General features: G+C 47.9%; 2 protein-coding genes across 2 annotated transcripts; both read left to right on the top strand.

Moving 5' to 3' along the window:
- Nucleotides 1–48,834: 48,834 nt before the first annotated feature.
- Nucleotides 48,835–58,470, top strand: VSX1 (visual system homeobox 1). Its single transcript, XM_029071650.2, has 5 exons — nucleotides 48,835–49,186; nucleotides 52,671–52,755; nucleotides 53,367–53,490; nucleotides 54,149–54,329; nucleotides 57,385–58,470. The coding sequence occupies exons 1-5, from the start codon at nucleotides 48,835–48,837 to the stop codon at nucleotides 57,630–57,632; spliced, it is 990 nt and encodes a 329-aa protein (XP_028927483.1). The 3' UTR covers nucleotides 57,633–58,470.
- A 16,481-nt stretch (nucleotides 58,471–74,951) lies between these two features.
- On the top strand, nucleotides 74,952–134,604 carry ACSS1 (acyl-CoA synthetase short chain family member 1). Its single transcript, XM_029071649.1, has 14 exons — nucleotides 74,952–75,261; nucleotides 99,252–99,348; nucleotides 106,922–107,121; nucleotides 109,977–110,152; nucleotides 110,859–111,011; nucleotides 112,088–112,235; nucleotides 112,665–112,802; nucleotides 114,039–114,131; nucleotides 116,162–116,274; nucleotides 116,595–116,721; nucleotides 118,554–118,681; nucleotides 119,448–119,511; nucleotides 125,138–125,256; nucleotides 130,575–134,604. The coding sequence occupies exons 1-14, from the start codon at nucleotides 74,952–74,954 to the stop codon at nucleotides 130,749–130,751; spliced, it is 2,043 nt and encodes a 680-aa protein (XP_028927482.1). The 3' UTR covers nucleotides 130,752–134,604.
- The last annotated feature ends 9,280 nt before the right edge of the window (nucleotides 134,605–143,884 follow it).

Below are 143,884 nucleotides of genomic sequence, written 5' to 3'. Positions count from 1 at the left end.
CGGCACATAGTAAGTGCTTAACAAATATCTATATTATTATTATAAGCGCTTAACAAATGCCACGATTTATTTATTCTATTATTTTTAGGTTAGTGTCAGATTCACCAGAAAAGCCTTCGTGTAGCAGTGGACTCTTCTTGCTAAAGACAGTTGCTGAACTAGTCCAACTTCCCACCGTTCCAGAAAGCCCCGATATGCATAACTAACCACCTTTCATAGTCACTGATGGTGAAATGTGTGCAGTTAAAACACGAATGTTAACCTGTTCGTGGGTTCATAAAGATGACTCTTAGCTGTGCTGATGTGATTCCTACCTTGTAGTATCCATCTCTGTTTTCAAATACGCCTCTAGGTCTCCCAATCTTCCTGAAACCTCCATCTTCCTGCTGTGTGTCCAGCTGTTTTGCTGGCCTCTCTCTTCCAACAGTCTGCTGTTCAACCAGGGTGTCTGATTTTGCCTTTCTCTAGATCTTTCAAACTTTTTTCTCCTCTTGCTACTCATTAGTACCTCCTTTCAATTCACCATACAATAGCTACTTGAATGTCCTGCGGTCACTCATTCTTCTCCCATATCCTGCTCAGTGGAGTTTATTTCAGTGAGCACTGCATCAGTATTGATGAGTTGGTTGCTTTATTCTGATGGTGATTGTGATGGAAATGATCAGATGTGGCTCCTTCAAATATGAGTTGCTTGACCAAATCACTGGGGAGTAGCCTTAGGAACTCGGTGAACTTCTCTAAGTAGCCAAATTTGCTACTCATTTGAAGTCATCAAATGTTTGGTGAAGTCTCCAAAAACAATATAGAATCTTGGGGTTGTGACCTGCACATTTCCTGTTTCTATGTGCCACAAAGATAGTATTTATTGTGTTCCATTAGGTCTGAAGTCACATTGTATTCAATTGCTACAGGTTCAGTTGCCTGTTCAGAGAAAGTCTGGCTAGAATCCTGTCAGCAATGAGCTAGTCCGGTAGTTTCCACAGTCAATTCTTTCTCCTTTCTTCTTTAAGATAGTGATTATCATCATATCTTTGAAAGCATGTGACATTTCCTCGCTATTCCATATGTCAAAGAGTTGCCTGAATAGACATCCAAGCAATAAGGCCCTTCCTTGTTTATAGATTTAATAGTAATAATAATAATTATGATGGTATTTGCTAAGTACTTCCTATGTGTCAAGCATCATTCTATGAGACAGGGTAGATACAAGCTAATCGGTTGGGCACAGACCCCTTTCAACATGGGGCTCACAGTCTTAATCCCCATTTTACAGATGAGGTAACTGGGGCACAGAGAGGTTAAGTGACTTGCCCAAAGCCACACAGCAGACAAGTGGTGAAGCAGGTATTAAAACCCAGGTTCTTCAGACTTCCAGGCCCACGCTTTATCCACTAGGCCATGCTGCTGTCATCACAGCCTGGTGCAATATCATTTTAATAGTAATAATAATGTTGGTATTTGTTAAGCACTTACTATGTTCATTCAATAGTATTCCATTCAATAGTATTTATTGAGCACTTACTATGTGCAGAGCACTGTACTAAGCGCTTGGAATGAACAAGTCGGCAACAGATAGAGACAGTCCCTGCCATTTGACGGGCTTACAGTCTAATCAGGGGAGACGGACAGACAAGAACAATGGCAATAAATAGAGTCAAGGGGAAGAACATCTCGTTAAAACAATGGCAACTAAATAGAATCGAGGCGATGTACATTTCATTAACAAAATAAATAGGGTGATGAAAATATATACAGTTGAGTGGACAAGTACAGTGCTGAGGGGATGGGAAGGGAGAGGGGGAGGAGCAGAGGGAAATGGGGGGAAAAGAGGGTTAAGCTGCGGAGAGGTAAAGGGGGGATGGCAGAGGGAGTAGAGGGGGAAGAGGAGCTCAGTCTGGGAACGCCTCTTGGAGGAGGTGAGTTTTAAGTAGGTTTTTGAAGAGGGGAAGAGAATCAGTTTGCCAGAGGTGAGGAGGGAGGGCATTCCAGGACCGCGGGAGGACGTGGCCCAGGGGTCGACAGCGGGATAGGCGAGACCGAGGGACGGTGAGGAGGTGGGCGGTAGAGGAGCCAGAGCGTGCGGGGTGGGCGGTAGAAAGAGAGAAGGGAGGAGAGGTAGGAAGGGGCAAGGTGATGTAGCCTAGACACAGTAGTCTAGCTGGGATATAACGAGTGCCCGTAGCAGTAAGGTAGCAATTTGGGTGGAGAGGAAAGGGCAGATCTTGGCGATATTGTAAAGGTGAAACTGGCAGGTCTTGGTAACGGATAGGATGTGTAGGGTGAACGAGAGAGACTATGTGCAGAGCACTGTTCTAAGCACTGGGGTAGACATAGGGGAATCAGGTTGTCCCACGTGGGGCTCACAGTCTTAATCCCCATTTTACAGATGAGGTAACTGAGGCACAGAGAAGTTAAGAGACTTGCCCACAGTCACACAGCTGACAAGTGGCAGAGCTGGGATTCGAACTCATGACCTCTGACTCCAAAGCCCGTGCTCTTTCCACTGAGCCACGCTGCTTCTCTAATGACTTTTAATGACTCTGACTCTGATAGTAACTCCCTCTAAAGCTGGAATTAAGACCAGACTCGATCAAGTTCTGTGAGCTTGCTTGCTATTATGTGGCTGTACTCATCTGTCAGATCCCATTTCTGGTTATCTTCAACATCAATGGCGTCACCCATATACAGCTATTGAATGCAAAGTGGCGTACTAAGAACTGAGAAGAAGTTCACAGATGAGTATTAGATACCGTCCATGGTCTTTAAGGGGCTTACAATTTAAAAATAAGGAGGGGGTTGGTACTTGTCACCCATCACACGGGGATGGGTTTGAGGATCTGTGCAGTGAGGATGGGAGACCAGAGTCAGGAAACCTGAGCCATGAAAAATTTATTCCACATAGTCAGTCGAACTTCCCTTTCAGGAGAAATATATTTATTTTTAGTTATTTACATGTGGCGTATGGAACTTCTCTTTTGGGGAAGTACATATATTTTATTCCAGCACCATGCACTCTCCAAGTGCTTCCCTCTCCAGAGGAATACACTTATGGGTTACTCACCCACGGCGAAGCACCTAGCTATTCATTCATTCATTCAATAGTATTTATTGAGCACTTACTATGTGCAGAGCACTGTACTAAGCGCTTGGGATGAACAAGTCGGCAACAGATAGAGACAGTCCCTGCCATTTGATAGGCTTACAGTCTAATCGGAGGAGACGGACAGACAAGAACAATGGCAATAAATAGAGTCGAGGGGAAGAACATCTCGTAAAAACAATGGCAACTAAATAGAATCGAGGCGATGTACAATTCATTAACAAAATAAATAGGGTAACGAAAATATATACAGTTGAGCGGACGAGTACAGTGCTGTGGGGATGGGAAGGGAGAAGTGGAGGAGCAGAGGGAAAAGGGGAAAAAGAGGGTTTAGCTGCAGAGAGGTAAAGGGGGGATGGCAGAGGGAGTAGAGGGAGAAGAGGAGCTCAGTCTGGGAACGCCTCTTGGAGGAGGTGAGTTTTAAGTAGGGTTTTGAAGAGGGAAAGAGAATCAGTTTGGCGGAGGTGAGGAAGGAGGGCGTTGCAGGACCGCGGGAGGACGTGACCCAGGGGTCGACGGCAGGATAGGTGAGACCGAGGGACGGTGAGGAGGTGGGCGGCGGAGGAGCGGAGTGTGCGGGGTGGGTGGTAGAAAGAGAGAAGGGAGGAGAGGTAGGAAGGGGCAAGGTGATGGAGAGCCTTGAAGCCTAGAGTGAGGAGTTTTTGTTTGGAGCGGAGGTTGATAGGCAACCACTGGAGTTGTTTAAGAAGGGGAGTGACATGCCCAGATCGTTTCTGCAGGAAGATGAGCCGGGCAGCGGAGTGAAGAATAGACTGGAGCGGGGCGAGAGAGGAGGAAGGGAGGTCAGAGAGAAGGCTGACACAGTAGTCTAGCCGGGATATAACGAGAGCCCGTAACAGTAAGGTAGGCGTTTGGGTGGAGAGGAAAGGGTGGATCTTGGCGATATCGTAGAGGTGAAACCGGCAGGTCTTGGTAACGGATAGGATGTGTGGGGTGAACGAGAGAGACGAGTCAAGGATGACACTGAGATTGCGGGCCTGAGAGACGGGAAGGATGGTCGTGCCATCGACGGTGATAGAGAAGTCTGGGAGAGGACCGGGTTTGGGAGGGAAGATGAGGAGCTCAGTCTTGCTCATGTTGAGTTTTAGGTGGCGGGCCGACATCCAGGTGGAGATGTCCTGGAGGCAGGAGAAGATGAGAGCCTGAAGGGAGGGGGAGAGGACGGGGCGGAGATGTAGATCTGCGTGTCATCTGCGTAGGATCCAAAATCTTAGAACGAGTCGTCTACAATCGATGCCTAGAATTCCTTAACTCCCACTCTCTCCTAGACCCCCTCCAATCTGGCTTCCGTCCCCTCCACTCTACCGAGACTGCTCTCTCTAAGGTCACCCATGACCTCCTTCTTGCCAAATCCAATGGCTCCTACTCCATTCTGATCCTCCTTGACCTCTCTGCTGCCTTTGACACTGTCGACCATCCCCTCCTCCTCCGTACCTTATCTCACCTTGGCTTCACGGACTCTGTCCTCTCCTGGTTCTCCTCTTACCTCTCTGGCCGATCATTCTCGGTCTCCTACGCTGGAGCCTCCTCCCCCTCCCATCCTTTAACTGTTGGAGTTCCTCAAGGGTCAGTTCTTGGCCCTCTTCTGTTCTCCATTTACACTCACTCTCTCGGTGAACTCATCCGCTCTCACGGCTTTGACTACCATCTCTACGCAGATGACATGCAGATCTACATCTCCGCCCCTGTCCTCTCCCCCTCCCTTCAGGCTCGCATCTCCTCCTGCCTCCGGGACGTCTCCACCTGGATGTCGGCCCGCCACCTAAAACTCAACATGAGCAAGACTGAGCTCCTCATCTTCCCTCCCAAGCCCGGTCCGCTCCCAGACTTCTCCATCACCGTGAATGGCACGACCATCCTTCCCATCCCGCAGGCCCGCAATCTCGGTGTCATCCTTGACTCGTCCCTCTCGTTCACCCCACACATCCTATCCGTTACCAAGACCTGCCGGTTTCACCTCTACAATATCGCCAAGATCCGCCCTTTCCTCTCCACCCAAACGCCTACCTTACTATTACGGGCTCTCGTTATATCCCGGCTAGACTACTGTGTCAGCCTTCTCTCTGACCTCCCTTCCTCCTCTCTCGCCCTGCTCCGGTCTATTCTTCACTCCGCTGCCCGGCTCATCTTCCTGCAGAAACGATCTGGGCATGTCACTCCCCTTCTTAAACAACTCCAGTGGTTGCCTATCGACCTCCGCTCCAAACAAAAACTCCTCACTCTAGGCTTCGAGGCTCTCCATCACCTTGCCCCTTCCTACCTCTCCTCCCTTCTCTCTTTCTACCGCCCACCCCGCACGCTCCGCTCCTCCGCCGCCCACCTCCTCGCCGTCCCTCGGTCTCGCCTATCCCGCCGTCGACCCCTGGGTCACGTCCTCCCGCGGTCCTGGAACACCCTCCCTCCTCACCTCCGCCAAACTGATTCTCTTTCCCTCTTCAAAACCTTACTTAAAAATCACCTCCTCCAAGAGGCGTTCCCAGACTGAGCTCCTCTTCCCCCTCTACTCCCTCTGCCATCCCCCCTTTACCTCTCCGCAGCTAAAGCCTCATTTTCCCCTTTTCCCTCTGCTCCTCCACCTCTCCCTTCCCATCCCCACAGCACTGTACTCGTCCGCTCAACTGTATATATTTTCGTTACCCTATTTATTTTGTTAATGAATTGTACATCGCCTTGATTCTATTTAGTTGCCATTGTTTTTACGAGATGTTCTTCCCCTTGACGCTGTTTAGTGCCATTGTTCTTGTCTGTCCGTCTCCCCCGATTAGACTGTAAGCCCGTCAAACGGCAGGGACTGTCTCTATCTGTTGCCGACTTGTTCATCCCAAGCGCTTAGTACAGTGCTCTGCACATAGTAAGTGCTCAATAAATACTATTGAATGAATGAATGAATGAAAGTAGAGATGGTAGTCAAAGCCGTGAGAGCGAATGAATTCACCGAGGGAGTGAGTGTAAATGGAGAACAGAAGAGGGCCAAGAACTGACCCTTGAGGAACTCCAACAGTTAAAGGATGCGAGGGGGAGGAGGCTCCAGCGTAGGAGACCGAGAATGATCGGCCAGAGAGGTAAGAGGAGAACCAGGAGAGGACAGAGTCCGTGAAGCCAAGGTGAGATAAGGTACGGAGGAGGAGGGGATGGTCGACAGTGTCAAAGGCAGCAGAGAGGTCAAGGAGGATCAGAATGGAGTAGGAGCCATTGGATTTGGCAAGAAGGAGGTCATGGGTGACCTTAGAGAGAGCAGTCTCGGTAGAGTGGAGGGGATGGAAGCCAGATTGGAGGGGGTCTAGGAGAGAATGGGAGTTAAGGAATTCTAAGCATCGATTGTAGATGACTCATTCTAGGATTTTGGAAAGGAAGGGTAGTAGGGAGATAGGGCAATAACTGGAGGGGGAAGTGGGGTCAAGAGTGGGTTTTTTTAGGATGGGGGAGACGTGGGCATGTTTGAAGGCAGAGGGGAAGGAGCCCTTGGAGATTGAGTGGTTAAAAATAGAAGTTAAGGAAGGGAGGAGGGCAGGGGCGATGGTTTTAAGAAGGTGAGAGGGAATGGGGTCCGAGGCGCAGGTGGAGGGGGTGGCACTTGCGAGGAGGGAGGAGATCTCCTCTGAGGATATCGCAGGGAAGGATGGGAAAGTAGGGGAGGGGGTTGGTGGGGGGGAGGGGAGAGGCGGAGGGGTGACTTTGGGGAGCTCAGACCTGATCGTGTTGATTTTCGTGAGGAAATAGGTGGCCAGATCATTGGGGGTGAGAGATGGGGGAGGGGGAGGAACAGGGGGCCTAAGGAGAGAGTTAAAGGTCCGGAACAATCGGCAGGGGTGACGGGCATGGGTGTCGATGAGGGAGGAGAAGAAGCTTTGCCTGGCGGAGGAGAGGGCAGAGTTAAGGCAGGAAAGGATAAATTTGAAATGTATGAGGTTGGCTTGGTGCTTGGACTTTCGCCAGCAGCGCTCAGCAGCTCGAGCATAGGAGCGTAGGAGGCGGACGGAGGAGGTGATCCAGGGCTGTGGGTTAGTGGAGTGAGAGCGGCGGAGGGAAAGGGGGGCGAGAGAGTTGAGATGAGTAGAGAGGGTGGAGTTGAGAGCGGAGACCTGATCGTCGAGAGTGGGAAGAGAGGACAGGGCGGCAAGGTGAGGAGAGATGCTATTGGAAAGACGGATGGGATCGAGAGAGCGGAGGTCTCTGTGAGGCAGTAGCGAAGATTTGCAGGGGGAGGGAGTGTGAGAAATGAGGCAGGTGAGAAGGTTATGGTCAGAGAGAGGGATTTCAGAGTCGGTGAGGGAGGAGATAGTGCAGCGGTAGGAGATGACGAGATCGAGGATGTGACCGAGTCGGTGAGTGGGCGCGGTATGGTGGAGGAGGAGGTCGGCAGAGTCGAGGAGGGATAGCAGGCGGGCGGCAGAGGAGTCGTCGGGTACATCCATATGGATGTTGAAGTCTCCAAGGATCAGAGTGGGCAGAGAGAAGGAGAGAAGGAAGGTGAGAAAGGGGTCAAGGTGGTTGAAGAAGTCGGAGGTGGGACCGGGAGGGCGGTAGATGACAGTGACAAGTAACTGGAGGGGGTGGTAGAGGCGAATGATATGGGCTTTGAAGGAGGGGAAGGGGGGGCGGGAGGAGGGATAGTGCGGAAGCGGCAACGGGGCGAGAGGAGGAAGCCGACGCCTCCTCCCTTACCGGTGAGTCTGGGGGAGTGGGAGAAGGAGAGGCATCCGCCGGAGAGAGCGGCGGCGAAGACCGTGTCTTCGGGAGAGAGCCACGTTTCCGAAAGGGCGAGGAGAAGGAGAGAGCGAGAGAGGAAAAGGTCATGGATGAAAGGTAGCTTACCTGTAATAGAGCGGAGGTTCCAGAGGCCACACTTAAAAGTAGCTGTGGGTGCAAGGGGGGGAGGGGGGGAAGGGCGGGGGGAGGAGCTACTGCCCGCCAACACTTGTGAGGAATACACTTATGCATTACTTGTGAGTGGTGCAGCTCCCAGGTCCCACCCATGAATGCTCCCCACTTGGGAAGAATTCGCTTACCTGCTAGATGCACATGGCGAGGTGCCTAGCTTCCAACTCCGTGAGCTCTCAGCAGGACACTCACCTGTCCCGCAGTTCCTCACTTGGTGCAGACAGAGAGGACATCGCATGCTTCGGGCAGAGGCAACATGTAGCTGGCTCCTGCAAGTCTCGATCCACTGCATGCTTCCAAGTCGTTTGGGCTTCCACATTCCCTTTGTCTAATCTCTGCTACCCCCCTGCTCCTCCTTACCTCATTCTATCCCATCTAGATCACTGTATCAGCCACCTTGCTGATCTCCCAACCTCCTGCCTCTCCCTGCTCCAGCCCATACTTCACTCTGCTGCCCAGATCATCTTTCTACCCCCCTCCTCAAAAATCTCCAGGGGTTGCCTATCAATCTTCATATCAAACAAAAACTCCTCACCATTGGCTTTGAAGCACTCTGTCACCTTGCCCTCTCCTACCTCACCTCGCTTCTCTTCTTCTACATCTCAGCCCACACACTTCACTCCTCTGGTGCTAACCTTCTCACTGTGCCTCGATCTCGCCTATCTCACCACCGACCCCTAGCCTACGTCCTGCCTCTGGCCTGGAACACCCTCCTTCCTCAAATCCACCAGAAAACTCCTCTCCCCTCCTCCAAAACCTTATGAAGGCACATCTCCTCCAAGAGGTTTTCCCAGGCTAAGCCCTAGTTTTCTTCATCTCTTACTCCCTTCTGAATCTTCCTGACTTGCTCCCTTTGCTCTTCTCCCCTCTCCCAGACCCACAACACTTATATATATATCTGTAATTTTATTCATTTGTATTGATGTCTGTTTATTTGTATTGTTGTGTCTCCCCCGCCCTCGCCACAAGACTGTGAGCTCACTGTAGGCAGGATTGTCACTTTTTATTGTTGTATTGTACTTTCCTAAGCACTCTACTCTGCACACATTTAGCACTTAATAAATACAGTTAGTGAAAACCTTATTTGGTTGGCATGGGGGTGAGAGACCCCTTCTTCCACATTTGTGGATTCAGTCATAGAGCGGTGCCCCATCCACGTTTCCAAGTTTCGTTTTGCTAGCTCAGGCAGTCACAAGATAGCATTTTAATCTTGAGGTGGTGGGTGCCCCGTTCACCTTGGAACAGAGAGAGAAACATAAGGAAAGATGAAATAAAAGCCCCCAAACAAACTGACAATCAATCAATGAATTAATGAATCAATCATATTTATTGAGTGCTTATTGTGTGCAATACACTAAACGCTTGGGAGAGTACTGTATAACAATATGACAGACACAATCTCTGCCCACAATGAGCTTACAGTCTAGAGGGGGAGATAGATACCAACATAAAAAAAAATTATGAATATGTACGAAAGTGCTGAGGGGTTTGGGTGGGGAATGATAAAGGGAGCAAGTCATGGTGACACAGAAGGAAATGGGAGAAAATGAAAATAGGGCTTATTCATTCATTCATTCAATAGTATTTATTGAGTGCTTACTATGTGCAGAGCACTGTATTAAGTGCTTGGAATGTACAATTCCATAACAGATAGAGACCATCCCTGCCCAATGATGAGCTCACAGTCTAATCGGGGGAGACAGACGGACAACAACAAGACAACATAATTATGATAAATAGAATTAAGGGGATGTACACCTCATTAACAAAATTAATAGGGTAATAAAAATATATACAAATGAGCACAGTGCTGAGGAGAGGGGAAGGGAGGGGGGGAGGAGCAGAGGGAAAGGTGACTTAGCTGAGGGGAGGTGAAATGGGGAAGGGGGAGGGAGCAGAGGGAGAGGAGGAGCAGAGAGGGAGCAGAGGGAGCAGAGGGAAAAGGGGTAGCTCAGTCTGGGCCGGCCTCTTGGAGGAGGTGAGCTCTCAGTAGGGCTTTGAAGAGGGGAAGAGAGTTAGTTTGGTGGAGGTGAGGAGGGAAGGCATTCCAGAACAGCGGGAGGACGTGGGCCAGAGGTCGACGGCAGGATAGGCGTGAACGGGGGACGGTGAAGAGGTGAGCGGTAGAGGAGTGGAGTGTGTGGGGTGGACAGTAGAAAGAGAGATGGGAGGTGAGGTAGGAGGGGTGCAAGGTGATGGAGAGCCTTGAAGCCCAGAGTGAGGAGTTTTTGTTTCGTGCGGAAGTTGATAGGCAAACCCTGGAGGTTTTTAAGGAGGGGAGTGACATGCCCAGAGCGTTTCTGCAGGGCAGCAGAATGAAGAATAGACTGGAGTGGGGAGAGACAGGAGGAAGGGAGATCAGAGAGAAGGCTGACACAATAATCCAGCCGGGATATTATGAGAGCTTGTACCAGTACGATAGCCATTTGGATGGAGAGGAAAGGGCGGATCTTGGTGATATTGTAAAGGTGAGACCGGTGGACGTTGGTGATGGATTGGCTTAGTTAGGGAAGGCCTCTTGGAAATTGAATAGGCTCTGAAGCAGGGGACAATCACTGTCTGCTGAATATCAGGAGGGAGGGCTTTCCAGGACGGAGGCAGGATGTGAGCAAAAGGTCAACGGTGAGGTGAACAAGATTGAGGTACAGTGAGAAGGTTAGCATTAGAGGAGTCAAGTGTGCAGGCTGGTTTGTAGTAGGAGAGAAGTGAGGTGAGGTAGGAAGGTGCAAGGTGATTGAGTAGGGAGTCTCTGCAGCTGCAGCCTGGTGAGGGTGTCCCGGCACTACCCAGAAGGGCTCCAAGGGACTAGCAGAAGGGAGGCAGGGAGAGATGGGCTTGCCTATGGTGTGTCTGTGTCCATCTCAGAGGCCAGAACTCGCCTCTGGAGTTACTGAGTCAGCGGTCAACTGGGGACCAAATTAAATCTCCCCACATCCTTAGGTGTCCCCTTCCCCATTGTGGCTGGGGTCACAGGAGGTAAAGATAGAAGTTGAGTAGGGGAAGGAGACTGGGGGAGAGGCTGTCAGCGTACTTGCCCAGGGTTGGCAGGCCCAGGAAAATGGCCCTTCTGTGCCCCTCAGTTCCAGTGGTGCAGGCCCCCTGTCTGGGAAGCTTCAGAACATGTCCACTATGGGTCACGGCTGTTCCCTCACAAAAGGAGGCAACAGGGTCTAGTGACAGGCCACCAGACCTCTCACCCTAGCTCTATCACTGGCCTGGTGAGCGACCAACAGCAACGTTTAGCTCCCAGGGCCTTGGTGTCCACATCTGTGCCTGCCCCAGCACTAGCCACTTCCACCTGGAACAGCTGAAATGGAGGGTCTTTTCTCAGCTGTGGAACTAATAGAGGCAAATGCAAGAAATAAAGTATATAAATAAGTATAAAGTAAATATATCCCTGCATAGAACTCTTGGCTGTCAAAAATGGCCTCGGACAAATTACTACCGCAATGGTTTATGCCCTGACTGTGACAGTATATGATCAAACAGTGGAGAATGCCAGCATGGCTAAACATGCATAATTAAATTACTGTCAGATGGGTAAAAGCATTAAATGGTGTTCAGTTTTGAAATACCGAACCATCCCTCGAGACTGTTAGTTCATTATGGGCAGGGAACATTTCTGCTAACTCTGTTGTAGTGTACTCTTCCAACTGCTCAGTGCAGCACCTGTACATAGTAAGCACTTAATAAATACTAATGATGCTGATATAATATGTAAAATTAGATCAATAAAGGTTTTCGAAAGTCAGTAACTTTGATTCATCCTGCTTGTAATGACTGTCCTGGATATAATCCAGATTTTTGGCTGTGAGCTCCTGTGCTCCCATTTACACATACAAAAAGCCCCATAGCCCAGTCCTAGGAATCAGAGTCTTCCAGTCCCAATCAGTGTCCCTGGTTCCTGGGGGGAGGATTGATCAGGACGCTGAGAGCCTAGGGGAAAGGCTCCAACCTTCAGAGAGGGAACAGCACAAGGGTTACTTTCATAAATCTCATCTTTATGAAAACAATGCCTTTTCCAGTGGGAGGAATAACATTTCTTCATAATATTCATGAATTTCTCGAGAAGACAGGGTAATAAGATTTTGTGATATATATGGATATTGGAATGAACACTAACCCTCACTGTGAGTCCTCTGAGGGACAGAAACCATGTCTAATCCCCAACAGTGTATTCTTTCCCAATCAATTAATTGTATTTATTGAGTGCTGACTGTGTGCAGAGCACTATTCTAAATGCTTGGGAAAGTATACTAGAATAGAGTTGCTAGAAATGATCCCTGCTTACGGTTAATACTTAATAGAGTGTTCTTCACCCAGATAGGGCTTAAAAAGTACTGTTACTCTTCTGCCTACCCAACTCCAGCTTTCTCTGTGAGGTTCATAGGCACTAGCTCCATGTGGAAGGGAAGCCATGATCAATCAATCAATCTATCTTATTTATTGAGCACTTACTATGCTCAATAGACACAGTAGACACACTTCTCTTTACGGGATTGGACCATGATGGGGGAAATCCCAAGCTTTGCCCCCCAGCTTTTGGAGCAGGGTGGGTAGCCGAAGTTAGCCGCCCCAACTCACCCTGCCCCTTGGAGCTGGAGAAGGGATGAAGATAGGGACTCCATTTGGTGCCTTCTGCTTTTAGGCCACAATCCCAGGCACCAAAGTTTCTCTCATGCTCATTGGACTTTGGGGACAAGCTAGAGGCTTCTCTCACCACTGGTCCTGGAGCCAGCCTCCCAGCCTCTACCAGCTGCCCCAGAAGCCTGGGGATCCTCTGAACAGGGAGAAGCTGGGGCTCTGGAAGTGCCGGGACAACTGATTAAACCCTGCAGAGCCCACTCCCCAACACCACTTCCTGGCCCACTCGGTAGATTTCACCATTAGTGGTGTCTTTTATTTGAAGATGGAGGACAGCTCCCTCACTCTCTTTTTGTAATACATATTATATATATATTACATATATAGTATGGAAACCAACTCATGCATTCATTAATTCACTAAATTATATTTATTGAGCACTTACTATGTGCAGAGCACTGTTCTAAGAGCTTGGGAGAGTACAATACAACAATAAACAGTCACATTCACTGCCCACAATGAACTTATAGTCTGGGAGCAGGGAGACAGACATCAATATAAGTAAATAAAATTAAAAATATGTGCCTAACTGCTGTGGGGCTGGGAGGGGCGGAAGAGCAAAGGGAGACAGTCATAGTGATGTAGAAGGCAGTGGGGGCTTAGTCTGGGAAGATTTCTTGTAGATGTGCCTTCAATAACACTTTGAAGGGGGGAGAGTAATTGTTTGTCAGATTTGAAGAGGGAGGGCATTCCAGGCCAGAGGCAAGACATGAGCTAGGGGTCACTGGCAAGATAGGCAAGATAGGCACAGTGAGAAGGTTAGCATTAGAGGAGCGAAGTGTGTGGATGGGTTTGTTAGGAGAGAAGCGAGATGAGGTAGGAGGGGGCTAGGTGGTGGACTACTTTAAAGCCAATGGTGAGGAGTTTTTGTTTGACATGGAGGTGGATAGGCCACCACTGGAGTTTTTTGAGGCATGGGGTGACATGTCTTGAACCCTTTTGTAGATAAATGATTCAGGCAGCAGAGTGAAGTTTGGACTGGAGTGGGAAAAGACAGGAGGCTGATGCAGTAATCCAGGCAGGACAGGATAAGTGACTGTATTAACGTAGTAGCAGGTAGGATAGAGAGGAAAGGGGAGATGTTAGGTTTGTTGTGAAGGTGGGACGGACAGGATTTGGTGATGGTTTGAATATGTGGGTTGAATGACAGCTAACCAGCCGTACTCCACTTTGCTTTTAGTCTCCATTTTTCATTAATCCATCTTGTTTTCCTAAATCATACTTCAGCCATACCCTGTCTTCAATTAAGAAAACTGCGGTCACACTTGATTGGATCCTGCTGATGGTGTGAAAGAACACCACACCCACCACGCTCTCCCTTCTCTTTATGATGAGGTTAAGAAAGTTTTTAGGGTATCCACACCCCTACAGATCCTGTGCTTTACTGTGTTACTGTGACTTGGTTCTTTTGTTGGACCTGCCAATAGACACATAGATCATTTTCCTTGATTTCCTTTGAAGCATCTGCTCTAAAAGAGCCATTCCTTTCTTGAATGTAGCACAGCAGTTTCTCCCAGTTTTTAGTTGAAATTCAGCATTGTCTAAGATTTTTGCTTTTCTCACATCCTTAACATGTTTCTCAGCTTGTCCTTGCTTTTGATTGCCCAAACCCAGTTCACCATAGAGCAACTATTTGGGGTATCTATGCTCTTCCTCTTGATCTGTGGTACTTTTTCCTCCCATGTTCCACCTAGTGCAGTTGTGTTGAGGTCCACAGCTTCAAGAGTAGGAGATTGACTTTGTTCCAGAACTACATTGATGTAGATTATAGCCTCTAAGGTAGCCAATAAAAGTCAAGAATCGATTGTGACCCCTCTGGGATGTGAATGTGTGTGTGTGTGGGGGGGTGGTTCCTGGTTCCACTCAATCAACCAATGAATGACACCTGGCACCATTTTCACCTTCCCACATCTCTTACAAAGTACTAAGCCACATCCCACTCTCCCCTTTACTGCCCCCAACTGGTTTCTTCCTGGTGCCGATCACTACTGTTGCCCCAGGCACAAGGCAAGAGCATCACCCTGAATCCCAGAGGTGCATCTTCTTCTAGCAAGGGTGAGGGGCTGTTCATGGTGGGTGTTTGCACTTCTGTGAAGCTCCCCAAATGCACTGCTTGACTGTGCCATGGACATGAGTTAAATCACCATCTCTTCCTCCACCCTCCACCCCCAATCCCCATCACTGATTCACTGGGACCCAGGAAAATGGTGGGAGATGGCACCAGAGGGAGATGACAGGGCTGGGCATTGAGCCCTATAGAGAAAGGATCTGGAGAAGTGTGAGCAGGAGAGGGGCTACTCAGAGGTCTCAGCGGGGCAGAATGGGCTTGTGGGGGCCCAGAGGGAGCAGGTGCAATTTTGGGAAGAAGTTAATAAAGGGAATTAGTGTCTAAATTGTTCTAGCCAATGAAATATGCTTTTAAGTATCTGTGGTTCTTAGGTCTCCATTTTACTGGCCCTATTCCTTTACATTATGAAAAGCTGGATGGTGGCCACAGCTGGCTTGGCCAAGAGTCCCCTCTTAGGTGTTTTCTACAGTTTTTAATATCCTCTTCATCTCTTGAGGGAAGGAGAAGACAGGCCTTATTTTCCATTCTCGAGGATGGGACAACAGAGGCACAGAGTACAAGTCACCTTCCTCAGTATACACACTGAGTCATGATCTGAGCAGAGTTAAGGCCTCAGCTCTCCTATTGAGCAAACCCAATCATCTTAGAGTGGAGAAACAGTGCTTGGCCTTGGGAGAACAGTTCTCCCTTAAATCCTTCAACCCTTGGCATGACAACAACTGCAATTGCAAACCCTAGCATCTTTCAAGGAACGGATTTTCCAAGGGAAGAAATGCAACAGCTTGTTGTTTGATGGCGTCCCTGTGCCTATAGAAGCAAGACTGAGAGGGACAGTTGGGATTTTCTCTGTGCATAGTGAGAGAGCCCATTTTCCTCCTCTGAATCTAAATTGCACACTAGCATTTTGGACTTGGGATACATTGTTTGTGACTTGGGGGAGGAATCAGCATATTGAGCAGCAATTCTAACGCATGTCGGGTTGAGGGGGTGAGAGAGAGGTAGCAGGAAACATCTGTCCATTTCCCCACTGGCAGAGAAATGCAGGGAATCCCTCAGGCACTTGCCAAAAGGATCCCTAGCAGGGAGTACAGAGGGGAAAAATCGCTGCAGCTGCAGTTGGTTTGGATGAACAGCCCTGTCTGACCTGCCCCTGCCCCAACTCTGAGGAAAACTGACACCCCTCTCCGCCCCCGCTGACTAATGGGTTTTACATTTACCAAGCCAAAGAGCCCTGACCCCTAGATCTTCAATATTAATCTCTTTGATGAACAATTAGCCGTCTGCAGAACCACCAATCTGTTTTGGAGAGGGGACCTCTCTCTCAGAATACGCCCATGGGCACGCCAGTCAGGTCTGGTCTGGCTGCCTGGGGAATTAACTCAGTTCCTGGGATGGCTTTGGCTTGGGAGGAGAATGTAATGTTTATGAAATGAGAGGGACCCTTGAGGGCTGTGGCTGTTGTTCTTCCTGCATCATTCTGGGCTGAGAGTGGAGGGAGGGAGGACACACTGCTTTGTGAGCCCCACCTGGTCCATCATTTTCTCATGTCAGGAGCTAGCAGATGGAGCCAGGAGGATGGATCTGGCCACCCGTCGGGGGCGGAACAGCTTCCCCACCAATGCTGCACACTTGACTGAGCCCATTGTCTGCCCAGAAGGCAATGCAACTGTCCAGGACCAGGCGGCCCAAACACAAAGGGACGAAGCGTCAGGGCCTGGGTGACCTGCCTGCTCAGCATATTGTTCAGGGGCAATTCGTCTGCACATTGGCAGTTTGCAAATTGTTTCTGTCTTGAATTAGTTTCACTGCCCCAAAAACACAATAAGAAAGGGGAAAGGAAGACTCATGAATAAATAACGGGATGACACAGATATCCTAGAAGCTCAGTCCTCCAGAGCTGGCAGAGCTCTGTAGAGGTCATCTGGTCTAGCTAGTTCTTGGCCTCCAGCCCCTGAGTGAGTGATCCATTCACAGCCGACCGTGTCCATCTTTCCTTAAAGTTCTCCAGGAGGATAAAGGTACCAGGAGATTAACACCAGAAAAGGTTCCCTAGATTTCATACCCTTTCACACACAGGTGCTCTTTCCAGGACTTGGTACCCTGACACTCAGAAATTAATCAATCAATCAGTGATTCTTGAGCACTGAAACAGGTGTGACCAGTGGTGAGATGCCAAAGCTGAGAAGATACAGGGATATTTTGACTGACATCATTCTAAGGAGGACTTTTACTCATTATCAAATATACTCTGTGATCCCACACAAATCCCCCTCACCATGGGTGAGGAAGGAATACTATATAACTGGGGGGAACCCTACAATAAACACCTCAACGTGCCTTCCACCATCAAGGAGGAGGCCCTTCTAGACATCTCTTCCAAGAGGCCTTTCAACAAGTCAATCATTGTACTATGCCAAGCACTTGGGGAAGTAAAACAGCATTAATAGATCTGATCCCTACCCTGAAGTTTACATATAGGATTCCTGGACACTAACAGAATAATAGGAAAGTAATAAAACATATAAACATATAACATATGTAACATATAAAGATACGTGCATACATAAATTCAATGGGGTAGAGGGGTTGTGAGTCTTTAAGCACTGAGGAGATGCAGCAGTGCTTAAACGGCAGTTGGAGGGTTTAGAATCAATCAAGAAATTCCCCATGTTGGCCCCTCCTCTACCTGGATCTAAGAGGAGGATTCCAAGGTGCTGCTTCAACCTTTAGATCTTTGAGAGGAAAGCAGCAGCTGCACCCCAGCGCTGATTGGTTCCCCCAGCATATCCTTTCCTCCTTCTCCTTCCCCCATAATTCCCAATCCTATTATCCTCTCTCATCCACCCCACCTCGAACACTCCCCTCTCAAAGTCCTCTGATGCCTCAGGCCTGTCTGTTACCTCCCCACCTCGGTGTACGACTAGTACAGTTCAATACCACTATGGTCTGTGGAATCTCCACTACATCATGCGCAGACTTGTTCATCCTCGGCTTGTTTCTGACTCTCTCACTTCTCCTCCTTGCCAACCTGGAGACTTGGCTTTCCCGTGATGACACTGGCTGCTCTCTCTCAAGGGGACCTCATCTTCTCCCACTCTCCCTGGCTCACAGGAAAAGGGGGTGAAGTAAGTTCTTTCCTTCCTTTATCCCCTTTATCTTTTATCCCCTTTATCACACAATGTCTACCCCCTTTATCTTGCTCCTCTTCTTTTGAATCCCATCATCCATCTCTATCACCCTCTAACAACTACTACTTGCCCTTATCTCCTGGTCCCACCTCTACATTTCTTTCTGACTTTGATGTTTTTCTTGTGGTCTCTTCTCCTTCTTCCCCTCTATTACTTGGCGACTTCGACCTTCAGGTAAATGATCTCAGATGCCTGCTTTCTTTGCTGACTGTTTTCTTACCCCACCTCAGTCACTCACAAACATGGACACCTGCTTGATCACATCATCTCCAAACGATGTCTGGTCTCACCTCACCAACTCTCTTACCAGTTTCCAAACCCAACTTGCCGATCTGCCCCTCAAATTTTGTCCTCACTCGCCATCCCAACCTCTTTACTCTTGATTCACTCCATCCTATCTTAAGTCACCTCACTTCACCCGGACTCCCTTCAATTTTTCCAATTCCTCAACTCCACTTTTTCTGTCAACTTCCACTCCCTTGCCTCTCATCTCTTTGCCACTCTTGCATCTCCAATCTACCCTCCTGGATTGGATTGCTGTCACAGCTGCCTTCCTCCAACTCCTCCACCTGGGTGGTTGAACACAGCTGATGGGCTGGACCCAGGTCAACCTCACCCACTATAAATTCATGCATTAGTACTTTAACTCAGCTGCTTTCTGCTTGTCAACTCTACTGTTAGAGATACTGTTACCATTTGAGTTACTGTTATGCTAGACTGTAAACTTGTGTCTCTCTTTCCCACATCTACTGTTCCCCATATCTCATCTCCCCAACATCTCGTCAACACTCCACTCATGCTTCCCAGCTGTCTCCATAGAGGAGACCACCCATCTACTCTAAACATTTGCCCCCTCTACCTCTACCTGTACCTCTGATCTGATCCCCTCACCTCATAAAATCACTTCCTCTGACTCACTTCTCCCTCATTTCCATCTTCAATAGCTCCTTTCCCTTGGCCTTCAACACTCACGTGTCTTTCCCAATTTAAAAAAAATCCATCTCTCGACTCCTTGGTACCTCGAGGTATGGTTTCATCTCCCTGCCTACATTCCTATCCAACTCCTAGAATGAATTATATTCCCCCACCTTCATTTCCTTCCTGCCAACTCTCTTGTTAACCTTCTGCAGTCTGGCTTTTGCTTCCTACTATTCACTAAATCTGCTCTCTCTGAGGTCACAAATGATCTCCTTATAGCCAAGTCTAAAAGTCTCTACACACACACACAAACCTCTTATATACCATCTCCCCAGCCCAGCTTGAAAATATTCTCAGATGAGAGTTTAATTAATTGTCCAACTCTAAATTCCTTTATATTCCTCATAAATGAAAATGGCCTAAAGAGAAATAAACATTTTATTGAGATGGCTATTGTTCCATTTATACATTGTACTGAGAATTGATAGGATATAAGCCAAAAATTCATTTATAAGAGTATTAAAGGATAATTATGATGGAGTAAGTGCAGAGGTCAAAAGGTTTTATGATAAGCAGAGCATAATATAAAGCTTGGACAAATAGAGTCAAAATGAATCAGTAATACCCAGTATCACCTATTGGATTCTATTCAATGGGCAGGCCTTTCTTTCATTCCTTTTCTATTTTAATAAAAAACTAACAATTCAGACCCAGTTTGTTCATCAGTAGAAACAGAGCAGTGATTCAGTCACAGCCAGTTAGCTAGTAGTAGTAGTAATAATAATAATAGTGTTGGTATTTGTTAAACACTTACTATATGCCAAGCACTGTTCTAAGCACTGGGGTAGATACAGGATAATCAGGTTGTCCCACGTGAGGCTTACAGTCTTAATCCCCATTTTACAGATGAGGTGACTGAGGCACCGAGAAGTTAAATGACTTACCCAAAGTCACACAGCTGACAAGTGACAGAGCTGGGATTAGAACCCATGACCCCTGACTCCTAAGCCCGTGCTCTTTCCACTGAGCCACGCTGCTTCTTCAGAAGAAATACCTCATTCAGGAGTAGTAATGTTTCTTATCAAGAACTTACTCAGCATTTGCAAAGGTTCAAAAGAAGCATGAATCACATTCCCTGACTACAAGTTAGATAGGAGATGAAGGCAGACACATATATTGGATATTATGCCATCAACCAACCAATCACTCAATCAGTAGTGTTTATAGAGCTTCTAGCGTGTGCAAAACACTGTACTAAGAGCTTGGGAGAGTTCAATATATTTAAGATGCAATGTCTGCCCTAAAGGAGCTTACAAATAAGAAGACGGGTGCATCAATCAAACAATCAATTCATCAGTGATATTTCTTGAGCATGTGCTGTGTGCAGAGTCATATACTAAGCTCTTGGGAGACTTGTATGGGCAGGCATGGTCCCTAACCCTAAGGAGCTTACAGCCCTGAGGAGACACAGACATTAAAATAAATTATGGATATGCGCTTAAATGTCGTGGGGCTGAGGATGGGGTGAATATCAAGTGCACACAGGATATAGATTCAGGGTATAGGTGGTGCAGAAGGAAGAGGGAGTAGGTGAAAGTTGGGGAAGGCCTCTTGGAAGAGATGTGATTTTAATAATGCTTTGAAGGTGAAGAGAGTTGTATACTGTTGTATATAAAAAGGGAGGGAATTTCAGGCCCAAGGGAGGATGTGAGCAAGGAGTCAGCAGTGAAACAGTTGGGATTGAAGTACAGTGAGTAGGCTGGTGCTAGAGGAGAGTGTGTGGTTGGGTTATAAGAGGAAATCAGTGAATTAAAAAAGGAGAGGGTGAGTTGATTGAGTACTCTAAAGAGCCTATGGCAAGGAGCTTCTGTTTGCTGCAGAGGTGGATGGGCAACCACTGGAGGTTCTTGAAGAGTGGGGAGACATGGACTGATCATTGTTTTAGAAAAATGATCTGGGCAACAAAGTAAAGTAAGGACTGGAGTGGGAAGAGAGCTGGGAGGAAGAAGTTTACGTAAGATGAAATATACAAAAGTGCAATGTGGGCAGGGAATATTGTTTGATATTCTCACAACTGCTTTGTACAGTGCTCTGTACAAAGAGGAGAGAGGCTGGAGGCAGGGAGATCAGTGAGAAGATTATGTCAGTAATCTCCCTGGTATGTGTCAAATATGGGGACCTGGGTAGAGTCCATTTGAATGGAGAAGAAAGTGCAGATTTGGAGAGTGTGCGGAGAAAAAATAACAAACGGATTTAGCAACAGTCTGAATGTGAGCGTTGAAAGAGACTAAGAAGTCAAAGATGGGGCTTCAGAAACAGGGAAGAGGGTGGTGGTGTCATTCATTCAATTCATTCCTTCATTCAATTGTATTTATTGAGCGTTTATTGTGTGCAGAGCACTGTACTAAGAACTTGGAAAGCAGAATTCAGCAATAAGGAGAGACAATCCCTGCCCACACTGGGCTTGCAATCTAGAAGGGGGAAGAGAGACTCAAAACAAGTTAACAGGCATCAATATAAATAAATAGAATTATAGCTATATACATATATGCATAGGTGCTGTGGGGCGGGGGGATGGGGAAGAGCAAAAGGGAGCAAATCGAGGTGACACGGAAGGGAGGGGGAGCTGAGGAAAATGGGGGCTTTGTCTGGGAAGGCCTCCTGGAGGAGGTGAGCCTTCAGAAGGGCTTTGAAGGGGGGAAGTATGATTGGCAGGTGTGAGGAAGGAGGGCTTTCCAGGCCAGAGGTAGGATGTGGTCCAGGAATCAGTGGTGGGACAGGAGAGATTGAGGCACAGTGAGAAGGTTAGCACCAGAAGAGTGGAGTGTGCAGGCTGGGCTGTAGACGGAGAGAAGGGAGGTGAGGTAAAAAGGGGCAAAGGGATGGAGAGCTTTGAAGCCAACTGTGAGGAGCTTTTGCTTGCTATGGAAGTTGGTAGGCAACCACTGGAAATTTTTGAGGAGTGGGCTGACATGCCCTGAACATTTATGTAGAAAGATAATCTGGGCAGCATAGCGAAATATGGAATGAAGTGGGGAGAGGCAGGAGGTTGGGAGGTCAGAAAGGAGGCTGATGCAGTAATCCAGTCTTGACAGGATAAGTGACTATACTAACGTGATAGTAGTTTGGTTGGAGAGGAAAGGGCAGATCTTGGCGATGTTATGGAGGTGAGACTGGCAGGCTTTGGTGATAGATTGGATATGTGGGGTGAATGAGAGTGGAGTCATGGATGACAACAAGGTTGTGGGCTTGTGAGATAGGAAGGATGGTTGTTCTGGCCGCAGCGATGGGAAAGTTCGGGAGAGGGCAGGGTTTAGGAGGGAAGATAAGGAGCTCTGTCTTGGACATGTTGAGTTTTAGGTGGCGGGAGACATCAAAGCAGAGATGTCCTGAAAGCAGGAGGAGATGTGAGCCTGGAGAGGGAGAGAGAATGGGGTGGAGATATAGATTTGGGTGGCAACCTCATAGAGACGATAGTTGAAGCCATGCGAGTTAATGAGTTCTCCAAGGGAGTGCGAATAAATGGAGAATAGAAGGGGACCAAGAATTGAACCTTGAGGGACCCTAACAGTTAGGGGTTGGGAGAGGGAGGAGGAGTCCGTGAAGGAGACTGAGAATGAACTGCCAAAGAGATAAGAGGAGAACCAAGAGAGGACGGAGACCGTGAAGCCAAGGTTGGATAATGTACTGAGGAGAAGGGGATGGTCCACAGTGTCAAAGGTAGCTGAGATCGAGGAGGATTAGGATGGAGTAGGAGCCATTGGATTTGGCAAGAAGAAGATCATTGGTGACCTTTGAAAGTGTCAACTGTGATGGACTGTGAGCCCGTTGTTAGGTAGGGATTGTCATTATCTGTTGTCGAATTACACTTTCCAAGCACTTAGTACAGTACTATGTACACAGTAAGCACTCAGTAAATACGATTGAATGAATGAATGAATGAATGAATGAATGAATGAATGAAAGAGGATTTGGGAGAGAAGTGGATTGCTCAGTTTTCATCATATTGAGCTTAAAGTGCCAACAAGACATTGATGTGGAGACATTCTAAATACAAAAGGAGAGGAGAGATTGCTGATTGGGAGAGAGGTCTGTGCTAGGTAGGTAGATTTGAGAATCATTCACATATAGGTGGTGCCATAAGCCATAGGAGTCAGTGAGTTCTTCATGGGAGTGAGTATAAAATGAAGAGAGGAGTGGACCTTGAGGGACACCCACATTTACGGTTGAGAGACAGGTGAGGAGCCTGTGTAAGAGATTGAGAAAAGACAGCTTGGAGGGGTAGGGAGAGAACTGGGTTGGCAAATCAAGCAATCAGTTAGATAATATTTATTGATAGTTTACAGTGGGTAACATTTAGGAAAGTGCAGTAGAGTAGGTAGATAATAATAATAATAATGATAATGGTGGTATTTGTTGAGCGCTTACTATGTGCAGAGCACTGTTCTAAGCACTGGGGTAGATACAGGGTAATCAGGTTGTCCCATGTGAGGCTCACAGTTAATCCCCATTTTACAGATGAGATAACTGAGGCACAGAGAAATGAAGTGACTTGCCCACAGTCACACAGCTGACAAGTGGCAGAGCCAGGAGTGGAACTCATGACCTCTGACTCCGAAGCCCAGGCTCTTTTCCATTGAGCCATGCTGCTTCCCCTAGATAAGATCCCTACCCTCAAAGAGCTAATTATAATAATAATAATGATAATGTTGGTATTTGTTAAGCGCTTGCTACATGCCGAGCACTGTTCTAACTGCTGGGGTAGATACAGGGTAATCAGGTTGTCCCACATGAGGCTCACAGTTAATTCCTATTTCACAGATGAGGTAACTGAGGCACAGAGAAGTTAAGTGACTTGCCCATAGTCACACAGCTGACAAGTGGCAGAGCTGGGAGTCGAACCCATGACCTCTGACTCCAAAGCCCAGGCTCTTTCCACTAAGTCATGCTGCTTTGCAATTATCTAACTGGGGAGGCAGATATTTAAATAAATTACTAAAGGAAGCAACAGAGTATTAAGATATGTCCATAAATGCTGAGGGGGATGAGGGAAGAGTGAGTATCAGAGTGCTTAGGGATAGATTTTAGAGATATTGTGGGGATAGAACTGACAGGATTTGGTGACTGACTAAATATGAAGGTGTAGGAGGGAGGTGATTGAGGATAATGCCAAGAAAGAGGACTTGTGAGGTGGGAGGAGGGTGGTGTTGACAATAGTGATGGAAAAGTCAGAAGGTGGGAAGATGAGTTCAGTTCAGACCTGGTTGTGGTCCCAGTGTGACATGTGGCTAGCTAACTTGCATGAAGACCACAAGCGCAGTTTACAATATGCTGTACCCCTGCCCAGCTCCTTGCATGTGTCACTCTGTGCTCCAGAGGGAATATGATTGGGAAGGACAAATAGGGCAAGTGGTGCTGCTCAAGCCACTAACACCAACACCAGTCCCTTCTTCAGCTGGGAAGGTGAGGAAACAACCTCATTCAACTGTATTTATTGAGCACTTACTGTGCACAGAGCACTGTACTAAATGCTTGGGAGAGTACATTATAGCAATTATTCATTCATTCAATAGTATTTATTGAGCGCTTACTATGTGCAGAGCACTGTACTAAGTGCTTGGAATGAACAAGTCGGCAACACATAGAGACAGTCCCTGCCGTTTGACGGGCTTACAGTCTAATCAGGGGAGACGGACAGACAAGAACAATGGCAATAAATAGAGTCAAGGGGAAGAACATCTCGTTAAAACAATGGCAACTAAATAGAATCAAGGCGATGTACATTTCATTAACAAAATAAATAGGGTAATGAAAATATATACAGTTGAGCAGACGAGTACAGTGCTGAGGGGATGGGAAGGGAGAGGGGGAGGAGCAGAGGGAAATGGGGGGAAAGAGGGTTAAGCTGCGGAGAGGTGAAGGGGGGGCGGTATAGGGAGTAGAGGGAGAAGGGGAGCTCAGTCTGGGAAGGCCTCTTGGAGGAGGTGAGTTTTAAGTAGGGTTTTGAAGAGGGGAAAAGAATCAGTTTGGTGGAGGTGAGGAGGGAGGGCATTCCAGGACTGCGGGAGAACGTGGCCCAGGGGTCAACGGCGGGATGGGTGAGACCGAGGGACGGTGAGGAGGTGGGCAGCAGAGGAGCGGAGCGTGCGGGGTGGGCAGTAGGAAGAGAGAAGGGAGGAGAGGTAGGAAGGGGCAAGGTGATGGAGAGCCTTGAAGGCTAGAGTGAGGAGTTTTTGTTTGGAGCGGAGGTCGATAGGCAACCACTGGAGGTGTTTAAGAAGGGGACTGACATGCCCAGAGCATTTCTGCAGGAAGATGAGCCGGGCAGTGGAGTGAAGAATAGACCAGAGCGGGCGAGAGAGGAGGAAGGGAGATCAGAGAGAAGGCTGACACAGCAGTCTAGCCGGGATATAACAAGAGCCTGTAGCAGTAAGGTAGCTGTTTGGGTGGAGAGGAAAGGGCGGATCTTGGCGATATTGTAACGGATCTTGGTAACGGATAGGATGTGTGGTAACGGATAGGATGTGTGGGGTGAATGAGAGAGACGAGTCAAAGATGACACGGAAATTGCGGGCCTGAGAGACGGGGAGGATGGTCGTGCCATCTACGGTGATAGGGAAGTCTGGGAGAGGACTGGGCTCAGGAGGGAAGATCAGGAGCTCAGTCTTGCTCATGTTGAGTTTTAGGTGGCGGGCCGACATCCAGGTGGAGACATACTGGAGGCAGGAGGAGATGCGAGCCTGAAGGGAGGGGGAGAGGACGGGGCAGAGTTGTAGATCTGCGTGTCAACTGCGTAGAGATATTGTGGGGATAGAACTGACAGGATTTGGTGACTGACTAAATATGAAGGTGTAGGAGGGAGGTGATTGAGGATAATGCCAAGAAAGAGGACTTGTGAGGTGGGAGGAGGAGGAGATAAGAGGAGAACCAGGAGAGGACGGAGTCCGTGAAGCCAAGGTGAGATAAGGTGTGGAGGAGGAGGGGATGGTTGATAGTGTCAAAGGCAGCAGAGAGGTCAAGGAGGATTAGAATGGAGTAGGAGCCATTGGATTTGGCAAGAAGGAGGTCATGGGTGACCTTAGAGAGGGCAGTCTCGGTAGAGCGGAGGGGACGGAAGCCAGATCGGAGGGGGTCCAGGAGAGAATGGGAGTTAAGGAATTCTAAGCAGCGATTGTAGACGACTCGTTCTAGGATTTTGGAAAGGAAGGGTAGTAGCGAGATAGGGCGATAACTGGAAGGGGAAGTGGGGTCGAGAGAGGGGTTTTTTAGGATGGGGGAGACTTGGGCATGTTTGAAGGCAGAGGAGAAGGAGCCATTGGAGATTGAGTGGTTAAAGATAGAAGTTAAGGAAGGGAGGAGGGCAGGGGCGATGTTTTTTAAAAGGTGAGCGGGAATGGGGTCCGAGGCGCAGGTGGAGGGGGTGGCACTTGCGAGGAGGGAGGAGATCTCCTCCGAGACTACTGCAGGGAAGGATGGAAAAGTAGGGGAGAGGGTTGGTGGGGAGGAGGGGAGAGGGGGAGGGGTGACTTTGGGGAGCTCAGACCTGATTGTGTTGATTTTTGTGATGAAGTAGGTGGCCAGATCATTGAGGGTGAGAGATGGGGGAGGGGGAGGAACAGGGGGCCTAAGGAGAGAATTAAAGGTCCGGAACAATTGGCGGGGGTGACGGGCATGGGTGTCAATGAGGGAGGAGAAGAAGTTTTGCCTGGCGAAGGAAAGGGCAGAGTTAAGGCAGGAAAGGATAAATTTGAAATGTATGAGGTCGGCTTGGTGCTTGGACTTTCACCAGCAGCGCTCAACAGCTCGAGCATAGGAGTGTAGGAGGTGGAAAGAGGAGGTGATCCAGGGCTGTGGGTTAGTGGAGCGAAAGTGGCGGAGGAAAAGTGGGGCGAGAGGGTTGAGATGAGTAGAGAGGGTGGAGTTGAGAGCGGAGACCTGATCATCGAGAGTGGGAAGGGAGGACAGGGCGGCAAGGTGAGGAGAGATACTTTTGGAAAGACGGATGGGATCGAGAGAGCGGAGGTCTCTGTGGGGCAGTAGCAAAGATTTGCAGGGGGAGGGAGTGTGAGAGACGAGGCAGGTGAGAAGGTTATGGTCAGAGAGAGGGATTTCAGAGTCGGTGAGGGAGGAGATAGTGCAGCGGTAGGAGATGATGAGATCGAGGGTGTGACCGAGTTGGTGAGTGGGCGCGGTATGGTGGAGCAGGAGGTCGGCAGAGTCGAGGAGGGATAGCAGGTGGGCGGCAGAGGAGTCATCGGGTACATCCATATGGATGTTGAAGTCTCCGAGGATCAGAGTGGGCAGAGAGAAGGAGAGAAGGAAGGTGAGAAAGGGGTCTAGGTGGTTGAAGAAGTCGGAGGTGGGGCCGGGAGGGCGGTAGATGACAGTGACAAGTAACTGGAGGGGGTGGTAGAGGCGAATGATATGGGCTTCGAAGGAGGGGAAGGGGGGGCGGGAGGAGGGATAGTGCGGAAGCGGCAACGGGGTGAGAGGAGGAAGCCGACGCCTCCTCCCTTTCCGGTGAGTCTGGGGGAGTGGGAGAAGGTCAGGCCTCCGCTGGAGAGAGCAGCGGCAGAGACCATGTCTTCGGCAGTGAGCCACGTTTCTGAAAGGGCGAGGAGGAGAGAGTGGGAAAGGAAAAGGTCATGGACGAAAGGTAGTTTACCTGTAATGGAGTGGGGGTTCCAGAGGCCGCACTTGAAAGTAGCTGTGGGTGCAAGGGGGGTGGGGGAGAGCGGGGATTCCAGAGGCCGCACTTGAAAGTAGCTGTGGGTGCAAGGTGGGGGAGAGCAGGGGGAGGGGAGGGTTTGGATGGGAAGGAGGTGGCAGGGCCCTGGATGGGGAGAGGGGGATGAGGGGTAGCGGTGGGACAGGAGGACTGGGATGGGGCGTGGGTGGGGAAGAGGGAAGGGGGGAGGGGGTGAAGAGGGGGCTTGGTGGGGGGGAGAGTAGGGGGAGGGGGAAGAGGGGTAGCGCTGGTAAAGTAGGGTTCTAGGGCAGGGGAGAGGAAGGGGGGAGGTGGCAGAGGAGAGAGCAGGAAAGAGCTGAGCGAGAGAGGGGAAGGGGAAGGGGAGGACAGGAAGGGGAGGGCGGGAGGAGGGGGGTAGGAGGGACATGGTGAAGCCAGAGAGGTGGGTGGCAGCACTGACAACAATAAACAGTAACAAACCAAATCGGTAATATAGCAACATGATACAGTATGATACAATACAATAGTGTTGATAAGCGGGCGATGACCAGGGTCAGGGGTAGGCTTGATTAAGGGCCGACCTGATCAAACTCAAAGTCAAGCGGCTGGTGAGGCCAGAGTGGTGGGTGGCAGCACTGATGACAATAAACAATAACAAGCGAAATTGGTAATATAGCAACATGGTACAGTATGATACAATATAATAGTGTTAATAAGCAGGTGATGACCAGGATCCGGGGTCAACCCGACCCGACTCGACCCGATCAAACTCTAAGTGAAGCGGCTAGAGGCCGAGAGAGTCCCGGAGCTCATGACCAAATGTCTCAGAGGCGGCGGTGGGGGCCCTGAGGTTGTCTGGGAGGCGTTAAACAGACACATTCCCTGCCCACAATGAGCTTACAGTCTAGAGGCGGGGGAGACAGACATCCATATAAATTAATTATATTATGAAATATTGGCAAAGCTCTGGCTGTGGCTGAAGCTACAGCTGTGAGAAGACTGTAAGCTCCTTGCTGTACTACACTCTCCCAAGTGTTTAGTACAGTGCTCTGAACTCAATAAATGCTCAATAAATATCATTGAATGGTTGATTGATTGACTGATTCTTGGAACTCTTGGATTCTGAGCTGCAAGGAGTCCCAAACTCTACTCCTTTATCCCCAGTAGCCTATTGCTTTTGTTGCATTAATTGTTGTTCTTGTCTTCTATATTGTTTTTGTATTGTTACTGTTGTCCATTGCCAACCTTCTCTCCCCTCCCTTCTTAAATTGTGAGCCCAATGGGGGCCAGAGTTCATGTCTAGTAGCCACAATGCTAAGCACTTGCTGTGTATAAAGCATTCTACTAACTGCTGAGAAAGAATACATGGCTGAGACTTAGAGAGTGTCCCTGACCCTCAAGACACTCACCATCAAAAAAGGAAGGGAAGAGAAGATTGGCGACACATCAGTAAGAAGAGAGGAAATAATATGTTGAATGCATTTTTACCCAATTCTTAATACAGTCCTTTGTACACAATACAGTACAAAGTACTTTGTACAAAATACATTGTATTTTGTCTGCTGTGTGACCTTGGGTAAAGCAGCGTGGCTCAGTGGAAAGAGCATGGGCTTTGGAGTCAGGGCTCATGAGTTCGAATCCCAGCTCTGCCACTTGTCGGCTGTGTGACTGTGGGCAAGTCACTTAACTTCTCTGTGCCTCAGTTCCCTCATCTGTAAAATGGGGATTAAGACTGTGAGCCCCACGAGGGACAACCTGATTCCCCTATGTCTACCCCAGCGCTTAGAACAGTGCTCGGCACATAGTAAGCGCTTAACAAATACCAACATTACAGTTAACTGTTCTGAGGCTCAGTTACTTCATCTGTAAAATGGGGATTAAGACAGTGAGCCCTATGTGGGACAAGGACTGTGTCCAACCCAATTATCTTGTATATACCCCAATACTTAGTACAGTGCCTGGCATGTAGTAAGTGCTTAACAAATATCATACTAAGCACTTGAGGAGACACAAGATAATCAGGTCAGACACTGTCCCTGTCCCTCATGAGGTTCACAGTCTAAACAGGAGGGAGAACAGGATTCTGCTTTTGTTCCTTTTTCTGTTTCTTTTTGTTTTTTTCTATCTTCTGTTTTCGACTCTCACTTTCCCTGCTTTTTTTTTTCTGTGTTTCAGTCACGGTGCCAGTTTCAGTTTGAATACCTTTTGCTCTCCTCTCTCCCTTGTTGTAGTTCTTCCTTCCCCCTGCTTTCCCCCTTACTTTCTTTATGCCCACAAACCCCCACCATGGAGCCACTCCACCTTAAGCTCCAGAGAAAGTGGTCCTTTTACTTGGAGGGACTGGAAGAAAGGGCTGCCTGGAGGAGGAGAAGGAAAAGTCCCCTTCTTTTCTTCAGTTCCTGAAAGTGCTGTTAAAGAAATGGGATCTCAGCCCCTGCCAGCAGGATATGATCCAGAATAGACATGGTGACATCTCAGCCCTTCTCTGGCTGTCTGCATCTATCTAAGAGCCTTTTCCATTCCTGTCCTCTGACTTGCTCAGGCAACCATGTGCTGGGGCCACTCAGCCTCTGAACTGGGGCTAGAGAGCTGATGACCGGAAACTTAAGCAAGCAACAAGTTTGAAGACATGTTGTGGGGCTGATGGGGAGAGTGGTGCACATGGAAAGACGGGACTTCAGGGATGACATTAAATCATCCACTGCCAACTCTACACAGCTGTTACTCTGCTCCTTGCAGGAGCTTGAGAGGCAGCTTGGAAAACAGCGATATGTTCTGGGCCATGTAATCTCTGGAAAGAACACTTCTTCCAGGGTTTGCTACAAATCCTTGTATTTGTAGCAATCCCAAACAAATCCGCTGCTAGAAGGATGGTTATCAATGTACAGCTGTTCAGTGAAAAATAAATTCCAAGACCTGGAATCCCTGCATAATCACCCTGACCGTGTTCTCTCTCCTACTTAGACTGTGAGCCCTGTGTGGAATCTGATTATCCTGTATCTGCCCTAGCACTAAGTACAGTGCTTAACAGATACTACATATTCATTCATTCATTCATTTATTCATTCAATCATATTTATTTAGTGCTTACTGTCTGCAGAACACTATGCTAAGTGCTTGGGAGAGTACATCGATATAACAATGAAGACAAATTCCCTACTCACAATGAGCTTGCAGTCTACAGGGCGAAAGACAGACATTAATATAAATAAATAAATTACAGACATGCACATAAGTGCTGTGGGGTTGGGAGGGAGAAGAAGAGAGGGAGCAAGTCAGGGAAATGCGGAAAGGAGTGGAAGAATAGGAAAGGGGGCTTAGTTGGGGAAGGCTTCTGGGATGAGATGTGCCTTCAACAGGCTTTGAAGGAGGGGAAAGTAATCGTCTGTCAGATTTGAGAGTGTTCCAGGCCAGATGCAGGACGTGGGCGAGGGGTTGGCAGCGAGACAGGAGAGATCAAGGCACCTTGAGAAGTTTAGCATTAGAGGAGCAAAGTGTGCAGGTTGGGTTGTAGTAGGAGAGTACCGAGGTAAGGGAGGATGGGGCAATGTGACTGAGCGCTTTAAAGACAATGGTGAGGAATTTTTGTTTGATACTGAGGAGGATGGGCAACCACTGGAGTTGTTTGAGGGGTCATGGATTCGAATCCTGGCTCTGCCACTTGTCAGCTGTGTGACTGTGGGCAAGTCACTTAACTTTTCTGTGCCTCAGTTACCTCATCTATAAAATGGGGATTAACTGTGACCCTCACATGGGACAACCTGATTACCCTGTATCTACCCCAGCGCTTAGAACTGTGCTCTGCACATAGTAAGCACTTAACAAATACCAACATTATTATTATTATTATTGTTATTATTTGAGAAGTGGGGTGACATGTCCTAAATGTTTTTGTAGAAAAATGATCTGGGAAAATTATTATTATTGTTATTATTACCCAGGATCACTGCGAGACCATATCGATGAAAAAAACGGTGTTCTATCTCTGTTTAATGCACATGCACTACTGTCCTTGTGGATGAGAGTTACAACTGCCCAGTGATGAGAGAGTTGGCTGCATGCGTGCACACACACATACACACACACGTGCACTTACACATTACCCTCCTCCCCACCCAAACTTGTATATACATATAGATTGGTGTCAATGGTGAGGGGGGACTGGTTTCCCAGAAACACATAGCTGGTGGCTTGGTGGTCCAGTTGTGAGCTTCTTCTAGCAGCTGGCCCCATGCAAGAGGCCTCCCAGGGGCCTCCACTGTATGAGCCCTCATTTCCCCTTCTCCCACTCCCTTCTGCCTCACTTTACAACTTGGATTTGCATCACACCCTCAGCCCCACAGCACTTGTGTACATAGCCAAAATGTATTTATTTACATTAATGTCTATCTTCCCCTCTAGACTGTAAGCTCCCTGTGGACAGAGAATGTGTCTACCAACTCCGCTATATTGTATACTCCCAAGTGCTTAGTAAAGAGCTTTGCAAACAGTAAGTGCTCAGTCAATATGATTGATTGATTGATTCTTCATTGCCACGTACCTGCCTTGCTCTGGCTTGTTGTGATTCCTCTGCTCCTGACTCTCCTGCTATGTTTGGTCTCAGAGTTATTCTGGCTGCTGCACTGGACCATGCCTAAGGATAAGAACTGCTGCACAGAGCTTTACATCATGCTCCAAGGTCAGCTTCAGCCGTAAGGAAACATCAGGGAGATGGAGAAAGGGTCCAGGGGGGATGACCGGAACCAAATCTTCGGTCAGGGCCAACGGTCCCTGTTCTAGTCAAACACAGTTGAAGGGACCCAGCTCAGTGCCTCCACTCTCAAGGAAGGGGAAGTCCCGCTCTCTCCCATTCTCTTTTCTAATTCTTTCCTTTGCACCATCTGAATCTGGAGGAGCAGCTGGAGCCATACCCCATCTTTATGGACCATCTGCCTCATCTTCCAAAAAAGGCAGCCTTCCAACATCATCACCAACCATCACCAACATGGTCATAATCAATGGCATTTATTGAGGGCCTAGTGGATTCAGAGCACCGTATTCAATCCATCACTAAATCTTATTGGTCCCACCTTCACAACATAATTAAAATCTGCCCTCTCCTCTCCTTCCAAACTGCTACCAAGTTAATACAATCACTCATCCTATCCTGCCTGGATCACTGCATCAGCCTCCTCGCTAACCTCCCTGCCTCCTGTCTCTCCCCACCAGTCCATACTTCCAGCATAAGTAAACAATGAAGTCGCTGACCTCAAAGAGCTAACAATCTGATGAGGAGGCGGGAAGATTCAAATCATTTACAAATGGTGGGAAAAGAGGAAAGAAGTGGAGACACAGCTGGTAATAACTATAATTAAGACCAAAAACAGAATATATGTGTGAATAAGTTAGTAAAGTATGTGAATTGCTATATCCCCACAACATGAATAGATGGGTGCAACATGAATAAATGGGTGTTGGGATGGCCTATACGGGGATGTTGAAACGTTGCCTAGAAGAGGAGAGATTTGAGGAGAGCTTTGAAGACCAGGAGTGCTGGGGTCTCCTCTGGGCTTTGAAGGTGTAGGCTGGGAAAGTGGTGTGAACAAGGAATCCGATGTGGGAGAGTTGAGAAAGAGGAGTCCTAAGAGGGCTCATTTGGGAGAAATGAAGAGTGAGGGCTGGGAAGCAGATAGGTAGGAGGAAGTAACTGGTGGAGAGTTCTGAAGCCAAAGGTTGGAAATTTTTGCTTGAACTCACTTTCCTCACTGACTCACTCTCCCACTCACTCACCAACTTCTTTCCCGCTTCACAGCAATAAGAGGACTACAGCATCAACCAATCTTTGAAGTTTACTGTTTGCCCAGGCCCTGACCAGCCGCTGAGCAGGAAAGCCTCTCAGTACTCTGAAGCCCGGATCCACAGACCTGGTTTTTTTGCACCTCCAACACTTTGTAATTACCTTACAATATCCCCAGCACTTAACCTGGTGCTTTGCATAAAGTAAGCACTTAATAAATACTACTGCTATTCTACTTCTACTACTATCAATTAATCGACAGGACTTCTTGAGTGCTTACTGAGTGCAGAGCCCTGTTCAAAGCGCTTGAGGGAGAACAATGTACATAGTTTAGACACGTTGCCTGCCCACAGTGAGCTTACTGTCTAGAGGGGGAGACAGACATTAATATTAATAAATAAATAAGTTTTGGCTGTGTACCTAAGTGCTGTGGGGTTGAAATTCTGTAGTACTGTGTAGTACTGCTGTTCTACTACTATTAATACTAATATTATTATTCATTCAATAGTATTTATTGAGCACTTACTATGTGCAGAGCACTGTATTAAGCACTTGGAAGGGACAATTCGGCAACAGATAGAGACAATCCCTGCCCAGTGACAGGCTCACAGTCTAAACAGTGCTCTGCACATAGTAAGCGCTTGATAAATACCAACATAATTAAACGGGGGAGACAGACAGCAAAGCAAAACAGGACAAAACAAAACGACGACATCATCAAGATAAATAGGATCAAGGAGATATCCACCTCATTAACAAAATAAAGAGGGTGATAAATAATACATACAAATGAGCACAGTGGTGAGGGGAGGGGAAGGGGGAAGAGCAGAGGTTGGGAGGGGAGGGGGAGCAGGCTCAGTCTGGGAAGGCCTCCTGGAGGAGGTGAGCTCAGTAGCTCTCTCTATTACTTCTACTACTATTATCCCTGAATAAAACCTGTTTGGACAAATCGACTTTAAACTAAATTCTCCCCTTCAACTCTTCCATCTTTTCCCACAGTATCTCAAGAGGAAATGCTGCCTCCTTTCACTTGCACGTGTGACTGCATACCACCGCACCTTATCAAAACACTTTACCCCTTTCCTTCTTCCCTCTCTGCCCACAGTCTCCAAACACTCTCCGAAGCTTCTTCCCCACTGCTTTCAAACATGGTCATGCGTCCCATCACCCCCAAACCCTCCCTTGACCCCTCCCCAGCACCCTCCAGTTATCACCCCATCTTCCTCCTTCCGTTCCTCTCCAACCACCAGCTGCCTCCACTTCCACTCCTCCAATTGTCTCCTTGACTCCTTCCAATCTGGCTTCTGCCCCCTTCACTTCATGAAAACTGCCTTTTCTAAAGTAATCAATGAACTTCTCGCCAAATCCAACAGCTTCTATTCCATCCTTGATCTACTCAACCTGTCAGCTGCCGTCGACATTTTGGACCACCCCATTTTCCCGGAAACATTATCCGACCTTGGCTTCCAGCACTATTCTCTCCTGGTTCTCCTACTATATCTCTGGCTACTCATTCTCAGTCTCTTTCTCCTCTGTGGGAGTCCCTTGGGGCTCAGTTCTGGATCCCCTTCTATTCTCCACCTATACCCATTCCCTTGGAGACAGTAGACCATTAGAGGTAGCGATAAGGTGGGGAGGAGGGGAGGAATAAGTGTTTTTAAGAGGTGAGGGGGGAAGGAGGACTGCTACAGTCCAGCTCATACTCTAGTAAACCTCACTGTACCTCACTTTCAACTCTTTCATCTCCAACCCACCCTTTCTCTATGCCTAGAACTCCCTCAACCTTCAAATCTGCCAGCTAAAGCTCTCCCCATAATCAAAGCCTCCCTGAAAACCCACATCCTCCAATCGTTGTAATATTCTCCTTAGTTGTAATATCCCAACAACTATTGCTGTTGATCACTCACCTCACCTACAACGCTTCAATTTAAATGTCACTTCAACCCCATTCCCCCAGTCAGCCCATCCAGGTCCTCCTCTGCCAACACACCTATCTCTCCTCTTCCTCCATCCAACCCCTCTCCACCCCTTGTGCCATCACCACCTTTCTCCCCTGTCCCAACCCTGTCATCCTGGGCCAGTGCCACCCCTCATTCCTCTCCCCTTGCATCAGCTCCTGTCAATTCCCTCCCACCCAAACCCTCCACACCCCTCTCACCGTCCTCTCCCCCAGGGCCCCCTTCTTCCCCCGACAGCCTCTCAGGCAAGTGAGGCCTGTGGAACCCCCGTTCCATCATGGGGAAGCATCTCTTCATTCTTGATCTGTTTCTGAACTAATCACTCCTCCCTGCCTGCACTAAAACCTGGCTCTACCAAGATGACACGATCGACCTAGCTGCTTTCTCCAGAGGGTGCCTCATCTTCACCAGCTCCCCCAGACTCACTGGGAAGGGGAGGTGTTGATTTTTTTTCTCACCCCGATGCTGCTTTCACACCATTCCACCTCCCCCATCCCTTTCTTTCCCTTCCTCCAAAGCCCATATCATCCACCTCTACCACCCACTTCAGATTGTAGTAATGGTCATCTACTGCCCCCCCCAGGCCCCACCTCCAACTTTTTGAACCATTTTGATCCCTTTCTCAGATTCCTTCTCTCTTCCTCCATCCCTACATTGATCTTTGGGGACTTCAATATCCACAAAGATGTTCCCGACAACCCTTCCACTGCTCTCCTTCTATCACTCCTCAACTCCACTGACCTTCTGTTCCACTCCAGCTCACCCACTCACCAATTTGGACACACATTCGATCTCGTCATCTTTAGAGAAGCAGCGTGGCTCAGAGGAAAGAGCACGGGTTTGGAGTAAGAGGTAATGGGTTCTAATCCCGGCTCCACCTCCTGTCAGCTGTGTGACTTTGGGCAAGTCACTCAACTTCTCGGTGCCTCAGTTACCTCAACTGTAAAATGGGGATTAAGACTGTGAGCCTCACGTGGGACAACCTGATCACCCTGTATCTATCCCAGCGCTTAGAACAGTGCTCGGCACATATTAAGCACTTAACAAATACCAATATTATTATTATAATCTCTAGCCACTGCACAATCTCTACCCTAAACAAGTCTGAAATCTTTACATGACCAAAACTTCCTCACCTGCCTTCTAGCTCATATAGTTGTTCCCCACAAATCTATGCTGTTTCCCAGCAGAGACCTCTGATTTTTTAACTCCATTCAATTTTCTCAGTCATGCCCCATTTAGCCTCCATACCCAAACTACCTTCTCTTCATGACCAAGGGATGCTCTCAACATCACCCTCTCTATTGAACTCAACTGACTCGCTTCCCTGTCTCTTCATCGATTCATACCATTAACCCATAGCCCTGGATCACCTCCACAGTTCACCACCTCTGCTCTCTGCATGATCCTAAGAGTGCTGCTGGTGGAAATCTAGAGATCAGGCTGATTTCATAGACTTCAAGTTTATCCTCATGTGTTTTAACTCTGCTCTCTCCTCTGCCTGGCAAAATTGTTTCTCCATCCTTTGTGACACTCATGCCCATTATCCTCGCCAGTTTTTCCAGATGTTTAACTCCCTCCTCAAACACCCAGTTTCCTGCCTCCCCCATTATTTGCTTCCAATGATCTAAATCACCTAGTTTATTGAGAAAATTGAAACCAATAATTGTGATGTCCCTAAATTCACCTCTGCCCCTTCCCAGTCCCTCCTTCTCACCTGCCCCTTCTTCAACCCTCCCAATTTCCCAGCAGCATTTTAAGATGAGATACTTTCTCTCAAAATCTACCCCCTCCAACTGCACATCTGCCACATCCCATCACACCTATTGATGTCACACCCAGTGACAACTTCACTGGCCTCCTCCCTAACTGCCATTTTCAACTGTTCACTCTCCAGTGGCTTCATCCCCACTGCTTTAAAAAATGTCCATGTCTCCCCATCCTAAAAAACCCTCCCTTGATCCCATGGCTCTCTCCAGTTATCACCCCCATTTCCCTCCTACCATTCCTCTCCAAACTACTTGAGTGAGTTGTCTACACCTATGGTCTCAAGTTCCTCTCCTCCAATCTGGGTTCCGTTCCCTTCATTTCCATAGAAACCGCCCTCTCAAAATTACCAATTATTCCCTGCTTGCCAGGTCCAAAGGCGTCTACTCCCACCTAATCCTTCTCGATTTATCAGCTGCCTTTGACACTGTTGATTATCCCTTTCTCCTGGAAATATTATCCAACTTCAGCTTCACTGATACTGTCCTCTCCTGTTTCTCCTCCTTTCTCTCTCTGGCCATTTGTACTCAATCTCTTTCATAGCCTCCTCCTCTGCCTCCCACTCCCTACCTGTGGATGTCTCTCTAGATTCAGTTCTGGTTCCCCTTCTATATTCCCCATCTACCCCCACTCCCTTGGAGAACTCATTCCCTCACATGGCTTCAACTATCACCTCTAGGCAGATGAACTGTACTTTCCAAGTGCTTAGTACAGTGCTCTGCACACAGTAAGTGCTCAATTCATTCACTCATTCATTCATTCAATAGTATTTATTGAGCACTGACTATGTGCAGAGCACTGGACTAAGCTCTTGGAATGTACAATTCGACAACAGATAAAGACAATCCCTGCCCAAAGACGGGCTCACAGTCTAAACGGGGGGACAGACAGCAAAGCAAAACAGAACAAAACAAAAACAAGACAACACCATCAAGATAAATAGAATCAAGGAGATATACACCTTATTAACAAAATAAATAGGATAATAATATATACAAATGAGCACAGTGCTGAGGGGAGGGGAAGGGGGAAAAGCAGAGGGTGGGGGGAAGGGAAGCAGGAGGAAAGGGGGACTCAGTCTGGGAAGGCCTCCTGGACTAGGTGAGCTCTCAGTAGAGCTTTGAAGAGGCGCAGAAGGTTAGTTTGGCGGATGTGAGGAGGGAGGGCATTCCAGGATGACAGCAGGACGTGGGCCAGTAGTCGACGGCGGGATAGGTGTGAACGGGGGACAGTGAGGAGGTGAGCGGCAGAGGAGCGGAGTGTACGGGGTGGGCAGTAGAAAGAGAGAAGGGAGGTGAGGTAGGAGGGGGCAAGGTGATGGAGAGCTCTGAAGCCAAAAAATACGACTGAATGAATCATACCTAAATCTACATCTCCTGTCCTAATCTCTCTCTCTCTCTCTGCAGCCTCACATTTCCTCCTGCCTTCAAGACATCTCTACTTGGATGTCCTCTGGCCACCTCCAACTTACCATGTTTATCTTCCCTCCCAAACCCTGTCCTTCCTCTGATTTCCCTTCACTGAAGGCAGCACCACCATCCTCCCTGTCTCACAGGCCCGTAACCTTGGTGTTATCCTTGACTCCTCTCATGCAACCCACATATTCAATCCATCACTAAATCCTGTCAATTCCACCTTCACAACCTCTCTAAAATCTGCTCTTTAATCTCCATCCAAACTGCAACCACGTTAAATCCAAACACTTATCCTATCCCACCTTGATTATTTTTTCAGCTTTTGCTTACCTCCCAGCCTCCTGTCTGTCCCTACTCCAGTCCATACTTCACTCTGATTTTTCTATGAAAACGTTCAGTCCTCGTTTCCCCTCTTCTGAAGAACCTCCAATGATTGCTCATCCACCTCTACATCAAGCAAAAACTCCTTACCATCAACTTCAAAGCACTCAATCACCTTTCCCGCTCCTACCTCACCTCACTACTCTCCTACTACATACAACCCAGCAGACACACCTCACTCCCTAATGCCAAACTTCTCATTATACCTCAGTCTCATCTATCTCACTGCCAACCTCTCACCCATATCCTGCCTGTGTCCTGGAACACCCTCCCTCCTCAAATCTCACAGACAGTACTCTCCCCTCCTTCAAAGACCTACTGAAGGCACATCTCCTCCAAGAGGCCTTCCCTGACTAAGCCCCCGTTTTCTCTTCTCCCACTCCCTTCTGCGTCGCCCTGACTTGCTCCCTTTGTTCTTCTCTGTCCCAGACTCACAGCACTTATGTACATATCTGTAATTTATTTATGTGTATTGATATCTGCCTCCCCTCCGCTAGACTATAAGCTCGTTGTAGGCAGGGAATGTGTCTGTTTATTGTTGTACTCTCCCAAGCGCTTAGTACATTGTTGTGCACAGAGTAAGCGCTCAATAAATGCAATTGAATGAATTAACTTGACCTGGAAGAGAGAGAATGCAGTGTAATCTCCTTTGCATGTAAAATGTTTTAAAGATGTAGATAAACTGCAGGAAGGCCTCAAAAGCTGAGCAAGTGAATGAGAGAGATAAAGTGACGAAGGCAAAGAGAGAGAGGGAGGGAGGGAAGAAAGGAGGGAAGGAGAGCACAGTGAGCATGTAATGTGCATCAGAGCTACACAAGTAATCCAAGTACAAATCATTCAAATAATATACACAACCCAAAATTATTCCTATTTTCCAAGAAGTGACATCCAGAAGATCAGTCAATCAGTGAAATCGATTATTTTTAAAATGGTATGTGTTATGTGCTTACTATATCCTGAATTAAGCACTGGAGTAGATATAAACTAATCAGGTTAGACAGTCCATGTCCCACATGGGGAATCACAGTATTAATCCCCATTTTACAGGTGAGGAACTGAGGCACAAAGAAGCTAAGTGACGTGACCTTGGGCAAGTCTGACGCTCAGGCCTGTGATCTATTCCCTAGGCAATTTATTGAGCCCGTACTGTGTGCATAGCACTGTACTAAATGCTTGGGAGAGTACAACAGAGTTGGTAGATTAGTTCCCTGGTCAGCTAGAGTTTAGTCTAGAGAAGGTGATGGTTCTATAATAATAATAATGAAAACTGTAGTGTTTGTTTAGTGTATGCTATGTTCCAAGCACTGTCCTAAGTGCTGGGGTAAATATAAGAAAGGCGGATTGGGCATAGTCCCTGCCTACCCATGGGGTGTCTGGTCTAAGGGCTCGCCTCTCCGTTCCTGCTGACCGGTCAGAGGCCACTTCCCATGGGCTCCCTGCAGTGATGGGGACTGCTCGGTCCAGCTCCTTCCACCACATGGCTGCGGTCACCATGGTCGGGGCTTGTTGGAGCAAAAGCCAAAACCAACACTGGACCCCGAGAAAGGTCCAACAGGAAGGGATTACAGCACAGATGGATGGCGTGGGTCTGGGCCCTGACACGTTCAATTCAACAAGATATGGTGGTAGGAGTATTACTCTGTGCAGAGCACTGTACTGGGCATTTGGGAGCGTACCATACAACAAAGTTGATAAGAACACATTCCCTACCTACAAGGAGGCTTACAGCTGAGAGGGGATACTTACATTAAAATAATAGCCAAGCCTAAGGGACTCGACTATGCCTTATGCCTCCTTGACCTCCCAGCTGCCTTTGACAATGTTGATCACTTCCCAACATTCCCTACTCTCAAAAAAGGCCATCTCACCTTGGTTTCACTGATATGCTATTAACCTGGCTTTCCACCTTCCTCTCTGGCCACTCCATCTCAATTTTATTCGCTGTCTAATCCTCCTCCTCTCATTCCCTGTGGGGAATCTCCTAGGATTCTGACCTAAATCCCCTCTTCTCTCCCTAAACTCACTCTCTGGGGAAATTCATCCACCTCTTGGCCTTCAGCTTCCAACTCTATGTAGATGATTCCCAGATCTACATCCCCCTCATCCCTGTTCTACTCTCTCATATTCCTCTTGCCTCTAGGACATCTCCACAGGGATGACCTGCCGGGACCTAACTCAGCATATCTATCCTCCCAAACCCACTGCTTCTCCTAACTTTCCTGTTACAGTCTTCACCTGCACCATTTTCCCTTAGAAGCTTGCAACTGTAGTGCCACCTTTGATTTCTCACTGTTAATAACTCAAACCATCTGTAAATCCTGAAACCATATTTCTCAGCTCCCCCATTTCCTTTCCACTGAAATGACGACCTCTCTGGTTCAAGCTCTCACAATCTCCCACTTGGACTACTGCAGCTGACGATCTCCCTACCGCCAACCTTTCCACTTCTCAGTCCATACTGCTCTGTTACTGTTGATCATGTTCCTAAAACATAATTCAGCATGTGTCTCCTTCCTCTTCATGGAGAAGCAGCGTGACTCAGTGGAAAGAGCACGGGCTTGGGAGTCAGAGGTCATGGGTTCGAATGCCGGCTCCACCTCCTGTCAGCCGTGTGACTGTGGGCAAAGTCATTTAACTTCTCTGTACCTCAGTTACCTCATCTGTAAAATGGGGATTAAGACTGTGAGCCTCACGTGGGACAACCTGAATACCCTGTATCTCCCCGTGCTTAGAACAGTGCTCTCCACATAGTAAACACTTAACAAATACCAACATTATTATTATTATTATTCATTCATCCAATCATATTTATTGAGAGCTTACTATGTGCAGAGCACTGTATTAAGCTCTTGGGAAAGTACAATACAACAATAAACAGTGACATTCCTTGCCCACATCGAGCTCACAGCCTAGAGTGGGGGAGACAGACAACACCACCAATAAATAAAAATACAGATATGTACATAAGTGGTATGGGGCTGGGAGAGGGAAAGAGCAAAAGGAGCAAGTCAGGGTGACACTGAAGAGAGTGAGAAAAGAGGAAAAGTGAGGTTTAGTCTGGGAAGACCCCTTGGCGGAAATATGCCTTTCATAAGGCTTTGAAGTGAGGGAGAGTGGTGGTCTGTCAGATTAGAGGAGGGAGGGCGTTCCAGGACAGAGACCGGACATGGGCTAGGGATCAGCGATGAGACATCCCGGATAGAACGAGGCACAGTTAGCACTAGAAGGAGTGATCTGTGTGGGGTGGGTTGTAGAAGGAGGGAAGCGAGGTCAGGTAGGAGGGGGAAAGGCGGAGAGGAGTCCAGTGGTTAGCCTTTCTTCTCACATTACAGCACTCCATCATCTCTCTCCCTCTTATATCCTGTCTTCTCCCACTCCATCCCAGCTCTCCTTTTTTTGTTCCTTTCAAATTAACTCTTTCACTGTGACTTCCCCTCAACCCTCCCATGCTGATCCTCTTGCTCATGCCCTTCCTTCTACCTGGAATTTCCTTCCCCTTCAAATCTTCCAGATCACAACTCTCCCCAGCTTCCAAGCCCATCTAGAATCAGGGTATAGAGGGTGGGATTTGGGGAGGGTTTTTTACCAAATCAGAATGCAACAAAGCAACAGTTACCTTTAGCACCTAGTTTGACAGCCCCCAGCTCTACTTAGGGATTCACCCAGTTCTTCAATAGCTTGAGAATTGTATTCTGGGCAAGCCCCACTCTAAAGAAAATCTTCATTGTAGAATTCACCAATTCTAACACTGGGAACATACATATATGCACATGCTTACAAGCCATTCTTCTGAAACTAGAGTTCAATGTATCCTCATAAGCACATTCCTCAATAATAATTCCCCAACATTGTTCTAGTCAAAATGCAGAGTGAAAACATTTGTTACAGAACTGAGTGTATATTAATTTACTAGTGCTCTTTATTCCATGAGAGTTTTGTTAGGAGAAGCATAGTAGCCTAGTGAAAAGACCTGGATTGAAGGTCTGGATGTCAGGAGACCTGGGTTCTAATCCTGGCTCTGCCATTTACCTGCAGTGTTTCCTTGGGCAAATCACTCAACTTCTCTGTGAAATATCTGTTCTCCCTCCTGCTTGGACTATAAGCCCTGCTTGGGGTAAGACTGTGCCTGATAAGTTTGTATTATTGTAGTTATTATTATTATTATGGTATTTGTTAAGCATTTACTATATGCCAGGCACTGTACTAAGCGCTTGGGTGGATGCAAGCAAATTTGGTTGGACACATTCCCTTTCCCAAGTGGGGTTTATGGTCTTGATCCCCATTTTACAGATGAGGTAACTGAGGCACAGAGAAGTTAAGTGACTTGCCCAAGTCACACAACAAACAAGTGGCAGAGCCAGTATTAGAACCCTTGACCTTATGACTCCCAGGCCCGTGCTCTACCCACTATACCATACTGCTTCTCATGTCTACCACAGCGCTTGGCATATAGTAAGTGTTCAACAAATACTACATTTATTTGGTATTACGGAGAGGAGATATTCTCTCCAGAAGAACAAAAGCACCCAGAAGGGACAGCTGGGAACACCAGTCAGGAGATCCAGGATCTCAGAGTAATGTGGTAGTTGGAGTTTAAAGATGCTGCTAAAGTGGATTGTGGAGAGAGGGATGTCACTAAGCTTTGGTGGACGGAAGACATGTAGAGGTTTTTTTATGGTATTTGTTTAAGTATTTACTACTAATAGCTGGAGTAGATACAAGATAATTGGGTTGGATTCAGTCCCTGTCCCACATAGAGCTCTCAGTCTTAATCCCCATTTTACAGAAGAGGTAATTGAGGCACAGAGAAGAGAAATGATTTGCCCAAGGTCACCCAGCAGAAAAGTGGCAGAGCTGGGATTAGAACCCAGTTTCTTGGATTCCCAGCTCCATGCTTTTTCTTCTAGGCCATGCTGCTTCTCAGAAATTTGTTTTTTTCACATCTTCTGCTTCTCATTCTGCTACTTTCAGCACCTTAATAATGATAAAGTTATTATTATACCATAATTTGTATTTATTAAGCATTTACTCGGTGTCAAGAATTGGGGTAGAAGATAATCAAATTGGACACTATCCCAGTCCCTGTACCAGTCTAAGGGGAAAGGACAGCAGGTATTTTATTCCCATTTCACAGATGAGGAGAATGAGTTTCAGAGAAATTAAGTGATTTATTCCTGGACACATAGCCAGCAGGTGATGCAGCTGGGATTGAAACACAGGTCCCCCAATTTACAGCCTTGGGCTCTTTCCACTAGGCAATACTGCCTATCTTCTCTAGCAAAAGACTCAGACATTTCATTAAAATGCCTCTGCCACCATGACTGCTTATTTCATTCCTAAAACGGCAGACCACCCAACTGCAGCCTCCCAGTTTATCAGCCTCCAATCTAGTCCCAGGGCAAGGCTCTCCAGGCTCAGTGCTGCTGGACTAAAGTTGTTTATTGGGAGACAATACAAGGGGTCTGAACAAAAGGAGAAGCAGAGAGGGGGAAGAGGAGGGGACAGAGGAGGAGGAGAAGAAGGAGGAGAGGGCATAAGAGGAAGAAAAGGAGAAAGAGAAGAAGGAGATGAAGGAGGGAGAATGAGAAAGGAAGAGGAGGAGAAAAGAGGGGAAAGAGGTAGAAGATATGGGGAGAAAGAAAAAGAGGAAGAACGAGAATGAGATAAAGGAGAAAGGAGGATGAGAAAGAGAAGAAAGGAAAATGAGGAAGAGGAAAAGGAGGAGGGGGAAGAGGAGGAAGAGAAGGTGGAAGAGGAGGAAAAAGTGGAAGAGGAAGAAAAGGCAGGAACAAGAAATTAGAACAAAAGCTGATCTCTGATGTTGTGCTCTTTGAGGGATTAACAATCTGGGGAACAGAGAATAGGCCTGAAAAAACTCTGGAAAATAACGAGTGGAGAGACATTTTCTGATTAATTTAATCCTTGATAATCCGATTTGATGAACATGCAGCAAGTCATTTCTGAACTGAGTCAAGGTCCAGATGAGAAAAGTGTGTGTGTGTGTGTGTGTGTTAATGTGAACTAGTATAGGTCTCTGTGCCTATGTACATGCATAAATAATAATTATGGTATTTTTTAAGCACTTACTATGTGCCAAACACTGTTCTAAGTGCTAGGGTAGATACAAGGTAATCAGGTTGTCCCACGTGGGGCTCACAGTCTTAATCTCCATTTTACAGATGAGGTAAATGAGGCACAGAGAAGTTCAGTGACTTGCCCAAAGTCACACAGCTGACAAGTGGCAGAGTTGGGATTAGAACCCATGACTTCTGACTCCCAAGCCCGTGCTCTTTTCACAAGTCACTAAGTCACACTGCTTAGTTCGTTGTGTGAATGTGAGTTTATTGTGTGAATGTGTGTTTGCTGGATGAACATTAGAAGGCCATGTCTAAGCAGCGAAGCAGAGAAGCAGCGTGGCTCAGTGGAAAGAGCCCGGGCTTGGGAGTCAGAGGTCATGGGTTCGAATCCCGGCTCAGCCACTTGTCAGCTGTGTGACTGAGGGCAAGTCACTTAACTTCTCTGTGCCTCAGTTACCTCATCTGTAAAATGGGGATGAAGACTGTGAGCCCCACGTGGGACAACCTGATCATCTTGTAACCTCCCCAGTGCTTAGTACAGTGCTTTGCACATAGTAAGCGCTTAACAAATGCCATTGTCATGTCTAACTGTGGGTGTGTTTGTGGACAGGTGTGAGTGTGAACATATCCATTGTGTTGGGTGTGTGTGTCTGTGAGGATGTGCTTGTATGTGCTTGTATGTATGCAAGGAATATCTAGGTGGGTACCTGCAGGTATGAAGAGTGTGCCTTGTATGATGTGCAAGAGGTATGTGAGAGGGGGCAGGGGACAGGAAAGGAGGATCCCTGGGGTGATGGAAGGGGCTCTGTATGTTCCTCCTGAAGCAGGGGTTGGATACTCTGCTCAGTTGGAGCTATTTGAAATGTTTCCTCCAAGTTTCATCCTCACTTTCCAGCTACTGTGTGCTTGGGCCTGAGTCCAAATCCCACCTCTAGCTCTCACGAGGCAGGAGCTCTACCTTGAGGAGGTATGGCGAGGGGTGGGCAGGGCCAAGACTGCAGTGCTGCCTGATGCAGCCACCCTACCAGAGCCAAGCACAGACACCCCAGCAGCACTGCCCTGATTTCTTATTCTGGAGCAAGTGGCTCTTATACCCCTTTGCTCCCTGGCAGAAGCCCACCTGAAACAAACAGACACATGGCTACTCACAGCCACCCATGGAGACACAGCTACATCCCCTAGTCCACCCCTGCAGTCACCCAGAAACCACCAGATGCCCTGCCTGAGCAACTTTCCCTAAGCCTGTCCAGTACCCATCCAGCTGGCGACGCTGCCTTCAACAGAGATAGCAACATTCTGGAGACACTGTGTGCTAGTTGCTCGCCTGGGACACTCACCCTCATGTTTCATTCATTCATTCAATTGTATTTATTGAGCGTTTACTGTGTGCAGAGCACTGCACTAAACGCTTGGAAAGTACAATTCAGCAACAGAGAGAGACAATCCCTACCCAACAACGGGCTCACAGTCTAGAAGGGGGGAGGCAGATAACAAGACAAAACAAGTAGAGAGGCATCAACAGCATCAAAATAGATATATAGAATTATAAATATATGCACATCATTAATAAAACCAATAGAATAATAAATGTGTACAAATATACACAGGTGCTCTGGGGCAGGGAGGGGGGGAGAGCAGAGGGAAGGGGTAGGTCGATGGGGAGGCGAAGAGGAGCAGAGGAAAAGGGAGGCTCAGACTGGGAAGGCCTCCTGGAGGAGGTGAGCTTTCAGTAGGGCTTTGAAGGGGGGAAGAGAGTTAGGAAGAGGGAGGGCATTCCAGGCCAGAGGTAGGATGTGGGAGGGGTGAAAATGAGGTATAGTGAGGAGGTTAGCAGGGGCGGGGGAGCGGAGTAAGTGGGCTGGGCTGGAGAAGGAGAGAAGGGAGATGTGAGGTAGGAGGGGTGAAGGTGATGGAGAGCTCTGAAGCCAGTAGTGAGAAATTTTTGTTTCATGAGAAGACTGACAAGTAACCACTGGAGATTGGCTTTGGACTATCCAACATCTCTAACTCTCCCATCACATTCCCCAGCTTCCCCGCCAGTGATTTAGTCTGAACCACTTGCTCATCCATGGATCTGTCCTAATCCCTCTGGAATCTGCTGGCATTATCCAAACTGGACACATACCTACTTTCTTCCCTCCTCCCACCTTGGGACCTCAGCCATTCTCCCTTCCCCTGACCCTGAGAACGCTCATCCGCAGGCCTGTCCACTCCCCTCACCTGTCCCCCAGCCTCTTCCCTTTCCCTGGATCCCTAAGCTCTGGGGAAATGGGGCCGGCAGGATTTGAAACCAATGAGAGTGATTATTTTGCTAATCTCAGGAGCCCTTCGGCCCAGAGATTTGGGTCTCCCTCTAATCATGTCGAGTTAATACACAGGCCTGGTAATTCTCTTTAGGATGGCTGTACTGGCAGGAGGATGGACTGGCAGGCAAGCAGGCAGGCAGTTTAATCCCTTCCAGTGGGAGGCTGGGAAGTTTCAGGCCTGGAAGAGCTCCTGGAAGCAGTGGATGTCCTTGGTACGTGTGCCCTGGGGAGGCAGGGAAACTGCTAGGTAAGGGCAGTGACAGAGAGGCCCAGATGGGCAGGAATTGAATTGACTCTTGCTCAGTTGCTTGAGATGAGGAAGGGAAGGACAAGGAGGAAAAAGAGGAGGAGGAGGAAGAGGAAAAGGATGAGGACTAAGTGGAGGAAGAAGAGGAGGAGATGATTTTATATCCATCCAGGATTTAGAACAGTCCTTGATTTAGAGTAAGTGCTTAACAAATACCATAGATTATTACTGTTGTTATTATTATTATTATTATAATTTTAAAGGAGGAAGCCCCGTCCAGGTTGTGAAGGGGGAGGGATGGCAGTTTAACTCGCCTGCTGGTGGGAGGGAATGAGGGCAGGGAAGGGATAGGAAGGTGACAGCTGCTAACTCCCGGGTCACGAACAGTAGAAAGTCCCCTTCCCCCAGGATGGAGAATTCTGTGGAAGCGTAGGGCGGGGGGGAGGGCAATGGTGGAGAAGAAGGGGAGGAGGAAGGGGAGGGGGCGTGTTGGGCGTGGGTTTGGCAGAGCCAGAGCAGGCGGGGGCGGTGACCGTTCGTTATCGGATTGAAGGACAATCGGTGGCCGTTAATCCTCAAGAATTGGGGGCGAGCGATGCCCCCTCCCTCGCCCCGTCCCCCAGGGTCCTCCCCGGAGCTGATTGGAGCCGGGCGCCCCCTCCCCACCCCGGCGGCTCCAAAACCCGGATAAAAAGCTCTGCCCGAAACTTGCCCCTTTCCAGCCACCTGTTTGTGCCCAGGAGAGGGGACGTCGGGGCGAGGGCGCGGGCACCGGGAGAGGGCACGGGACTAGGACGCCAGCACTGGGCGAGGGGACTGGGTGAGGGCCCAGGGCAGCGGGAGGAGCGCAGGGCGAGGGAGAAGGGAGCGAGATCGGGTTAGAGTGAAGGGGTGGCATCTGGGAGCTAGGGCACGGGGCGAGGGTGTGGAATAGGGGCGAGGGTGAAGGGCGTGGGGTTGGGGTGAAGGCGAGGAACGAAGGTGAGGGGTGTGGGGTGAAAAACGCCGAACGAAGGTCGGGCGGCGGGCGAAGCAGGGTCACCGAACCGATAGCGGGGCGCAGGGGTGGTGGGCAGGGCCGTGGGGGTGGTGGGCAGGGGCGCGAGGGTGGTGGGCAGGGTCGTGGGGTGGTGGGCAGGGTCGTGGGGGTGGTGGGCAGGGGCACGGGGCTGGTGATCAGGGTCGTGGGGGTAGTGGGCAAGGAGGTGGAGTGGTGGGCAGGGGCGCGGGGGTGGTGATCAGGGTCTTGGGGGTGGTGGGCAGGGGAACAGGGGTGGTGATCAGGGTCGTGGGAGTGGTGGGCAGGGGCGCGAGGGTGGTGGGCTGGGGCGCGTGGGTGGTGGGCAAGGCCGTGGGGTTGGTGGGCAGGGGCGCGGGGCAGCGGACTTGGTCGGAGCCATGAAGGGCAGAGACGCGGGCTGGGACGGGACGGTCCCTCGGGCGGGGCTGGCGCCCGGCCCCGCGGCCCCGCTGGAGGCGAGGACCGGTCCCGGCGCGGCCCCGGGGCCGAGACCCAGAGGCTTCGCCATCACCGACCTGCTGGGGTTGGAGGCGGAGCTGCGGCCCCCGGGGAGCGGGGGCGACCCCTGGCCCCCGGGGCTCGGCTTCCTCTGCCGGTGGGCGGGCCGGCGGCCGGAGGCCGGGGACGCCCGGGGCCTGCTCCTCGCCGACCTCCCCTGTCCGCCGGCCTTCCCGCGACTCCCTCCCCGCCCGCCCCCCGGCTCCGAGAGCCTCCGGACGCCCGGATCCGGTAATTCCTGACCCTCTCCCCACCCTTCCACCCCCATCCCTGCCCTCCCATCCCCGGAGGAGCAAGCATCTGCTCGCCCTCACCCCACCGAACCCCCGGTCTCCCCGGTCCCCCTTTCCCCCGCCACCCACACGCAACTCCAGCCACCCAAGCACAACCCCAGCGACCCACAGGCAACCCCCAGACACCCACACACAACCCCAGACACCCACGCACAACCCCAGAGACCCACAGGCAACCCCCAGACACCCACACACAACCCCAGACACCCACGCACAACCCCAGACACACACAGGCAACCCCCAGCCACCCACGCACAACCCCAACCACCCACAGGCAACCCCCAGCCACGCACACACAACCCCCAGCCACCCACACGCAGCCCGCAGCCACCCACACGCAACCCCCAGCCACCCACATGCAACCCCCAACCACGCACACAGCCACCCACACGCAGCCCCCAGCCACCCACATGCAAACCCCAGCCACCCACGCGGAACCCCAGCCGCCCATGCACAACCTCCAGCCGCCCACACGCAACCCCACCTACCCACCCACAACCCCCAGCCGCCCACATGCAACCCCCAACCACGCACACACAACCCCCAGCCAGCCACACGCAACCCCCAGCCACCCGTGCACAACCCCCAGCCACCCACGCGCAACCCCAACCACCCACACACAACCCCAGCCATCACGCACAATCCCCAGCCCGCCTTCTTTCCGTGCCCCTTTGCGGAGTGACAGATCACTAACCGGATCCAAACTGTCCTCGCCCAGGCCCAGCCTTCCTCCCACCTACATCCTTTCCCCCAACTCAGCCACAACCCCTTCCCACCTAGCCCTCTCCCCAAGCCCCCCTCCCACTTGCAACCCTTCCCCATTTTAGCCCTCTCCCCTAGGACCTCTTCCACTTACAACCCCTCCCCACTTAGTCCGCTCCCACCTGCAACCCTTCCCCGTTTTAGCCCTTTCCCCGAGTCCCACATCCCCCTGCAATCGCTCCCCACCTAACCCTCTCTCTGAGCCCCGGTCCCATCTGCAACCCCTCCTCACCTACTCCTCTCCCCAGCCCCGCTCTCCCCATCCTAGCCCTCTCTCCCAGCCCCGCTCCCCCCTGCAAAACGGTTCCCCGTTTTAGCCTTCTCCCCCATCCCCACCTTCACCCACAACTTCTCCCCAAACTAATCCTCTCCCCCAACCCCACTCCCACCTGCAAACCCTCACCACCCTAAAAACCCTCTTTCTCAACCGTTCACCTCTCCATCACTCCCTCTGCTCTTCTCCAACCCAGGCCCACCAAGTACTCCTCCCACCTTTGTTCTATCCCACAGCTCTTCACCCACCAACAGACTCTTCTACCCTAACTCTCTCCCCCAGCCCACAGTCCCCCCTGGGGACTAGGATTGTGTCTGGGGGTGAGGCCGGTATTGCAGAACTTTCCTGCCTGTTCCAGCTGTTGCTAGAGCCCCTCCTAGCACCTGCTGGAAGGGGAAAAAACTAAACTCGAATCCTTCAGTGTCTCCCTTCCAACACCTTTCCTATCTCCTTTCCCTTTGGCATTCATAGTCCAGGAGTCCTCACCCTCCTCCACCCCTTTGCCCTCTCCCCGAGCTCTGCTAAGTAGCAGTATCCCAAATTCCAGTCCGGCCACCCTCTGGACAAAACCCTCACCCACTGCTCCATTCAAGGCTTTCACACCGTCAGCTGTTGCAGTGTGAGACCCACAATCTCCCTTCAAGACCAAAGTAAAGAGGCATGGCTGGAGGTGGGCGGGGGGGGGGGGGGGGGGGGGGCGGACGGACGGCTGAGGAAGAGAAAGGGGAAGGCAGAGCAGAGGCAGAACACAGATTATTAACCATTGACTCTGCTCTGCCCACCCGAATGCAGCAAGACAGACCCAGGAGAAGAGGAAGCAGAAGCAGCGTGGCCTAGTTCATTCATTCAGTAGTATTTATTGAGCACTTACTATGTGCAGAGCACTGTACTAAGAGCTGGGAATATGCAATTCGGCAACAGATAAAGACAATCCCTGCCCAATGACGGGCTCACAGTCCAAGCAGGGGAGGCAGACGGACAAAAACAAGACAACATAATCACGATAAAGAGAATCAAGGGGATGTACACCTCATTAACAAAATAAATAGGTTAATATAAATATATACAAATGAGCACAGTGCTGAGGGGAGGGGAAGGGAGAGGGGGAGGAGCAGAGGGAAAGGGGGCTTAGCTGAGGGGTGGTGAAAAGGGGGAAGGGGGAGGGAGCAGAGGGGGAGGGGAGCAGAGGGAGCAGAGGGAGCAGAGGGAGCAGAGGGAAAAGGGTAGCTCAGTCTGGGAAGGCCTCTTGGAGGAGGCGAGCTTTGAGTAGGGCTTTGAAGAGGGGAAGAGAGTTAGTTTGGCGGAGGTGAGGAGGGAGGGCATTCCAGGACAGCAGTAGGACGTGGGCCAGAGGTCGACAGCGGGATAGGCGTGAACGGGGGATGGTGAGGAGGTGAGCAGCAGAGGAGTGGGGTGGGCGGGGTGGGCAGTAGAAAGAGAGAAGGGAAGAGAGGTAGGAGGGGATGGAGAGCCTTAAAGCCCAGAGTGAGAAGTTTTTGTTTCGGGCGGAGGTTGATAGGCAACCACTGGAGGTTTTTAAGGAGGGGAGTGACATGCCCAGAGCGTTTCTGCAGGAGGATGATCCGGGCAGCAGAATGAAGAAGAGGCTGGAGTGGGGAGAGACAGGAGGAAGGGAGATCAGAGAGAGGGCCGACAATAATCCAACCGGGATATTATGAGAGCTTGGCCTAGTGGAAAGAGCATGGACCTAAGAGTCACAAGGACCTGGGTTCTAATCCCAGCTCCGCCACATGTCTGCTATGTGATTTTAGGGAAGCGACTTCACTTCTCTGTGACTCAGTTATCTCATCTGTAAAATGGAGATTAAGATTGTGAGCTCTAAGTGGGACAGGGACTGTGTCTAACTTCATTAGCTTGCATCTACTCCAGTGCTTAGTACAGTGCCTGGCACATAGTAAACACTTAACAAATATCATAAAAAGGGAGGGCCACCCATTTTCTTCCCCAGGAAGTCCCTGGATACTGGGGATATGGGATGATAACTATAGGCAGAGCCCTGGATCTCTAGCTACTCATCGGACTATGCAGCCCTGTGTGAGCATACACCTGAGAGAGGTGGATCCAGCAAGCACCTGTCAGTCAATTGTATTTATTGAGCATTTGCTGTGTGCAGAGCGCTATACTAAGTGCTTGGGAGAGTACAATATATGAATATAACAGACACATTCCCTGCCCACAATGAGCAGTCTAGAGGGAGACAGAACTTAACATAAATAAATTACAGATACGTACATAAGTGCTGTGGGCTAGGAGGGGGGGATGGAAATGTTCCCTCAGTCTTGTCCCCACCAGTAACTCTCCAGAACCCTGCATTACACCCTGGATGCTGGTCTCATGGTGGTTTCTCCTCTCTCCAATGGACCAGATGAGGACAGCGACAGCCTCTCTGGGGACAAGAGTAGTCCAAAGATCTCTCCGGTCCAGGCCAAGACAAAGAAGCGGCGACACAGGTAGGAGGGTTCTGCCAGTCAGTACATGAGGTGAGGGGGACAAAGTGTGGGTGTATTTGTGTGTGTGTGTGTGTGTGTGTGTGTGTGTGTGTGTGATAGAGAGAGAGAGAGATTTCATGGAGAAGATGAGGATGAGGTGGTGTTTACATGGAGGACACATGAGGAGAGGGAGAACATATGTGAGAGAATAAGCTTATGTGTATTAATGAAGGTGAGACCAGGGAAGTTTGTGTGCATGTGTGAGAGGACACACATATGTGTAATAATAATAATAATTACAGCATTTGTTAAGCACTTACTATGTGCCAGGCACTGTACTAAGTGCTGGGGTGGACACAGTCCCTGTCCAACATGGGGCTCACAGCCTTAACCCCCATTTTACAGATGAGGGAACTGAGCCACAGAGAAGCCAAGTGACTTGCCCAAGGTCACACAGCCGACAAGTGGAGGAGCTAGGATTAGAACCCAGGTCTTTTGGACTACCAAACCCGTGTTTTACCCACTAGGACACAATGCTTCTTTAGGGGGACATGTGAAGAGACACATGCACGTATGATAATGGAAAAGGTGGGGTAGGGGAGTGATAGCTGCATATTCCTTGCTCTCGGCAGGACAGTGTTCACAGCTCACCAGCTGGAAGAGTTGGAAAAGGCATTCCACGAAGCTCACTACCCAGACGTTTTTGCCAGGGAAATGCTGGCAGGGAAAACCGAGGTCCCGGAAGACCGGATCCAGGTACTGTGTCCCAAACCACAGAGCCCAGACCTGGACAGAAGTGGGAGAGCCAGCGGGACAGTGCTTGTGGCAGCTCCCTGGTTCCCAGGATAATTTGGACTGGACTCCCCAGGGATTGTCTCGGTTTCGCCTGCTCCTGCCCCGACCCTGTCCCTGATCTAGGCCCACAAATACAGCTCTGAGAGGCAGGGCTTCCTACCTTCCCTGTGCCCTGCTGGCACTATCCAGACCGTTCAGCCCATTCCACCCCAGAGGTCAAGCACCAAGCACCCTAAGGAAAACTTTTAGACAGATATCCTAGGCTGGCACTCACTGTAACATGCAAAAACTGAGAAACACAGCTGTGGAAAGAGTTTTAGGGATTCTTCATAAGGAGGAGCAGCCAGTTATATATACTTGGGGAAAGAAATGGGTTTGGTTGAGCATTTCCTCTGCAAAATCCATCAGTCAGTAGTATTTATTGAGTGCCTATGTGGGCTCTTTCTTCCCTGCCCCAGCAGTGTGATAGGCAGAAGATTAAAGGGAATAATATTTTGAACTTGGGTTTGGTGCTTCCTCCTTCCCTTTCTCCCCTCCCCTTCACCTTTCTTCCTCCCTCGTCTGCTCCCTCCACTCAACCTCATTTTCCCATCTTCCTCTCCCCTTCAACCTGCTTCAGGTCTGGTTTCAGAACCGAAGAGCTAAGTGGCGGAAGCGGGAGAAGTGCTGGGGCCGAAGCAGTGTCATGGCTGAGTACGGGCTGTATGGGGCCATGGTCCGCCACGCCATCCCTCTCCCTGAATCCATCATGAACTCAGCCAAGACAGGCCTTGGAGGATCCTGCACTCCATGGCTTCTGGGTAAGAATTAAGCCTCCAACAGGGCTGAAAGAAGGTGAGCGTGTTTGGTGCAGTCTTGGGAGTGTGGCAGTCTTGGCCTCACTCCTTTGTCCATAGGAGACAAAGGAGAATGAGGTGTAGAGCAATTATCCAGTGATTTGTCAGTGATATTCCTCAGGCCTAACTAAGCTGTTCAAATCAGCTTGTTCCTCCATCTTTTTTTTTCACTGGGTATTTGCTAAGCCCTTACTATGTGCCAGGCACTATATTTAGTGGTGGATAAGATTATAAGGTAAAATAAAATAATCTTAATCCCCAATTTACACATGAGGTAACTGAAGCGTAGAGGATAATAATAATGTTGGTATTTGTTAAGCGCTTACTACGTGCCAAGCACTGTTCTAAACTCTGGAGTAGCCACAGGGGAATCAGGTTGTCCCACGTGGGGCTCGCAGTCTTAATCCCCATTTTACAGATGAGGTAACTGAGGCACCGAGAAGTTAAGTGACTTGCCCAAAGTCACACAGCTGACAAGTGGCCGAGCTGGGATTTGAACCCATGATCTCTGACTCCAAAGCCCGTGCTCTTTCCACTGAGCTACGCTGCTTCCTTGCCCAAGGTCACACAGCAGACAAGTGGTGGGATCAGAACCCAGGTCCTCTGAGTCCAGGTCCAAGCTCTCTCCATTAGGCCACACTCTTTCTCCAGTAACCCCAGTAAGCAAAGGGCCTGGGTTCTAATCCCCAGTCTGCCACTTGTCTGCTGTGTGACCTTGGGCAAGTCACTTAATTTTTCTGTGCCTCAGTTACCTTATCTGTACAATGGGGATTAAAACTGTGAGCCCCTTGTGGGACAGGGAATGTGTCCAACCTGATTAGCTTGTGTCCACCCCAGTGCTTAGAATAGAACCTGGCATGTAGTAAGCACTTAATAAATACCATAATAATAATAATTATTATTATTATTATTAATAAACTACCCAGCCTGTTTCCCTGTCTGTCCTGTCTGTGTGCCTTCCTGTCTACTTGTTTGCCAAAGTGCAAATCAGTCCTAACATGGCCCTAAAGCCTCCAGAGGGAAGGAGAGGCGGGGGATTCCGAGCAGGAAGTTCAGTGCTTAGAACAGTGCTTGGCACATAGTAAGTGCTAAACAAATACCAACATTATTATTCAGTGAAGGTAATGACCGTTCCCCAAAGATGCGTTTGGAGGCTCCAGGGGCCCAACCAGGATGAAATATTGGGTGATCCGGTCCAGCCACTGGTTACCCTGGATGAAGGGTCTTGGGGCAGCCAGGGCAACCTGGGGCTCAGGAGTTCTGTCTCAAATGTTTGAGAGTGTGTCTTCTTTTGGTCTGGGATTAGTAAACAGGATGTGTTTTCTCATTTTAACTCCCAGCTGCTGACTCCCCCTCCCTATCTCCATTCCCTTCAATCTCCACATGCTTCCTTGCATCCCTCCCCTCATCTTTGTAACTCCAACAACCCCTTCCACTATCTGCTCCATCCCTCCTGGTCAGTGTGGGAAGCCGGCACCCAGAAGTCCCTCTGCTGGATTCAGTTATGGGTGGCCACATAGTTTAGAGGTAAGTGATAGACCCTGACTACCAAAGTGGATGTGCTGGCCTCAAACCTGCCTCACCCAATGACCTTGGCTGCCCCTCGACCCCCACCCTACCAGAAACCACCCTTCTGTCCTGGCTCTCCAGCTCTTGGCTCTGGGTCAGAAGCATCATGTCCTTGGGAGGGCCCAGCTAGATGGATGAGTTGATGGATGAGTGAATTAATGGATGAAAGATGAATGATGGGGCTCCTTAGTACCCGAGTTGCTCCATTCTCTCTGTCAATCAATCAGTGGTATTTATGGAGCACTTACTATTTACAGAGGGCTTGGGAGATTACAGTAAAATAGAGTTGGTAAATACAGACTAGGACTTCGAAGACCCTCAGTGAATCAGTTATTAAATAGCATGTATTGAGCAGTAGAAAGAGGTGGGGAGAGCACTTGTCTGTTATGTGATCTTGGGTAAGTCACTTCACTTCTGTGTACCTCAGTTACCTCATCTGTAAAATGGGGATTGAAACTGTGAGTCTCACGTGGGACAGGGACTTTGTCTAACCCAATCTGCTTGTATTCACCCTAGCACTTAATGCAGTACCTCGCATATAGTAAGTACTTAACAAATGCCATCATTATTAAAATTAATAGGGTTAGTCTGTCCAGAAATTTATGGTTGCGCTATACTGGACCCCCATCATGAGGAGCCAATCAGTCATATTTATTGAGTGCTTACTATGTGCAAAGTGCTGTACTAAGTGCTTGGAGGGTGCAATATAAGACACATTCCCTGAACACAACATGCTTATGGTCTAGAGAGGGAGACAGACATTAATATAAAATAAATGAACACTGAATTGGATGCCAAATGTGCATAGAGCACTCTATTAAGTGATTGTTGCTGGAGTCACATGTATTTGTAAGTCAGTAAATTAATAATAGTTTCTTATTAAGTGTTTCCTCTGTGCAGAACACTACACTAAACTCCTAGGAGAGTAAAAGAGAACAAGATAGAAATGACCCCAGGCCTTGGGATCTTATAATCCAGCAGGGGAGACAATCACAAAAGAAATTACAGACTTAAAGATGAATCTGTGGATGAGCTTAAACAGTGGCATATGTAAATTGACATTAACACTTGAGTGCCAATCTTACATATCCCACTACTTATGCCCTAGCTTGTGCTTCATCCTATCTGCAATTTATTGCAGTGTCTGTCTCTGCCACTGATCTGTAAGCTCCTTGAGGGTAAGGATCATATCTACGAATTCCAGGAGACTCTCCCAAGATCTTAGGTTAATACTTTGCAAGCAGTTGGTGCTCTATGAAAAATACTACTCAGATCAGTTGTGGAGGCAGGACAAAATTGCTGAGGTGCTAATTGGGAGTTGAAAAATGAATTGCAGAAGGTCTCTGGGACTGCCACTTTCGAACCTTTACGACAAGCTCTAGGGGGTTCCGCAGGGGACGGAGATCCCTCTCTACCCTTTTGCTTAATCATTTCCTCTCCCCATCCCCAGACCTGCACCGGAGGTCGACGGGCAGCCCCCACAGCCAGGATTTGGGGATCCCCAAGGAAGGAGAGGCTAGGCAGGGGCCAGCCGCTCAGGCAGTAGGTTACAGCAGCTCCAGGCCGAGGGGCGGCGTTGAGGAGACAGCAGCGATGGATCTTTCCAGCTCAGCAAAACTGGAGAAGCAGAAGCACTTTGAGCCGACAACCCAGTGGAGGAGAAGGGTTTCTGAGAGATGCCCTGGTGAGGGTTACTGAAGAGGCCCAGAGCCAGATCAGTGCGGAGGGGCAGAGATCAGATCTGCCATTTCCCTTCAATAAGCCCTTGAAGAAAAGGAGCAGCTAGGACTTGCTTTGATCCAGGACAGGTAACAGGCCAGTAAGCCATTCTATTTCAGTTGGCAGGCTGCTCATTTTTCAAATGACAAAAATGATGGCATTTGTTTCATTCTAAATCAGAAAGAGTTAATGAAGAAATTTCAGCTAGTGAAAGAGTCATCTTTGTGGTTTGGTTGGGATAGATGAGTAAAAGGCAGGGAGATGGAAGGGGGAGAGAGAGAGAGAGAGAGAGAGAGAGAGAGAGAATGAGAGAATGAACCAACAAAGTTGCAGAGTTTTGGATGTCTCCTCTACTGGTTCCTGATTCTGTCTAATTTGCATAAAATCAGTGGAATAGGTCAAATCTGCTCTTTTGCAGAATCCCTGTCTGGACTGGTGAGAAGGTCGGCTCTCTCAGAAATAGGAAAGCAATTAGAGATCCTTCTCAAGGGATTCCGTGCTTCATTTCATTCTGAATCTGAATTTAGAAACTTGTTTGTCTTGGAATCCTGCTGTAGTGCTTGAAGGGGTAGGCCACACAACAAAGAATATAACTCAAAACATTTACCAAAAAGAAGCTCACCATTCCTTGCTCAGTTAGGGTATTTTGTGAAGTGACAGAAGAAAATATTTTGAAGACGTCTTAAAACTGTGTTATGAGGAGGGCCTTCGGTCTTGGTCTTTTTCTATTGGCCTGAAGAGCACTTTGAATTTTGAATTTTCTGAATGTTTTTCTTGCCTCTATTTTGTTTCCCACTTATTTATTATTCATTCATAAATAAACACCATGTGTAAAAACATTTGCTTAGTTTCTAGTCCACTTTTCACTGTTGGAGACTAGGCTGAAAGTGGGGCTCATTAGAAGAGGCTCACTGAGGTTGGTCCACAGGTGAACTCTCCCTCCAAACCCATTCTGGCTGCAGGAACTCTAGACCAGAGAACTGGGGGTCACCCAGAAGTGGCTGCTAGCTGTGTCCCTGACAGAGTCTACCAACTCTGTTGTATTGGACATTCCCAAGGGCTAAATACTCTGCCCACAGCAAACACTCAATAAATACTATTGATTGGATAATTGGGGCTTAAAACGGTCCTTTGTAATATTATTAAGCAGCAATATTGACATAATCAAAAACCAATTGCCCAGGGCTGGTGCTCAGCCATTGGTCTGGCCTGCTTGCCTAACTTTTTTCTGTTGCTGTTATCCATCCTTGTACCTTGGTTCAAGTATCGGCCTTCACCTCTTTTCACTGCCCCGGATTCTCCTCTCCCTCCTCTGAGCCCCCAGTCTTCCTTCTCTCTTTGGCCTTGGGTGGTCATGAGTGGAGGCGGAGAGGTGGGGAAACCTCTGGTAGCCAGTGGGCTGGGGGGCCTTTTGTCTAAGGGAAAAAAGGGAAGGAGATGGCAACAGGGAGCAGGAAGACCCCCTCTGTGATAGAGAGGCCTCTTCTGCCTGCTTTCCGCCCCTCTCTCCTCCCTGCTGCCTTTCCACGCCCCGTGGCTTTACTTGGTGAATGCAAAGGCGGCTGTGGAGGTCAGGGAGGAAGAAGTAGGTGAGGGAAAAGGAGAAAGGGTGGAAGACAAGTCTTCCTCCTCCCCCCAGTGACACTCCGAAGAGAGGTGCCATGAATAAAGTACACAATTCGGGCAGGCAAGTTTCACATTTATGCTATTTAAATATCAAACCCACCTTTTCCTCTGTAGAGTGTCAGCCAAGTGAACTCTACGGACCAAGGAATCAACAAGGTTTCTAGTGGAGATGAAGAGTTAAGGGCAGGACAGTGATAAATATCAGTGATTAGCACCTATTTGTGTTAATTCCTGACCTGAAGAATGGGCTGAGGCTGGAAAAGGTCATGTATCCCCCGTCTTCACATCCTCTTCAGTAACTCTGTTACGGACCCCAACGATCCAGTTGCTGACCCTTTCACTCGACTGAGATTGCCTTCTAAGGTCACTAAGGTCACCGTTGATAGGTTTATAGCCAGATATAATGAGCTTTGCTCTCCCTTAATCCTTGCCTTTGACATCTGGATCTCTTCCTCCTCCTTGAAACACTATCAAACCTCAGTTTTGCAGAAAAAATACTAACCTGGTTCTCCTTCTCTGACCGCCCCTTTCCAGTTTCATTGGTTGGTTCCCCTTTCACCTCCCATTTTTAAATATTGGTAGTAATAATTGCTCTTGCCCCTCCTCAATCCCTCCCCATTCTGGTCCCCTCTTCATCTCTCCCATCCTTCCCAGCAGTATCCCTAGGGGAGTTCTCCTGCCTCCTCTCAAAAGTCACCCCTTCCACCTGTGCATCCTAGCCCATACATTCGGACCTTATCAAAACTCTCACCCTCTCCCTTCTTCCTTCCCTATTAGCCATTTTCCTCCGGTTCACTCTCCACTGGCTTCTTCCCTACTGCACGCCTATGTCCCCACTAAAAGAAGCACGGTGGCGTAGTGGAAAGAGCACAGGCTTAGGAGTCAGAGCACATGGGCTCTAATATTGGCTCTGCTACTTGTCTGCTGTGTGACCTTAGGCAAGCCACTTACTTCTCTGTGCCTCAGTTACTTCATCTGTAAAATGGGGATTAGGACTGTGAGCCCAACCTGATTACCCTGGTACTTAGAACAGTGCTCGGCACATAGTAAGTGCTTAACAAATACCATAATTATTATTAGTATTATTATTCTAAAAAAACCCTCCCTTGACCCAATGGCTCCCTCCAGTTATCACCCCATCACCCTCCTATCAATCCTCTCCAGACCGACTCTCTCAAATTCCTCTCCTCCAATTCTCTCCTAGAACCCCTTCTATCTGGCTTCCGTCCCCTTCACTCCACAGAAACCACCCTCTCAAAGAAGGAGTGATCTCCTTCTTGCCAAATCCAAAAGGCCTCTCTACTCCATCCTAATCCTCCTCGACCTCTCAGCTGCCATCAACACTGTGGCCCATCCACTTCTCCTGGAATGTGATTGACTGATGTAGAAATAATAAAAATGGCTTTTGTTAAGTAGTTGGCTTCACTGACTCTGTCCTTTCCTGGTTCTCCTATTATCTCTCTGACCATTCATTCTCAGTCTCCTTCACATGGTCCTCCTCTGCCTCCCATCCCTTAACTGTGGTAGGGTCCCTCAGAGTTCACTTCTGAGTCTCCTTCTATTCTCCATCTTCACCCGTTCTCTTGGAGTCCTCATTCATGGCTTCATCTACCTCCCTCTTTGCAGATGATACCCAAATCTACATCTCCAGCCCTGATCTCTCACCCTCTCTACAGCCTCGCATTTCCTCTTGCCTTTAAGACATCTCCATTTGGATATCCTCCCGTCACCTCAGAACTCCTTATCTTCCTACCCAAACCCTGTCCTCTCCCTGACTTTCTCGTCCATCACCACCATCCCTCCGGTTTCACCAACCTATAACCTTGGCATTATCCTTGACTCCTCCCTCTCATTCAATCCACATGTATATTCCATCACTAAATCCTGCTGGCCCCACCTTCACAACATCACTAAAATCTGCTCTTTCCTCTTCCATGCAAACTGGTACCGCGATAAGCCAGTGACTTCAACTATCCAGCCTTGATTACTGTATCAGCCCCATTGCTGACCTCCCAGCCTCCTGTCTCTCCCCACTCCAATCCATATTTCATGCTGCTGTCCAGATCATTTTTTCTACAAAAACGTTAAGGACTTGCTTCCCCTATCCTCAAGAACCTCCAGTGATTGCCCATCCACCTCTGCATCAAACTGAAACTCTTCACCATTGGCCTTAGAGCATTTAATAACTTTACCCCCTCCTACCTCACCTCACTACTCTCCTACTAAATCCCAGCCCACACTCTTCGCTCCTCCAATGCCAACCTTCTCACTGTACCTCAATCTCATCTTTCTCAGCGCTAACCTCTTGCCCACATCCTACCTCTGGACTGGAACACACTCTCTCCTCATATCTAACAGATGGTTACTTTCCCCTCCTTCAAAACCTTATTGAAGGCTCATCTCTTCCAAGTGGCCTTCCTAAGCTAAGCCCCACCTTTCCTATTCTCCAACTTCCTTCTGCATCACCCTGACTTGCTCCCTTTGTTCTTCTACCCTCAACACCCGACCCCATTCCTGGCCCCAGAGCACTTATGTACATATCTGTAATTTATTTATCTGTACTGATGTCTGTCTTCCCCTGTCTAGACTGTAAACTCATTGTAGGCAGGAAATGTGGATGTTTATTGTCATATTGTACTCTCCCAAGTACTTACTAAAGTGTTCTGCACGCAGTAAGCATTCAATAAATACAACTGATTGAATGAATGAATGAGTGAATGAATAGTTCCTGTGTGCCAAGATAATCAGGTCAGATGCAGTCCTTGTGCCTCATGGGGCTCACAATTTAGGTAGGAAGGAGACCGTGTATTGAAACCCCATTTTACAGATGAAGAAACTGAAGTCCAAGGAAGTTATGTGATTTGCCCAAGGTCACTCAAAACGCAAATGATAGAGTTGGGGGTAGAATCCACATCCTGTCTACCAGGACTATGTTCCTGCATCTAGACCATGCTGCTTGCCTCCCTTTTAGGGCTCAGGAACTCTTTTCCAGGAAATAAATGCCTTGAGTACATCTAGACTGACCCTTCTGGTCCAGAGGACCAGGCTCAGGTGAGTGGGTGGGGGATCTCTTGACAGGAGCTTCCAGAGGTTCCAGGCCTGGCAGCTGCTTTGTTACTGCTCTGTTACTAGAGTGAAACAGGGACCTTTGACCCTTGGTTCCTGTCAAATCCTTGAATCTTCCAGTAGTGGATAGGAGAGGGTCACTGGGAGGCCAAGGGAAGATCTAGTGCAGCTTGAGTGAGGCAAACCCAGGCCCTGGACTTGGCCTGCTTTCCACTGAGGCTGAGGGGCTCGGGCCTGCTTGTTCTCCATGGGAAGAGTGCTGAATGGAGCCAGAGCCATCAGAGCAGGCTGAGTTTCCCCTAATAGTTCCCCCTCCAACTCCAGAGCCAAACCAGTCAGCACAGACCTAAGAGACCACGATGAAGTTCTGCATCTGCTGTTATCAATGGAGATACAGGCAGGGGATGGGACCAAGGAGTTCCCCACTCCCTACCTCGTGTTGATCCCATCAGTTTAATAATAACAATAGTGGTATCTGTTGAGCACATACTATGTGTCAAGCACTGGACTAAACACTGGGGTAGGTACAAGCAAATCGGATTGGACACAGTCCCTGTCCCATGTGGGTCTCCCAGTTTCAATCACCACTTTACAGAAGAGATAACTGAGGCAAAAAGAAGTGAAGCCACTTGCCCAAAGTCACACAGCAAACACGTGGTGGAGTCGGTATTAGAACCCATGACCTTCTGACTCCCAGGCCCATGTTCTATCCACTTCATCATGCTGTTCCCTCTTCTCCCCCTCCAGCACTAAGCCCCTAGGGGATTCCAAGGGACTGTAGGGATTGTCTCATGGAGGGAAAAGGCACTCTATAGACAGGACTTAGTTTAGGTTTCTCTTACCCTCAGAGCAGACCAAGTGGGAGGAACAAGATCCCAGGAGTTTATATGTAGGAGTGGAAGACTGAGCTAGGCTTGGCAGATGTCTGCCCCCACCAGGCATATTGTTGACTTCAGGGAAAGAGAGAACTCTTTCTGGGGGGCCTGGCCAGCCGGTGCTGCCCACTTGGTGCTGTTATTGTCCAGCAGACAGTGTGACCCACCGAGTGGCAATCGGGTTGAGCTCTAGCACCCTGTGACGGCCCACCTGGGAGATGGTGGCTAAGGCATATTCCTGATCCCTTCCCAGGAAGGGAATCTGGAGGCCCTACTTCCCTGAAAGGGATGATAGGGAAGGGATGGGCGGTTCACACTGACGCTGCCTGTTTGATATGGGCTAGGGTTTGGCGGGTAGTGGCATTTATTGAGCACTTACTGTATGCAGAACATTATACTAAACTGGGAAAGTACAATACAAGGAACTTACGGTTAAGCTGGGGAGACAGACATTAAAATAAATTACAGATGAGGAAACCGGCAGAAGATAAGGTTATGTATTTAAGTGAAAGGTTGGTGCCAGAGGAGCAAAGTGTGTGGATTGGGTTGTGGTAGGAGAGAAGCAAGGTAAAGTAGGATGGAGAGAGCTTATTTATTATCTTAAAGCTGATGGTAAGGAATTTCTGTTTGATTCTGAGGTGGATGGGTAACCATTTGGAGGTTTTTGAAGAATGGGGAAAGGTGGATTGAAAGGTTTCTCAGGAAGATGATCCTAACAGCAGAGTATAGTATGGCCTGGAGTGGGGAGAAACAGGAGGCAGGGAGGTCAATGAATAGCCGACGTGGATCAACATACTAGCAATTTGGATGGAGAGGAGGGGGTGGATTCGAGAGATGTTGTGAAGGTAGACCCGACAGGATTTGGTGATAGACTGCACCACTCTCTTTTTGCCTCCATAAGTATCCCCTTAGTGGGTTAGGGTCTCAGCTGGATACCTTCCTCTGGTCACCATCAGAGCTTCTTCTTCCAACTGTCCTCCCTCCTTTTCTGCCGGATGAGAATGGCCTTCAAGTCTGGCCCCCCAGACTTTGGACAGTAGGAGATGGCCCCTTTGCTTGACTGTTTCTTGATCTGAGTTCCGAACAGCTTTCCCTTGGGCACAGTGAAGCCCAGGCTTAAACAATTGGCATAGCCATGGAGTTTTGGGAGCCTGCAGCAGGCAGATCAGCCTGGTGTGTGGCCATCAGGAGAGGGTGCCTCTCTGCAAGCAGCAAGGCACTATCTTTATACGCACACAGAGGGGAGGGGAGTTTTGGCCCTGCATTGGTCTTTTCTGCCACTGCTCCTCCCTGCTCCCCCCTCCTCCCCCTGACACTTGTAGAGGATTTCACTACTAGTGACATTTTCAACTGTGAAGGACAGCTGGTGATGCAGGTAGGGGCTTTCTGGCTTCTTTCTGCACTGAGTAATTTGCCACTTGCAAGGCCTGTTTTCTCTGCATTCTTTCTTTATTTTCAAACTTGCTTCTTGGTCTCCTCGTCTTCCAGAAGCCTCTGCTCAAGAAGACTAACCCCTCCTTCTACAGCACAATGGTCCCATTTACTTGAAGAAAAGGCCACTCACTGTGAAATTCATCTATGGGTGTCTTAGAGCACAGTCCCTACCTTCAAGGGGTGAATATCTAATGAGGGAGACAAAACGTTAGAAGATGTCATAAGACCCTGTGACTCTTGAAAATGAGAGTATGGAAGGCTAAATAAACAAAAAATAAATATGTGTAAGTTCATTCAATCGTATTTATTGAGTGCTTACTATGGCAGAGCACTGTACTAAGCACTTGGTTATTATACAGCCTTTCAGGATCGCATCTGGAGAGTTCCCAGTGTCTAACAGTCTCGACTATGGGAGGGAAAGTCAAGTTAAAATTTGAAGTGAACTACTGTACTTTTTATGGTACTTGTTAAGCACTCACTATTCTAAGCACTGGGGTAGGTACAAGTTAATAATTAGGCCGGACATAGTGCCCGTCCCGCATAGGGCTTACAGTCTAAATAGGAGGGAACACAGGTATTTAATCCCCATTTTACCGTTAAGGAAACTGAAGCACAGAGAAGTTAAGTGCCTTGCCCAAGGTCAGACAGCAAGCAATTGACAGGGCAGGGATTAGAATCCAGGTCTTCTGACTTCCAGGCCTGTGCTCTTTCCACTAGACCGTCCTACTTTTCATAACTGGTTTCTCTGACATAACTTGTTACTTGTTCCCTTGACAATTCTCTGACACCTACCTGACAACTCTCAGTGGCCTCACAGGGCACCAGTTTACATTGATTAAAATGAGTTTGCAATAAACAATGAATTTTAAAGCATTTTTAATTGTTCTCTTTATGATGTTCATAAAAACTGCTATCAGGATTTCTACATGGTCTTGTAAACTGCTAGTAACAACATTCCTGGCAAAGCATTATGCTATCAAAAAATGAGTAGATCTCTTAAAGAAAAGCTTCATAAAGAATGAGAGGCAAGGAGGCAAAAAAGAAAATGGCACCAAGCACTGAAAACTTTAAGTCTGCCAACACAACAAGGAACAGAATTTTCCAGCTACACACATGCTCATTGATGAATTTCCCTGTCAATGGTATCTTCTTGTAACATGGACAAATATACATATACATATACATTATATATGTGTGTGTATATATATATATATATATATATATATATATATATATATATATATATATATATTTGCTATATACATGCATGTGTATATGTATATGTATATATATATGTGCGGATACATATACATATACACATGCATGTATATACCAAATCTCACAGTTCTCCTATCCTTTCCCTATTTGAAGGACTGCTTAGCCAAATGGCATTATGAAAATGTGTGTTCTAGATAAAATGACTGTGTTCAAGGATATTACAGGCAATAGGCAAGTAAAAAAAATCAAATAAAGAAGGCCGGCACAGAATGTTAAACAAAGTATAGCAGCATTGTGGTATCAGGCTTCTCAGTAAAATGAAAGACTGCAGTGGTGTAGTGTTGTTGAACTTTCTCTGTGATTGTGAGATCTCTCCCCACACACTGCCACACTGCCACTCTCCTCTCTCCACACTTCCTCTAATTCTACAAGGGAACCAGGGCTGGGCTCTCTTCCTAGAGTTAGAATTAGAAGAGACAAGCTTAAAATAGAAAGGTTGTTTGGGACTCTAGAATTTTGTGTGTGGTGAAAGAGTTAATTTAGAGAATGACTTATGGGGCTATTTCAACAGCAAGGAACTGTAGATTAGGGGCAAGGTCTATGGATTGAGGAGGCTGGAAACCAAACTACAGAAAATGAAAGAGGAAGGAGAAATGAAAATTAAAGAATGATTTTTGTGTTTGAATTTGGAGGGAAGATGCCTTTGATTTTGAACCATGAAATTGAATATAACAGAGGAATTAGGTGGGAGTAGGAATCAGAACTTTTCTTTTTCTTAAGTATTGTGTCTCCAACAGGAAGAAAACCATGTGGGGGAAAAATAGAAATTATCTTTATGAATTTCCTCTGTAGCAAAATGAGCTATGTGGTTCCAGTCTCAATTTCAATCCTCTGGAACTGGGTTGGATTACTAGGAGTTTCTGTGACAATCAATCAATCAATCATATTTATTGAGCACTTACCGTGTGCAGAGTACTGTGTTAAGCTCTTGGAAGAGTACAACAGACTTGGTAGACACATTCCTTGCCCACAACATGCTCACAGTCTAGAAGGGGAGGCAGAAATTAATAGAAATACATAAATTATAGATATGTACAAAAATCCTGTGGGGCTGGTGTCGGGTGTGTGAATAAAAGGCGTAAATCAAGGCAGTGCAGAAGGGAGTGGGAAAGGAGAAAATGAGGTCTTAGTCAGGGAAGGCCTCTTGGAGGAGATGTGCCTTCAATAAGGCTTTGAAGCAGGGGAGAGAGTAATTTGTCTGTCGGATATGAAGAGGGAGGGCATTCCAGGCCAGATGTAGGACGTGGGTAAGAGGTCGGTGGTGATATAAACAAGATCGAGGTACAGTGAGTAGCTTGGCATTAGAGAAGTGAAGTGTGCAGGCTGGGTTGTAATAGGAGAGCAGTGAGGTGAGGTAGGAGAGGGCAAGGTGACAATCCATGACAGGATGGGCTCCTGGGGATTAGGCAGCATGTCCATAGTGTAAAATTGATAGATGATGCCTGGAAATGGGTGCTAGAGATCTCTTCTTCCATTATAACCCATTATTGTCCACTCTGAACCCTGAACCCTAGGATTGCTCCAACCCCCAAAAAGAGTAACAGACCAGAGGGGATGAGAAAAATCTGCAATGGACCTTATCGACCTGCAGAGCTCTGCAAGGGACTGGAGGGTAGGTGAGCAGTGCAGGCCCCACAGCCCACAGGTAATGGTTTGGGGAAGCTTGGGAAGTTCTTGGGAAGTACAATTCAGCAACAGAGACAATCCCTGCCCACAGAGGGCTCACAGTCTGGAAGGAGGGAGACAGACATCAAAACAAGTAAATCGGAATCAGTGGCATCATTATAAATATAATTATAAATATATACACATCATTAATAAAAATAAATAGAATTAAAATTATAAATATATATATATATATATATATGTATACATACATACAAGTGCTGTGGAGCGGGGAGGGAACAAGTTGGGGCAATGGGTAGGGGAGGACCTGTAGGAGGTGAACTTTCAGTAGGACTTTGAAAGGGGGAAGTGTGTTAGTTTGACGGATTTGAGGAGGGAAGGCATTCCAGGCCAGATGAAGGACATGGGCCAGAGGTTGAGTGCGGGACAGGCAGGAACAGGGCACAGTGAGAAAGTTAGTACTAAAGAAGCAGAGAGTGTGGGCTGGGCTGTAGAAGGAGAGAAGGGAGGAGAGGTAAGAAGGGGCAAGGCGATGGTGAGTTCTGGAGCCAATAGTGAGGAGTTTTTGCCATTTTAAGGTCTCTTCAGCTCATTCTCCTTACTGCATCTTCTGGATCTGTGACCTTTGGACATTTGGTATTCGCTCCACCCCCAACCCCACAGCACTTATGTAACCTATCTTTGAATTATGTATTGGAAATTACTTATTCGTATTAATGTCTGTCTTGCCCTCTAGAATGCAAGCTCACTGTGGGCAGGGTACACATCTGCTCATTCAACTGTATTGTACACTCTTAAGTGTAAGCACAGTGTAAGTGTAAGTACAGTGCTCTGCATCTAGTAAGTGCTCTATAAATACCATCGATTGACTGATATTCAAACAGCTGGCACCACGGCACAAGCTCTAGTCAAATTGCAGCCAGGTTATTGGATCAACCTCCTGGATGGTTTCCCTGCTTCCAGCTGGTCATGGGTTCAAATCCCCGCCCCGCTGCTTGTCAGCTGTGTGACTTTGGGCAAGTCACTTAACTTCTCTGTATCTCAGTTACCTCATCTGTAAAATGGGGATGAAGAATGTGAGCCCCACGTGGGACAATCTGATCATTTTGTATCCCCCCAGTGCTTAGAACTGAGTAGTTAAGTGACTTGCCCACAGTCACACAGCTGCCAAGTGGCAGAGTCAGGATTCGAACCCATGACCTCTGACTCCCAAGCCCGGGCTCTTTCCACTGAGCCATGCTGCTCTATTTTTGCTATTACCACTACCTAGGTCTTACATTATGTGGGCCCTAGTCTCCCACCAGGGGGATAAGAAAAACCAACTGACCACTCCAGACAGGGTGGACTGGGTGATTGAGAGGATCAGTGAGAAAGAGACCAGGAATGGCAGGAGTAAGAATTTCAACGTCATGATGTTTGAATCCTGGATGTAAGTTGTATTTTCTAGTATATCCAAGGCCTCACCTGATGACCCAACCGCTTAGTACAGAGCTTTGCACTCAGTAAGCACTCATTAAACACGATTGAGTAAGCACTCATTAAACACGATTGATTGATTGACTGATTGACTGAGGGCTGTATTTGCCGGAGCTGTGGACTGTGGGCTGTGGGCTGTGCCAGAAAACTATTTCTCAAGGTCCAATTCCTCATTTAGATCACCCTGAGTTTCCTCTTTGTCCCAGAGATTGTTCCCTTAAAACCAAGGCCCCAGCTTCAGCCCCCACCACTCTCAAGGCTCTGAGACTCTGGAGGTTCCAGGAGACTGGCTGAAACTGAGTCAAGACTCTGCGAAAACAAGGACAGCACAATCTAGAGGTAGAGGAGCTTGAGGATTGGTCTCTGACCTTTGCTCCCACCAAGGGCCCTGCTGCAGACATGTTCCCTTCCCTGGCCCCCATGCAATCAATCAATCAAACAATCGATGGTAGTTACTATTCATTCATTCATTCATTCAATCGTATTTATTGAGTGCTTACTATGTGCAGACCACTGTACTAAGTGCTTGGAATGTACAATTCGGCAACAGATAGAGACAATCCCAGAGATTGTCGGGCCAGAGACACAAACCGCGGTAACACGCACTCAGCATCCCCCTCGCTGGACAGCCAGCCACGCTTCCCTCCCCTTTCCCCTTTCCCCTTTCCCCGCCCCACCCCACCCCCTGGTACCAGCTCTCCGCTGTGCCATAGAGGAGGCTCCATCCCATTCTGCTTTCTGCCTCCTCTGAGGGAAAGAGAACAGCACCCGACGCATGAGGACTCCACAAAGCCTCAGGAAGATTGGTGGTTGCTGTCGCTATGGGAATGCCTTAGATTCTGAGCCATGAGGACACTGAAATCCTTCTTCTCTAGTCACAGCAACCTAATATTTTGTTTATATTTTGTGAATTTGTCTGTGTTGTGTTTTATTATTTCTTCATTCCTGAAGTGTGTGCCTCCAGTCTCTTCTCCTCACTTAAACTTTTAAATTGTAAACCCCCAAGGGGCAGGGATCATGTCTCATTCCCACTTGTGTATTCTCTCCAAGTGCTTAGTTCAGTGCTCTGCACACAATAAGCATGAAAAAAAATACTGCTACTTCTATTCTATTACTACTCCTGCTACTGCTATTATTATTACTTCTGAGCAATAGTGGTGTTTTTTCATTGGTATTTAAGTACCTACCATGCGTCAAACACCGAATGCTGGGGTGGGGTACAAATGAATTTGGTCAGACCCACTTCCCGGCTTACATGGGGCTCACAGTCTAAGCAGGAGGGAGAACAGGTATTGGAATCCCCATTTTACAGGGAGACAGAGATGCAAAATGACCTGCCCTAGGTTATACAGTAAGCAACTGGCAGAGCCGGGATTAGAACCAAGGTCCTCTGATTACTAGGCCGTGCTGCTTCTTGTTCCTACCAGAATGGCCCCGAGCTCCATTTCCTAGCTTACAACACTAATCTCCTATTTCAGTTTAATGTCCCAAACAAACCTGGTTCTTTAACCCTCCTACCCTTGCAGCTTTCCTCCTCCAGGATCCTTGGGGCAGATCTGGTCCTCTTTGAGTTCCCCACCCAAGGTCTCTAACCAGCAGGACAAACTGAAAACTGGCACCAAGCAGACTGGCACCAAGCACACCCCGAGAAAGGGACCCCATTGACACCCCCATGCCCCACCCCACCCTAAGCATCCACCCACTGGCAGGCCAGTGACTCTAAAAAAAGGGCTGGGGAGAGGGAGCTGTGGGTGAACCTCCTTGCCTGATTAAGGGGCTTTCTCTGATGAAATCCTGTTTTTCCCTTCTCCCTCTCCCTTTTGTGTCATCCACAGATTTGGATCTGTGACCTTTGGACATTTAATATTCGCTGTATCCTCAACCCCACAGCATGTATGTACATATCGTTAAATTTTACATTATAAATTATGTATATCAATGTCTATCTCCCCCTCCAGACTGTAAGCTTGTTGTGGAAAAGGAACTAGTCTGCTAATTTGGTTGTATCGTACTCTCCCAAGCGCTTGGTACAGTTCTCTGAACATGTCTGTCTCCCCCATTTAGACTGTAAGCCCGTCAATGGGCAGGGATTGTCTCTATCTGTTGCCGAATTGTACATTCCAAGCACTTAGTACAGTGGTCTGAACATAGTAAGCACTCAATAAATACGATTGAATGAATGAATGAATGAATAGTAACTGCCATCGATTGTTTGATTGATTGATTGCATGGGGGCCAGTCCTTTTGACAAAATGGCACAGTGGAGAAAGCACAGGTCTGGGAGTAAGAAGGTCATGGGTTCTAAACCTGACTGCCACTTGTCTGCTGTGTGACCTTGGGCAAGTCACTTGACTTCTCTGTGCCTCAGTTACCTCATCTGTAAAATGGGGATTAAGGCTGTGAGCCCCACATGAGACAGGGACTGTGCCCAGCTAGTTTAGCTTGTGTTTACCCCAGTGCTTAGTACAGTGCCTGGCACACAGTAAGTGTTTAACAAATATCATAATTAGAAGTGTCTAGTACAGTGCCAAGTGCTTAGTATAGTGCTTTGCATGCAGTAATCGCTCAATAAATATGATTGAACAAATGAAAATAGACCCTCGAGTTAAAACCCCTTCCCTTGTTTGTGCAGGGGGGGCGGGGGGCAAGAACTTCCCTGAGGGTAGAGTGCTCCTGCAATCAACATGCATCTCTTCTCATCTCCCTGGTCCCCCACCCCGAGGGGTCTGACACTTCCACCCCACCCCACTCAGTTTGGGTGAGGCTCTGCCAAGCTGTGCTGGACTCAGACAGTCTGTTGGAGACAGACCCTCCTCTCCCCCTGAAGGGTTTGGGTGGTCTTCTTTGAGGGCTGGAGGATGGATTAGATGACCTTTCTAGGACCCTTCCTACTTAAGGTTCTGTGAGTTTACTGCGCGGCTTCAGAGAGAGTGGGAATAGAGAAAGCCCCTAAGGCCTTTGGCTAGCAGGGGTTCATTCATTCATTCAATAGTATTTATTGAGCGCTTACTATGTGCAGAGCACTGTACTAAGCACTTGGAATGTTACAATTCGGGTTGCTGGGTGCAGAATCAGGCCTGAGACCGGCAGGCGCTGCCTTGGCTCTGGCCTGCTGCTTTTGCTCCAGGGCCCCCAGGGGCCCCAGGTTTAGGACTGGAAGTAAAAACAGAGTAGGGTAGGTAGGATCATGACGGACCACGACGTTTTGAGATGCCTGGCTGCTCCCATAAGCCTGGGCGATGACTCCGAAGTTGGGTAGGGGTGGGAGCGGGAGCAAAGACCTTGGCAGCGGCCGCAATGAGGCCGAAGCTCACAGTGCTGCCCGGGGAGGGAGAGACGGCTCAGATGGCGGGATCGGACCAGAGGCTGAGTCCAGCCTGGAATGGCAGGCGGGGAGCCTAGGATAATAATAATGATAATAATGTTGGTATTTGTTAAGCACTTACTATGTGCAGAGCACTGTTCTAAGCGTTGCGGTAGATACAGGGTCATCAGTTTGTCCCACATTTACAGATGAGGTAACTGAGGCACAGAGAAGTTAAGTGACTTGCCCACAGTCACACAGCTGACAAGTGGCAGATCCGGGGTTCGAACCCATGCCCTCTGACTCCTGCTCCCGTCCAGGCCGCTCCTTCCTACTCCGCTGCTGGCACTTCCCACCCCGCGGTGCCAGGAGTAGAGGGGACGGGGGTTGCCAGTTCCTGGGTGCGAGAAGGGGGAGCCTCGCCCGGTACTGCCCGGCTTCGGGAGTCAGAGGTTGTGGGTTCTGATCCTGACCTCCGCCCCTTGTCAGCAGTGTGACTTTGGACCAGTCATTTCTCTGTGTCTCAGTTCCCTCATCTGTAAAATGGGAATCAAGACTATGATCCCCACGTGGGACAACCTGATCACCTTGTCTCTGCCCCGGCACTTAGAACAGTCCTTGGCACATAGGAAGCACTTAAGAAATACCAACATTATTATTATCGGTACATGGGCAGTCTCGGCTTCCGGCCACCCACCTCCTCACCTCCTCCAAACTCTCTTCCCCTCTTCAAAGCCCTACTGAGAGCTCACCTCCTCCACCTTCCCAGACTGAGCTTCCCATTTTCCCTCTGCTCCCTCCCCCTTCACTTCCCCTCAGCTAAGCCCCCTTTCCCTCTGCTTCTCCCCCCCCTCTTCCCCTCCCCTCAGCACTGTGCTCATTCATATATATTTTTATTATCCTATTTATTTCGTTAATGAGGTGTACATCTCCTTGATTCTATTTATCGTGATTATGTTGTCTTGTTTTTGTCCATCTGTCTCCCCCGATCAAACTGTGAGCCCGTCATTAGGCAGGGCTAGTCTCTGCTGCCGAATTGTACATTCCGAGCGCTTAGTACAGTGCTCTGCACATAGTAAGCGCTCAATAAATAATGTTGGTATTTGTTAAGCGCTTACTATGTGCCGAGCACTGTTCTAAGCGCTGGGATAGACACAGGGGAATCAGATTGTCCCACGTGGGGCTCACAGTCTTAATCCCCATTTTACAGATGAGGGAACTGAGGCACAGAGAAGTTAAGTGACTTGCCCACAGTCACACAGCTGACAAGTGGCAGAGCTGGGATTTGAACTCATGACCTCTGACTCCAAAGCCCATGCTTTTTCCACTGAGCCACGCTGCTTCTCAACTATTGAATGAATGAATGAATGAATACTCCCAGGGTCAAGGGGGCAGCTGGGCAGCCCGAGAACTCGGCAACCCCGAAGGTAAAACAGGGCAGAGAGGGCAGTTCAAGATCCTCCTGATTATGGGCCTTTTGTGTCTACTCCTCCGGAGGCCCGAGGCCGAGGGCTCTACCCTCCCAGCTCCCCTTTAATAATAACGTTGGTATTTCTTAAGCGCTTACTATGTGCCAAACACCGTTCTAAGCAATGGGGTAGATACAAGGCATCAGACCGTCCCGTATAGGGCTCACAGTCTTCCTCCCCATTTTCCAGATGAGGTCACTGAGGCCCAGAGAAGTTAACTGACTTGCCCAAGATCACACAGCTGACAAGCGGCGGAGTCGGGATTAGAACCCATGACCTCTGACTCCCAAGCCCAGGCTCTCTCCACTAAGCCACGTTGCTCCTCTAAGCCCGCTGTCGCTCAGACCTAACAGCTGACTGCCCCGGACCATTCTAAGACCCCCGCCCCTTGTCGCCCCTCCGCAGAGGCCTGGGAGTCAGAAGGTCATGGATTCTAATCCCGGCTCCTCCATTCGTCTGCTGTATGATCTTGGGCGAGTCACTTCACTTCTCTGCGCCTCAGTGACCTCCTCTGTCAAAGGGAGATGAAGACCGCGAGCCCCGTGCGGGACAGGGACCGTGTCCAACCCCATTTGCACGTCTCCGCCCCACCGCTTAGTACAGTGCCTGGTCCCTACTAAGCGCTTCACAAATGCCACAGTTCTTAGTGTCTCTCTGAGGATGGGGGGCAGGAGTGGGGTAACCGGGCAGGGGAGGGCAGGGCAGCTGAGGGTCGGGGCCAGGGGTAGAGCTAGCTTTCTGCCTCCTCCCCGCCCCGCAGCAGGCGGGCCGTTGCCCCCGGGGCGGGGGGGAGGGAGGGGCAGGGCTGGGCTCCCCCTGCCCCCCCAGACTGAGCCCCGGACTCTGTTTCTCGGCCAGGGGGAGGAGGAGGAAACCGAAAGCGAAAGTCGAGATTGCGAGAAGAGGGGCTGAGCAGGGGATGGTCCCGTTTGGAGCTCCCCTCGTTGGCTTTGCTCCCCGGGCCCGGGCGGAGGAAGGGGGCGGGCCGGGGGAGGGAGGGGCCGGGCCGGGGGCGGGGGCTAGCGGGTTTGCGGGGATTGGCCCCACCCGTCCGGGACCTCACACTTCCCCGCTCGCCCTCCTGCCTTCTCGCTCGCCCCTGGACCGGACCGGACCGGACCGGACCGGACGGCATCGGAAGGCGATGGCTGCTGCCCTGCGCCTGGGGGGCGGCGGGGGCGGGGGGCTGCGGCTGCTGTCCGGCCTGGGCTGGGGGCGGCCCCGGGGCCTCGGAGCCCTGGGGGGTCCGGCGGGGGGTCCGGCCACCCGGCTGCGGGGCGGCCCGGGGCACTACGCGGAGCAGCTGGAGCTGGCGGCCCGGGACCCCCCAGCCTTCTGGGGCCCGCTGGCCCGGGGGTCGCTGCGCTGGGACTGCCCCTTCCACACCGTCCGGGACTGCGACTTCGGCCGCGGCAAGGTGGCCTGGTTCCTGGGCGGCCGGCTGAACGTGTCCGGTGAGAGCCCCCGCCCCGCACTAACCGCCATCCCGCCCCCGGGACCCCCTATAGCTCCCCCCCAGCCGCCCCCAGGCCGCAGCGCCTCGTTTGCGGAGCCCCCCACTCCCATTAATAACGATAATGATGGCTTACTACGTGCCCAACACTGCCCTAAGCGCTGGGGAGGCTACAAGGTCATCGGGTCGTCCCCCGTGGGGCTCGCAGTCTTCCTCCCCATTTTACAGACGAGGGAACGGAGGCCCGGAGAAGGGAAGTGACTTGCTCAAAGTCGCACAGCCGACAAGCGGCGGAGCCCGGATAATAACGATAATAATAATAATGTTGGTATTTGTTAAGCGCTTACTATGTGCAGAGCACTGTTCTAAGCGCTGGGGGAGATACAGGGTCATCAGATTGTCCCACGTGAGGCTCCCAGTTAATCCCCATTTTCCAGATGAGGTCACCGAGGCCCTGAGAAGTGAAGTGACTTGCCCACAGTCACACAGCTGACAAGTGGCAGAGCCGAGATTCGAACCTATGACCCGTAACTCCCAAGCCCGGGCTCTTTCCACTGAGCCACGCTGTCCTCCAGGCACCTGCGGACCCCGGCCCGACCACCCACCATCCACCATCACCCCACCGTCCACCATCGCCCCACCGTCCACCCACCACCGAGCTCCGTCCCTCAATCCTCCGATCACTTCGCCCCAGGCTTAGCCCCCGCAGGGTAGGGGGCACGGGTCTGGGCTGGGCTTGGGGATGGGGAATCCGTCTGATTATTGTTATAGTGGACTCTCTCCAGCGCTTACTACAGTGCTCAGCACATAGGAAGCACTCAAGAAATGTGACCGACGCACTGGGCTGGGAAGGTGGCTTCAGCCAGGAGGGTCTCCTGAGCTGGAGGCCCTGGGCCGGAGGGAGAACTCTGAGAAGAAGAGTAGTCATTCATTCATTCAATCGTATTTATTGTGTGCAGAGCACTGGACTAAGCGCTTGAAAAGTACAATTCGGCAACAGATAGAGACAATTCCTACCCAACACGGGCTCACATTCTAGAAGGGGTGGGGGGGGGCAGACAACAAAACAAAACAAGTAGACAGGCATCGATAGCATCAATATAAATAAATAGAATTATTCATTCATTCACTAGTATTCATTGAGCACTTACTATGTTCAGAGCACTGTACTAAGCACTTGGAATGTACAATTCAGCAACAGATAGAGACAATCCCTGCCCATTGATGGGCTTACAGTCTAATCGGGGGAGACAGACAAAAATAATAACAATAAATAGAATCAAAGGGATGTACACCTCATTAACAAAATAAATAGGGTGATAAAAATATATACAAATGAGCAAATAAGCACCGTGCTGAGGGGAGGAGAAGGGGAGGAGTAGAGGGAAAGGGGGGAAAGGGGACTTAGCTGAGGGGAGGTGAAGGGGGGGCAGAGAGGCAGCAGAGGGAACAGGGGAAAAAAGGGAAGCTCAGTCTGGGAAGGCCTCTTGGAAGAGGTGAGCTCTCAGTAGAGCTTTGAAGAGGGGAAGAGAGTTAGTTTGGCGGAGGTAAGGAGGGAGGGCATTCCAGGACAGCGGGAGGACGTGGGCCAGGGGTCGACGGCGGGATAGGCGTGAACGGGGGCCGGTGAGGAAGTGGGCGGCGGAGGAGCGGAGCCTATGGGGTGGGCAGTAAAAAGAGAAAAGGGAGGAGAGGTAGGAAGGGGCAAGGTGATGGAGAGCCTTGAAGCCTAGAGTGAGAAGTTTCTGTTTCGTGCAGAGGTTGATAGGCAACCACTGGAGGTTTTTAAGGAGGGGAGTGACATGCCCAGAGCGTTTCTGCAGGAAGATGATCCGGGCAGTGGAATGAAGAATAGACTGGAGTGGGGAGAGACAGGAAGAAGGGAGATCGGAGAGAAGGCTGACACAGTAGTCTAGCCGTGATATTACGAGAGCCTGTAGCAGTAAGGTAGCAGTTTGGGTGGAGAGGATAGGGCGGATCTTGGTGATATTATAAAGGTGAGACCGGCAGGTCTTGGTAACGGATCGGATGTGTTGGGTGAATGAGAGAGCCGAGTCAAGGTTGTGGGCTTGAGAGACGGGAAGGATGGTTGTGCCATCCACAGTGATAGGGAAGTTAGGAAGAGGACAGGGCTTGGGAGGGAAGATAAGGAGCTCAATTTTGGACATGTTGAGTTTTAGGTGGCAGGCAGACATCCAGGTGGCGATGTCCTGAAGGCAGGAGGAGACAGGAGCCTGAAGGGAGGGGGAAAGAACAGGGGCGGAGTTGTAGATTTGGTTGTCATATGTATAGAGAAGATAGTTGAAGCTGTGGGAGTGAATGAGTTCACCAAGGGAGTGAGTGTAAATGGAGAACAGAAGAGGGTCAAGAACTAACCCTTGAGGAACCCCTACAGCTAGAGGATGGAAGGGGGAGGAGGAGCCTGCGAAGGAGACCGAGAATGAACGGCCAGAAAGATAAAGAGAATGAACGGCCAGAACGGCCAGGAGAGGATGGAATTAGAGATATATCACAGCATTAATACAATGAATAGAATCATACATATGTACGTATATACACAAGTGCTGTGGGGTGAGGAGAGGGTTAGAGCAGAGGGAGGGAGTCGGGGTGATGGGGAGGGGAGGAGGAGCAGAGGAAAAGAGGGACTCAGTCTGGGAAGGCCTCCTGGAGGAGGTGAGCTTTCAGTAGGGCTTTGAAGGGGAAACTGCTAGTTTGGTGGGAGGGCATTCGAGGCCAGAGGTGAGGTGTGGGCCACGGGTTGAGGGCGGGACAGGTGAGAACCAGGCAGAGTGAGGAGGTTAGGGGCGGCAGAGGAGCGGAGTGTGCGGGCTGGGCTGGAGGAGGAGAGAAGGGAGGTGAGGTAGGAGGGGGCAAGGTGATGAAAAGCTTGGAAGCCAATAGTGAGGAGTTTTTCTTCATACGAAGGTTGATAGGCAACCACTGGAGATTTTTCGGGAGGAGGGTGACATACCCTGAATGTTTCTGTAGAAAGACAATCCGGGCAGCAGAGTGAAGTATAGACTGAAGTGGGGAGAGACAGGAGGTTGGGAGATCAGAAAGGATGCCGATGCAGTAATCCAGTCGGGTTCTAATCCCAGCTCCTCCACTTGTCTGCTGCGTGAACTTGGTCAAGTCGCCTAACTTCTTTGGGCCTCAGTTACCTCATCTCCCTCTGACGACTTGGGGTGGAGGTGAGGGTGAGGGGCACCGGTGGGGAAAGGTAAGGTCCAGGCCTTCTTGGGGCTGCCGGCACTGCCCACTCTCTGGGCGCAACCAGCTTCCCCAAAATGATCGACAGTGGCTGGACTAGCAGGGTGCAACCCTTTCTTTCAAAACCAGGAATTCTCCAGGGTCTCTGCTGCTGACCACTCCCCACCACCATCCCTGACCCCCAGTATCCATAAACACCTATCCCTTGAACCTCTAACCCGGTCTAGGGTTCCCTGATCCCAACTCCCCGCATTCATTCATTCGTTAAACTGTATTTACTGAGTGCTTGCCGAGTGCAGAGCACTGCACTAAGAGAGTACACTATAACATCAGACACATTCCCTGCCCACAACTAGTATACAGTCTAGAGGGGGAGATAGACATTAATATAAATAAATAGATAAATAAATTACAGGTATATCCAGGTATGTGCATATGTGCTGTGGGGGAGGGAGGATGAATGAAGGAACAAATATGAGTGGTGCAGAAGAGAATGGGAAAACAGGAGAGGGGGGCTCAGTCAGGTAAACCTTCCTGGAGGAGATATGCCTTCATATTTTTATTACCCTATTTATTTTTTTAATGAGGTGTACATCCCCTTGATTCTATTTATCGTGAATAAGTTGTCTTGTATTTGTCTGTCTCCCCCAATTAGACTGCAAGCCCATCAGTGGGCAAGGATTGTCTCTATCTGTTGCCGAATTGTACATTCCAAGCGCTTAGTACAGTGCTCTGCCCATAGTAAGCACTCAATAAATACTATTGAATATTCAATGAATGAATTAGGGCTTTGAAGTTCGGAGAGCAATTATCTGTCTGGTATGAGGAGGGAGGGTGTTCCAGGCCAGAGACAGGATATAGAGGAGAGGTGAGATAGATGAGATCGAGGTAATAATGTAATAATAATAATGTTGGTATTTGTTAAGCGCTTACTATGTGCCGAGCACTGTTCTAAGCGCTGGGGTAGACACAGGGGAATCAGGTTGTCCCACGTAGGGCTCACAGTCTTAATCCCCATTTTACAGATGAGGGAACTGAGGCACAGAGAAGTTAAGTGACTTGCCCACAGTCACACAGCTGACAAGTGGCAGAGCTGGGATTCGAACTCATGAGCCCTGACTCCAAAGCCCGTGCTCTTTCCACTGCGCCACGCTGCTTCTCAGTGAGGTACACTGTGAGGTACAGTGAGAAGGTTAGCACCAGAGGAAGGAAGTGTGTCCTCTGGGTTGTAGTAGGAGAGCAGCGAGGTGAGATAGGAGGGGTCAAGGGGACTGAATGCTTTACAGCCAATGGTGAGGAGTTTTTGCTTGATGCAGAGGTGGATGGGCAACCACTGAAGTTTCTTGAGTAGTGGGGAAAGATGGTCTGAACGTTTTTGAAGGAAAATGATTCAAGTAGTGGAGTGGAGTATGGCCTGGAATGGAAAGAGACAGGAGGCAGGGAAGTCAGCAAGGAGGTTGTTAAATAATCAAGGCAGGATATTCATTCATTCATTCACTCATTTAATCATATTTATTGAGCGCTTACTGTGTGCAGAGCACTGTACTAAGGACTTGAAGGTACAATTCAGCAATGAAGAGAGACAATCCCTGCCCACAACGGGCTCACAGTCTAGAAGGGGGGAGACAGACATCAAAACAAGTAAATATCAATTATATTTATTAAATATAAATATCAAATATCAATTATAGATGTATACACACAAAAACAGGCATTAATATAAATAAATAGAATTATAGATATGTACATATATACAAAAGTGCTGTGGGGTGGGGTTGGGGGGTAGAGCAAAGGGAGTGTTGTGGCGATGGGGAGGGGAGCTGAGGAAAAGGGGGGCTTAGTCTGGGAAGGCCTCTTGGAGGAGGTGAGCCTTCAGTAGGGCTTTGAAGGAGGGAAGTGTGATTGTTTGGATAGGCTAAGTGGATAGGAAAGGATAGGATAAGTGTTTGTTTTAATGTGGTAACTGTTTGGATGGAAAGGAAGGGGTGGATTTTGGAGAAGTTGTGAAAGTAGAACTGAAATGATTTAGTGATGGCTAGTGATGGACCCATCTCCAAGACCCCAACAGCTGACACTGTGTAGCAAAACAATGGCAAGATGAGACCTTCCATAGGGAGAGAGGTTCTTTGAATCATTCATTCATTCATTCAATCATATTTATTAAGTGCTTACTGTCGGCAAAACACTGAACTAAGCGCTTGGAAAGTACAATTCAGCAACAGATAGAGACTACCCCTACCCAACAATGGGCTCAAAGTCAAAGAAGGGGGAGAGAGACCACAAAACAAAACAAGTAGGGAGACATCAGTAGCATCAGGATAGATAAATAGAATTACAGATCATTAATAAAATGAATGAATAATAAATATGTACAAATATACACAAATGCTGTGGGGTGGGGAAGGGGGTAGAGCAGTGGGAGGGAGTAGGGGCGAGGCCCTTAAAATGTATATTCCTGTTCCATATCCAGTGGATTGTTGGCCTTCAAAAAGAAACTTCATTACATGGAAGTTTCTTTAAAAAAAAAACAAAAAAACGGGCCTGATGCTTCTGTTGAACTTTACCAGATTTACTTAAAGTAGCATAGTGTGTCCTGAGATACAGTTAGCCTGGGTTCTAATAATCCTGAATCTGCCACTTGCCTGTTGTGTGACCTTGGGAAAGTTACTTAATTTCTCTGTTTCTGAGTTTCCTCATCTGTAAAATGGCCATTCAATACCTGTTCTCCTTCCCCCTCAAACTGTCAGCCCCATGTGGGATTGGAGGGGATCGGGGGGCATCCAACCTGGTACTTGTTGAGCACTTACCATGTGCTAAGCATTGAACTAAGTGCTGGGGTAGACACGAGATGCCACAGGGGCCACGCATTCCAAGTAGGAGGGAGAACAGGTATTGAATCCTCATTTTGCAGATGACTACCCAAGGTCTCACAACAGGTATGTGATGGAGCTGGGATTAGAACCCAGGTCCTCTGACTCCTAGGCCTGTGTCCTTCCACTACACCACACTGCTTCATATATCTTGTATCTGCCCCAGTGCTTGGCACATAGTAAGCACTTAAGTACCACTATTACTAGTACTGTGCACTGCACCCGGTGGACACTCAGCAACATTACTTCTACTGACAAGAACTTTGTATTTAAGAAGCTTTATTGCATGCTATTTATTAAGCACCCAGTGTGTACAAAGCACTGTACTAAGCACTGGGAAAAATACAAGGTTGAGAATCCATGCAACTGTAAGCTCCTTGAGGACAGGGATGGTGTCTTCCAATACTACTGAACTGTACATTTCTAAGTGCCTAGTAGACTCTAATAGACTCTTGGCTGGGAGCTTGTTATGAGCAGGAATGTGTCTGTTTGTCGTTTTATTGTACTACCCTAAGAACTTAGTATAGTGCTCTGCAAACAGTAAGTGCTCAATAAATACGATTGAAAGAATGAATTTACTTAGTACATTGCTCTGCACACAGTAAGCACTCATTAATTACCATTGATTATTGGTTGAATTATATAAGATTTCAGCCTTCAAGGGACTCAGAGTGTACAAATAAGTTTGAGAGTGAAGGGACCAGCCACAAACAGATAAAGCAATAAAAACACAAAAGCAACATAAAATACAAGGCAAAAGGGCACTGTTGCTAGAGGAGCAGTATTTTAGACTCCTAGTGGCCCAGAGTCCAACAGTTGCATTAGTTACAGCCACAGTTAAAGCCTTCCCCATATAGGCTCTAAGTTCGCTGTGGTCAGGGAATGTGCCTGCCAACCCTATTTTATTGTACTCTCCCAAGCACTTAATACAGTGCTCTGCTCACAGTTAATGCGCAATAAATACTACTGATGATGATTGATGATTCTAAAGTTGGAGAAGACCTTGTGCTCTCGCTGCTGCTTCTTTCCCCTGCCAAGGTGGAGCAGACAAGGAGCTGATGGAAAGTCCTGGAGAAATAGTGGCAGGGTTGAGATAGGGTAATCAATCAATCAAATTATATTTATTAAGCGCTTACTATGTGCAGAGCACTGTACTAAGTACTTGGGAGAGTATAGTACAATATGATCGGATTTGCAGAAATTAGCAGACGTGTTCTGTGCCCATATGAGTTTACAGTTAGAGGAAGATTGCTCTTGCTGGGTTCATAGGTCTCAGTCCTGCTCTTTTTTCCACCATGCAAGAACCTCTCTTCCTTTCCTCTTTCTCCTTCCCATACCAGACTGGGCTTCAAGACATAGCATTACAGCCTAGTGTCTGAGCACTGCAGGTGGATCCTGTCCTGGCTCTTGAGCAGTGCTATTATCTTTGATGTGGAGGGAGCATTTGACAGAAGTCTGGCTGGATGGATCCCTCTGAACCTGGGTTCAGGAGAAGTTGGACTCTGGGAAAACAAGGTTCCTGGGGAGGCTGGGCCTGCAATGTCCCCCAAAATTCCTCCCTGCTGAGAACTGCACTTTAGCATTCCTTGCCTTTTGTCTACAAAGCAATTCACCAAGAAACAGCAAATTTATCTGATCCTCTAAAAAGTTGGTACCTCTCCCTGACCTTGACCTTGACCTTGCTGGAAGTACAAGCCTGCTGTCCTGCTAGTAGCAGGACTGGATTCATGTGGGCTTTAACTGGTCTCAGTCCCAGGACCAGTGGGCTCAGTACTGGCTCACTCTGATAGGTAGATGGCAGAGAGTGCTAGCAGAGAGGTCCACAGTCACCTGAGTTGGCAGACAGGGCGACCAACAGCTGATACCTGGAGCTGCTGGATGTAGAAGTGAAGACTCTCCTAGCGGTTAGAGAAATCCCCCCAACTCGTCTATTCATGCAAACTAAGGCTGAGGTGGATAAGTGGTGGTCAGGGATAGATGGTGGGCAGCTCTGGGGGTGGTACAGATAATTAGGTGGGACACAGCCCCTGTCCCACTTAGGGCTCACAGTCTAATGAAAGGAGTCAATAACCTCCCCTGGTGCCTGCTTCCACTCAAAGCTGGTTATAAGAGCAGTCACCTGATTCTGCCCTTTTCCAGTTCCCACACCTCCCTTCCCTGGGAGCAGCAGAGTCCTCAGGAGAAGACCCTGAAAGAACTTTCATTCATTCAATAGTATTTATTGAGCACTTACTATGTGCAGAGCACTGTACTAAGCGCTTGGAATGAACAAGTCGGCAACAGATAGAGACAGTCCCTGCCGTTTGACGGACTTACAGTCTAATCGGGGGAGACGGACAGACGAGAACAATGGCAATAAATAGAGTCAAGGGGAAGAACATCTCGTAAAAACAATGGCAACTAAATAGAATCAAGGCGATGTACATTTCATTAACAAAATAAATAGGGTAATGAAAATATATACAGTTGAGCAGACGAGTACAGTGCTGAGGGGATGGGAAGGTAGAGGGGGAGGAGCAGAGGGAAATGAGGGGAAAAGAGGGTTAAGCTGCGGAGAGGTGAAGGGGGGGCGGTAGAGGGAGTAGAGGGAGAAGGGGAGCTTAGTCTGGGAAGGCCTCTTGGAGGAGGTGAGTTTTAAGTAGGGTTTTGAAGAGGGGAAGAGAATTAGTTTGGTGGAGGTGAGGAGGGAGGGCATTCCAGGACCGCGGGAGGACGTGGCCCAGGGGTCGACGGCGGGATAGGCGAGACCGAGATACAGTGAGGAGGTGGGCGGCAGAGGAGCGGAGAGTGCGGGGTGGGCAGTCTCTCTCCTACCCCAGTGATGGAGGCATGTACTGGCCCCAGGTTGAAGGAGCGGTTGTGGGGTGGAGGGGAGGATGGGGAGTGAGGAACTCATGGCCAGTTTTTAAATTGCCCCTTCCCTGGACCAAACCTAGGTGCCGAACCCTGCAGCCAGAGTCTCCCAGGCTCAATCTGGGGAGACAGGAGTGAATCTACTGCAGGACCAGGCAATATGAGGACACTGAAAAATGAAAAAGAATAGATTTAATAGTGTATGAACTTGCCAGATCCAGATACATCAATCAATCATATTTATTGACCACTTACTGTGTGCAGAGCATTGTACTAAACACTTGGGAGAGTAAAATGTAACAAATTTGGTAGACATGTTCCCTGTCCTCAAGGAGCTTATAGTCTAGGAGGGGAGACAGGCATAAAACAAATTACAGATATGTACATAAGTGCTGTAGGGCTGATGGTGAGGTGAATAAAAGGTACAAATCAAAGTGCAAGGGCAATGCAAAAGGACGAAGGATTAGGGGAAATGTGGACTAAAGTTAGGGAAGGTCCTTTAGACTGTAAACTCACTGTGGGCTGGGAATATGTCTGTTATATTGTTTCACTGTACTCTCCCATGGGCTTAGTAAAGTTACCCTGCACACAGTGAGCTCTCAATAAATACAGTTGATTGATTAGGGAAGGCTTCTTGGAAGAGATGTGATTTTAATAAGTATTTGAAGGTGGGGAGAGTGATCATCAGCTTGAATATGAAGGGGGAGAGAATTCCAGGCCAGAGGCAGGACACAGGTAAGGGGATGGAGGTGAGATAGACGAGTTCCAGGTACAGTGAGTAGGTTGGCATTAGAGGAGTGAAGTGTGCGTAGTGTTCTGGGTTGTAGAAATGAGTCAGCAAGGTAAGATAGGAGGGGGCAAGGTGATTGAGTGCCTTAAAGCCAATGGTGAGGAGTTCCTAGCTGACACTCACACACTGAGAAAGATTAGACTATTGACAAACAGCAGCTCACAGAAACAGGCACCGGATAGACTCTCTTTTAGAGACATCATTCCCTCTTTGGAACAGGTCTTGGGGACTAATAACAGTCCTTCCCATTTGTCCAGACCCAGAAGTGGTCACTGGATGGGGTTCTGCCTGCCCCGATACAAAAGCACTTTGTCACCATCATAAGGCCCTGCAGTAATGAATTGCAGTGAGGGAAAAGAACATTTTGACAAAGATTTCGACAAATTCAAAGCAGAAGTGTCCACATCAAATAACCATATTATAATGGGTGAAGAAATAGAGGAAGAAGTAAAGGGTGGGTTGTGGAGAATATTGAAATTCTGTCATCTCTTCAAGATTTTCTTCCTCTCTCTGAAGGCCATCTTCACTCTGGGCAGAAGTTTTCTGTGCGGTGCTGTTTATATTGGAGACTATGGTTGGTGTTTCCTGTTTTAACAGCTGTTTGTAATATTACTGCCAAATTCCCCTCCGGTGTCTTCATTCTCCAGGAACCCAACATTTAATAATAATAATAATAATAATAATAATAATGGTATTTCTTAAGCGCTTACTATGTGCTGAGCACTGTTCTAAGAGCTGAGGTAGATACAGTGTAATCAGATTGTCCCACATGGGGCTCACATTTTGTAATCCCCATTTTTACAGATAAGGTAACTGAGGCACAGAGATGTTAAGTGACTTGCCCAAGGTTAAGTGACTTGCCAAGCAGACAAGTGGAGGAGCGAGATTAGAATCCACGTCCTCTGACTCCCAAGCCCATGCTCTTTCCACTAAGCCACACTGCTTCTCCGTTTAGTGGTACTGGCAGTTTTTATAATGGTTGTGTAGTTCATGTGAGCTTGGAGTTCATCAGACAAGGGTCCTTGTTGATATGGGCAGGGAATGTGTCTATATTATTTTTATATTGTACTCCCCCAAGTGCTTAGTACAGTGCTCTGCACACGGTAAGTGCTCAATGAATAAGATTGATTGATTTCCAGTAAGATGTCACTTTTTAGGTCTTTTGTTCGCCTCTTGTTTGGCAGGCAGAAGGTGGTGTTAGTGATGAGAAGATGGTGTCTGGTGCATTTGCTGAGTTAAACTATTGACGTTCAATTTGCCAATCCTGTGGGGGTCAATGACTTCCTCCCATGTTTTGGCCTAACTCCTCACTCGAGTTTTCAAATTGCCCTGTGGGGCAGCGGAAATGGAGCTACACTTTCATTCATTCATTCAATAGTATTTATTGAGCACTTACTATGTGCAGAGCACTGTACTAAGCGCTTGGGATGAACAAGTCGGCAACAGATAGAGACAGTCCCTGCCGTTTGACGGGCTTACAGTCTAATCGGGGGAGACGGACAGACAAGAACAACACCACTTTCCTAGTGCTACTAACTTTAGAGTGGTGTCAGGCAGCATATCCCCAGGTTGCTTCAGACTCAGCACCCAAGCTCTGTTTATGGGCCTCTTTCATAGTTTGATCTGTATGTCCTGTCACAGGGTTGCCTAAGACTGGGGAGCTTCAAGGTGTTGAAGATACAGGTGTTTAAAGCCTCTGAATTGTGATGAGCAGTCATGGCCACAATCTGGGTGCTGCTCTGGTGGAAAGCTTCCCTTCTCTTCATCCAAGCACTTAGTACAGCGCTGTACACACAGTAAGCACACAATAAATACCCACTGATGATCAAAACTGGGGACGAGTCCCTCTCCTAGGGTCTTAGTGCTCACCTGGCTTATTTCCTTTGACTTTGAGGGGCCTTTCTTGGTTTACTTTCCTGAAATTCATCTGCTCTTGCTTCCTGGACCTGGGAAATTCTCACAGAAACTTTGGTCCCCAGGGAGGAAATCAATCAATCAGTCATTTTAATCAAAGGCCTACTCTGTGCAGAGCTCTGAACTTTGCATTTGGGAGAGTACAAAAAATTTAGAAGACATGATTCCTGCCCTCAAGAAACTTACTGCCTAGGGGGGAAACAGACACAAACTAATTAACAGATAGAAGGGAATTGGAGCCCTGTACAGGTGAGGGGGCCCTGATGAGTTTGGAGAGTTGTCTTATATAATTTATAAAACATTGACTAAGCTCTAGTTTCCAAAATAAAAGTTCCAACTCCCTTATAGTGTAAGTTTTGTTTAAGTTCTGTTGCTCATTTAAATAGGTTATGCAGAAAAAACCAAAATATTAGCCAAGCTGTGAACATTTCACGTTTCAGTGGAATCCACTGAGGAACCCAAATGATTGTGCTGCACCAACCACTCAAGTTACTTTAATTTTCCCAGCCTGCCGGAGGCCCTCTCCCTCCCACTTTACCCCTACTGCATCCTGGCCTTCCTTTCAGATCATGACTCCCAAGCTTCCCAAGGCTGTTCCAAGAGGCCCATGTGAGCAGACTTCACATTAAGCAGGGAATTCACATCCGTACCTTAAGTGCTATGTCATCAAAAACACGCTACACTTTCTCGGCAACCAGTTGCATAATGGATCTTTTGAATGTCCTCATCTCTGGGGCAGGCTAAGCATGTTGCCCAACCCTTCTTGGAAGCTGAACTTTCCTGGCTCATTGCCCTCTGCTTTGTGCATGGATGATTTTCCCTCTACCAGTCCAGACCCAGTCGGAGTTTTTCTTTGAGGCTCTGGGAGCTTTCTGCCTGCAGCCATTGCGGTTGAAGCCCTCCTCTTCCAGCAAAAAAAAAAAAAAAATCAGTTCTTGGTGCTGCTTCTCTCATTTGCCTGGGCTGGTCTCCCCCCTGGACTGACCCTGGCACCTCCCTGCAGTAGTGATCTGGGCCAGGACTGACTCGCCTCCACACTCCAGATGAAGTCATTCATTCATTCTTTCAATCATATTTATTGAGCGCTTACTGTGTGCAGACCACTGTACTAAGTGCTTGGGAGAGTACAGTTTGGCAACAAATAGAAACAATCCCTACCCAACAACGAGTGGATTGGTGATTGACCAGCATCAGTGAACACAGGCCAAGTGTGGGACCCAACCACCCTCAGCAGACTAATGGGATATAAATTGAGGAGATTAGAAAATGGTAAGGGAAGGCCTCCTGGAAGAAGTGTGATTGCAGATTTTTACAAAGGATGGACTTCCAAATTTACTCTGTAGTCCTGAGCTTTTCCCTCCTATTTAATCTAATCTCTCATTTCCTCTTTCCACCAGGACTTCTCCATTCATTAATTCATTCAATAGTATTTATTGAGCACTTACTATGTGTAGAGCACTGTACTAAGTGCTTGGAATGTACAAATCGGTAACAGATAGAGACAGTCCCTGCCCTTTGACGGGCTTACAGTCTAATCGGGGGAGACAGACAGACAAGAACAATAGCAATAAATAGAATCAAGGGGATGAACATATTAAAACAACCCACCTGCATATCAAACTCAACATGTCCTACTTACACTTTGAGCCCCATGCAGGACAGGATCACAGTGCTAATTAACCTGAACCCACTCCAGCTCTGAGAACATTGTTTGACATATAATAAGCGCTTAACAAACGTCATTTAAAAAAATTCAAAAATTGAAATTCTTAACTTCCCTCTGAAACTCTCCCCTTCTCCCAACTTTCCCAAAATGGGGTGGCCAGTCACCCAGTTTAACAGTGGCCAGAGTAGTTTTCAGCTGGCCTGTCACCTGTTTGATAGGGATTGAGATCTAGACACCTTTGATGTTTGGTATCATAATTTTCCTCCCTGAGTTTCCCTCCACCATGGCCCCCACCACTGAGTTCAGTGGCTTGGGCAAGGTACCTGAGGTCACACAGATCTCAGACTAAGCGAGGGGGTCGTTACTCCAGAAACATGCTCCAGATATAGGAGGATGTATGCTATCCGTCATGTAACATCATGTTACTCAGTTTGCCAGCATCATATGTGTGATGCCATGTGCATTTTGCAACCGTGGTGTCATCCTCCACCCTTGCAGTTATTTAACTGTCACAGCCAGTGATAAACCCTAAATCCTAAATCTTTCCAATTCTTCCTCCAAAACACCTCCTGCTTCCATTGGTTCTTCTCCGTCCAAACATCTATGATGTCAGAGTCCCCATCACAAATGGCAGATTAGCATTGTCCCTGAAACTTCAGGACTGAGAACCAGTGCAGATCATCATCATCATCATCATCATCATCAATGGTGTTTATTGGGCACTTACTGTGTGAAGAGCACTGTACTAAGCGCTTGGGAGAGTACAGTACAACAGAGTTGGTAGATACGTTTGCTGCCCACAATGAGCTTACAGTCTAGAGGTGCATGGTTACACATCCTAAATGTTGGAGGCTTAGCATATCAAAGAATCCAAAAGAGAACATCAAAGGGAACCTACACCCAAAATGGATAGATGAACATTGATTCTAGTGCTGGTGGCTTGCCCAGCACCACTTGAACTCTATTTTCTCTGCCATTAGGGCTTACTTACTGTGTTCCAAGCACTGTACTAAGCACTTGGGAGAGTATATAACACAGATGGTAGACACATTATCTGCCCACAACAAGCCTACAGTCTAGAGGGCATATAGTAGATAGCATTTCTAGCTACTTGCAAGCTCACCTTCCAACTCTATCCTGTCATGTTCTCATTCACCTCCAATCCCTTACTCAAGCTATCCCTCAGGCCTGGAACTGCCCTCAGCTGAGGTCTGGTGGATTTCCACCATTTCTAGCCAGCCTAAAATCCTATCTCCTCCAACAAGCTTTCCCTGATTAATTCACTACACTCAAGTGTTATTCATCCAACGACTACAGCTATCAGATATGGATTGCTATGGATGGATGTATTATAGCCAACTTAAAACTTGTGTGTTTATGTATTTTCATTTGTACGTAAAATGATCTATTCTTATTCTTCTAGACTGTAAGTTCCTGTGGGCAGAGTTTACCAACTCTGTTGTATTCTACTCTTCCAAGAGCTTTAGTAAAGTATCTGCCCACAAAAAGTGATCAATTAATACATTGATTGGTTAATTGATTCTGATTTCACTATTTGTAAATAATTTATAGGTCTCCCCTCTTAGACTGTAAGTTCCTTGTGGGCAGGGAATGTGTCTTGTGCTTCTGTTGTCCTTTCTCAAGTGCTTAGCACAATGCATCACTCTTAGTGAAGCTCAGTAAATTCCAATAATTCAATGAATCATCACCAATAGTATTTAATCAGTGTCTACTGTGTGCAGAGCACTATATTACATACCTGGGAGGTTAAAGTTAAAAAATGTGATCCTTGCACTCAAGGCATTGGCAATCAAGTTGGAGTTACAGACTTAAAATAATTACGGAAAAGAAGGGAAATAGAATGGTCAAATGGATAGGTGATTAAATGCTTTAAAAATAGCATATATGTCTCTATGAAAATACAGAAGTGGATGTAAGACACAAAAAAATAGAGTCAGTGAAAAAGATTGAGAAGGAGCAGCCAGAGAAGTAAAGGGAAAACTAGGAGAGAACTGTGTTGTAAAATCAAGGTTAGATAGTGTTTCTGGAAAAGGAAGAGGTCCACAGTGACAAATACAGGTGAAGCAATAAAGAGAATTAGGGCATAGTTTTGGCTAGAAATGGGTCATTGGTGACCTTGGAAAGGATGGCTTCAGTGATGTGGATAATGAAAATAATAATAATGATAATTATGGTACTTGTTAAGCACTTACTATGTGCCAAGCACAGTTCTAAGCACTAGGTAGATACAAGTTAATCAGGTTGGACACAGTCCCTGTCCCACAAAGAGTTCACACTCTCAAGGGATCAAACTGCAGAGTGTTGGAGGAGAGGAAGTTGAGGCAGCAGGTTTGTATACAACCCTTTGGAGGAGTTTGGACAGGAATAGGAACAGGGAGATGGGGAATGTGGAGGAACGCAGGAAGACTTAAAAACCATTCTTCCTACTAGTATTACTGTTCTTTCTCCTCCTCCTCCTCTGGGTGCCAGTGCTCTGGCAGGTTGCAGCTGTTCCCTGATGCAGTGCCTGGACTCCTGCTGGGATTAGAGGGAGTATTGCAGATGCAGTGACCCTCAATTTAGAAGGAGAATCCTCTGGGGTAGAAACAGGATGGGGAGTTCCTTTAAGAGGCTAAGACCAGTGCAGAACTAGATTTCCCCTTTGAACTGGCCACAGTGGGGAGCTGGACATAGAATAATAATAATAATAACAACAGGAACAATATTCTCTCATTCTTTTATGTGCAGACAACAGAAGCTCCAGATGAACTTTCACTTGGCTTTCCAAGAGCCAGCCCTAGAAACTGGAAATTCTAGAAACTGGACACTGTCATTAATTCAATCACTCAATGGTATTTATAGATTACTTACTGTGTGCAGTAAACTGTACTAAGCACTTGGGAAAATACAGTACACAGAGTTGGTAGACACATTCCCTGGCCACACGGAGTTTGCAGTCTAGAGGGAGAGACAGACAATATAAATGAGTAAACTATGACCATAAAAAAAGAGGCAGGGAAGTCAGCAAGAAGTCTAATCTGTTGGTTTGGATCCACCCCTCCCTCCCCCTCCTCATTGTTTCCCCAGGGAGAATCTGATTGGTGGGAAAATCTTCCTGTTGAATTTCCCACTCCAAGTGATGAAATTCACTCTGATTTTCAATGTGGAAAGTGGGAGTATAGTGGACACATAGAGACCACTGTATCATGTTTCTCATGGTAGCAGGCACTCTGTTTTCCAAGGCTCCTGACCACCAGTCCTGGGCTTTTTTTGTAGCAAAACCAAAAACTCATTCATTCATTCCTTTATTCAATAGTATTTATTGAGCGCTTACTGTGTGCAGAGCACTATACTAAGCGCTTGGGAGAGTACAATTCGGCAAGAGATAGAGACAATACCTGCACAATAACAGGCTCAAAGTCTAAATGGGGGAGACAGACAGCAGAGCAAAACAGAACAAAACAAAACAAGATCATCAAGATAAATAGAATCATGGAGATATACACCTCATTAACAAATAAATAGGGTAATAAATAATATATATTTATTATATATACTATATATTAGTACATACATATATATATAATAATATATACTTATTGGTCAGTGCTGAGAGGAGGGGAAGGGGGAAGAGCAGAGGGTGATGGGGGTGGGGAACTCCACAAAAAGGGATATCAGAAACTGGGTGGGGAGGGACGGAGAGAAGGGTACGCAAACTGGATGTGATCTCTGGAGTTTGGGATGGAAGGGAGAGAGGCTGGAGTTTCAGTTCATTTTGAAGTCCAATAATAAACTGCAGACAAGTGGGAGGGACAGGAAGGATTGGATCTGGCAGCTTTTTTCCTGCTTGCCAGTGCAGCTTTTTTCCTTGCTGAGAGCATAGGGGGGAAGCAGGGGGAGGTGAGCAGACTGGAACCCAGGCTTTCAGCTCCAGAAAAATTGGAAGTAAATAGATGGACCTGTCCCCATGAAAACTGGGAGCAAATGGGTGGTCTCTGGGGAGGCAAACCTGTGATGGAGGGAGTCCCAGTCAGCCAATCAGTCAGATGTATTTATTGAGTGCTTACTGTGAGCAGAGCACTGTACTAAGCCCTTGGGAGAGTACAGTATAACAAAAAAAGGGACACATTCCCTGCCCACAGTGAGTTTACAGTCTAGAGTCCCACCCTATCTCCTCCCCCTGCCCTGCCCCCATTTTGATAGCAGACCTGAAGTCCCACTTCAGGAGACTTGAGAAAGAATAGTTGCTTTGTAAAGTCACCTCTAAAAAAACTCCTTCTTGGGGAAATTGCCAAACAGGAGAATCTCAGTCCATGCCGTCGGATTAGCTTCTTGGGACCTTCCTCTGCTCCACCTGCCCCTCCTTCACTCCCACAGGGTATGAGGAGAGTAGAGGGCCCAGCAGCACTCAGGCACTTGACCAATAATAGGGGTCTGGTTGGCTAATAGAAGCAAATGAGCTCCCTCCCTTTCTTTCTCCCTGTCCCTCCCATAAAGGGATGTTCATAAAGGCAAAGGGTCAATATAAGGAGTGGATACAAGGTCATCAGGTTGTCCTATGTGGGGCTCACAGTCTTCATCCCCATTTTACAGATGAGGTAACTGAGGCACAGAGCAGTGAAGTGGTTTGCCAAGGACACACAGCCGACTAGTGGCGGACCGGGATTAGAACCCATGTCTTCTGACTCCCAAGCATGTGCTCTTGCTCCTATGCCATACTGCTTCTCTAAGCAGCTTGAGCAATCAATAAGCAATTTCTCATGCTCCATCTCCTTCCCCCCTAGAGTGTGTGTGTGTGTGTGTGTGTGTTACTTGTAGTACAAGAAGAGGAGAAAATGAACTGTGACTATTCTGTGAATACTCTAAAAACAGGACACAGACCCCCCAAAAAGCGTTCATTAACACCTGGGGACAGGCCAGCCCACAGTCCCGGCAGGAGCCCAGAGAATGGTGAGAAGCAGTTGGTTTTGGCTAAGAACTAGGTGTCATTAGAAAGCTGAACAATCAAAATGGGACAGTAAGGCTGCTTAGCGGGTAACCCAAAATGGGCCCATTCACATCACCCTGGGGCCTCATTCCCATCCTGCCTTTCTCCACCAGGGTGGGCAGGGTACAGATGATAGGCACCTGCAGCCTCCATAAAATGCATGGAAGGCTGTGGTGGCCCCTGTAGCTGTGACAGTTACTCCATGGGCTCTGTTTGTGGACTTGGGCCCACAAAGCAACTTTATTGTATTATACTTTCCCAAGTGCTTAGTACAGTACACACAGTAAGCACTCAATAAATACTATTGATTGATTGCTTGAGAAGCCTGGAGCTCTGGTCCCCTAGCCCTATCTGCTCTTTTGTTTTCCTTCTCTGGATTGATCCTTGTCTTTCGTATTGTTTTAGTGTTTTCACTGTCGCATCTCTTCTCGTGTGTGCGTTGGAAGTCCCTTGTCCCCCTTGTTTTAGTCTTAGATTGTGAGTCCCCTGAAGGTTGGGAACTGTGTTTGATTCCTTCCCATGTACCCTTTTCAGGGCTTAGTGCAACACTTTGAGCATAGTAAGGGCTTTATAAATACTATTGCTGCCACTATTATTCTACAAGACCCTATGACAAGACTGAGAGCATCTTTTTCTCTAAAGACTTAAGCTTGGAGGAAGGCCCAGGGGAGTCCAGCTGCACATGGGGAGATACAGGATGTTTATGTTCTCTAAAGGATTTAAAAGGCACCAAAGATGCCATAGTTCACAAGCGACAAGAAACAAGGTCAGGGTCTTTGTGATAAAGGACAAATGACGAATAGCAAGAGGGAGCTTGTGAGGGGCGGGCGGGGGCTGGGAAGCCTCTTCCTCTAAGGCTGGGGGAGGGGGTGCCTGTTTCAGGGGACACAGTTGGCAAGGCTGCATCTCTCTAACCTCAGAGCTCGGTAGGGGGCAATGAGGCTTTACTGTGACAGACTCCCCTCTCCACCCACATCCCCCGGGACAACAGCCTCCAGTTTTTGAGCAGAGGGGATGACCCCTGGTCGGGTACCTGGCCGCCGTGGCCGGAGCTTACTCTCCAGCTCCCTGGCTAGTGCAGGGGCAAACTGCCCGGCTAATGGCGCAGCAGAAACTATAGCTATCTTTGATTACACTGTATGTTATATAGCTCTGTGTTTAGCATATGGTAAGCACTTAAAAGATACCATAATTCTTATCACTAGCAGGACCAGCTGTCTCTGTAGGTCCCATTGCTTCATTTTGAGGGGAGGCATAGGGATGGGGGAGCAAGTTGCCTCAGGAGGGATGAGCAGACTGGGCAGAGCTAACAGGGCAGACCCTGTTTGAGATTTTTCCTGCTCCTCATTTTTTTTTGGTAGTGTTTGTTAAGCATTTACTTTGTGCTAGGCACTGTACTAAGTGCTTGGGTAGATATATGCTAGTCAGTTTAAACACAATCAATCAATCAATTGTATTTATTGAGCACTTACTGTTTGCAGAGCACAGTACTAAACACTTAGGGGTGTACAATATAGTAGAGTTGGAAGACACATTCCTTATCCACAATAAGCTTACAGTGTAGGGGGGGACATATGCTTTAATGTTAATAAATAAATTAAATTACAAATATGTATATAAGTATTGTTGGGCTGAGCGACAGATGAATGCAAGATACAAATCTTAATGCAAGGGTTGTGTAGAAGGGTGTGGGAGTAGAGGAAATGAGGACTTAGATGGGGAAGGCCTCTTGGAGGAGATGTGATTTTAATAAGGCTTTGAAGATAGGGAGAGTGAATGTCTGTCAGATATGAAGGAGGAGGTTGTTCCAGGCCAAAGGCAGGATGTGGGGAAAGAGTCAGCGAGAGAGATAAGATTGAGGTGAGTAGGTTGGCACTAGAAGAGTGGAGTGTGCAGACTGGTTTGTAGTAGGAAATCAAAAAGGTAAGGTAGTAGAGGGCAAGGTGATTGAGTGCCTTAAAGCTTATTTTGAGGCAGAGGTAGATGGGCAGCCACTAGAGGTTTTAAAGGAGTGGGGAAACATGGACTGAATGGTTTTGTAGAAAAATAATCTGGGCAGCAGAATGAAGTATGAACTGGATTGGGGAGAGCCAGGAGGCAGCATAGCCTATTGGATAGAGCACGGGCCTGGGAGTCAGAAGTACCTGATTTCTAATACTGGCTCTGCCACTTGTCGCTGTGTGATCTTGGGCAAGTCTCATCACCTCTCTGTGCCTCAGTTACCTCACCTGTAAAAAGGGGATTGAGACTGCAAGCCCCATGTGGGACAGGGTCTGTGCCCAACCTGATATGCTTGTATCCACTATGCCTGGCATATAGTAAGCGCTTAACAAATACCATAAAAAAAAGAGGCTGGGAGGTCAGCAAGGAGGCTAATGAAGTAATCAAGGTGGGATAAGATAAATGCTTGGATTAATGTGGAAACAGTTTGGATGGAAAGGAAAGGGCAGATTTCATCAATGGTGTAAAGGTTGAACCGGCAGGATTTGGTGACAGATTGAATATGTCAGTTGAACAAGAGAGATTAGTCAAGGAAGATGCCAAGGTTATGGGCTTGTGAGACAGGAAGGACAGTGGTACTCTCTACAGTGATGGGAACGTTTAAAGGCAGTGACAGGTTTTGTGTGGGAAGATAAGAGGATCTGTTTTGGACACATTAAGTTAGAGGTGTTGAATAAAGTTGTCTGGAAGGCAGAAGGAAATATGAGACTGCAGAGAAGAGGAGAGATCAAGACTGGAGATGTTGATTTCAGAATCATTTACATAGAGGTGGTAGTTGAAACCAAGGGACATAGACCAAGTCCCACACGGGGCTCACAGTCTTAATCCATTTTACAGATGAGGTAATAGAGGCACAGAGAAGTTAAGTGACTTGCCCAAGGTACTCAGCAGACAAATGTCGGAGGCAGAATTAGAACCCAGGTCTTTCTGACACTCAGGCCTGTGCTCTAACCTCTAGACCATGCTGCCCTTTGGAAGTTCTTGAGTCTGGTCGGAGGACGTGGGGAGGTGAAGCTGTGAGTCCAGGCCAGACATCTGGGAGGAGATAATGGCTTCACTCCTGACAGCTTGGGAAACCGAGGTGCATTAACAATCAACGAATCAATCATTGGTATTTATTGAGTGCTTAGTCAGTGCAGAGCACTGTACTTAGTGTTTAGGAGAGTACAATACAACAGAGTTGGTAGACTCCCTGCCCACAGTCTAGAGACATTAAAATGTCTTTAAATATGGATTTGTACATAAGTGCTATGGGTTAAGGTTGGGGTGAATATCAAGTGCTAAAAGGGTACAGATCCAAGAACACAGGTGATGCAGAAGAGAGAGAGAGAAGGGGAAAAAAGGGATCAATGCGGGAAGGCCTCTTGGAGGAGATGTGCTTTTACTAAGACTTTGAAAATGGGGAGGATGGTGGACTGCTATATAAGAAGTAGGAGGGAGTTCCAGTCCAGAGGGAAGATGTGGGAAGGGGCTGGTGGTGAGATAGATGAGATCAAGGCACAGTGAACAAGCTGGTGCTAGATGTCCAAGGTGTGAGGACTGTGCTGGAGAAGGAAATCGGCCATGTAACGTAGGAGTGGGTGAGCTGATTGAGGACTTTAAAGATAATGGTAAGGATGTTGGATGTGTTTGATCTATTTGATGTGGAGGTGAGGATTCTTGAGGAGTGAGGAGATGGGTAGCAGAGTGAAGTAAGGACTAGAATTAAGATCTGGACAGCAGAATGAAGCAAGGACTAGAGAGGAGGCAGGGAGGTCAGTGAGGAAGCTGATGCCGTAGTCAAGGGGGGATATGATAAGTACTTGGATCAACATAGTAGCAGGTTAGATCGAGAGGACAAGACAGACTTTAGTCATGTTGTGAAGGTAGAACCAACAGGATTTGGTGACCGATTGAATATGTCTTGGAGTAGCACTGGGAGGTGGAAGGGAAATAAGGAGGGGTGCAGATGGGTCAGAGAGTGGTGGTCATTCAATCATATTTATTGAATCCTTACTGTATGCAGAACACTGTACTATGCACTCGGAGAGTACAATTCAGCAACAAACAGAGACAATCCCTACCCACCAATGGGCTCACAGTCTAGAATGGGGAAGACAGACAACAAAACAAAGCAAAACAAGTAGACAGGTATCAATAGCATCAATATAAATAAATAGAATTATAGATATATACACATCATGAATAAAATAAATAGAAAAATATGTACAAGTGCTGTGGGGTGGGGAGAGGAGGTAGAGCAGAGGGAGGGAGTTGGGGTGATGGGGAGGGGAAGGGGAGCAGAGGAAAAGGAGGGCTTAGACTGGGAAGACCTCCTGGAGGAGGTGAGCTTTCAGTAGGGCTTTGTAGGAGGGAATTGTGCTGGATTGGCAGATGTGAGGACCGAGGACATTCCAGGCCAGAGGAGATAGGTGGGCCAGGGGTAGATGGCAGGTCAGGCAAGAACGAGGCACAGTGAGGAGGTTAGCAACAGAGGAGTGGATTGTGCGGGCTGGGCTGTAGAAGGAGAGAAGGGAGGTGAGGTAGGAGGTGGCAAGGTGATGGAGAGCCTTGAAGCCAATAGTGAAGAGTTTTTGCTTGATACGAAGGTTGAGAGGCACCATTGGAGATTTTTGAGGAGGGGGGTGACATGTCCAGAGTGTTTCTGTAGAAAGATAATCCGGGCAGCAGAGTGAAGTATAGACTGAAATGGGGAGAGACAGGAGGTTGGAAAATCAGAAAGGATGCCGATGCAGTAATCCAGTCGGAATATGAGTGAATATACTAACAAGGTAGCAGTTTGGATGGAGACGAAAGGGCGGGTGGTCAGAAGTAGAAGGTGGAGAAGGGGAAGGGAGGAATATGGCTGAGCAGGCAATTCCAGTCCCGAGATCCCTGGGCCTGCTGCTGTTGGGTCTTGCTGACAGGCTGCCTGGCATCTGGTGGCACTGGAGTAGGGATGGGTCCTTTAGACTGCCAGAGATTCTCATATCAGTCTGAGAGTGGTTGCTCGGGATTAGATGTGCTTCTTGCTTCCTGTGCAGAGATAATAATTACAGCATTTATTAAGCACTTACTGTGTGCTGAGCACCAGGGTAGATCAAAGTTTTGAGGTCAGGGACTGGCCCTGTCCCACATGGAACTTCCAGACTGTCTTATCCCGTGGTAAAGCTGGGGAAACCACATCCCAGAAAGGTCAAGTGGCTTGCCCAAGCTGGCGTAGTAGGTCAATAGCAGGGCAAGGATTTGATCTCAGGTCTCCTGACTGTCGGCCCCATACTCCTTCCAATAGGCCACGCTGCCTTGCAGCTCCCCGAGTGAATCACTGAGGGATCCCTTATCCCCTCTCTTGATTCAAGAGCCACTGTTTCCCTCCCAACATCGCTGGAAGCACAGATGCCTCTTTCAAGCCCTAGGACTCTGTGGGAGGAGCTGAGTTGAAAGAAAGCCGGGCATTCAAAATAAAAATAGTGGACATGAGGGGTTCTGGTGCCAAATCCATACCAGAAAGGGGACATGGCAGCTGAGCACCTCTTGCTCATGCTGGCATTGATGGCCTGAGGTCTGCAAGGCTCCTCTCAGAGAGAAGCAGGGAGCGTTGCCAGTGACATCCAGGAATAATGCCCCGTTGTGAGCGAGTCCGCCCAAGGACAGCCTCTTCCTCACGATTTTCTTATCTAGGGAGAGAAAATAACTATAAAATCTTTTCTTTTTCATCCAGTGAACTGCTTAGATCGGCATGTCCAAAGGTCCCCGGACAAAGTGGCTTTGATCTGGGAGAGAGATGAACCTGGAACCGAAGTGAGAGTCACATACAGGTAAAGCACTGCTAGCAGGAGTAGGAAAGCTCTTGTTTGCTCAGTGACAGAAGTCTTAGTTGGAATTTTCCTCTGATTTTAGCCTGCTTATCTGACACCTTCGATTTCTAGTCTGTCTGATTTAACTTCAACCTGTCCTCTTGGTTTCTTTCAAGGCCTAGAGAAAGGGTATGATGTGGTTGGGTGAGAGCATGTGTGGGTGGTTCCCTTTGCTCCAATAATACCTGAATAGCCAAACGGTAGATCTGACACCACCAGGGCCTTTCCCGGGTCACAAGCTCCCAGGTTCTGGGATGAATGGTGCCTGCCTTGAGGGTGGCCTTCATATTGAGGGCTATGGACCTTCTCCTCTGGCCACCTCCACTGCTAAGCTCTCCACAATAGACCCTGTGGGGAATTCTTAAGTGGTTTGTTCATATTATACTGATCACACTATTACAGCTAAGCCCTTATTGCTATCTCCTCCGTGCTCCTGATCCCGCACTCTTGTGGGAACTGAGTGTTCGGGTTGAGATCTTGTCATTTTATAGCCAGCTTTCCACTCCAGAAAGCACAGATGGAACAAGCTGAGTTGTTTCATAGGCCATCGGTGTGGACATTAGTACAGCCATATCACAATACTAAGAAGACAACAACAGCATCGAAGATGTCAGTCTTTGTTTTTAGGCTGACTTCCCTTTCTTTCCAGAGCCAGTCTGTTCAGTTTGTCCAAGTGCTGGGTTGGTCATGCTGTTACATCTCAGCTGCATTTTGCGAGAACACGTTCCCCAAAATAGAAGAATTTTTCAGTGGCTTTAAGCTCCACACCACTGAAGGATACATTAGGCAGTGGCTGTGGGCTTTGGTAGTCTGATTGTCAGTCCAAAGCTTTTGACAGCCCAAGGAAAAGCTATAGTGAGCATTTAAATGACTTGAAGGGTGATGGCTACCAGTGCACAATCATCCATGGGTGAGTCTTTCCCGCCACTTTGTTTTTGCCCAAAGCCAAGCTAATTCAAGTCCAGTATCTAGATGATACTGCACATAGATAGACCCCCACATCCCACCCCTTTGAACCTTATGGTGAAAGAGATCAGTCAGTGCAAAAAAAAAAAGTTTTGCTAGGTAACATTTGTGACAGCAAAAGGATCAAGAAGCAGCCTTGCTACAGAATTTTGACCTTCATCCCACTGTAGAGTGACTATATGATATTAACATAACAAATGTTTATGGCTAGGGAGACTTGTGAAGAACAGTCAACAGGCCATCATAATATATTGAGTTGCAAGCCTCACTGAGGTCTGCCTGTCCCTATCACTATAGCAATAATAATTATGGTACTTGTTAAGTGCTTACTGTGTGCCAAGCACTGTTCTAAGCACTGGGGTAGATACAAGTTAATCAGGGTGGACACAGTCCCTGTCCCATATGGGGCTCACACTCTTAATCCCCATTTTACAGATGAGGGAACTGAGACCCAAAGAAGTTAAGTGACTTGCCCAAGGTCACATGGCAGATGTGAGGCAGAACTGAGATTAGAACCCAGGTCCTTCTGATTCCACTAAGCCACAATTCATTCATTCATTCAATCAATCATATTTATTGAGTGCTTACTATGTGCAGAGCACTATACTAAGCACTTGGGAAAGTACAATACAACAATAAACAGTCACATTCCCTGCCCACAATGAGCTCACAGTCTAGCGTCAGGGAGACAGACATCAGTACAAATGAATAAAATTACAGATATGTCCATAAGAGTTGTGGGACTGGGAGAGGGGAAGAGCAAAGGGAGCAAGTCAGGATGATGCAGAAAGAAGTGGGAGATGAGGAAAAGTGGGGCTTAATCTGAGAAGGCCCCTTGGAGGAGATGTGCCTTCAATAAGACTTTGAGGGCAGGGAGAGTAATCGTCTATTGGATTTGAGGAGGGAGGGCATTCCAGGCTAGAGGCAGGTTGTGGGCCAGGGGTCAGGTACAAGACAGGTGAGGTTGAGGCACAGTGAGAAGGTTAGCACTAGAGGAGTAAAGTATGTGGGCTGGGTTGTAGAAGGAGAGAAGTGAGGTGAGGTAGGAGGGGGCAAGGTGGGGTAGTACTGTAAAGCCAATGGTGAGAAGTTTTTGTTTGATATGGTGCTGAATGGGCAACCACTGGAGATTTTTGATGAGTGGGGTGATATGTCCCGACATTTCTATAGGAAGTTAATCCAGGCAGCCGAGTGAAGTATTAGTACTACTTACCTGTCCCCTTTAGGTGACTTCCCCAAGATCACACAGCAGAGAAGTGGTGAGGCAGGGATTAGAACCCAATTCCTCTGACTCCTGGCACACGCTCCTTCCACTTGTCCCTGCTGCTTTGGACAAAAAGATGAGGTCCTAGAACCCATGCAAGGGAATTGATTAGAGCAATGGTGGTTTGCACAGCTCCAACCACACTCTTCCCTGTCAAAAGTGTTCAGTTTGGGATCCAGAGTACCCCAAGTAGGTAGGTGGGCAGGAGTGTAGCACATTTCAAGAGTGTGCGATGGAACCAGGAGTCTCCTAGAGCCCTCATTTGCCAGCTACTTTTCAGGATTCCAGCTGAGCCTGTCTGCCAAACAAGATGCCATACATGTTTCTTCCTCTGTAAACCTTTCTCACTGATTGTCTAAGCCTAACAAGTATCCTTCTACTGTTAGTCACTGAACCATCACCATGCCTCCTCCTACCTCACCTCCCTTCTCTCCTTCTACAGCCCAACCCAAACACTCTGCTCCTCTGGTGCTAACCTTCTCAGTGTGCTTTGTTCTTGCCTTCCCCACTGTCGATCCCTGGCCCACATCCTACCTCTGGCCTGGAATGCCCTCCCTCCTCACATTCGTTAAACTAGCACACTTCCCTACTTCACAGCCCTACTGAAAGCTCACCTCCTCCAGGAGGCCTTCCCAGACTGAGCCTCCCTTTTCCTCTGCTCCTCCTCCCCTCCCCATCACCCTGACTCCCTCCCTCTGTTCTACCTCCCTCCCTACCCCACAGCTTTTGTGTATGTATATATGTACATATTTACTGTTCTATTTATTTACTTTATGATATGTATATACATATATCTATAATTCTATTTATATTGATGCTATTGATGCCTGTTTACTTGTTTTGTTGTCTGTCTCCCTCTTCTAGCCTGTGAGCCCATTGTTGGGAAGGGATTGTCTCTATTTGTTGCTGAATTGTACTTTCCAAGCGCTTAGTACAGTGCTCTGCATGCAGTAAGCATTAAATAAATGTGATTGATTGAATGAATGAATGAATGGATGGATGGATGGATGAATGAATTAACCCCCACCACGGTGAGGTTTGAGGCACGCATTGGGTCAGGACTTGTAATTAAAACCTTGTGGTTCCTCTGAAACTAGCGGAAAAAGCTGACTCTTTTTAGAAATAAGCAAACATTTGAGGGCTCAATCCAGCTAGGTATGTGCTGGTATTTTTAGCAGTATTACTTCCTCGTAACAATAATAGTGAGAATAATCAAAGAAGCATGGCCTAGTGGAAAGACCATGAGCCTGGGAGTCAGAGGAACTGGGTTCTAATGCCAGCTCTGCAACTTGCCTGCTGTGTGACCTTGGGCAAATCACTAAACTGCTTTCTGCCTCAGTTCCCTTATCTGCAAAATGGGGACCCATTACTTGTTCTCCCTCCTACTTAGACTGTGAGCTCCATGAGGGACTTGATTATCTTGTATCTACCTCAGCACTCAGTACAGGGCTTGGCACATCAGAAGGGCTTAACAAATACAGTAATTACTATTATGATGATGATTATTATTATTAGTGGTAGCAGTAATAATAATAGCAACATTTAATGAGCATGACTTAGTACAGTGCACTGTATTAAATGCTTGGTAAGTACAGAATAAAGAAGTGATATATTCCCCATGTACAGGGGGAGCATAAGGGAACAAGGGGAATATAAAAATATTTACTGGAAGACCTGGATTCTAAATCTGACCCACCATTTGTCTGCTCTGTGATCTTGGGCAAGTCACTTCACTTCTTTGTGCTTCAGTTACCTCATCTATAAAATGGGAATCAATATTGCGAGCCCCATATAAGGCATGAACTGTGCCCAACCTGATTAGCTTGTATCTATCCCAGCACTTAGTTCAGTACCTGGCATAGAGTAAGTGTTTAACAAATACCATAAAAATTGAATATACAATTGAATAGGCATGTTCAAGAGTGCTGAGAGTGGGGATAAATAATTTTGTAAGTGTTAGTATAGGCTGATGGGCTTATATGCTCTAGGGTGTTAGGAAATTAATCAAGGAGTTTGTTTAGAGAAGGTGAGATTTTAGAGAATTTTCAATCAAGCAAGCAATCATATTTCTTGAGTGCTTACTGTGTGAGGAGCACTGTACTAAGTGCTTGGGAGAGTACAATATAGCAGATCTGGTAGACAAGTTACCTGCCCTATAGGGAAAGTTGTGGTCTATCTGATTTGGGAAGAGAGGGAGTTCCAAGCTGGGAATATCATGTGAGCAAGGAGATGGGTGGATATGGGAGAGTCAACAACAAGGAACAACTAGAAGGGTGGCTTGGGCAGAGCATAGAGAGTTGGTTGGGAATAATAGGTGAAGAGTAATAATAATAATAATAATGTTGGTATTTGCTAAGCGCTTACTATGTGCAGAGCACTGTTCTAAGCACTGGGGTAGATACAGGGTAATCAGGTTGCCCCATGTGAGGCTCACAATCAATCCCCATTTTACAGATGAGGTAACTGAGGCACAGTGTACAGATATGTAAAGTTGGATGAATTGATGGAAAGCCCTGAAGCCATTTGTAAGGATTTTATATTTGATGTGGAGTGACACTGAAATCTAATGGAGGATTTTGTGGAGAAGAGAAATGTGGGCCTAACATTATTCCAAGAAGACAATCTTTGCAGTATAAATTGGAGCAGGAAGAAGCTGAAGCCAGGGAGACAAGGAAAGAGACTGATGCAAAAATCTAGTCATGATATGACCAGAGCTTTTACCAGGATAATAATTTGAGTGGAGAAGAAGGGGTAGATCCTGGAGATGTCATATTGGAAAAACCAGCAGGTTTTATAAGAATCTTCAATGGTATTTCCTCATCTGTGGTGTTTATTGAGCACTTACTGTCTGCAGAGAACTGTACTAAGCACTTAGGAAAGTACAATATGCAGAGATGGGAGTCATGTTCCCTGCCCACAATGAGCTCACAGTCTAGAGGGAGGTGACAGTGTAGAGGGAGTTTACAGTTAGTAGATTGAATGTGAAAGTTGAAAGACAGTAGGTACTCGAGGATGACACCAAAGTGGCAATCTTAAATCCAGGGAAGATGGTGGTATTATAGGCTGAGATGGAAAAGTTAGGAGGAGTGGGTTTAGGAGAAAAGATGAAAAATTACGTTTTAGACAGGTTGAGTTTGAGGTGCTTACAGAATACCCAAGTGCAGATGTCCTATAAATAAGAGGAGATATTAGATTGCTGGTCAGATGAGAGCCCAGGGCTAGAGAGATAGATTTGGGAGTCATCCACATAGAAATGGGAGCTGAGGCCATATAAGCCTGTGAGCCCCCTGAGAGAGTGAGTGTAGTGTGAGAAGAGTAGGGGATCCAGAAGTGAACTGAGGCAACTGAGAGGTAAGAGGATGAGAGAGAGAAGAGGAGTCACCTAGTGAATCTGAGTGGGCAAAGAGGTAGGAGGAGGACCAGGTTGGTTTCGTGTCAGCAAAACTGAAGCCTGAGAGAGTTTCAAGGAGGAGGGAGTAGTTTTTTTGGGTTTCCCTTATCAGTGGGCCACAGGCCAGGTCATTGTATAGTTTCAGGTTTATCTGTCCCTATTAGCCTCCAGGGTGCCTACTCTGGGGCCCTGGCTCTGAGCCAGGAACTTTGACAGCTCCCCTTGAATGGCAGCTGGATTCACATTGGATCATGCTAACCTTGATTTGCTTAGGACTTGAGAAGTTGTGGTGGGGTGGCAGTGTCTGCCCATCTCTGTTAATTCAGTTGATAAGGAACAACTTTTGTCTGTTTCACCTGAACTCCAGAGCCCATCCGCTGACCCTAACTTCAGAGTCACAGCCAGTTCTGCTCAGGGATTGTTCTAATTTAAGGAGTAGGTCAGAGGTTGGCCACAGTCCTGTTTTATTCTCTCTGCTTGGGACAACCCATCCTCTCTGTCCCAGAGTGCAGTGCTACTGTGGGGTTAGGATATATTTCTATTGTTGATTTGCTAGGGCCTGGAATGCTCTCCCTCATCAAATCCGACAGACAATAACTCTTCCCCCTTTAAAGCCTATTGAAAGCACATCTCCTCCAGGAGGCCTTCCCAATCCAAGTCCCTCCTTTGCTCATCTCTCACTCCCTCTGCATTGCCCTGACTTGTTCTCTTTGATTTCTCCCCTCCCAGCACTTATGTACATATCTGTACATATCTGTATTTATTTATTTTTTATTGATATTTGTCTCCCCCCCGCCCAGACTGTGAGTTCATTGTGGGCAGTGAGAATGTTTGTTTATTGTTGTATTGTACTCTCCCAAGCACTTAGTACAGTGCTCTGCAGATAGCAAGCACTCAATAATTACGATTGAATGAATGAATAGGAAGAGCACAATGCCAGTCACTGCTGATGTTCCCAGCCCTTAACCCCCAACTTTGCTCCTCTGAAGGTAACTGGGTTCTGGAATTAGGTTCACCTGCTGAGACTCGAACTGGAATCCATGCCTTGGAGTCCTGGCCATGAACAAAGTTTCAGTCAATATAGTCAGTGATCTGTTTCCCGCCTCATCACTATATCTAGCCTTATGAGTGAATGAGTTCTGCATATAAAACTCCTGAAGGACTTTCCAATGTGTTGCCCCCCTACCCATCCATTTACTTATTACTCTCAATGCCCCCATAGGAGAAAGTGGGTGAAAGTGTGCAAACCACCCATTGTTTTCTTCAATTCCTTCTTCAGGTTCTCAATCCTGAGGCCCGAACCACAACTATAGTTTCCAATAAGGGTTTCCATCACAACCTTCATAATCACAAACACACGCACTTTCTGGGAATTGTTTGGAGGGTTGAAGTTTTCTAGGAGGCAGGAATAAAGACTTAGCTGCAAGACCAATATGGTCCATGGAGGACAGAGTGAGTAGTACATCCTGGGTCACTGTGGGGTTGGGGGTGGAAAAGGGATAGTTTGGGGTATGAGGGTAGGTGCCCAGGGGGGCAACCAGCCTACAGTTTCTCCAAGGGCCTCTATTGATTAGAAGGTTCTTTCTGCAATCTAACCTAAATCTCTTTCACTGAATTCTACCCCTGCCTTTCTCCCTTGACTCAGGCTTAGTATAATAATAATAATGATGATATTTCTTAAGCACTTACTATGTACCAAGCACTTTCTAAGTGCTGGTATGATGACAGCTCACTGATTCCCACATACGGTTTCTCTGTACTGATCCTCTGTGTTCTTCTTGTCTCCAGCCAGTAAGGATTCTTTGGATCAGAGCGGGGGTGGGTGGCCAGAGTGTTGTAAGGGAGCAGAAGGCCTATAGCTAGGCAGCCAGAAGCAAGCAGGAGTGAGAAAGCTGCTGTCTTCTGTCCCACAGGGAACTTCTGGACATCACGTGCCGCCTCGCCAATATTCTGAAAAAACATGGGGTGAGCCGTGGGGACAGAGTGGCCCTGTACATGCCTGTGTCTCCTTTGGCGGTGGCAGCCATGCTGGCTTGTGCCCGGGTCGGGGCTGTGCACACGGTGATCTTTGCTGGATTCAGCGCCGAGTCTTTGGCTGGACGAATCAATGATGGTAAGCACAGCTGCGGAAGCAGGGAAGGGTCACGGTCCCATATAAGGTAGGACTGCATCCTCCCAAAAGGCCATGTGAATGCCCACAATGCTAGGCCACTGGGAACTTCCTGTTGGGGTGGCTGGAACATCTAGGAGCTGGAACTTATGTGATCGAGAGTCTCGATCCATCAGTCATAGTATCAGCACCAGAGGGACATGGATTGAGCACTTAACTGAAAACACTGTTCTTGGTGCTGGGAAAATCCATTCAACATGGTGCCTGGATTACAGGGCTCAAAGACTAAAGGGGAGAGGGCACAGGCTAAAGGTAATGGTACAGAAACAACATCAGTAATGATTCCTGCCCATTTATGTCTGGAAGGGACATTCTCCATCTTCTCTGTCTCCTTACTGACTCAGGAAGCTCTGGCCTGGTCCCAAAGGCCACATCCACTTCAACCTTGTAACTGTGATGGCAACTAATTCTGACCCTGGGCTCCTGCCGGTCAAGAGTTCACTTTTGTGGGTCCAGCTTGTCTGTTCCCTATCTGCATCAGGTACTGCATTGGATGCCTTTATTTTTAGTGTCTGGCCTCCTTCCACTTCAGCTCCTGCCTCCAATTTCCACAGCTTAGAAGTGGCACCTATGGTGGGAGGGACTTGGGGTGAGGGACATGTGGTGGCAATCATCCTGGACAGATTAGTGCTTAGAGGACCTCCCTCTCTGCCAACTGAAGAGATGTTCTAAATTCCCATTCAGCTCAATGGCAACACCATCTACACTTGCGTGCTGATGCACACATCTAATGGCATATATGTCTGCGAGGGAGATCTGTGAAGGCTGTCAGTGGCTACCTATCAAGGGGGCGAGATAGGATATCTAGAGGCAGAGCTCTGTAGCTGGCCCCTCCAAAACTCCCTTCTCCCCACTGGAAAAGTGCAGGCTCCCAGCCACTTTGCAAAATGTCCAATTCCCACTGGGATAGTATGAACCTGGCTTGTGGGGAATTTAATAGTAATACAATCATGATAATAATAATAGTAGTAATAATTATTGTGTTATGGCTTATGTGCTTATTTTGTGCTAAGTACTGTGGTAGAGAAAATCCAATCAGGTCAGAAGCAGTCCATGTCCTGCATGGGATTTACAGTCTAAGAGGGTGGGAGAATAATCACTTAATCCTCAATTACAGCTGAGGAAATTGAAGCCCAGATAGGTTGATTCTTTAAGGTCACACAGAAGGCAAATGGCAGAGACAGGATTAGAACCCAGGTCTCCACTAGGCCACACTGTGTATATGGCCAGTCCTCCTGGCTTGGTTGTGAAGTGGGTGTAAAGGGGTTTAGTTAGAGAAGCCGCATAGCCTAGTGAATAGAACATGGGCCTGAGAGTCCGAAAGACCTAGGTTCTAATTCCATCTCTGTCACTTGTCTTCTGTGCCATCTTGGGCAATTCACTTCACTTTTCTGTGTCTCAGTTACCCTCATCTGTAAAATGGAGATTAAGACTGTGAGCCCTATGTGGGACATGGACAGTCCAACCCGATTAACTTGTAGCTATCCCAGTACTTAGTATAGCATCTTACACACAGTAAGCGCTTAACAAATACCATTAAAAAAAAGCAAGAGGGAGCCCTGACTCAGTGGGTTGAGCCCCAAGTGCTTAGTACAGTGCTTTGTACTCAGTAAGTGCTCAATAAATATGATTGATTGATTGAAGAAGCAGGGCTGGGAGTCAGGAGAATTAGATCTTGACCCAGGTGTACTGTCAAATGGCTTTGTGACATTGGGCCAGTCACTCACCCTCTCTGGGACTTAATTTCTAAATCTAAAGAATGAACAGAATCATACTTGCTCTACCTGCCTTCAGGGGAGTAATTAGGGAGGAGATGGGTTAACTGCTGAGAAAAAACTTTGGGCAGGAAAAGTGCTCTGAGAATTCACTCATGTTCCAGCCATCATTCCTTTCCTTCCTCTCCCCTGCAGCTTCTTCTGCTTTTCCTTGGAGAGTGAGGCTGAGTTGGCCCTCAGGCTTGGGCAGAGCCCAACTCATCCAGTCAGAATGGTGGGTGGAGTTTGGTGCAAGCAGTGGGGATGAAGCCCCCAGTACTGAACCCAGAGATCCTCATGCAAGAGAGGCTTTCCTCAACTTCTCACTTTTTACTAGTGCTCACACTAAGCTCTGAAAACAGAGCCTCTTCTTGTTTGCCCTGTACAGTAGTGTGCAGGGCCAAAAGGGGACAGGGAGTGAGGGGTTAGGAAGGGAAAATGATGGGGCAGGGCTAGAGATGCTGGTGGGTTCCCTTTCATCCAGAAGGTCCTTGAAAAGTCCAACTATACAAGTCACTCCTTGCAAGATTGGCGAGTTCAAGAAGGACTGGGACATTTGTGGCTACAAACAAGAGTATCAGGTCAGCCACAGTCTCTGTCCCATATGAGGCTCACAGGTTTAGGTGGAAGAAGACCAAGTATTGGATCCCATTTTACAGATGGAGAAACTGTGGTGCAGATAAGTTAAGTGACTCGCCCATGGTCCCACAGGAGGCAAGTGGCTAGGTCTTGGTCCCATAGCATTGACCAAGTCTGCCCTGCTGGGAGCACAGCACTGCACTAGCTACTGGGGCCAGGTGGGGATTAGAGAGCCAGCAGTCCCTGCCCTCGAGGAACTAATGGACAGTCAGCGTGAAGAGCTGGGCCTCCCATGGTTCAGAGAGAGAGATAAATGGTCTGCAATAAGCACAAGGGAACCAGAGGAATCTAGGAGGCCTGCAGTGGCAGGAGAATGGGTGACCTGAGATGGGAGGCCACCAAGGGAACCCTCAGAACTGCCCATCTGTAGGAGACACTGACCACTCTCCCAATCACCTCTGTCAGCAAAATGCAAAGTGGTCATCACTGCCAACCAGGGCCTGAGAGGAGGCCGAGTCATTGAGCTGAAGAAGATAGTGGATGAAGCCGTAAAAAATTGCCCTTCAGTCAAGTGTGTCCTGGTGGTTCAGAGGACAGACAACAAAGTGCCCATGGGGAATCTGGACATCCTCCTGGAAGATGTGAGTCTATTCAAACAGGGTAGCTCCCTAACCCTATCCCTAACCCTAACTATAACCCTAACTCTACCAAACCTTAACCCTGACCACAACTCTAACCATACCAAATCCCGATGATAATAATAATAATGATAATGGTATTTGTTAAGCACTTACTATGTGTGAAGCACTGTTCTGCTAATGCTAACACTAACAATACCAAATGCTGACTCTAACTATAACCTTAACACTAAGATAACCTTACCCCTACCAATCCATAACCATAACCATAACCCTAATCATGATTCAAACCCTATCAAACCCTTACCATAACGCTAACCAAGACTCTAACTCTACCACACCCTAACCCTAACTCTAACCATGACTCTAACCCTATCAAACCCTAACCATAATCCTAGCCATGACTCTAACCCAATAAACCCTAATCCTAGCCCTAACCCTAACCTTAGCCCTACAAAACCTTAAACCTAACTCTAACCCTACCAAACATTAACCCTTATCATAGCCCTACCCTAACCATGACCCTAAACATTCCCCATCAAAAGAGGGGTGAGATCTGCTTCTTCTTGGCTTTTAGAGTGGCACTGAGGGATTCCTCCTCAGGCCGCCCCCAATATGTGTCTGAGGGTGGGACCAAGGTGAGAACCCAGAAAGATCTCCAGGGAACAGCACCTAACAAATCCCTGTCTGTTTTTGTCTTTCCTATCAGGAGATGACCCAAGCAAGTGCAGTGTGTCCTCCCGAGTCCATGGACAGTGAAGACATGCTGTTTCTGCTTTACACTTCAGGGAGCACAGGCTCACCAAAGGGGCTGGTCCACACTCAAGCTGGATACTTGCTTTATGCTGCTCTGACCCACAAGGTGGGCCTGGGGTGGGGCTGGGGAGAGAATGGCTCAAGAAGGTTTTGGCTGCTTATAGCTGTGGGCTGGTGTGAGATTCATGGGTACTGATCTCTTTGCAAGTAGGTAAAACAGAAATGAAACTAGACTGTCCTAGAGGCTTGGGGCTGGAAAGACATTAGGCCAAGACTGAAAGACATCAAGCTGGGTATTAGATTGAACATGGAGGATGAAGTATGTGCTGTGGAAGCCCAGCCCAGCCACTGAAGTTTATGAAGCTGCCTGTCGGCCCTGGCTCCTGGGAAATTTGTCCCACAACTCCTATGAGGCAGGCAAGAAGACACTTCGTGGGAGGGCAGGGGGAGACACTCTTAAAGTTTGGTATGAGAACCCAGTGGTTAGTGAAATCAGCTTACAGAACTAGCTCTACTCCCCCCAGCCCTGCCCCAACTGCCTCCAGGGTCTTCCCGAAGACAGGTTTGTACTTGCCTATCCAGGCCATTTAGTAACAGGCCATTCTTGCCTGACTGGAACTGGGGGTTTCATCTGCAGTTGGGCACTGCCTCTGTCTTGTCTGTCCCCATCTCACAGCCTATTCCAAGTTCCCAGTGGGGTCTGCTGCCAGAGGCTAGAGAAGGGAATCCTACCTCATCTCAGGGGCCTCATTCCTGGCTTGCTGGGGGTGAGCTGACTGGATGGCATCTCCGGGATTGCAAAATGGGCTGAGGGGAGGGCCAGCCCCTAGCTCATCTCAGCTGCTACAGCAGCAGAAATGCTGCCCCAAGTAGGAGCATGTGACCCCAGAACACTGCCCGAGAAACAGAAGGTGAAGCTCAGACTTCATAATCAAGAAACTCTGAGGCCTCTAAGCCTTCTTACTCCTGCTTCACCATCTGATCCTCAACCCTGAGTCCCACACCCCCTCAACCTCAACCCTGGGAGAAGAGATAAGGTTGGGGCTGACCAGCCTTGTGTGAGGAGTCATGGTTAGCTTTGTATCTTAGATACACAGATCACATGAGAGCAGGAACGGCAGCCTCCTCCCTGCAGTGAGTCCTTGGTAATCATTCAGGTCATATCTCTCTTTGTTCCCACAGCATGTCTTTGACTACCGGGAAGGGGATGTGTTTGGCTGTGTGGCAGATATCGGTTGGATCACGGGACACACTTACGTGGTATATGGGCCACTCTGCAATGGAGCCACCACAGTCCTGTTTGAGAGCACTCCAATATACCCAAATGCAGGTGGGTGCACAATCTCTGGGCGAATCCTGTCATCGCAGGAAGGGACAAGGCCAAGGGAGGCCAACAAGATCAATATCCCTGGGCTGGTGGGGGCAGGGTGGCGGAAGCCCTCAACCCCAAGAGGGCTGGGGCTATTGTCCCAAAAGCCCCAGTGGTGCTTTTGCCACTATCTGGGTGATCCACCTCCATGCCATCCCCACCAACCCCTGTACAGCCCCTCCACACCACCCCGCTTCCATCCTGATAACCTGAGCTGGCACCCCTCCTGTTGGTCTTTTCAGTTAAAATGAATTGGTTACTTCAGGGCCAGAAGCTATTGCCTTCCTTTCCCTGTGTGACTGCATGACACGTTTGCAGGATTAGCTTTGTTCCAGGCCCTGGGAGGCTAAAGAACCTGGGAGATAAAAATCAACTTGGGACATTTTGCAGGTCGATACTGGGAAACTGTGCAGAGGTTAAAAATTAACCAGTTTTACGGTGCTCCCACTGCTGTGCGACTGCTACTGAAATATGGAGATGATTGGGTGAAGAAGTATGATCTGTCTTCCTTAAGAACTTTGGGATCAGGTGAGACACTCTGAAAAGTACAGACTCAAGTTCAACTGTCCTTTAATGCAGAGGGCTTGGAGGACACTACACTGGGTAAATCCCCAGACCTTGGCCTCATCCCATTCCCATTTCATCCTCCCCATCTGGTCCTATCCCATCCCCATCCCAATCCCAATCCCCTGTCCCTTTCCTGTCCCATTTCTATTCTGTTCCTAGGGGTGAGAAGGATGACCCCAGAACCACATTGAACTGTGATCAATAAGTCAATCAATCAATCAATGGCATTTATTGAGTGCACAGTTCACATTCCTTCCAGAGCTGAGGGGACTCCCTTACCTGAGATTATCAGGAATCCTCTTTGGCCTCACTCTGGTTGCTGGTGCTGCTTTCAGGGTCAGGGGTCGGGAGATTAGGGATGGCACTTTCTCAGATAGTGAGCATCCCCTACAGAGGAGGGCTGGAAAAAGCTAGGAAGCAAACCCGGTTCTGTTGTCCTGGCCCAACTCTGCATGAGGACTTAGTGAGTCAGAGTCTAGGAAAAGAGGATGCAAAATCCAAGCCTCTGGGAGTGAGCATCACACTGTCTACAGCTCCCCTACGTAAAACAGAACAGCCACAGCCACAGCCAGCAGCTTCCACAGAGAGCACAATGCTCCCTCTGCCCTCCCCACAGTTGCGCTTGTGAGCCAAACCCTCCTTGCTGGGCACTGAGGACAGGCACCCGGATTCCTCCACCCAATTGTTGTCCAACTCCGTGGCCAGGAGAGACTGCGGCCGGAGTGTGCTGCTCCACCACTAGCTATTGCATCTCCAAAAGTGTCATCCAGCTTAGTGCCCTGCTGGGGAAGGGGCGCAAAAGAGAGCTAGTGCCCTCTATCCCCAGTCCAGGGTCTCTCTGGGGTTACTGCAGGCCAAAGTGTTGTGAGAGAATTCTCCTGGGGCCAGATTCTGCCCAGGCTAGCCTCCCCTTAGCAGGGCTGGACAATGCAGAGGCATGTCCCAACAAGCCTTCCACTGACTCTGCCAAGACCCAGGATGCTGTGGGGCCTGGCCAGCCTGGAATACATCAAGGCAGTCCTCCAGGCCCCCCACTGCCTTCCCCTGAGGAGGGGCCTGGTGAGACTCAGTGGCCCACAGGTCTGCCAGTTCCACTTTCCACAGATGTCCAATTTGGATGGGAGTCTGGGCCTGGGGAGAGGTCAGTAGCCTTGGCCCTCAGGCTTCATTCCATTTCATGTGCTTCTTTGGTTCCAGTCGGAGAGCCAATTAACCAGGAGGCTTGGGACTGGCTGTACCACGTGGTGGGAGATGGCCGGTGCACACTGGTGGACACCTGGTGGCAAACAGGTAAAAAGGCTAAGTGGAGAGTTGTGCTCTGTAATTTTTTATTATTTTTATTTTTTATACTAATTTATTATTATGTATTTACTTTTTTATTTATATTAATGAGTGTCTCCTCCTCTAGACTGTTAGCTCGCTGTAGGCAGGGAATGTATTCTTGATTCTATTTATTGCTATTGTTCTTGTCTGTCCGTCTCCCCAGATTAGACTGTAAGCCCGTCAAAGGGCAGAGACTGTCCCTATCTGTTACTGATTTGTACATTTCAAGCACTTAGTACAGTGCTCTGCACATAGTAAGCACTCAATAAATACTATTGAATGAATTAATGTATCTATTCGTTGTTATAATGCACTCTCCCAAGCTCTTAGTACAGTTCCTTGCACACAGTAAACTCTCAGTAAATATGATTGAATGAATGGAATGAAATGCTCAGAAAAGTGTCTCTGGCCATGAGTCTCTCCTCTTCTCTCTTGTTTTCCTGTCTGGTCTCAAGTTACAGGAATAGGAAGGCGTGGCCTACCCAAGATATTCCTGGGGATGATGGAAGGGGCTGCTGGTGGCATTTCCACTTCCTACCTCCTCTAAGGGTGGGGAGTGGAGGGGCAGGTCTGGGACCTGACCTGGAGTCCTGGGACCTCAAAGGTGCCAATTGAAACAGTAAGAAATTGGGAAGAAGCCCAGAAATTGATCTCCTTCCATTCAACTCAGCTCAGTTCAGCTCTGCCCCTTCTGGGGCCATGTCACTTGATCTCCAAGTAGAGATATTTCTGCTTTTCAATTTTCCCTCTGGAATCCCCCTTCCCACCCTGCCTCATTTCACAACCTGGAAGACAACATATTGGGTGGGAACCAGAAGAGTGTCAGATCTACAGGACCTGGCACCTCTCTCAGGACAGATTAGGCTTTTTTTCAGAAAGCTGAAAAGACTGATCCCAGAACCACAGCAGCCCACGTTCCTCTTCAGAGACTGGGGGAGTCCCTTGCATGTGGGTGGTGGGACACTCTGTGGCTCTTCTCTGGATGCTGGCACCTCTCTCAAGTGTGTTGACTGGCAAGGTGCCTAAGTGTGAGCTTTGTTTGTGGAGAAGAAAGCTCTGCCCTAAGGAGCTGTCTCCCAGAGGCACTCTGCCCCAAATCTACTTCCCTTGCTGATTTAGCCTGCCGTTTTTCCCATTAGAGAAGGGTTTGGACATCACCTTTCTAGCTTGGACCTGAAGGGGGATGAGATAGGCAGGGGAGGAGCCCAATTCTGTGATTTTAGACAGTGATGGGCCCTGCCCCTATCAGTCTGAGGGTCAGTGTGGGGGATGGTTGCAGGACGTCAGGGATGCTGGAGTCGAGCATCCATCTTGATCTAACCCCAGGACTGGACTCCTCCACGAGATTCAATTCTCCCCTTTAGGGTGTGGAAAGCTGAGTAAGCAAGAGCAAACCACTATCCAGTAGGCATGGGAGGAAGACCCTGCCAGGGGTATATGTAATAGCATTGATTAAGTGCTTACTGTGTGCAGAGCTGGGAAAAAATATCTAGGTAAGAGATACCACTATGGTTCTCAAGGGGTTCACAATCTAAGATTAAGATGGGCAGTGGTTTGTTGACAGGCACAGCTGAGAAAAAATATCTAGGTAAGAGATACCACCATGGTACTCGAGGGGTTCACAATCTAAGATTAAGATGGGCAGTGGTTTGTTGACAGGCACAGTGGGAAAGGTGAAATAATATAAATTCAAAGGAACCTAAAAGATAAAGTTCAGAGTCTGAGTACAGTGGTAAATGGGCCTGTTAAGAGCTGCTAGGTGCTACCATCCAGGTCATCAAGAGTCCAGTCATATCAAAATCTTTCCAAGATTCTGAAATGCTTAGCAGCTGCATGCTACCACTTCTTAAGTAACCATGGCCCCTCCTGCACAGGGCATGTCAAGAGCAGGGGTCCTGCATGGCGTGATGGAAAGGTAACAGGGGTTGCTGGTACGTTCACCAGGCCCTGCACCCCCAACGGGCCCCCGTTGCTCAGACTCCGCCTTCTCTCTGCAGAAACAGGGGGAATTTGCATCGCCCCGCGACCCTCAGAGGAGGGTGCCGAGATCCGTCCTGCTATGGCCATGAGGCCCTTCTTCGGGATCTCCCCGACCTTGATAGATGAGAAGGTGAGTTGAGGCTGGGCTCCAGCTAGGAGAGGATGGGTCCTGGCAGGGTGTGTGTGTGCGGAAACCTTAGAGGAGACAAATGGCTCTAAGCCAAGGTGTTCTCAGAAAAGGCTGGGCCTTTGGAGAAGTTTTCATCCAAATGAGAGCACGCCCATTCTGTTTGCAGTGAAAAGGGATGACTGCTTTTGGAGCGAAAATCCACAAATGAATAATTTCCACTCAGCCTGTCACTCCAGGACCTGGTTGGGAGGGGTGGGACTGTGCTGATGCCTTCACAGTGCACTACTTTTTCCTGATGAGTCTGTATCCTTGTGTCTCAGGGAAAAGTCATGGAAGGTGGGAACATCTCTGGTGCCCTGTGCATCTCCCAGCCTTGGCCTGGCATGGCAAGAACCATCTATGGAGACCATCAGAGATTCATCGAAGCATACTTCAATGCCTACCCAGGTCAGTCTTGTCTTATGCAGTCGAGTCATTTCCAATCCATAGAGACACAACAGACACATCTCTCCCAGAACACCCTGTTCTCCATCTGCAATCATTCCAGTAGAATATCCATAGAGATTTGTTGGTAAAAATATAGAAGTGGTTTACCATTCCCGCCTTCCACACAGTAAACTCGAGTCTCCACCCTCAACTCTCTCCCATGCCACTGCTGCCCAGCACGGGTGAGTTTTGACTTGTAGGAGATTGCTTTCCACTTGCTAGGAATGGAATGGGTAGGCCTCTGCATGACTCTCCCTCCCGTAGCCGAGACTGGTAGAGTACTGGAAACTCTCCAGGTGCCACCCTGAGAGGATAACCAAGTCAGTAGGGTCATGGAAATACTTCTGGATAGGCCAAGAGCTTAGGTGGCTAGATCTGGATGGACCTTTTGGAATCTACAATTATGGGGTTTGAAGCTGATTCTGCCCATGGCCATTCACCATATTAGGATGCTAAAGTGCTAGAAGGAGTCCTGGGATCCGAGCTTGTTTTGGTGACATCGCAATCACTGCCCCAGCTGGGCCTCAGAGTGTGACAACTCAGAGCTCCCCTCTTCCCTTGATGGGGGTGGGGAGGGGGGAGAGGCTGAGCCATTCTCGGGCAATTAAGTGGATGTGCTGATGCATCGATTTTATTTATTGAGCTCCTACTGTGGGCAGAGCACACAATACACTAGATGCACTGGAGGGTAAAGTAGAGGTCAAAGATAGGATCCCTGTCCCCAAGGAATTTACAACATCACAAATTATTTCCAGATAGGAAGACAAAGAGGATGGAAAGATGGATAAAGTAAATCAATGTCAATCAAATTTATTGAGCGCTTACTGTGTGCACTGTGGTGCTTAAGTATTACAGTGTGTAAATTGTTATATACCAAAGTACATATGGGTAGCTTTGCATACAAAAGTGCTGAGGGGTATTTGGGAAGATACCACATGGGAGAAGCAAAATTAGTGAAGTAGCGTGGCTTAGTGGCAAGAACATGGGCTTGGGAGTCAGAGGACATGGGTTCTAATCCCAGCTCTGCCATTTGTCTGCCATGTGACCTTGGGTAAGCCACTTCACTTCTCTGTGCCTCAGTTAACTCATCTGTAAAATGGGGATTAAGACTCTGAGCCCCATATGCTCACTTGGAGAAGCAGAGTGGCTCAGTGGAAAGAGCACGGGCTTTGGAGTCAGAGGTCATGGGTTCGAATCCCTGCTCGGCCACATGTCAGCTGTGTGACTTTGGGCAAGTCACTTAACTTCTCGGTGCCTCAGTTACCTCATCTGTAAAATGGGGATGAAGACTGTGAGCCCCACGTGGGACAACCTGATTCCCCTGTGTCTACCCCAGCGCTTAGAACAGTGCTCGGCACATAGTAAGCGCTTAACAAATACCAACATAATAATATGGATCAACCTGATTACTGCAGTGCTCAGAACAGTGCTTGGCACATAGTAAGCACTTAGCAAATACCACTATTATTATTATTAATAATAATAATAATAATAGTGATCGGGGAATCTTCCTGGGGAAGAAGGCATTTCAGGGGAGGTTTAGAGATGGGGAACCAGATGTACAACCCCCAGATGTATTGGCTCGTGTCTTCTTGGCAATGCCCTGATGTTCAGGTGGTCTTCCAATGGTTCAAACCATGATTCTCCTCTGGAAAATTACTTTTAAAAAGTCCACCTAGTGCCCATCCTGCTCTGGGGGACACCTCTCCATGCTGCACCTACTAACCCATAGTTAAGCCTTTGGTCAGAAAACCACATAAAAAGGCAATCCAAATAACCCCTTCCTCCAACAGGCCATTACTTCACTGGGGATGGTGCCTTCAGGACCTCCGAGGGCTATTACCAGATCACCGGAAGGATGGACGATGTCATCAACATCAGCGGCCATCGCTTGGGGACGGCAGAGGTTGAAGATGCCATGGTGATCACCTAGAGCATCCTTTTCTCCTCCCTTCCCCTTTCCAGTCAGCTCTGATCCCTTGCCTTCCTTCACTCCTCTCCAACCTCCCAAGTCAGGCCAACAACTGGGAGGCCATGTCACATTACCACATGTTCCGCCAGCATAAGAATACTTCTGGACTTTTCATCATTTCTTTTAGAAGCTCAACAATCATTAGATCATCTGGGCTAGACCTACCTCACTGCAGAAGGCCAGGGAAAGCTGTTGCCGGAGTTTGGCTGGAAAACACCCTGCCAGACAGAACTGCTTGTATCTGTCCCAGTTCTTAGTACAGTGCCTGTCACATAGTAAGCGCTTAAAAAATACCATTATTATTATTATTAATGGGTCCCTGGCACCTGTGTGCTGCCTAGTAGAAGAATGCCTGCCTCATTCTATTACCCAGCAAATTATGCCATCCAGCTGATGCCCACTCATTCCCCTTCTGCCATCTTTGCCCTCATCCAACGAAGGGATCCACTCTCCAGGGACAGTGGGAGTGATGGCCAACACAGCTTTGCAAGCTGGATTCCCAGATTTGCTCATCCCAAGTCTCTGACAAGACCTGAGTGTTTCCAAGCAGGGTTGAAAAGACGCAAAATGGTGACTTTCTGCCTATAAAGTGTATGATGCCTGTCTCCTCCTAAGATTCTTTTCCCTCTTTTGCCCCAGTGCTCCAGATGAAAAGTTGGTGTCTCTGAAAGAGGTGCTCTGCTATTTCTTGCCCCATTTTTATTGTCTTTTTCAGGCCAACCACCCATCTGTGCCAGAATCAGCAGTGATTGGTTATCCCCATGACGTCAAGGGAGAAGGTAAGTGTCCCCAAAGTGTCTCCATCTTAGGTCCAACAGAGGATGAAAAAGAGGAGGTTCTGGGGCTTTGGGGTGAGAAGGGGAGTGTGGGACCCAGTATAGCCTTTTCTTCAAGCCAAGGGGAGTTTCCCCTGCAGGTGGATGTGAGAGGCACATTTTGGGCAGGTCATGAGTGAGTGTCTATGGGAATCCAAAGTGTCTCTCGGCCACTGAGTTGGGGAATGAGAGTTATCTGGGAGGGGCAATGATTATGCACTGAACAGCTCTAGGACCTCCTCCAGGAGAGGGGCGTTCCTCAGAGCACTGACCTAAATATCACAGTCAAGTAAGTCCGTAAGTCCTGTCTGTAAGTCCATAAGTCCCCCAGGCTCTTTCATGCTTTTTCTATATTAGACTGGGGGATCTTGGAACAGGGGAGTGTGTGTATCAGATCAGCAAGGACCCCAAGAAAGAAAGAAAAGCAGTCTATCTGTTTTAGGCCAATTGACCCTTGCCCCAGTCTTCCCTACAATATTGGATGCAGGACCCAGGGGTGGTCTCTGACCTAAGGCTTCTGGGAGGAGGAAAGCCCTGAGTAAATGGAGAGACAGAGAAGGCAGCAACTCAATCAAACCACTATGAACACCGGTGGTCCTGCCCTGATCAGAGATGTGCCAAATGATTTTATTAGTGAGAAAACCTGGTTTTTGACCTTGTTGATGTTGAATATTGACTTGATTTTTAATGATTTATTGGTGATGAGCTGCCAGTTAATGCCAGAAAATGGCTGGGGGTAGGTGGATTTGCCCTGCTGTTGCTCCCGTCCTAGGGTAGTGGGGGTTGAAGGATGCTGGGATTTCTCTGGCTGAAGGACCTGGAGTATCTCTGGGAGCCTCACTTCTTGAAAGGACTGACAAGAAGTCCAGGCTTGGAATGTTTCAGTCTGAGCTGAACTCCAGGTCACCCTCCAGCTTGTAAACTTTGCTAAGGCTGGTGACTGCACATGATGAAATCAGGGTCAGCCTGTAGGGCAAGCAGGAAAAGAGCAAAAGGAGTGGTGGTTTCTGTAAAGAGGCCCCCAGCCTCTGAGAGAGACGTGACTACCAGAATTTCTTTCCTCTGCCTACCACCTTGGGTCGTTCTGACCCTGATGAGAAAAAGAAGGTTAAAAATACAATTGGAAAAGGGCAATGGAATAGTAGAAATGTCCAGCCATGGCAAATGCAGCAGTTTATCTGGGGAAGACAGGATTACTCAGATTTGGACTTCTTCCCAGGCAGCGATTCTAAGGTTGGAGCAAATAGATGGATTTGCTTCCAGGACTTCCAGCAGCAGAACATAATCTACTACATCAGAGAATTATCAGTCCCTCCTTCTCCTTCTTAATCTATCAATCAATGGTATTTAATAATAATAATGTTGGTATTTGTTAAGCGCTTACTATGTGCCGAGCACTGTTCTAAGCGCTGGGGTAGACATAGGGGAATCAGGTTGTCCCACGTGGGGCTCACAGTCTTAATCCCCATTTTACAGATGAGGGAACTGAGTTGAGCGCTTACTGTGGGTAGAGCACACTGAATTGGTATTAATTTCCCCAGGTTGCTGGCGGACAGAAACAGAATCAAACACAGGAAGTTGAGCCAGAAGCTTTTCAATCTGTTACAGCATAGACTCCTTGAGTGCAGCAGTCATGTCTACTGATTCAGGACTCTGCACATGATAGGCTCTCAATCAATCTTATTGTTGCCCACTTGCTTGATTGTTTGAAGGGCCCCAGCCCCTGGCAGCCTATTATCCAGTACACTAACAAAACTGAGCACTCCTTCCTCATGCCCCACTTAGCCATGCCCTGGAGATGGACAGGATCCAGGTGAAGTGTGTAGGGGTGATGCTGGCAGGAGGTGAGGGTGGGCAGAGGGGCATGTGTCTGATTTCAGAGTTGGAAAAGGCAATTTTGGATGTTTGGGAATCAAATGGGCTGGGTGGGTGCATTCAGGCAAAACTATAGAGGTTTAGTAACAAGGGTGACCATTCACATCCAATTTTGTGCTGGAGAGTCCAGTTTTCTGCTGGTCAGTCCCTTTCTGGTAGTGGTACAAGGCCAGTCACTTTTATGTTGGGTATTTTTTTTGGGGGGGGGGAAATACCCAGACTCCCTCTGCCTCAGCTCCTGCTGCTCCTGAGTCCCATGACCTGGGCGGGAAAAGTGGTGGGGTTATGGAGCAAGGGTAAGCCTCAAGGTGAGCCTGAGCAAGGGTGTCCCCAAAGACACAGCAGAAGTTCTGCAGATTTCCTCAAAGAACCTCTTCCTGTTTCATGTGACTCTTCATTGCATCCCATCACCTAAATAATGCAATAATTATAATAATAATGATGGTATTTGTTAAGCACTTACTATGTGCCAAGCACTGTTCTAAGTACTAGGATGGATACAAGGTAATCAGGTTGTCCCACCTGGTGCTCACAGTCTTAATCTCCATTTTTCTTAATCTCCATTTTACAAATGAGGTAACTGAGGTAGAGAAAAGTTAAGTGACTTGCCCCAAGTCAGATGCAAATGACAAGTGGCAGAGCCAGGATTAGAACCCATGACCTCTGACTCCCAAGCCCATCCTCTTTCCACTAAGCCATGCTGCTTCTCATACCTAACCTGCAATACATCTACTGCTTTCAGGTAGCAAAGGGGTGTCTGAGAGTCTCTACTGCTGTCAGTGGCCACCCTATTTTTTTTCCCAGTGGTATTTATTGAGTGTTTACTGTGTACAAACCACTGTACTAAGTGCTTGGGAGAATACAACACAACAGAGTTGGTGGGTATGTTCCCTGACCACAATGAGCTTACAGTCTAGAGAGGGAAAAAGGCATTAATATAAATAAGTAAATTATGGTTATATACCTAAGTTCTTTGGGGTTTAGGGAAGAGTGGATATAAGGTGCAAGGTCAATCCATCACTCCTCAAAAAACTCCAGTGGTTGCCCATCCACCTCCATATCAAACAAAAACTCCTCACCATTGGCTTTAAAGCACTCCATTACCTTGCCTACCTTACCTCACTACTCTCCTATAATTCAGGCTGCACACTTCTCTCCTCTAATGCTAACCTTTCACTGTGCCTTGATCTCATCTATCTTGCCACCGACCTTCATCCACATCCTGTCTCTGGCCTGGAATGCCCTCCCTCCTTAAATATGACAGACAGTAACTCTCCCTTCCTTAAAGCCTAATTGAAGACACATCTCCAAGAGGCCTTCTCTGCCTAAGCCCCCCTTTCCTCTTCTCTGGTTCCCTTCTGCATTACGCTGACTTGCTTCCTTTGTTCTCCCCGCCCCCCGCCCCCCACCCAAACCCAGCCACAGTACTTATGTAAATATCTGTAATTTATTTATTTATATTAATGTCTGTCTATCCCTTTCTAGACTGTAAGCTCATTGTGGGCAGGGAATGTGCCTGCTTATTGTTGTACTGTAATCTTCCAGGTGCTTAGTAATAATAATGTTGGTATTTGTTAAGCACTTACTATGTGCAGAGCACTGTTCTATGCGCCCGGTTAGATACAAGGTGATCAGGTTGTCCCACGTGAGGCTCACAGTCTTCATCCCCATTTTACAGATGAGGTAACTGAGGCACCGAGAAGTGAAGTGACTTGCCCACAGTCACACAGCTGACAAGTGGCAGATCCGGGATTAGAACCCATGACCTCTCACTCCCGAGCCCAGGCTCTTTCCACTCAGCCACACAGTGCTCTGCACACAATAAGTGCTCAATAAATACAATTGAATGAATTAATTAATATGCTTTAGGTGACTTTTTATCAACCAGTCTGAGCTGATGGATTTTCCCTCAGAAAGAGTCTGCTTCCAGGGTTTCCCCAGGATAGGCAAATAAGGTGGTCCTGAGAGGCCCTGGACCCTATTGGACAATCAGGGAGGAGCCTGAGGATCTCTCTGTGGCAGGAATGGGGTCAGGGGAGCATTTATTATTATTATCATGGTAGTTATTAAGCATTTACTATGTGCCAGGCATTGTACTAAGGGTTGGGATAGACACAAGCAAATCGGGTTGGACACAGTCCCTGTCCCACATGGGACTCACAGTCTCAATCCCCATTTGACAGGCATGGGACTCACAGTCTCAATCCCCATTTGACAGGTGAGGTAACTGAGACTCAGAGAAGTGAAATGACTTAACCAAGGTCACACAGCAGACCACAGCTGGGATTAGAACCCATGACATTCTGACTTCCAGGCCCAGTGAGCCAAGCTGCTTCTCATTTCCCAGTCAGCATAGCATAGGGGAATGCTGTTTTACAACATGGAACAGCTGTAGAATGGTTGAAACTTGGAAATAAAAAGTGAAGGGGTGGCATGTCCTAAATTGGGCTTTAATGTAACAGCAGTGCTACCAGGGAGACTAACTGAAAAGTGGTGGAGCATGGAGGGAGGCAGAGAAGTCAGGGAGCTGTGTGTGTCAGGGGTGGGGGAAGAAGAGGTGGGGAACTGCTTGGGGGAGAAGGGAGAAGGAAGGAAACTGGACCAGGGGAGGAAGGGGCTGGGAGGAATCAACTCTCCTGCCAGGTTTGGACACAGTGTCGAAGGTGGGGCTAATGGATACTGGCTAACATCAACAATTAGTACATCATACACCTGGATTCTACTTGTGTTACTCTTTTTTGAGTCTTGAAAATCTTTTTCATTTCTTCCTATCTTAAATCCACTGGGAGAGTAAATGCCCCTTCCAATGGGCAAGGAAGTTTATTTTTCTCTTTTTTTGATGTTTTTCATGATCAGAAATCATGAAGCCTCTAAAACCCACTCCCTTGTCCTCTCAGAAAAATCCCCACTCAGCCACCTGGGGACACTGGAGTTTCCCTGGTGTCAAGCAGGCTATTTTTCATAGCGTCCCAAGGGGCTAAGAGTTTAGCTAGCCCATTCATTGTTTTGCCTCAAGAGCTCACTGAAATCGCTCTGGAAGGAATAAAAAACTTCTGAGGAGGATATTACCAATATGATTGGGTTGGTATTGTGGTTATTGATGTTATGGTATATATTAAGCCCTTACTTTGTTGCATGCACTGTACTAAACACTGAAGTCTATATAAGATAAACAATTCAGATGTCTGTCCCCAGGCTCACAGTCTAACTGGGGGTGAACCCTAACAATGAATCACAGACGTCAATCAGTTACAAACAAAAAAAGGATATTCAAGATTAAGTAATCCAAATTAAGATGATTAACATAAGGGAATAAAAGGGGCAGTCTTTGGGCTCTTTCCCACTGTGCAGTCCTCCGTCCGTGATTGCAAGAGGCCACAATGCTTTCTGTATCCAGGAGGTTGTTGCTGGCTTCATTTTCCATGGGGTTAGGTGGGAAGAGGGAGCCAGCTTCAACCAGTGAGTAGTTAAGGGGCTCTGGAGCTCCCGATTTCACCTTAGCCCTGTTTCCTTTGTTGGCAACATTATGGAAATGCTCTCCCGTGTCCAGACTCCGGTTGACTGTGCTTTCCGAGGCGTTGGCCGAAGAGTCACTGCCGGGCAGCAGAAATGCATCCAGATAGTTCTTCCAAGGGTGCTTTGCCAGCTTGCCAAAAAAAACTATTTTGAGGGGGATTTGGGCTCTGATACACTGTCTTCTTTTTTTTTCTGCCAGCTGCATTTGCTTTCATAGTGCTGAAAGAAGAAACCATCCAGCCTGATGTCATCATCAGTGAGCTCAAATCAATAGTGGCCATGAAAATAGCTAAATACGCTGTGCCGGATCAGATACTGGTGAGTGGTAGCAGCAATATTAGCTATGCTGGTTCTCCGAGAATTTACCTACTTTCCTGCCTCTTTTGTTCCTCTCCCCAGTTCCCCATTTCCCAGTAATCAGCAACTAGATATGGGGCCAAAAATGTAATGAGACTGATCATGGATTTTGTCTAAAGACTTCAACCACTTATACCAGATCTAGCCTCCCTAGCCCTCTCCTGAGGTCCAACTCTAGCTCTGAACTAATAATGATAATAATAACAATAATAGTAATAATAATAATAATAATAATGTTGGTATTTGTTAAGCGCTTACTATGTGCAGAGCACTGTTCTAAGCGCTGGGGTAGACACAGGGGAATGAGGTTGTCCCACGTGGGGCTCACAGTCTTAATCCCCATTTTACAGATGAGGTAACTGAGGCACAGAGAAGTTAAGTGACTTGCCCACGGTCACCCAGCTGACACGTGGCAGAGCTGGGATTCGAACCCATGACCTCTGACTCCAAAGCCCGTGCTCTTTCCACTGAGCCACGCTGCTTCTCAGTAATAATAATATAACACTAACAATAATAATAATAATATGGTATTAAGTGCTGGAGTAGATCGCAGTACATGCAGATCAGGCAGGGTTCCTGTCCCATGGGGCTACCAGTCTAAATAGAAGGGAGAACAGGTTTTGAATCCCCATTTTACTAATCAGGAAACTGAGGCTCAGGGAAGTTAAGCAACTTGTCATATAGCAGGCTAGTGACAAACCCAGGTCGCTTTCCTGTCAGTGCTTAAACTGTGTCCAGAGCAGCAGAGTTCATCCCCATTGGTCTGCAGGGAGACTCCTGAGGCCTGATTGCAGAAAGTTGGGAGGATAAGGGTGGTGTTGTGGCTGGATCAGGATGTTGGGACAAGCCCCAGCAGATATGAATTAGATGAACTTCAGCTCTTCGACCCCTCCACTCCCCCTCCACCCTGCTCTACTCCACCCTGCTCTACTGAAAAGCAGCATGGCTCAGTGGAAAGAGCCTGGACTTCGGAGTCAGAGGTCATGAGTTCGACTCCTGGCTCTGCCACTTGTCAGCTGTGTGACTGTGGGCAAGTCACTTAACTTCTCTGTGCCTCAGTTCCCTCATCTGTAAAATGGGGATTAAAAGTGTGTGAGCCCTATGTGGGATAACCTGATTACCCTGTATCTCCCCCAGTGCTTAGAACAGTGCTTGGCACCTAGTAAGCGCTTAACAAATACCAACATTTTTATTTATTTTACTCAGAAATCCCCCAGTGGGATGATTTCCTTCAACCTTGGGAGAGGTGCTAGGATTTTTGTGCCTGGCCCTTTTCCAGTACAAAATAGGCCCTGATTCCCTAGCCCTCAAGAACTGCATGGGCTGTGGCGAAGCGGCAGAGCCCTGGTCTAGAAACCAGAGGACCTGGGTTCGAGCCTGAGCTGTGCTGTTAACCTGCCGTGTGATCATGGACAAGTCACTTAGCTTCCCTGTACCTCAGTTTCCCCATATGTAAAATAAGGATAATAATACCTGCCTTGTCTCCCTACCTCACAGGTTGTTGTGCGGGCTGAAATGAACTAATTAATGTGAGAGTGTTTTGGTAATAAAAGCACTGAACAATACCGTGCAGAAACAGCATGGTGTAGTGGATAGAGTAAGGGCCTGGATGTCAGAAGGTCATGGGTTCTAATCCCAGCTCTACTACTTGTCTGCTGTGTGACCTTGAACAAGTCATATGCATCTCCTTGCTTGGTTTACAGGAGGGTCAACAGCTACTCTCCATCCAGGGAACTCAGCCCTGCTCAGACCCTGCCAGGGTGGAAATCAGATAATAATAATGTTGGTATTTGTTAAGCGCTTACTATGTGCAGAGCACTGTTCTAAGCACTGGGGTAGATAGAGGGTGATCAGGTTGTCCCACGTGGGGCTCACAGTTTTATTCCCCATTTTACAGATGAAGTAACTGAGGCACAGAGAAGTTGTGACTTGCCTACAGTCACACAGCTGACAAGTGGCAGAGCTGGTATTCAAACCCATGACCAGTATCCCCACTGTGTCCTTGGACCCAGGCTACTCAGCACTGCCCCTCACCCCCTGCACCCTAATTGACGGTGTTTTCAGGAAAGAGGTCAGAATGGGACAGTGTATAGCCTCAAGGGCTAATGGCCAGAAGGCAGGAGACAGAGACAGAGACAGACCCACAGAGGGTGACTCAAAAAGGGGGAGAGGCAAATGCGGAGTAAGGGAAAGGGGAGAGTAGAGTAACTGAGAGACAGAAACAGAAGGGACAGGGAGAGAGACAAGTGAAAAGAGAAGGATTCAGGCAAAGAGGGAATGAGAAAAAAAGACCGAGAGAATGAGAAAAAGAGAGCAGAAGAAGGACAAAAAAAGTCAAAAGAAAGACAGAGTCAGAGTGGCAGATTTCCAGAGCCTTCAGCTCTCCAACTAATCAATCAATCGTATTTATTGAGCACTTATTGTGTGTGGTACTGTACTTTTAATGCATGGTCTCCCACACAAAAGTCCTGGTCAGTTGGCTTCCAACAGGCAGTAGGCTGGAGCTGAGCTGGCCCTATGTGGCTACTAGCTCCCTTCCACTGGCTCCGTGCCACAGTTCCTCTCTGGGCTGCCAGGAAGGGCAATGGTAAGGATATCATCTTTTCCCCTTCAACCTCACCTTCCTACTCTCCTCCTACAACCCAGCCCACACACTTCGCTTCTCTAATGCCAACCTACTCACTGTACCTCAATCCTTTCTATCTCACCACTGACCTCTCGCCCACATCTTGCCTCTGGCCTTGAATGCCCTCCCTCTTCATATCCAACAAACAATTCCTCTCTCCAACTTCAAAGCCTTATTAAAGGTACATCTCCTCAAAGAGTTCTTCCCTGTCTAAGCTCTCCTTTCCTTTTCTTCCACTCCTTTCTGTGTCACCCTGACTTGCTCCCTTTATTCATCCCTCTCCCAGCCCCACTGTACTTATGGAAAATCTGTAATTTATTTATTTATATTAATGTCCATCTCCCCCTCTAGACTGTAAGCTTGTTGTGGGCAGGAAATGTGTCTGTTATATTGTTATACTGTACTCTCCCAAGCTTTTAATAATAACAATGTTGGTATTTGTTAAGCACTTACTATGTACAGAGCACTGTTCTAAGCGCTGGGGTGGATACAGGGTAATCAGGTCCCATGCGGGGCTCACAGTCTTAATCCCCATTTTCCAGAGGAGGTAACTGAGGTCCAGAGAAGTTAAGTGACTTGCCCAAAGTCACACAGCTGACAAGTGGTGGAGCCGGGATTAGAACCCATGACCTCTGACTCCTAAGCCTGTGCTCTTTCCACTGAGCCACGCTGCTTCAAGTATATTCATTCAATCATTCAATTGTATTTATTGAGAGCTTACTGTGTGCAGAGCACTGTACTAAGAGCTTGGAAAATACAGTTCGGCAGTAGAGAGAGACAATTCCTACCCAACCACCTGCTCACAGTCTAGAAGGGGGAGACAGACAACAAAACAAAACAAGTAGGCAGGCATCAATAGCATCAAAATAGATAAATAGAATCATAGATATATTACACATCATTAATAAAATATAGTAATAAATATGTACAAATATACACAAGTGCTGTGGGGAGGGGAAGAGGAAAGAGCAGAGGGAGGGAGTAGGGGGAAAAGGGAGGGGAGGAGGAGCAGAGGGAAAAGGAGGGCTCAATCTGGGATGGCCTCCTGGAGGAGGTGAGCTCTCAGTAGGGTTTTGAAGAGGGGAAAAGAGTTTGGTGCATGTGAGAAAGGAGGGTATTCCAGGTCAGAGGTAGGATGTGGGCCAGGGGTTGACAGTGGGACAGGTGAGAACGAGGCACAGTGAGGAGGTTAGTGCTCTGCACACAGTAGGTGCTCAAATATATACAATTGATTCATTGATTGATTGGACAGCCCAGCAGAAGGAACAGAGTAGCATCACGAAAGGGCAAATGGAAGCTGAAGAGAACAGCTTCCCCTACTGTCATCATGAGGAGCAGTGAGGTCTAATGGAAAAAGCATGGGCCAGGGAGCCGAAGGACCTGCATTCCAATCCTGGCTCCACCATTTGTCTGTTGTATGACCTTGGGCAAATCACTTCACTTCTTTGGCCTTCAGTTTCCTCATCCATAAAATGGGGATTCAAAACCTATTCTCCCACCTGCTTAGACTGTGAGCCCGTGTACGACAGGGATGTATCTAACTCAACGCCTACTACAGTGTTTGACACATAGTAAGCACTTAACAAATACTATAGTTATTATCACCCCTGTTTCTGCATGTTGCCGGCTCTTCTCCTGCTCTCCCCCGTCTTTCCCATCCATCAGCTGTGGGAATGATATTAAAAGCAGGAGCAATGGTGAGAGCACTCCCTTAGCCGGGACCTCCCTTCCCTGCTCCCTCTTTCGTGCTTTTGCCGACGTACAACTGCTAGGCTTCGTCTGCTTCCAGTGTCCCTGACACAATCAGTGCTGGCTGAGGGTGGGACTTTTATCAATCAATCAGCCATATTTTTTGAGCACTTACTGTGTAGACAGCACTGTACTAAACACTTCAGGCAACAATCTCAAAGCTCCACCATCCTTATGCCTAACTTGGGTCAGATACCTTATTTATTCACATAATTGCCCCATTCCAATTTTTGAGGAGGAAATAAATGATTTTATGTACCACATAATTAAGTCAGTAAGTAGTTATGGCCATGGTCCTGGGCAGGAGGAGCAGAAGGTATAGCCAGTATAGCAAGTTGGGGAAATTAATTCATTTAAGGCTGGCATATGCTGGGGATGAAGAGCAGAAGGCAACTCCACAACAAGGGGAGTGGGAGAGTTAGTTCACTAGGTGACTACTGTATGCAACATTTGGGAGACTGCAGTATTTTTACCAGATACAGATTCAAATTCCCTCTTCCTTCCTCTTATCTTCCTATTCCTTCTCCCGTCTCTCCTTTTTTCTTCTCTTTCTCCTCATTTCCTTTTAATCTAGGCTCAGTGTCGATATGACCCATGTAATAGCCCCACTTCTCATAATGTTATAAAAGTTATTCCTCAAAGTGGGGGCAATTATGCAAGTAAATATGGTAGCTACCACCCTCAAACCTGAGGAGGAAGGTCAGGAAAGAAAGAATTGCTCCCTGTCCTTGGCCTTTCCCTTCTCCCTGCCCTCTCCCATCCCTCCCATCATTTCCTTTTCCTGCATCCTTCACTCCTCCCTTCCCCAACCTCACAGAAGCCCCATCACCTATTTGTCCTATGCTCAAAATGAAAATTAGCACTTCATTGTGATTGACTGACTGACCCCCTACTCTCTTACCAGGTGGTGAAGCGTCTTCCAAAAACCAGATCTGGGAAAGTCATGAGGCGCCTCCTGAGGAAAATCATTGCTGGCAATACTCGGGATCTGGGAGATATCACAACCTTGGAGGACCCTACCGTTATTGATGAAATATTAAGTGCCTATGAGAAACACAAAGCCAAGTCCCCAGCCTCTTAACGGGAACAGAGGCCCATAGTTTAAAACTTGAGAAAGATGGGTTTGCCCAAAACCAAGTAAACAAATCCTCACTCTTTGGGTCTAGCCTCAGAATATGGCCTGTCTACAGAAGTCCAGAATGAATCTTTTCCAACCTATCCTTTACCACGCAACTTTTTCCTGGGGTTTCATTCTTGGAGAGAGACCGACAACACTGAACAACAAAAGAGAATATTAGAAGAGGTTGTGAATGCACTTGCCTTAAAGAAAACTGCATCCACTGGCTTCTCAAGAGAAAAGCATGTGGTCATTCCAAAATATCAGTGATCCTTCTCCAAGACTAATAGAAGGGAAAATTTGATATTAGAAGCCTAAGTGTTTTTTTATACTAAAACAATGGTTTTTCTAGTTGTTCCTAGATACAAAAGGTATAGGGACTTTATTTTTATATTTTACCATTTTGGAAGAATAACAAAAAAACCCCACAGAATTTAAAAATTGATATCTCAAAACCATGTTTTATAGAAGCATATACATACTTTATGGTAGTTATCTGGGATTATAAAACACGATTTCATTTCCCCAGTTGAGAAATAAGAAGAGGAAATAGGCTTTTATTCCTAGTAACTAGTCTAAAGAATGTAAGGAAATTCATTATTGACAGATCTGACTGTTACGGAGTATTAACTCTGTCCGAAGTCTTACCACTTTTTATCTTTGTTATTCCCAGCGAATTTTTTTGTTCCCGAGCTCCTCAGGGGCTGGCTCTAGCCCATTAGGGATACCTACAATTTCTCCCAGCCTATTTCTGGGTTGATGTTTCCCTCCCATACTCCTTGGCCCCGGTCCTGTTTTTGCTCCTATCAGCTCCAATTCAGATGCCAGGGGCTTTTTCCCATTGTGTGGGACCAAACAGGAATGCCTTGGGGGTCATAATCAGAGCAGTCAGGGGATCTTGTAATCAGGGTCCTGTGATACTGCAGAGTTTGGGAACAGGTTGGTGTCAATCTGCTGGGGTCACTGAAACACCAATCCCCCATCTGTGAGGTCACTTTGACCCCAGCCCTGCACAATGTAGGCCACAGCAAACTGAGCCTTTTACTTTCAACAGCAGATCGATCAACTCATTCATTTATTCATTCATTCTTTCAATCCTATTTATTAAGCACTTACTGTGTGCAGAGCACTGCACTAAGCACTTGGGAAAGTACAATACAGCAATAAAGAATGACAATCCCTGGCCACAGCAGGCTCAAAGTCTAGTGGTATGTCTGGAGCTCACTGGAGGCTGGCCAGTCCTATCTTCCAAAAAACAGGTGGACCAATCAATCAATCAATGAAAAGTCATTTCCTGCCATTTTCACTCCCCCCACCCATTTGCTAAGTACTTATTAAGCACTTTTTCTGTGCAGTGCACTCTGATACATAATTGGGAGAAGACAATAGAGTGAATAGGCACAATGCTTGCTTTTAAGCATTTTACAATTTATTTCCTAATTTTTTACCACTTCCACTTCCTCTTTCTCCTTCTCTTTTCCCTTCCTCCACTCTCTCTGCCACTCACTTCCTCTCCCTCACTCTCTATTCTCCTCCATGGTTTTTGCATATCTACTGGCATTTCTCTTCACTGCCTGGTGCTTTGGAACCTGAAGTTGATATAGCCACCACTGCTGGCTGACTTTCAGCTCCTTGAGGCTCCTTGTGTCAGCACTATCACTAGCATTAAGCACTTAAAATGTGAAAACAGAGAAGGAAAAAGGACTTTTCTTGGACAAGAGGAGCTCTGAGAATCTGGAGACATCTAATGAGGTCTGGGAGGTCTGATATCTGATGAGTTATCATTCACTACAATGATTCCATTGACAGAATGGTTTGGTAATTCTACTTGTCTCCTTGGAGGGTGCCACCTTCCCAAGGCCATGATTATAAGGAAAATAAAAGAAATGAGTGAAAGATAAAATAGCTCTATCCTGGTGGAGGGGGTCTCTCTGTATTGGCCTCTTTAAAAATGAAAGGAATGGGAGCCAGCATGCAGAAATGGCTCTTTGTAGGACACCTGACCTATCCAGTCTTCACAGTGTGCTCTGGGCAACAGCCAGTGAACTGTGGGAGAGTGAAGGGAGAAGGAAATCACAGGTCTCACGGGACAATCAAAGTGGCACATTCTGAATATTCCTGGTTCATAGCTCCTGAGGAAGCCTCCAGGAGGCCTCAAAGAATAAAGATTGCAAAATCCCTTTGGCAAAAGCTCATTAGATTTCATGCACCTTATCATGCCGAGGACTCTCCCTGCAGGCAAAGGCCTACTTTTCTATATAAATTTGGAGAGCGCCAGGTGGGACAGTTTGAGATTAGCAAATTGTCATCAATGAAGAATTATTGAGCTCCAGCACATCACTAGCCATGCACATTGTGTGCAGTACCCGCGTTTATGGAGCATTCCGACTAGAAAGATATAGGCAGGCCCAGAGACCTTTACTTTTCATGTTTTTAATTGCCATTTTCTTTCTCATCTGCCACCTCTCACCATAGGATGGGGGAGGGGAAGTCTCAGGGCAGAAGGTTGGAGGTAAGGTTAAGGAAGGGGCAAGGTAAAAGGAGAAAAACATCTTAGAGGAGGCAGAACACGATGTGAGGCTTTTTTTTTCCCTCTGGATTGATCGCCTCACATGTCCCTAGTCCTGTTTAAGAATTGTTTTGAGTCACATATAGGCCCGGGAGGCCTGAAATGGTAAGCCAAATCATCATCCCAATCAGCTCTTTCTCCTGGAATAGCAGAGTGAAAGCAGACCCTGCTGCCAGAAAGGTGCCAAAGCTAGGCCAGGCCAGTTTTTCCACTTCTCACCATGTTTGGAATGAGTTCAGAGAAGAAATATTTGTAGAATGGCAACAGGTAACCACCCATGGTGGACAATTCCACCCTGAGAATCCTTGTAGTTTAAGATCTGTAGGATCTTTGTCCTTGCCTTGGCTGAGCCTAACCCTTCACAATTTCTCTAACTCCTTGGGGTTCAAGAGACGTCACTATTTTCCTAGCAAGAAGGCCTGGCTTGAGAGATTCTCTGCAGCTCTCCTTTTCTGGTTTCTCCAAGCTACGTTTTCTGGGCTTAGGTGGAAGATGAGAAAACTGCTTGGCACATTGGCTTAGAATGTGAAGGGAGCCATCTTTATGCTGATTCCCTTAGACTGTGAGTCCCATGTAGGACAGGAACAGTGTTCAACCTGATTGGAATGTATCTACCCTAGTGTTTAGTACAGTGCTTGGCATATAATCAACGCTTCACACTTATCCTTATTCTGGGCAGGGGGTGGAGGGGTGGGCTGTGAGAGGTGTGCTAAGACAAATGGGGACAACTCATTTTGGCCAGACTCCGCTGGTCTTCAGCCATTGGCTGGTCCACCAAGGGGCACGCTCACATGCTCATCATCCATTCCAGGCCTGTACCGACCCAGCAACATGACTCCAGCTAGGAAGCTTTCAAATGTCCAGAAATCTGCTTCCCACGAATGACTCTCTCAAAGAAGGATCCTCTTTATATCTGTTTGTGCATCGCAAAAGCTTCACAATTCCCCACGGGACCCTGACTTGTTTCTACTGGCCCAGTGACTAAGACCCATGGCATTGACTTGGTTGCTGTGTTGCTTTCTGCTTGGTCCTTGGCTGTTTTCCTTAGATGAGAGCCAGGAATCTGCTGAGTTCAGATTTTAATCATTGTACTTGAAGGAAGAAGCCCAACTAGCTGACTTACTTCCTATGTTCAAATGAATAACTTATAGATTATAATTGCTTTTTGACCCAGGTTTTAATCATTAAACCTAAAATGCTGTTAAACGCTCATATTAAAAGGAGTTGTTGCTTCTGGGTGTTCTTTAATCATTCTACTAAATTTAATCTTTTTTCAAATGATGATTCCCTTATTGATTTTGCCTTGGCCCCAGCCCTCTAGAGGTTGAAATTGCGGATTTCACTCTAGAGATTTGTTGTCGTGTAATGCAATTCTTCCATTTCAGAAACAAAATACAGTCAGTACAGTTGCAAGGGGGAGAGTGGGAGTATGTAAATGATGTGCCAACCCCATGAAATAATGATATATTGGGAGAAGGGCTGGATTAACATGGTACATTTGATATTAATGGATCACATCATGTCTCACCTCTTCCGTGGGGATGAGAGCTGGAGCCAGGAAAAGTCCACCCACTTAAGTCACAGAAACTTGTTTGCCAGGTGCAGAGAGGGCAGGGTTTCTACACAGTAGCAGGGATTGTGTCCAGCCCCGAAAAGCTGTTCTCAGTTGGGCCTCAGCCCCAACCAGACACCATCCGGACAAACTGTCAGAGCAGAGGCAGTGGGGCATGGGGTCCATGGGTAGAAGAGACTGCCCAGCTTTCCCCCTCCATCCTCTACATCTGGCCTCCATCTCCTGACCCCACAGCTTCCCTCCTCATCTCCCTTCCACCTTCCCAGGGTCCCAGCTATGCTACTGAAACCTTTGTCTTCCTGATAGCCATCTGGCTTGGGTTCCTAGCTTCATTTCTCTGAGCCCTTCAACTAGACTTGAGAACCTCTGAGGGGTGGGAGAGATTTCAAGCAAGGTTGGTCTGCCCCATTAGTTCTGCCCATTCTGCTCAGCCCTCTGCAGTTTATCTCCTCTCCAATCCCTGTCCCTCCCCTCAAAATGAAACATTGACACTACAAAGACAGCGGCTTCTGTCAGCAGTCATTACTATCTGTAATAGTAAATGTGGTATTTTTTATGTACCCAGCACTGAGCTAAGCACAGGGATAGCCACTGCGTAATCAGAAGCAACTGGAGCTGCTGCTGTCTTACTAGCCAATCAGTCTGTACATGCACAAACCAGTGAGCTGGAGTGTGAGCTCAAGGCATAGTGGCCAAGGACCTGACTCGGGGTCAACCCCTCTGCTCAATAACTGTAGGCTGTTGTTCCAGGGGATGGTAGGGTGATGTGCCTGTCACCATAGGGTCTATTTATCCACTACTAAGCCCCCTTCGGGAGATGCAGGCTTGCCTACTGAGGGTCCTCTGAAACTGGTGCCCTTTTCTCCAGCCTTATAGAAAAAGCCCCCCCAGCTCCAGCCCCCTTCCTCAAATTCCACTCTATCCTTTGCCACAAAAGTCCTGAGTAGCAGCAGCACCTTGTTTCTTGTCCCCTGTGGATGACCTAGGGCCTGTCCCCTATGAACTGTGCCCTGATGAGCCCTAGGCTTGTTTGCGTCAAGTCCTTATAGACCATAGACACCAACTCCTTTTTTCAAACCTTGCATCCCTCTTCCTGGTGATGGACAGTTCTGGTTCTTCTTCCAGGATGAAAGTCTTCAGAGGAAGGGCTCTACAGGGTCTTCCACAGCTGATTGAGTCACCAACTTCCTGATAACGTCCAGTCCTTGTATTGATAGCTTCATTTGACCTCTCCTAGCCACTCCCAGAACTTTGTCAAGGGGGTTTCCCTGGTATTAAAGTGAGCTTTTCTGAGGGTTGGCATCCAATTTTGGAGAAGTCTTCCTTCACAGAGTCATAACAGGGTGGTACAGAGTCTTCCTGAATAAAAATGACAAGCTACCTCCTCCAAATGGGCACGCATACACACACACACTCACACACACACACACACATCCTCCATTGGGCAACTTGCAGGCAGGAGGGGAGCTGGAAGGCTTAGTTGCAACCAGGCAGGTGGGGCAAGATAGGTTGGACAGGGCAAGGAGGGTAGAATGCAGAAGATTGTTTTTTGAGCCTGTGCCAATAGGAGCTTCTCTTCTCAGAAGGGAGAGGGATGGAAAGGAGGAGCTGGCCTACTGAGTGTTTTTCTCCTGCCCTCCTCACATCTGGTTGGAGTGAAGAAGATTGGGACGGTCGGAGGGGAAAGGGGCAAAATAGCATGTTACACTGGTGGAGGGGCAGAAGGCTCACAGGTAACCCCTGCAGCAAGCAGTGCCCTTCAGAGTGGACTGAGAGAGGGAGAGGTAGGGGGAGGAAGGGAGGTGCCCCTTCCTTGGCTCCAGTTGGCATACAAATGGAGGGTGAACGCTCCCCCAGGGACAATGCTGAGGGACAGGGAGACAGTGGGGTGGCTTTGCCTTCAGAACCACTGGTAAAATGCTCATGTAACAAAGATTAAGGTTAACCAGAGGTGTAGACTGTAGACTGTAAACTCATTGCAGGCAGAGGATGTATCCAGCAACTCTCTTATATTGTAATCTCCCAAGCGCTTAGGGCTCTGCATACAGTAAGTGCTCAATAAATACAATTGATTGTGCTGTCACCACTTCTGCAAGTTATTATTATTATTTTTGTTAAGCACTTACTATGTGCCAAGCATTGTTCTGAGTGTTGGGGTAGATACAAGGTAATCAGGTTGGACAAAGTCCTTGTCCCTCTTGGAGCTCACAGTCTAATAATAATAATAATAATAATAATGATGGTATTTGTTCATTCATTCATTCAATAGTATTTATTGAGCGCTTACTATGTGCAGAGCACTGTACTAAGCGCTTGGGATGAACAAGTCGGCAACAGATAGAGACGGTCCCTGCCGTTTGACGGGCTTACAGTCTAATCGGGGGAGACGGACAGACAAGAACAATGGCACTGAAGAGCTTACTATGTGACAAGCGCTATTCTAAGCACTGGGGTAACTCAGTCTTTATCCCCATTTTACAGATGAGGTAACTGAGGCACAGAGAAGCTAAATGACTTGCCCAAGATCACACAGCAGACAAGTAGCAGAGCCAGGATTAGAACCCATGTCCTCTGACTTCCAAACCCATGCTCTTTCCACTAAGCCATGCTGTTTCTCAGAAAGGAGAACAGATATTGAATCCTCATTTTACAGTGAAGAAAACTGAGACACAGAGAAGTTAAATGACTTGTCCAAGGTCACACAGCAAGCAACTGACAGAGCTGGGATTAGAAACCAGGTCCTCTGACTCTCAGGCCCATGCTCTTTCCACTAGGCCATACTGCTTCCTTCTGGGAGCCCAAGTCCTCAGACAGCCTGTATGCCTGACTGCCCATCCACTCCACCCTCCCTTCCACCCTTCTGGCCTGTCCATCCCCTACTGCCCCCCTGCCTGTCTACCTGCTAGCTCATCCTTGGGCTGGGGCCACCACAGTCCCTGTCAAGCAGCTCGTTCTCGGAGTGGGGCTACAGCTCACCAAGCAGGATCCAGTGCCGGGTTGCCAGTGGTCCCCTTTGCACATGAAGACCCTCACACACTCTCTCTCTCTCTCTCATGTGGCCCAGGGGCCAGTCTCTGCTGGCCAACTGGCCCAGAACCCTCCAGGGCTTCCCTCTCCCTCTCCTATGCTGGGGTGGAGGTGCAGATCCCCTCCTCATTTCCAGGGGACCCAGCTGCCCCATTCATTCAGTAGTATTTATCTAGGTGCAGAGCACTGTACTAAGCACTTGGAATGTACAATTCGGCAACAGACAGAGACAATCCCTGCCCAGTGATGGGCTCACAGTCTAAACGGGGCATCCGATGCTGCTTGAATTACCCTGAAGCAATAGTGCTGGTGCAGAAGTGACATGATGCACTCGGGGAATGTTCTGTCTGAGCTCCCCCGGGCCCGAGGCTGAGAGTTGCAGTCCCCAGAGCTCATGCATCAATCTGATCCTGCTTGGGAACAAGTTTTTGACCTTCCCTGCCTAGCTTTCTTGGTCTCCACTGGCAGTTGAATGACTCACCTACAGAGATTTCATGGAAAGAGAGGCATGGGAAATATTTTCTCTGTGTGATTAGTTGAATTCCGGGTAAAGGATTACTCAATTCCAGCATATTCATTCATTCAGTCGTATTTATTGAGTGCTTACTGTATGCAGAGCATGCACTAAGCACTTGGGAGAGTACAATATAACAATAAACAGACACATTCTCTGCCCACAAAGGTTACAGTTTAAAGGGGGAGACAGACATTAATATAAGCAAATGCATTACAGATATGTACATAAATGCTCTGGGCCTGGAAGGGCGATGAATAAAGGGAGCAAGTCGGGGCGATGCAGAAACGAGTGGGAGAAGAGGAAAGGAGGGCTTAGTCAGGGAAGGCCTCTTGGAGGAGATGTGCCTTCAATACAGCTTTGAATGCAGAAAAGTAATTGTCAGATTTGAGGTGGGAGGGCCTTCCAAGTCAGAGGCAGGATTTGCATAAGGGTGAGGCTGTCCTGTCCCAGAACTATATGGCCAAGCATTTTCTTCCTGCTGTCTAGTTAGTGTTTATCCACTGCTCACTACAGTGGTGAGCAGCAAGGTCAAGCATTGACACTGGGACCCTGAAGCCTTTGAGAACTAATGGGAAGTTCCTGGAACACGAGACAAAATTGCATGTGCGACAGGGACCGTGTTCTATCTGATTGCTTTGTGTCTACCCCAGTACTTGGCACAGTGCTTGGTACATCATAAGCACTTAACAAATACCATTATCGTCATTATTATCCCAGAAACATTTACTGATTAACTGAGGATTCAGGTGCCTCAGTCAATATTCTCAGGCTGTGCAGATCAAATAAAGCAACACCTTAAATCGTCAGTGTATTAACTGAGGATGCAGGTGCCTCAGTCAATATTCTCAGGGTGCGCAGATCAAATAAAGCAATACCTTAAATCGTCAGTGTACTTGCCTTGAAGTCACATTTTCCAACTGCTTGCTACAGTGAGGTTACAGTTGAATGGCCATCTGGGCATTTTCAAGGTAGTGAGCAGTCGTTCTGCTTAGCAAACTTCCCCTGACTTGTTCTGAAGTAAGCTTGCTATTGATGCCATGGAGAGAGCCCTGCATCTGGGAATTGGGAAACCTGAATTTTTATCTTGGTTCTGCTAATGTGGATAGGGACTGCACAGGCTCATGAAAATGTGCTGTGCCCTTCTCCATCTAATTGCACATTGCATTCTTTGCTCCACTGGAAGTACGACTGGCAGAGACAAGAGAGTATGAGTGGTGCCTGTGCAGAGTCACCAGCAAGTCACTAGGTACTGTCATTTATCTTAATAGACTGTAAGCTCCTTGAGGGTAGGGGTTCTACTTTCTCTACTGTCCTCTTCCAAGGCCCAAGTTCTGCACCCAGCAAGCATTCAATACCAATGACTGAGTGGTTGCTGACTCTACTGTATGCAGTGGATGCATAATATATACTGTTGAGTCATTGATTAACTCTGGGTTGGTTCCTGGGTCTAAAGTTGCAGGATGGAGGCTCATCTGTTCCCCATGCTAACTCTGGCTGTCCTCAGGTTGGCTTCCTCTCTGTTCAAGCCTCCATATATTAACATGCACCATCCACTCCTAAGCACTGAGGCCTCAATCTAACTGCTAAGAACCGGAGTAAGGCAGTGATGTCCAGAAAGAAGAGGACAGAATGGGGTTTTAAGGAGGAAAAGATTAAGGAACCTTGACCTGCCTGAGCCAGAAGAGAGTCAGGGTCAGAGTCCCTCTGGGAGTGAGGGGGGGAACAGCTGGAGAGGGGCTGGGCCCTTCTAGGACTCAGCAGGAGCTCGGATCCCAGTGCTTCGCAGTGAGGGGCAGTTGGGTCTTGGGGCACCCAGCAATCCCCCTTCTATGGGGCCAGATGTTACCCCAGATGGCTGTGCTAAGGGATCTGGGATTTGCCCAAGTCTGTAGTACTGAGACCAGGAGTGTGAGTTTCCGAACCATCCCAAAACTCAAGGTTAGGCCCTCTTCTCACTGTCGGTTCTTCAGGACATCAGTGCCTCTCAGCTCTGGGAGGGATGATTTGTGGAGGGAGATGTCACTGTGCCATCCCACTTCCCCTAAAGGAAGATGGGAGAGGATTGTGGCTAATTGAGCCCTGGACCTCACAGGTCCAAAGGAATTTGAGCTGGGGCCTGCCTCCAGGGCCTAAGCAAAGGGTGCAGCACTGGCCCATAGAAGCTATGACTGATGGTGCTCAGGGCACTCCTTTGCTGACAGTCCCCTCTCCTTTTTTATTTTTAATTGATTTTTCTCTACAATATCGCCAAGATCCGCCCTTTCCTCTCCACCCAAATGGCTACCTTACTATTACGGGCTCTCGTTATATCCCGGCTAGACTACTGTGTCAGCCTTCTCTCTGACCTCCCTTCCTCCTCTCTCGCCCCGCTCCGGTCTATTCTTCACTCCGCTGCCCGGCTCATCTTCCCGCAGAAACGATCTGGGCATGTCACTCCCCTTCTTAAACAACTCCAGTGGTTGCCTATCGACCTCCGCTCCAAACAAAAACTCCTCACTCTAGGCTTCGAGGCTCTACATCACCTTGCCCCTTCCTACCTCTCCTCCCTTCTCTCTTTCTACCGCCCACCCCGCACGCTCCGCTCCTCTGCCGCCCACCTCCTCACCGTCCCTCGGTCTCGCCTATCCTGCCGTCGACCCCTGAGTCACGTCCTCCCGCGGTCCTGGAACGCCCTCCCTCCTCACCTCCGCCAAACTGATTCTCTTTCCCTCTTCAAAACCCTACTTAAAAATCACCTCCTCCAAGAGGCATTCCCAGACCGAGCTCCTCTTCCCCCTCTACTCCCTCTGCCATCCCCCCTTTACCTCTCCGCAGCTAATTTTCCCTCTGCTCCTTCACCTCTCCCTTCCCATCCCCACAGCACTGTACTCGTCTGCTCAACTGTATATATTTTCGTTACCCTATTTATTTTGTTAATGAATTGTACATCGCCTTGATTCTATTTAGTTGCCATTGTTTTTACGAGATGTTCTACCCCTTGACGCTGTTTATTGCCATTGTTCTCGTCTGTTCTCGTCTGTCCGTCTCCCCCGATTAGACTGTAAGCCCGTCAAACGGCAGGGACTGTCTCTATCTGTTGCCGACTTGTTCATCCCAAGCGCTTAGTACAGTGCTCTGCACATAGTAAGCGCTCAATAAATACTATTGAATGAATGAATGAATGAATCTTTGCAAAGAGTCTCTATAATTTTAGGTGCTTAAAGACTCACAGCACGTGTCTTGGCATTCTTCTAAGAAATCGGTGCAGATCAGAGCTCAGTTTTTAGGCTTCCCATTTCTCCCCTGTTCCTCTTGTTTCTCCAAGTGGATGTCATATCAGGAGGGAACATGACCTAGTGGGATGAACACAGGACAGGAGACTCGGGTTCTAGTTCTGACTGCCAATTGCTTGCCATGTAATGTTAGAACTCACTTTTTTAAAATAGTATTTGTTAAGCGCTTACTATATGCCAGGAACTGTACTAAGCACTGGGGGTAGATACAAGCTAATTATTTATTCATTCATTCAATAGTATTTATTGAACACTTATGTGCAGAGCACTATACTAAGTGCTTGGAATGTACAATTCGGCAACAGATAGAGACAATCCCTGCCCATCAACGGGCTTACAGTCTAATAGGTTGGATACAGGCCATGTCCCACGTGGGGCTCGCGGTCTTAGTCTCCATTTTATGGATGAGAGAACTGAGGAACAGAGAAGTTAAGTGACTTGCCCAGGGTCACACAGCAGACAAGTGGCAGAGCTGGGATCAGAACCCACGACCTGACTCCCAGGCCCATGCTGCATCCTCTAGACCATGCTGCTTCTATTTCCTGTGCTTCGGTTTCCTCATCTGTCAAATGGGGGTAAAACAACTGTTCTCCGTTCCTCTCAGACTGTGGGAAAGGGCATGGGTCTGATCAGATTAAGCTGCATCCGCTTCAGCTCAGCATAATGCTTGGCACATATTAACTACCTTATTATTATATTATTATTATTACTGTTGTTGTATTTAAGTGCTTACTACATGTTGAGCACCATGCTAAGTGCTGGGATAGATGCAAGTTAATCAGGTTGGACACAGCCCTTGTCCCACCTGGGGTTCACAGTCTAAAAAATAAATATCATCAGCATCACTATTGTTGTCATCACTGAGAAAATCCCTTCTATATGAGCATCGCTGCACAATAGAGAGACTATGAGGGAGTCGGTATTCCTCATGTTTTTGAAGTTCCCTGGTCCTTGCTGACAAAGTTCAAGTACCTCTCCTCGTGAGTCTGGAAATCTTTTACCTCTGGGAAGGTAATTCTGCTTTCCATTAATATTCCCTCTGTTTTTCTGCTTGCAGAAATTCTAAAGTGAGCACAGACTCTGAGGACAATGTTTTCTTCTCTATGTCTTTTCGAATAGCGTAAAATAGGAACTAAGCAGGGAACTGCAACAGACGCCTTCTGAGAGCCTTTTGGTTACTGTTAAACACTGTTGTGCGTTCCAGCAAGACTGTAAGCTCCCTGTGGGCAGGAAACATGCCTACCGACCTTGAAGGTTAGTGATTATTTATTTATATTAATGAGTGTCTCCTCCTCTAGGCTGTTAGCTTTCTGTAGGCAGGGAATGTATTCTAGATTCTATTTATTGCTATTGTTGTCTGTCTGTCTCCCCCAATTAGACTGTAAGCCCGTCAAAGGGCAGGGACTGTCTCTATCTGTTACCGATTTGTACATTCCAAGCGCTTAGTACAGTGTTCTGCACATAGTAAGCGCTCAATAAATACTATTGAATGAATGAATGAATGAATAAAAAGGGGATTAAAACTGTGGCCCCAGCCTGACTACCCTGTATCTACCCCAGTGCTCAGAACAGTGCTCGGCACATAGTAAGCGCTTAACAAATACCAACATTGTTATTATTATTATTATTAAAATGGGGATTAAAACTGTGAATCCCACGTGGGACAACCTGATCATCTTGTATCCTCCCAGCGCTTAGAACAGTGCTTGGCACAGAGAAGCAGCGTGGCTCAGTGGAAAGAGCATGGGCTGTGGAGTCAGAGGTCATGAGTTCGAATCCCGGCTCTGCCACTTGTCAGCTGTGTGACTGTGGGCAAGTCACTTAACTTCTCTGGGCCTCAGTTACCTCATCTGTAAAGTGGGGATTATGACTGTGAGCCCCATGTGGGACAACCTGATTCCCCTGTGTCTCCCCCAGCGCTTAGAACAGTGTTCTGCACATAGTAAGCGCTTAACAAATACCAACATTATTATTATTAGTAAGCGCTTAACAAATACCACCATTATCATTATTATTATACCCCAGCTGAAAAACCGGGCGGGGGAATCTGCCCTGCACCCCCATCCCCCCCGCGCACAGCGCCCCCTTCAGGACCAGCCCCGCACCGCTCCTTCCCCTCCCGCCCTCGCCCCTCCAGGT

Source organism: Ornithorhynchus anatinus, chromosome 9, assembly GCF_004115215.2.
Source record: "Ornithorhynchus anatinus isolate Pmale09 chromosome 9, mOrnAna1.pri.v4, whole genome shotgun sequence".
In the NCBI taxonomy this organism is placed as follows: domain Eukaryota; kingdom Metazoa; phylum Chordata; class Mammalia; order Monotremata; family Ornithorhynchidae; genus Ornithorhynchus; species Ornithorhynchus anatinus.
This window is presented reverse-complemented; position numbering and strand designations above follow the sequence as displayed.

What these genes read in the sequence shown, in the direction of transcription:
- VSX1 (XM_029071650.2), top strand. Translation starts at nt 48,835, where the DNA reads ATGAAGGGCAGAGACGCGGGCTGGGACGGGACGGTCCCTCGGGCGGGG. An exon ending in ACAAAGAAGCGGCGACACAG is followed by an intron (nt 52,756 to 53,366) that starts GTAGGAGGGTTC and finishes TGCTCTCGGCAG; the next exon opens with GACAGTGTTCACAGCTCACC. An exon ending in CTGCACTCCATGGCTTCTGG is followed by an intron (nt 54,330 to 57,384) that starts GTAAGAATTAAG and finishes CCCCATCCCCAG; the next exon opens with ACCTGCACCGGAGGTCGACG.
- ACSS1 (XM_029071649.1), top strand. Translation starts at nt 74,952, where the DNA reads ATGGCTGCTGCCCTGCGCCTGGGGGGCGGCGGGGGCGGGGGGCTGCGG. An exon ending in GGACACCTGGTGGCAAACAG is followed by an intron (nt 114,132 to 116,161) that starts GTAAAAAGGCTA and finishes TTCTCTCTGCAG; the next exon opens with AAACAGGGGGAATTTGCATC. An exon ending in ATACTTCAATGCCTACCCAG is followed by an intron (nt 116,722 to 118,553) that starts GTCAGTCTTGTC and finishes TTCCTCCAACAG; the next exon opens with GCCATTACTTCACTGGGGAT.